Source organism: Camelus bactrianus, chromosome 29 (assembly GCF_048773025.1).
Source record: "Camelus bactrianus isolate YW-2024 breed Bactrian camel chromosome 29, ASM4877302v1, whole genome shotgun sequence".
Classification (NCBI taxonomy): domain Eukaryota; kingdom Metazoa; phylum Chordata; class Mammalia; order Artiodactyla; family Camelidae; genus Camelus; species Camelus bactrianus.
Genome location: NC_133567.1, coordinates 23008436 through 23126432, shown reverse-complemented (window position 1 = coordinate 23126432; position 117997 = coordinate 23008436). Strand labels below are relative to the sequence as shown.

Below are 117997 nucleotides of genomic sequence, written 5' to 3'. Positions count from 1 at the left end.
GTTACCAAAAATTTTACCGAGTGTTCAATTATAGACTGTGGACTAGCTGTGGACTTTGTAAAAATGACGTCTCTCACTCACTTTTTAAAATAAGCATAATTACAAGGAAAAAGAAAAAAAAAGCCACCCAACCTCATAGAATTTTGAGGGCTAAAGGTCATGTAAAGAAAGGATTTACCATGAGTATCAGTACGTAATTATAAAGTGCTATCAGCGTCTGGTTGCGTTCTCTTTGGTTGAGACTGGGGAGGAATCTGGAATTTAGGAGCGCCACTTTTGGACTTATATGTCTTTGCTGTTGGTTTGGGGCTTTTGGATTTTTTTGCATTCATGTGGCACTCATGATGCAACCTATTTTGGACTCTTGCCTGGGCATTACTGGGGAGAAATAATAGGAGGGGTTAATTACTTTGGCAAGGGCCAAGGAGTTTATTTAATGAATGTCCTGCTCTGACCCACGGTACTGCCCTCTTAGAACGGGGACCTGCGTGTCCGTCTTCTAACTGAGGAGTATACACTCGTACAAAGGAGCCTCATAAAAGGAAAGCCGCCCCTGATGCGGTCTGGGCTTTTCCCTTGAGAGACAGACCAAATCCCGAGTTGACCTCAAGTTTGGCTTTTAAGTTCAATGGATTACGAAAAGGGAGTGTCATAAGAGAACCTTTATTCTCACATCCACCTAGTTCAACAAGAGATTTCTGTTCGACTTCTGCAGTGTACACAAGAGGATCTTCTTAGGTCAACCAAATATTCATACTCAAAAAGCCCATGACAGGCTTCATTTGGCACCAGTTTGCTCAGAAGGCTACAGAAATGAAAGCTGGCCCAGCAGGTCTGTCAGGCCTCCGCACAATCAAAAGGTGCCCTTACAGCAGCAAGTCCGCACAGCAGCACGTCCACTGCAGCTCCCGGAACCATCGTCTCCCCAGGTGCCAGCTCAGGGGCCTCCTGAGGGATGTGTGGTTACTCGTCTCCACACTCCCGGCTATGGTTCCCTGTCGAGTGTCTGGAATTCGCCCAGTCCAGACGCAGCACGTCAGTCAGGGGTCATTTTTAGCGGAAGCAACACTGCCTGACAACACTGCTGGCACCCCCCCACCCCGACCCTGGTCTAGTCTAGGCCTGGAGGAGCCGGGCCGTGACCAAAGGCCGGCGGGCAGAGCTTTCAGCTCTAACTGCCTCGGCAGTACTGAACACAAAAACGAAACCACCACTTGTTGCTTTTTGTGCTGGCAGACAGACACCTAATCTGATGAGACGAGTCGTGCCTGTGACGCCCTGACCAGGCTCGCTCTGGCGACAGTGGCGGAGAATGCCGCTGAAACGAAGGGACAGACCGAGCACGCCGCTCCTGCCGACCGCCTCACCAAGTCTCTGCCGAAGCATAGCGAGCCCGCCCCCCTCGCTCCTCGGCGCCCGCCCACGCGGGGCGGAGAAGGGGGAGCGGGGGCGGGGCGGGGTGGGGGTGGAGGGGAGAACGAGCCTCCGGCCTCACTGCCGCCGGCTGGGTAAATCAGGACGGAGCACGCCGCTCCTGCCGACCTCCTCACCAAGTCTCTGCCGAAGCATAGCGAGCACGCCCCCCTCGCTCCTCGGCGCCCGCCCACGCGGGGCGGGGCGGGGGGGGCAGGGCGGGGGGGAGGGGAGAACAAGCCTCCGGCCTCACTGCCGCCGGCTGGGTAAATCAGGACGGTACATCCTGCTGCTAGGCCGGGGTTTCTACAACTGGCATGGAAGACAGAAGGCCCAGATGAGTTCTCCAAACTAGCCTTCTCCAGAAAGCTGGTCCGGCCCCTCTGCAGGCAGCTCTGTGTACCCACCAATGCTGTACAATAATTTCTCACCTGAAGTGAGGAGAGGGGGACCGGCACCCTGCCTTCAGTCAAATCTACCAAACGGTGTTCTCACACACCTCCACTGAATGACAGTGTCCCTGTCAGAGAGAAGTCACCTGCAGTGGTGCGGGCTGCATCGTGTAATTTAAGTAGCCCTTTCGAAGTCTGGTCACCCTTTATTGCATAGTCTGTCATATACATGAGGGTTCTATTTTGTTTTCAATCTTTAGGCTTCAGAATAACTACAATAGCAGCAGTTAGGATTTGGGAAAGGAGTCTATTCAACCAAGTGGATCACTGACTTTATTTCATCTTGACTATGAAATTTGAATAGAAATGGAGAATATAATCTAAATATGTAGAAAAATAAAATTTTGGCAAAACAAAAACTACTATTTAGGGAAATTAAATTGTATACTAGTATCTTCTGAATGTCCTTGGTGAAATGTGTTACAGATAACATTCTAAGGTGTCAGTTCTATGGTTATAAAAAATTTTAAGTTAATGAAATTTACAGTGATATTGAAATGATACAAGTGGAAATTTAAATTTGTGTATTAATAAGGAAGCCCAGTTTGCTAAAGTAGCACTGATATTATTCACATCAGATTTTAACTTGTTATATACATCTTTGTAGTTTAGCAAATGCCCTTGATAATGAAAAACAGTGTTATTTACTTAGGACAAAAATAATAATCTGTAAAAAAAGGGGGAAGGAGGGACCAAAATATTTTTTATATACCTATTCAGATACATAGAATTTTCATAAATTTAAGAGGAATGAAGATATTTAAACACTAATAATAGAAAATCATTAGCCTTATTTGAGTGTTCAAATGCTTACATAAGTCTTCATCTGGTTTTATAAAACCAAAACTTAACACAAACAGAAGCAGAAAGGTTCACATTACCTTTTTATATGTTCCTAGGTATCAAACTGCATCAATTTATTATGAATTAAATTTAAAGAACATCACAGATTTTTAAAACAAAAGTACAGAAATGTCTGATTCTTTTTAATTCCACGAACACCTAGCATCCCAAAGTAACATGTAAACAAACCTCTAAGCTGCTCAATGAATTCTCTCCAATTTCTAGAATAAACTACGTGGTACTGGATCTAGTATATGACTTCCATGTAAGTTACAATTTCATTCATGACTTTTTAACTATATTAGTGATGTAGCAAAGAGGGAAATTTTTCAACTATTATATTTATTTAAAACAAATTGACAGGTTCAAGCACCTGTCTTCAGAAAAGCCAGCAGCATTTTTTAAAACATATTCAAAGATTTGGCCTAAGCCCTTAATACCTTCCTGAACAGCCATGCAACTAAACACCCTCAGGAGATGTTACGTGAGGGAGAAAAACATGGAGCAACTTGAACCTCTTCCCCTGGATAACAGAAACAAGGTAGAGCAAATCCAGATTATTTTTTTGAATGAACGGCTGTCATGTTTAATACACTTGGCGCTCTATAAAACTAGAGCCACTATCGTATATGCTTATATAGATATATACTTATTATTTTTAATAAAGTCTCTTGCTTGCTTCAAAATTTAAGGATGATCTTTTTCCTGGTCAGTCACTTCAAGGGAACAATAAATAAAGTAGAAAAGGATGAACTGTTTTGCATATTTCTGTGGAAGAACGGAAAACATTTATACTTTGAGAGGTTCAGAAAATTCACTGTACAGAATGAACAGCTTATATACACTATCTGTGCAATTTTTCTTGGCTGGGGCATTTAAATGCAAGAGCTCCTCCAAGACAAGAAGCCACATTCATTCTTGTCCAAATCCCTCTGTCTCTTCTATTGCAAAAAGAAGTTTTTCCTTTAGTTGTTCATAACTCTTATATGGTGGTAGATCCAAGCGATTAAAACTGAACAGAAACAAAAACAAAATCAGATGTGTTTTCAATAAAACAAACTCTGAAAAGATTTCTAATAACAATATTTTTTAAAGCACATTTGAAAAACTAAACGCATAGAGGAAGAACATAAAAATTTTGTTAGAAGAATTCTAACACTATTTACTACAGATAATTTACTACTATGCTATTAGTTAATGAATATAATATTAAATGTACACATTTTCTTATAGCAGTCTATTCACATTTAAGACCTATTCATAAAAATATTTTACCATTTCCCAGAGAAAACTGGAATGACAAATAGTAATTGTGGCACTACGGATAAAAGCAGCAATTTTAAAATAATTGCTAATTTTTCTCTTTACCTATTATTGTTACATTGTGTCATGAGTCTCCCTAACTTCTCTTGGGTGGAAGAGTCCATTTCTTTCACTCACTCACCCAATTCATTCATTCATCAGTTATTTACTGAGAATCTTATTTATCACATATTTTCCCAGGAGCTGGTGATACAATGATGAAAAAACTGAAGACCCTGTTGTTCATCGAACTGACATTCCAGGGTGGAGACAGTCAATAACTGAATGCGTACTTCTGTCTTTTCAAATCATCTCATCAAGTATAACCATTTCTAAAATAATACGTTTTCAGTTTTGCCAGACTCAAAGAATTCCCTGATGGGATTAACCAACAAAATATAGGAAATACTGAAAATGCTTAAATATCAGTGTTTTACAATTTACAAAGGTGTGGAATAACATTTCATTTTTTAAGATACAGCCCTGCGTGGATGAATTCAGACAGGGGAGTCCAGGGTTTTGCCCCCAGCCCCACCTCTGTTAGTGTGTGTGCTCAAACAGCTCTCAGGAAGCCAAAGCCTGTCTGGACTTTCCACTTGCTCGTGCGGAAGGTTTCTACAGATGGTCCAGTCCCCTCCACCACTCCCACCGCTCCCGTCTGCCCTCCCCTCGACTCGGATCTAAGAGCCGGGAAGTCAAGAGCCTTTTGAAACAAGGCAGCCAGTTAAAACGGTGCTTTTCTCAGACCATTTTCTTCTTTGTGTGAAAAGTTGTTAAATATATTAACAGTTACGGTTAAGCAAGCAGGCTACATCTTCCCATCCCTACCCCCACCTCCCCTTCCTGCCTTGAACCTATGCCTCCAGGCACAGTCTGACAGTGAGCGGAGGTCAGGAGAAAACTGTCCACAGAGCCCTATACTGAGACAGCCATTCACCTGCCCCCGTCGGATCCTGCCATTCTACCCACTGATCTCCCATCTTCCCCCTCCTGGTCGTTTCTACTGCTACCATAGTCTCCTGTATGTACCTTCCCATCAGCTCTTATCTGGACCATCAGAATTTCCTGCCGACTGATCTTGCATCCAATTAAAAAAAAAAAAAAAGGAAAAATTTCACAGCCTGTCTAGTCTTTTATCGCTGCCAGAGGTACCTTTAAAAAAAGACATGCCAGTTTGAAAAAACCTCTGCGGCTCCCAGGCCCTATGGGGGCGGGGGGAGTGGGGAGGAAGCCTGTGCTGTCTGGCACGGCCCCCCATCAGCTTACTTAATACTCTCCAAGCAAACCACACACATGGCTGTTCTGTGACCGTGCTCTCATGGCTCTCCTGCGTTCTGGAACGCCCTTTCCTGGTATGTGAAATACTATTAAGAATCAATCCAAACGCTACAACTTCCTCCAAGATCTCTCCCTGAACAAGTTATAGACTTAATGATTCCCCTTCTCTGTAAACTCTTTAATTTCTATTTTAGCACGTGCTAAATTATGACTGACGGGCCTACTTGAAAACATGTACAACAAGGTTCTAAGACTTTAGCCATTACGTTTTGTGCTGGTTTACAGAGGGACAAAGACATACTAAAATCTGTTCGTCTTCGAGTACTTACTATGTGAATATCACAGTACTGTCTTAATTTTTTTTAGCTTTTTAGTTCCAGCTCTGAGTAGAATTTGCTACTTCTACTTTTTTATATATAAAAAGGGAAGACACCAACACACTCATGGGCTCTAAGGGAACAGAGCCTTACTGGCCTGCCATAGCACTGTGTAGAGCCGGACGTCCCCCTGCCCTGCGGATGACAGCAGAATGGACCGACCTTAGAATGGTCAACGCTGCTTTCCCCACAGATTACAGCCCTGCTCACCACAGTCACTACTGGAAAACTCAAGTCTTTCTGGATCATCTATTTTCATCTAGATTCTCATCCCAGTACTGATCAACTCTATTTCCTCTGATCTGACTTAAGTCCCACCTGGGGGAGGGGACAGCTCAGTGGTAGAGCACGTGCTTAGCATGCACGAGGTCCTGGGTTCAATCCCCAGGACCTCCTTTAAAAATAAATCCCCACCTGACTCCGCAATCTCAGAACTTTCCAATCCATTGGTTTGAACTCCTGCTTTATGATTTGCAGGCTTCTCTAACCTTACCAATTCCTCTTAACTGAAACCCAGCTAGTCTGAAACATACCATTTCCTCTGCAGCCAGTCAAAACTCCCTCCTCTTAGGGAGACACAGTCGAGCTATGCAAACTTCCTTCTTCCACCGTCATCGCTGACCGTGCCCCTGCAGCCACTGAAAGCTCTGGCACCCACTTCTCAGTCCTCCTCCCACCCACGTGCGTGACCTGCAATGCCAGGGCCTCGGGCTCTTGCCCTTCTTCAGTGACCTGTTTTGTCTACTTCACTGTTGTACCTTGAACCTTGTCATCACCCGTAAAGGAAATTAATAATTTAAATACTCTATTCTCTGACCATCTGTTCTTCCCAACTTACTTCAATTACAATGCCAACCTGTTAACCCATTACTTTCTCACCATCCTATCTCATCCTCACACTCCCCTCATCTTCACTTTTTACTTAATCCAAAGCCATCATAACTACTTTAGAGTTGTGGCCCACCGTTATAATCACTACCTTGCACATGCTTTTTAAATCCCTGTTTCCCTTGTTGAACTTAAACTCAAACTCTGAATGAATTCCACCTTCTTTCTCGTTCCTTGTTCCTTAACAGTTGAAAATCCCTGTGGGGGGTCCTACAACTAGATAGATTAGTGTCACTTCAGAGGAGCTACCAGACCCAATGGGCAAGCCAATGCTGCCCAGCGTTCTTAGCCGTATTTCTCTAGTAAATAGTCGTCTGCTTCCTGACAACTCTCCCTTTCTTTCTCCTCAAAAGTTTTTCCTTTCTTCACTGTTAGCCAGTGACCTCACCTTATACTTTGCGAAAAAAGAAACCAACAGTTGATAACTCTATCTTCCCTTCACAAAATCTAAACCCTATCTGTAGTTTGCCCCCAGCTTTTCCTCCTCTTCTGTGAAAACAAAAGAAATGTCCTTGTTTTTATCAAAGGCCAGTTCCTTAACTCATCCTCAGAATCCCAAGTGTTTTCATCTTTCTCAAAGAATGACTTCCTTTGGTTATGAACTCTCTGCCCCCTGCCTCAGCCATCCCGCCTCTGCTGGATTCACTAGCTGAAGCTGCTGTTCTCCAATGTTTTTGGGTCACAGGATCCTTTTTCACACCTATAAACATTGAGAAGTGCAAAAAGCCTTTGTTCATGTGAATTATATCCATTGATATTTACCATAAGTTAAAACAAACTGAAAAATAAGTTTATTTTAAAATAAAATAATCTTACTTTTATTTAAAAAAAAAGATTTCAAAAAAGTAGTGCTGAACAGCTTTGTTTTCTATTTTTGCAAATCATTTTAATGTCTGGCTGAAGAGCAGGCATCTGAATTCTGATACCTATGTGTGTGTTTTTTCTGCTACACTATATTGTTTTGGGTTAAGTATATGAAAAATGTCCCCATACAGACATGCAGTTAGCAAACAGAGATGGACTTGAGTCATTTTTTTCAGATAATTGTGGGTATTATTATTCTTTGATGATGTACTAAATTTTACAAGGTTACACATAATACGGATTTTGAAGTCATGTCAAAGAACCTTTGTACTCATGTAAAATCCACTGGTTTATTCTGCACTCTGAAAGGATGTTTTACCCACACGTGAGTTGGTAACCTGATGCACTGGTCATCTGGAAATACCAGCTCACTAAGTTCCAGAGGATTTCCAGATGCTGAAGAAAGTCACATTTGCTAGTAACACCACCAGTCTCCTCTGCGAAGCCTTGGGAACCTGTCAAGCTCATCATGGTATAGCCAAGTTTTCCACAGTTCTGCTTTTTGCATGAAACCTCAACTTTTCTCTTTGCCAACAAATGCTGTTTTCCCTTGAAGTGAAAACTCACTTCATTATTTTTCAAGAAAATGTCCGCCTAATACCTAAGTCCAAATAAACAAGTTTGTCTGTCATTCTTTCAAAAAGAGAGTTCCATAAAAAAAGCAAGCTGTTCAGCTTTCAACTCAAACAATTGCCTCAGGGCGTCCCCTCAAGACAACCAGCAGAGGGCTGTACACACACTTCCATTTTGTCATCCAGAATATTAAAAGGCTACATACTTAAAGCATCAAGATTTAATAAAGTTAATAATTTTTACTACTTCATAGAGAACAACCTTCAATAAGCCTCGTTTTTGTTTGTGTTTTAAACTTCAGATGTGCAGTGTTGAAGAGCAGAGACACAGAGAGACCGCACTTTGCTGCCACTGCCTTGGCTTGCGCTGCGTCCACAGTTCTACCCGCCACTGCTCTGGCACCTTCTGTGCAAATGTCAAAACAATAAGAAGGCAAAAAAAATGGCTTGGTATGAAAATAGTTCTGACCTCCTGAAAGAACCGTGCACCTCACTGTAAGCCATCACCATCCTCTGCCTGGACACTGTAGCAGTTCTGTAACTCACCTCCCTGCGTTCACTCTCCCCTCTGCTGCCGGAATGACTTTTCCTGGATCTTATTTGCTATTCAAAACTCTTCAAAGTCTTCTAATTGCCCTTAGAATCAAATTCCTTATAACAGCCAATAAGGCTCTACATAATATAGCTTCTGCCTACATTTAATCCCCCCTCTCCATTCACACCACGTCCTTTATTTTCTTGAAAAATGATTTCTTACTTCAAGGTCTTTGGACATGACCCTGTACACGGAACACACTTCCCCCTTTCTTCCACCGCACGCTGCTTATCAACATCACTCTTTCCAAAAAACCTCTCTGAGCACCTAATCTATTATTACAGCGCTGTCCTGAATTCCTCTGAAGGATTCCTAGAATTCGCAAATAGTTATTTGTTTACCTGTTTGTCATTTGTGTCTCCCTCCCCAACGGAGCGCAAACTTTGTCAATAGTAGGGAGCACTTCAATCTTATTTTTGTTGAATCAATGGACACATTTCTCAGGTATCTGTATTAACCAACTAGAAATCATTCTAAAGTGTTCAGTTATAGAATACTATATTAATCAGCCTGTTCTCAAAATTGAAATTCTGACTACTTTTAATGAATAAATAATTATAGTTCATCTTATGTAAAACAAAGAAAAAAAAAAAAAAAAAAAGACTGGCTTTCACCCTGCTATTTAAAATTCTTGAACTTACCATGTGTGGCTTCTTGGTAACCAGGTGTCTTTGCCAACTTTTTCAACGCAAAATTTTTGAGGCCCATTACTTCCTAAACCAGGAAAATAAGACAAAATTTATCTGATCCTTTAAACTTTGGTTTTGATAAATAGTCAAGTAAGAGAACATGTCACGCGGTCACACAAAGGACACAGAATGAACTACAACGTGGGCTGCTGCTCATGGCTGCCGGAGCCCCAGCAGTGGGAACTGCAAAGCAGAAGGCGGCTGTCCCTGCACAATCCTCCCGCTCACAGAGCCAAGGCCAGGCAGCCCACGCGAGCGGACTTCATTTTCGTCTGACAAACGTATTTGATATTAACCATCAGTCTGCCTGTCTACTGGCAGACACCCTCCACAGAGCACAGAAGCACAGTTCTTAGGTTCAAGCCGCTGTGTGTCTAAAGGCCATGATTACCACAAACTTATGTGGGGAGGAGCTGCAGTGAGACCGCGGTTACCCATGAGCTCGGCGAATCCCCCCAGCGGCAGACGGCAGGTGCCCGTGACGAACTGCAGGAGCCGCATTCTTACTTCGTTGTCCGTCTCCTTCACAAACTGCGGAACAAAATCACATCTACTTCAGTATCAAATACGCACTAGGTTATCTTCAATGATGAAAACAGTAGAGACTTATATTATTCTTAAATTTCTTCCAGAAAAATCAAGAATTTAACTTGAAGAATAAGAAATTTAACACTGAAATTAGGTGTAAAACATGTGATAAGAAGAGGCTGCTGCATTTATCATTTCTTAGGGCCGGGCACCACGCTAAGTACTTCCATTATTCCTCAGGATTACACGTAGGCTGGCCGCTGTCATCAGTAAGTGCATCTGAGAGAGGAAACAGGGGCCTGGGAAGGCTGGCACTTGTCCGAGGTCGGGCTGTCAGGAGGGAAGCCGGGCAGACGCGGCCCGGCCGCACAACGAGAGCTGCCGTCGTGGACGGCTCCCGCCACGCGCTGCACCAGGCGCTTCTTGAGCATCCAGCCCTCACAGTAACAGCGAGACGGGGGCTGTCGTTAGCATCCCCACCATCCATGGAAGGAAGCGGAGGCCCGGAGGTGAAACAGCGTGCCCCTCTCAAACGGCTAACAGGTGGCAGAACTAACACCGACACTCGGGCCTGGGTGAGCTCTAACCACTGCCATCCTGACCGCCGTGAGCTGCCAAAGAGGAACGGGCAGCTCCCAACTGCCACTCAGTAGCCTGTGGTATTTCCTTCCCTTAAACACCATTTCCCAATTCTGTTCTTCAGACTTGAAAACCTAAAGTACACATTCTTCTAAAAATATCTAGTTCACTGACTATCTCTTTTCTAAGAGGGACATAAATCAATAATATGAAATACGGATCTGAACTGGTCTGAGTATCTCAGAAGGCGAGGAACTTAGGGAAGCCTGAGAGTAGAAATGTATCTTAAAAACAGGGACTAAACTTGAGCTAAGGACAAGACAAAACGTGGTGCTGATCACGACCAAAAGTGTGTCCACCCAGAACTGTGCTGACACACCTATTTCGTCAAGACAAAGAAACAGAGCATATTACCAGGTCTGGCATAACCTCACCACTTTCCCTCAAACAAACCCAGTTCAGAAACACACCTATTCATTTGGATTTTCACGACCCAAAGCTTCTGCTCCTCAGGGATACAGACATGAACGTCTAAATGGAAAGTCGGGGACCACGAGGAGGAAGGATGCTGGTCAAGAGCCTACAAGGGAGGAGTACGGACACCCGCACACACTCTGTGAGGCGGTTCTGATGTTTCAGGCTTGAAAGTGGGCTCATTCCTGCCTTTTAGTTTGTTTATTATTTTATAATAGGGCAGTCTGCACGTGCACGGTGCCTCCGCTGTCAGCTCCCCTGCCAGCTGCCAGCGCGCTGTCCCCTCCCCAGGCTGCATTCGTGCCCTAGCTGACTCTGTGCACAGTATGTATTTTCCTTTTAACCAAATACCATCATATTACACACACCTTCCTTTTCCTCTTAATATTGTACTACAACATTCTTCTCTAATATTTTTGTTAATTTGTGTTAAAAAAAAAGAATGATGACAAGGTACAGAATTATAGAATGGATATATGACAGTTTACTCAGTCACCCCACCCTATGACATTTAGGTGTTTCTAGTGTCCATTAGCGCACCAATAATGCAGCGATAAACACTCCGGGATGGGCCGTTCCGCATATATGAAGTGTACCTAAAAGATACATTTCTAGAAGTGTCCACACTTCTTTAAAGTATGGAGCAATAAACATGACACATCCTTATGAGAAGGTGCAACTTTTGGAAAACCTTTCCATAATAATACAAAAACCCAGGCTTTTCACCTGAAACAGTTAAGTGTGAGTAAACCAGAAGTTCAGTTAGTAAGTTGCTCAAATGAGTTGCAGTGGGTAAATTTATGTGGAGAATATCCCTGGCCCAGAGATTTTAAATTCTCAAACACATGAACACCAAGAAAAGAAAGAAAGGAGAGAGAGAGAAAGGAAGGTGAGAAGAGAAGACGGAAAAGAAAAAAAAAGAAGAAAATAAAGTCACTCTTGGACATTATCCTCTAAATTTTTCTAATTTCTTAGCATATTATCACATTTAGAGGAATTAAGTATCTGCACTAATTTTCTCATTAAAAACATACTCCCTCCTCATTTACTTCTAGAATTAAGTAGAATTTGTGGACTACTTTCATAATACGAGAAAAAATGCTGTACTTACAACTATTACCATTAAACTGTGGCTTAGAGAAGATGGTCATTTACCCTTTCATGTAGGAAACAAGCAAGCAGGCGTTCACACTCCTACTTCTGACTTAAAATTCAAAGGCTAAAAACCACATCCCAAAGCAGTCTCAATTTAAAACACAAACTGGTTTTAAATGACAGTTGCATTAGAAAACATTTTCTTTGGGTACTTTCCTTTAAAAAGATAAAAGCAAATACCTGCCAGAACCAAATGATCTGCTTGCTGTTTCTCGTGTAATGCCGGTACACGGTGTTCCTCTGCCAGTCCGCCAGGTCCACCTCCTGCATGCCGCACAGCATGACCTGGGGAAGGAGCGCACGGTGGGCCGCGGCGCAGACGCAGGGAGGGCAGCGGCTCACGCCTGAATCTGCTCGCGTCCAGCTGGGCACACGCACGGTCCTGGGAACGGCCGTGCACAACTAACCGTGATCACAAAAAGCCAGTCTGACAACACGCGTGACAGTTCAGCACGCAGGATTCTTCAGAACTTATCTTACCCACGTTTACTGAACGTAAACTGAAAACACTGAAAGTAACTATTCTCCAAGAAAAACAATAGCTGGGCCAAAACGGATGCACTCTTTCTTAATACCTCTTTTTACTACAAATATATCCCAAATTAGTATCCAAATTATTAAGTTTCAAACAAATTTCTGGTTCTTCTTTTTTCAATCTATGCTATCTTATCTACTTAAAATTAAAAATATACTAACTTCCTGTTGTTAGTCACTTATCTAGGCTTCGAGAATTAAAATATTCTACATGTGAAATTTTCAAATAACCTTTGTTTCTTATATATGGGATGAAAACTATTTTGGGCATAATAAATGGTATAACAACTTATTTCTCACAAATCAACTATGATCTGTAATCTACATACGATAAGATGTATTTTAAGTACAGAGTTAGGTGAGTTCTGACAGATGCATACACCTGTGGAACCACCTCCATAATCGAGATGTAGGGTGTTTCCATGTGTCCCCTGTCGCAGTTATAACCATCATCCTCACCTTGTGCTCTAGGTGATCAATGATTTCGCCACAGATAAGATTTCTGAGAATATCCTGTGTACTGCACACCCACCCGCCCCCTTTTCTGTTTTCTGTTTCCACTCAGCACAGTGTTTACGAGCTTCATCCACGTTGTTACGGGTACCGGTACTTTCATATTGCTAAGTGGTATTTTGTCATAAATACACAACAATTTGTTTATCCATTCACTTGTTGATGGACAGTTAGATTACTTCAGATTTTTAACTTGGATGAACAAAGTTGTGATGAACATTTATCGAAAAGTCTTTGTGTAAATACATATTTCATTTCACGCGGGCCAACACCTACTTGTGCAGCTGCTAGGGCATAAGGCTGATGTATTATGTTTAACATTGTAAGAAACTTCCAGCACTATCCCAGAGTGGTAATTTATTTAGTTTGAATGTGCATCTCCCCAGCGACTAATGAGCACCTTTCTTGTTTACGCACCATCAGTGTAGCTTCTTTTGTGAAGTGAGTCTTTGCCTATTTAAAAAAAAAATGAGTCTTTTTACTGAGTTATGAGTTTTTAATATATTCTGGATAGAAGACCTTTGTCTCAAGAGTTTCTCCCAGTGTGTAGGGTGCCTTTTCATTTACTTAACAGCATCTTTTGAAGAGAAGTTTTTAGTTTTGATGAAGTCCAATTTATCCTGTGTGGGTGTGGGTGTGGGTGTGGGTGTGGGTCTGTGTGGTCTACTGCTTTTTTACATTTTCCCTAAGACACGTCTGCCTACCCTAGGATTTTTCTACTTAGCTTTCATACTTATGTCTATAATTTATTTTAAATTAATCTTTGTTTATGGGCTCAAGCAGGGGTCAAGGTTAATTTTCTTCCATAAGAATATCCAGTAGATCCAGCACCATTTGTTTAAGACTTTCACTTTCTCCAACAAAATCTTTTCATGCAAATCAATTGACAATATACACGTGGGCCTATTTCTGGACTCTCTGGCGTCCCACTAATCTATTTGTCTGTCCTTTCACAAATACCACACTATCTTAAATCCTATGGCTTAATAGTAATTCTTGAAATCAACTTCCTACAAGTTTGCCCCTTTACAAGATTGTTTTGGCGAATCCAGAGCCTCTGCATTGCCTTGAGTTTTAGAAGTAGCCTGTCAATTCCTATAAAAACTTTTGGTGGGACATTGACTGGGATTGTGTTGAATACACAGATCAGTTTGGGGAAAATGGACATATTTACAATTCTGATTCTTCCAGTACATAACATGGTACATCGCTCCATCTAGTAAAGTCTTCTTTAATTGCTGTGAGCAATGTTAAGTTTTTAGTTTAGAGGTCTTCCACATCTTTTGCTAAATGTTCCTTTTTTTTTTTTTTTTGACGCTTTAGTCCAATTTCAAAATGTCTGTTGCTAGTAACACAAGATATACAATAGATATTTTTAAATTACTGCCCTTGTAGCCTATGGTCTTATTAAATTCACTCTATTATTTCTAGTAGTTTCTTGATAGGTTCCTTAGGATTTTCTAAGTTGACAATCCTAACTTTTCAGTCTTTATGCTTTTTACTCCTAACTGTTGCCTTGTGGCACCGGCTTGGGAATCCAGGGCAATGCAGAGCACAAGTGGTGAGGGTGGGCGTCTCTGCCTTGTTAGCCAATCCCGATGAGAAATGCTCAAGGTATCACCTTTTAGAATGATGTTATTAGGGTTTATTTTTTTTCTTGATGCCCTTTATCAAACTGAGAAAGTTACCTTCTGTTCCTAGTATGATAAGCGTTCTTTTATAAAGACTGACTGTTCTATCTTCTTAAAGTTAAAACAGATTTTAACCTGTAAAAAGGGACATGATTATGAATAACCATTATTTCGGAGAATGGTGTGAGTCGCCCTTATTGTGGTATTATTCATAGTTAAGAGAGACAATGCAGGGAGTAAGAGAACAAGAGGACTAAAAATCACGACAAAGTGAAAAAAAAATCTGTTTCCTCACAGCTCTGTATTATGACCTAACAGCAAATCAGTAATAAATAAGGGCTTTAGTCTCCTTACATGTGTAAGGAAGTTATATGGCCAAACTATTTCACGGGGCTCCATACGAGGGGAGCAAGCCTGGCAAGGGCTCACATTAAAGTGTGCCCCTGTCACTGTCCTTCTCGGTCTCCTGTTTCAGTTTCGTAGCTGCTCTCACGTCAGGCTCCCGCCATGACAGCCCTCTGTCACCGAGTGGGCCTCCAAATGGGAGGTCTTAATTGGGGCTATGAAATATTTTAGGTGAATGCATTTTGAGGACACAAAATGGTTTAATTTTCTTCAGATTCTTAATGAAGTTGGTGATTAAAAATGATCAATGATTAAAAAAGCTCTAAAAATATCTTCTATTCAATGCGTTTCTGCTCGTTTGTGTAAGCAAGCTGTAAAGAAAAGATGTTAAGTTTTACAGGGAGTCTCCATGTCACGAAGTCTCAGTCTGGATTTTCACATACTTTCCATGTCAGAGTTTCTAGAAGGCTAATTTCTACATAGGAATATTACTCCATAAAATTTAAAATTCTAACTTTTCATATGCACATTAGATTACATGAATGAATCAAGTTTCTTAATAAAGGACCCAAGGCTGCTGAAGTTAAAATACTGCCCCCTAGAGGAGGCGGAGAGGAAATGCAGGCACCCTCTTAACACCCTGCCTAGTTCCAATCTGTATGGGGCAAGAAGACTGGGAATTCACAGTAACTAATCATTAGGGGAATACAAATCAAAACCACAGTGAGCTACCATCTCACACACATTAGAACAGCTATCTAAAAAACAAGCAAACCAAAAAAAAAAAAAAAGCAGAAAATAACAAACATAGGCAAAGATGTAGAGAAACTGAAGTCTTTACATTTTTGGTGGGAATGTAAAATGGTGCAGCTGCTCTGGAAAACAGTGTGGCAGTTTCTTGAAAAGTTAAACAGAGAATTACTGCATGATCCAGCAACACCACGTCTGGGTGTACACCCAAAGCAACTGAAAGCAGGGTCTCAAAGAGGTATCTGCACACCCATGTTTACAGCAGCATTATTCACAACAGCCCAAAGATGGAAGCAACCCAAAGATCCATCGACTGATGAATGGATAAACAGAATGTGGTACAGACATACAATGGAATATTACTCAGCCTTAAAAAGGAAAAAATTCCTACACTTGCTACAATATGGATGAACCATGAGGACATTATGCTAAGTGAAGTAAGCCAGTAATACCAAGACAGGTATTGTATGATTTCATTTATAAGAGGTAACAAGAGTAGTCAAACTCAGAAGCAGCACGTTGAACAGTAGCTGCCGGGGGCTGGGGAGGAAAGGGAAATGTGGAACTGTTTAATGCGCACAGGGTCCAGTTTTGCAAAATGAAAAAGTTCTGGAGATTGATTGCACAATAATGTGAATATAATTAATGTTATTGAACTGTACACTTAAAAATGTTCAAGATGGTAAATTGTATGTGTATTTTATCACCAAAAGAAAAAAAGAAGTCCTGATAAGCTTCTAACAATTCTAAATATGGTTAAGCATAGTAAAGACACCTAAAACCTCATGATTTAAAAATCTAATCTTTGGGACAACTCACTTACTAAACCAGGATTTCATAAAGTTTCCCAAATTACTCACAAGGTCGTGCTCACTCTAGGAATCCTGGCAGTTGGCACTGATTAACGACTTCGTGCTCACAACGTCATTACGTTTCAGAGAATGTAAGACCCTTACCCAGTGCTGGGGTTTTAATACCCCCTGAAGATTTGGATGAACGAGAGGACTGAAGATCGTGCCATGCATAGACATTCTTCTATACAAGCTTAAAAACAGTCCCTCCTCCCGTTAATGTTCCCTGTAACAGCAGAATAAAAGATCCTAACCTCCAATTCTTTTTCATCGAAGTACTGCAGCCACTGAAGGGGAACAACTTCATTAAAACCGTCGAGGAAAGCTTTGGTCTGTTCTTGCACTCCTCGAGAAAAACGCCACTCCGTCATTAAACTGAAAATGGAGACGGTATTTAAAAATAGGAAATTTGTATGTGAGGTAAAAAGGCTTAAAAACAACCAGCAGTTCTTAACCATCATTAAAAGAGAAGGCAAAGCAAATCAGTATGGTGTCTGGATCACAGAAACCAAGAGAAGAGCTTCCGAGCGGAGGCTGCGCTGAGCGCGCCTGGACGCGCAAGTGAGAGGGGGCGGCGGCGGCGCAGGGACCCGCACCTGCCGGCCGGTCACGGCGCGCCTCCGGCCAGCAGAGCGTCTCTGTCCCCTACCCTAGACACGAAGCATCTCCTCAGCCTTGCAAAGCCCCCTTTTTCAGCACCGATGTTCCCTGATTTCTGATCGGGACGGAGGTGGGACGCACACAGCAAGCGGCAGCGGGAAAGCGAAGGTCATCGCACAGTCTCCCTCAAGAACCCGGGCGCTGTCGGGAACTTCAATAAATGTCTATCAGGGCCAAGGGGAGTTTTGTGTTTGTTTCTGACTACAGTTGAATTTTTCAGCAGTGAAAATGAGCATGTTTATAAACTGAGAGGAAGACCAAGTAGAGAGAAAACAATTGAAAAGGAGTAAGTCAAGGAAGGAACGAATGTGGAGCATCTTCCCAGAGGAGCGGACGAGGGACAGAGGGACAGGGAGGTGGAGAGCTCTGACACGCTCCAGTGGTTCCAGAAACGCGGGGCGAGCAGCCGAGCACCTTACCCAATGTACTCATCCTTGTTCTCCTCCGTCACCAGGATATTGGAACCTCCCAGCTTCAAGTCATGTGAAGTGACTTTTCCCAAAATCTCCATGTCAACAGAGAAGTACATTTCCAAGCCACATTCTTCAATGTTGTTGTCTCTGGGTGACATAAACATACACCCACTAGTTAACAAAAGACATAAATTGGTTTCAAGAAAAAACACTTAATTGAAAGATAAAATCTTCAAACCTTATCCAGATAAGGGAGTTATAAAACTCAGTGTCAATAGATTCCAAATCCTTAATAGTCAGTTTTTTACTTAGCATGCGCTTGTAGAAGGGCAAAGAGAAGCCAGTGTCAATAAACTTCCCGTGGAAAAGCGCCTGCCAAGAAACACACACAATTTACTTGAAAACTTACAAAATAACCATTTTCTTATCCAGAGAACAATGATAACAGAGAAATCATGAGGCTTTATAGGCCAAAAAAAAAGCACTTAATAACTAATTGGCATAAATCATAAAAACTAAAATATTACGTAAAATGCTAAGTATGAAAAACAAATTAGAGTTAAGACAGCTTCTCTTTAACCGAGGTCAAACACTTAACGACACTCACCTATCAGTGAGTGTAAGAGAGGATGACAGAGGAGCTTTACCAAACCCCCACTCTTTATTGGGATTATGTTTTATGAATTAAGTTAACCTCACCTGATGCAGAAATGAAAGAGTCTCGGGGCTCCCTGTGCAAGCGTCTGCAAAGACCCCTCCCCACTCCCTTCTTCCACAGTTGCCCAAGAGAGACTGAGGGCCAACCCCATCGTGCCTTTGCTCCTGTTCCCAGGAAGCCCCAGACCCCTCGGCACCTTGACTCTCCCCACCAAACTGCCTGTCCACCTCGAAATCTGATCCTGTGCCTCACACCTCCCCAAACTCTCAAACCATCTACGATGCTGTGCCCTCTGAAGTTCGTGATCCATCCTTAGCAAAATCCCCTGCATCCTCAGCTCTTTCCCTGAAGACCCTTTAGCATCATGCTTAACAGAAATCTGGAATTTTTCTGAGGACTCTACTTCCCTTCAAATCTTCTCAGAGGAGGGGCCTTTTCTCTCCTACTCCCTCTTGTAGCCAGGCCTGGAAGTGGGGCGGGTGTTGCCTCCCATGACCAATTCCTCCACCCCAAACCCGCCCCGGCCTTCAAGCCCATGCCAGCCCACTACACCAGCGGCTCACCACCACAGCCATCCTTAGATCCCCGGGCTTCTTAGACACGACTATCACCAATCTGACGATTTCAACGTCCACGCTGATGATTCTTTAACCACCCTGGCTTTTCAGCCCTTTCCATGGCCCTAGCCTTTACTCTCGCTTCGCTGAACACTCTCCGCACTGCACCTTAGATACTGTTCGCAGCACTGACTGCGATTTTGTCACAAAATCCCTTTCAGACAGCACCTAATTTTGCAGCTCGCTGCCTTTAGCAGTAACACCAGCAATTTTTGACCCCACTGGGATCTAAAAAAAAAAAAAATCCACGGAACCCATTACTTTATCACTGTCTCTCGCCCCTCATGGAGTTATTTCTCCCCTTACTCGGCTTGACTTCCATCGTCAATCATTAAAATCACTCCCTCGTACACCTTCCAGTCCTGCCTCCCTGGTACAAAGGCATATACTAAGATAATAGGGCTTTGCGTTGCTGGTAAAATCCAAAGCTGAGCTAAATACAACCGTCACCCCCCTCCACGCCTGTGCCTGGGCAGTGGAACACGCAGTGACACATATGCACCCACGACGACCGGTCCCTGAGCAGCGGCCTCAGGCGGGAGCCCTGTGCCGCCCGGTTATCACACTTCCCATGGCTCTCATGCCCCCACTCTCTGGATGACTCTTCGCTCCTCAAATACCTCCTCACTCTGAGCTAAAGATCTTGCTTCCTGTTTCACTGACGAAGCAGAGTCATCATAAGAGAAACTTCGTGTGTTTCCACACATCTGCTCACTCACTACTGGCACCTGAATCTGCCCTGTGATGATGGAGAAGCTACCTGTTACCTCGGTCTGCACCACACAGAGCTCTTCCTCACTCTCCTATCCGGGGTCACTGCTCCCACATTCCTTACCTCTTTGACCTCATCAAATTCCTTCCTCTCTTGTTTGATCATCGTCGTTAGCATATAAATGTTTTATTCCCCTCCCGTTTGGGAGTAACCGACTCTGAGTTAATCCCAATTTCTCTGATTCTTACAGCAAACTTCTTTAAAAGATCTGTTTATATTCATCCATCTGTATTCATGTCTCCCTCCATTCTGTCTTGATTTCACTCCCATCAATCTTTCCTCTCCCCTGCTCCTGAATATCGTTCACCTGGCCAAACTGAACGGTTACTTTTCAGACCTCATCTTGCTCAACCTACCAGTATTTGATATGGTTGATCAATTCTTTCTTCTTGAAATGCACTTCCTTCTTCCTTGTCTTCTGGAAACCACTCTCATTTGATTCTCCTACCCCCTCCTCCTCCCTGGCTCTTCGGCTGGTTCCTTCTTACCTCCCTCCTTATAAGTGTGCTTCAACTTCTTCTCTGCCCACAGTCACCCTCAGACAATCGCACAGCCTAACCCAGATACCCCTCGGGGCAGACTTGTATATCCGGCTGGTCTACTTCTCCACTTGGATGTCTGCAAGCACCTTAAACGTAACAAAATTTAACAAGCCAAATCCCAATTCTTGACTCCCTCCACCCCCTAAATATGCTCTCACTACAACCCGGCCACCCGAGGAAAAGGCAACTGCGAGCAGGCACACAGCCCATCATTTTGGGGCCGTACTTGACTCTCTCTCTCTCACCCTGCATCTAAACCATCAGAAACCCTCTCAGCTCTACCTGCAGAACGCGTCCAGACTCCACAGCACTTCTCGTGAACCCCACTGCCGCGCCACCCAAGCCCAGGCCACCGCCACCTCTCACCCGGGTCGCCGCACAAGGTCTTCCTGCTGCTTCTGCTGCCTTCCTCTGCCCCCAGTTACTCTCTCTTCTGCACAGCAGCGGGGCGAGCCTGCTCAAAGCTAAGCCCCGTCGTGCTACTGAGATCATGTCACTCCTGTTCAACCCTTCAGTGAGCCCTGAAGGCCCCACGCAGTACCTCTCAACCTCACCTCCACCACCTCCTCTCCGATACACTGCTCCAGCCATGACATTTCATTCAGAAACGTCCTTCCATCCAAGAGTCTTTTGCTTGCTGTTCCCTGTGCCTAGAATGCTGTTCTCCCAAACAGCTGCATAACTCAACCCCTTGTTTTCTTGTTTCTGTATGCGTGTTACCCGTCGGAGGCCTCCTCTAATCACAGTGTATGAAAGGGCAGCACTCCCCTTCCCTCGGCCCACACTGATTTCTTATTTGTCTCCCTCTCGTGGAACCCAGATCCCTGAGAACAGGGACTGCCTTTTTTTCATGGTTTCATCCATCTCATACTACGATGCCACAATAGGTGCTCAGTGAATTGCTGAGTGAATGAACAGATAATAAAGTGCAAATAAATAAAAGCAACTGCTTCTCAAGAAGACAAGAGTCTCACAAGGGCTTCTGCAGAACTCTGAAAAGTCCAAAAACATCAATCAAGTTCAATTATTACACAACTCAGACCTTCCTTTTATAGAAAAGGAGTCATGCTGTAATGAGGCTTAAATGAAAGGACTTTGAAAGACCAAGTGGCTACATCAATAACCCTCAGGTTCACAGTCTCGGTTTCATACAGGTACTCAAAAAATAAACTGTGTTTTGATAACTTCTCTAGACACACTTCCTTGGTAACAAAATTTGTGAACATCCATAACCAAGGATAATGTGTAGCTTTTTTTAAAGCCCTCTCTAGAACACTTTTGAAATAAGCAAAATTTAAATAAATAAATGAATAAATAAGCAACAGAAAGTCAGGACTCACCATAGCAATAAAGCGACCAATAAAACAGAAGTAGGAAAGGTGGTCTGGATTAATGGTTGATGCAGGATTTATCTGTAGACAATAATTGTTCTTGCCAGCATACTCAAATAAGCAATACATGGGGTTCAAAACTTCGTGTGAAAGTAAGAAAAACCATTCTCTATAAGAAAATAAGTCAACATTATTTTCAACAGTCATATATATATGTGTGAATTTAAAAATAGATCTTAAATTCACCCTTACATACCTCTGCTCAACAGCCTTTAACAACTCCGCCGTTCAGCCTCAGCCCCACACGACTACTACATCACCACACTGTAAGCTCCTCGAAACAAAAGCCACGTCTTTATATATTCTTTGTACCCTTAACTCTTATAGGCATTCTAGGACCTGTACGCAATGGGTTTTAGTAAGTGTTTGCTGCTGATACCGAAATGCATGTAGCACTGCTGCTATGGAATGGCTTTAATTTTATTGCCAATGCATTAAAAATGGAACTAATATTTTATAAGATGAAATCTTTAAATGTGATAGGCACTGTTTAACTTATTACCAGCTAGTCTGCCTCATTTCAAATTAAGTTCAATATAAAAAACCCAACTAGATAAAAGATTGGTAATTTGTATTACAAAATAAACTCAATTCGCAAAAGATTCTCTTCAACAGCAATTTCTTCTAAAGCAAGGTTCTAAGCTCAAATGCCTACAGTGACCAGTAAATGAATACAGGGGGCTTCCTTCCCTACGTGGGTTCCCATTCTCTACTCAGCCGCAAGCCCCCTTTCCTCACCGTATCCCTGACCAAAGTTACCATCAGCTTTAAGGCAGAATTACTTCTGGGCATATAATCACAGTCCTCAGACAACTGGGCAGTAGTGGCACAAAGCGGAAGGAAGTGTATGTTTCCCTACAGGGAAAGCAGTTACTCTGGTTCAGCGACTGGCCGGGGGTGGGGAGGGCGGGGGTGGGGTGGGCAGGGGGGTGTTTTTAAAGAGAAACCAGAAATCTTGATTCTTAAGTATAATCTAGTGATCTTCTTTAATGTTGTCAAATAATGTAAAAAAAAAAAAATTTAAAACCACAATGGGGGCCAAAACTACGCAGGCTAGATCCGGCCTGGCTGCCCGTTTACAAATGCCTTCCTAAAACTTTTCAAATCCAATCCTGGAAACTGCCTGAAGGGTAAAGAGAGTCCCTACACAACATCAACTGAGAAATGATAAAAACCAATTTATAAAACGAAGTTCAGCCCCAAAACAGCAGCTGAACCAAGATGACTTCCCACTGTGATGAGGCTGAAGCAAGACGTCCCCAGAGAAGAGGACTGAACAGATCTACTGAGAACATGTTTAGACACAAAAAAACTAGAAATCAAATTCCCAGCTGCTGAAGATTACTTCTAGCAAACAACAGCCCAGGGAAAACCAAATACATTCAAACGGAGAATGACTACAACACATTTAACCTATACCCTGATACCAGGAAAAAATAAGGAAAAATTCTAACTAGCAAGAGGCAGAAGAGTTCACTTTCAATATATCCTTCTCTATATTCTCAAATGAAGAGATACAAGAGGTTGAAAAAATATTAGACAACAATGAGCTAGCAGAGCCTAGAGAAGAAAATGAAGAAAACAGTAAAACCACTAATGAAAAAATCACGTAAGAAGCAGCAAAATGCAGAGCAGTACTGCAAACAGTGACATGAGGATAGGTTTGAGAAAAACCAAGACAAAATAAAAAAGCACAAAGATACAGATGATCAGAGAAAAGATGACAGACATGTAAGACTGACAAAGGAGATTCCACATACCCATGACTGATGTTCCTGAAGAAAAATGGAACAAACGGAACAGAAAAAATATTCAAAGACATAATAGAAGAAAATTCCCCTTAAATTAAGGAAGATCTTAATATGTTCCCAAACAAAGATATAAAACAATCAACAATGAAATTAGTGAACTTCAAGGAAAAGGACCGTTTAGGTACCCAGAAGAAAAAAGTTTCCTTCAAGGGGCTCACCTCCTACTGACAGTGCTCATGTTCAGCCCCAGAGGCGAGTGGAGCAATGTCTACAGAGCACTGGAGAAACTAGTGCTGAGTGAGGAATTTATATCCAGTGCTGCTGTTTCAATACAAAAGCAACAGAAAACACATTCTCAAACACATGAAACTACAGGAATATATCACCCTTATGAACTCCTGAATAAACCAAAACCAATACGTGAATCAAAGTAAAGAGTTTGGGAATAAGAAAACCATGGTCTGGAGTAACTGACTATATGCATTAACACCATCAAAATATAAAACCCCAAACTGTTGAGGTGAGTAAGGGTTCAGACAAGAATGTGAATGTTATAAAGTCAGGTGCTGTGAAAGTAATACCATGTTTCATTTCTAAGATGTATGTTTCTTTTTCATGTCTGAACTTTTCTGAAATTGGACAAGTCACAATAGATGTGGTATGAACACTCATTGTGATAAGTAGAGTTTCTTTTCTGAAAAAGCTTAATAAAGTTTTGGAAGAGAAAATATGTTATCATAATCAACTCTGCTAATTCCACATGTTTACTTCCACCAGTTGTGTCTAGTCCCACATCTCTCTTTAAAAGCCAGTTGTATTAAAATTGTGATTTTATAATTCTGACCACCTATGAAATGTGAGTTTAAAAAGAGAGTTGTTTCTATGAAAAGCAAGTTTAATTCTTTGGCAATATTTAATGAAAATATTTTACTAAAAACTAAACTGCTGTCAAATTAGGTTTAGGCAAAGTAATTGAGGGAAAAAATTAAAAAGGATTTCCCATTCATAGTGCTTTACAAGTGTCTGTTAACATTATATCTAGTGAATGTGGAAAACTGTATTCTCAAAAGGACTGAGATTGGATTAAAAACACAAACATAAAATCCACATACACTGCTATAATAGCAAAAAATTAGAAACAACCTTATGCATGGTCCTCCATTAATTACGCTCTCTTTCTACAATGGAACATTGTGCAACCATTAGTGTGAGCTCAATATGTGATATGGAAAGATATCCATGATACACAAAATAACAAAATCAAGCTGCTATCAACTGTTTAAAAAACAAAACAAAACAAAACAGCAATATGTACTATAGAGCACACATGTATACAAATTTATATACAGCTGACCCTTAAACAACATGTTTTGAACTCTGCAGGATTTTTTTCAACAAAGATAGTACCTGTATTTTTGTTTAATAAATCTTTAAATTAACTAAGTGTGGGGAAAAGTTCGTGTTCAATTAGGGATCACAGTGTGTGGGACTGAAAGAACTAGGGTTTGAGCTCTGATTCCAGCCAGGCTGCTTCAGCTTCCTACCCTTGCCTGAGTCACTCATCAAGTCCTTTGCTTTGTTTTTAATTGAATTATAGTTGATGTACACTCTTGTGTTTAAGGTGTACAGCAAAGTGATTCACTTACATGTATTTTTCAGGTTCTGTGTCATTAGAGGTTATTACAAGATACTGAATATAGTTCCCTGGGCTGTACAGTAAATCCTTGCTGCTCCTCTCTTTTATGTGCAGTAGCTTGTATCTGTTAACCCCACACTCCTCTGTCTCCGAGGCAGAGACAGCAGGATGCATGTTTTTGACTACGCAGGGGTCGGTGTCCCTAACCCCCATTTTTTCAAGGGTCAACCATAAATGCAGAGAAAACGCATAGGATATCCAACATAATAATGGTTACCTCTAGAATTGTGTCAACATTTCAATTTTTGTTTTTTAAGATAATTCTGGATTGCTGTTGAAAAAATATATCTTTTCAAGAATATACCCACTGCATACAATGGAGATATACTTATTTCAAAGCAGATGTGTTTTTCGCATTACCTTGCTAGACCACCGTAATCAAGCCCTTCTTCTCCTCGGAATATGACATATAACCGCCTCCTCAAGTCATAGGGTTTTAACGCCATAATCTAATTAAAACAAAAACATGGATATTTAAACACTCATATATAACACAAAATCCTTCCAAAGCAATTCTATTTAAATTTCATCTGTATTTTCAAAATTATACATTTCCTTATCTTAGACGACAGTGCTTTTAACTCATGATACTTATCAAGTGATTTGTTCCACAAACTAGCACAGCTGTGTCTTACTCTACTAAGCTTTCTCTGATCCACTTTCATATAATATCTTTCCTTTCTTCTAGTATTAAATGGTAGTTCTGCTTTGAGGAGCAAGAGAGGAAGAGTTTGACACAGTTTCTAAGGTTGGAAAATACCCCCTGCGCTGTCACTCTCCAACTTGTACCAAAATCTTGCAAAAGGTGACCTGCAGATTTCTCTGACTAGCAACACTTAATGAGAAGCGGAAGTTACTGCTGTGGATCCTGCTTTTATACCACGCTTGCCATTCGAAAAAGGAAGGGAACTCAGCTATTATAAAGAGTTATTCATAAGATGATGAATTTATGTGTAAGAAAGCATATCTTCAAACAGTATCTACACCAAATTTTTACAGTTCTTAAAGGTTACTAGTAAATAGGCTTTACTTTTGGATAAAAATGAATTACTTCCACCAAACAAACGTCAGAACCAAAGCCGAGCCCGGGCTGGGTCGGGGCACAGGTCGGCAGCAGGCCTTCACTTCACAGGCAGCCACGGGCTCAGTCGTGCACGGCGCGAGTCTCCCCGGGCCAGAGGACAGAGCACAGTCAAATCTACCTTGAATTTAGATGGATGCTTTCTAAAGTGAAGTTCAAACAGAGCTTTGGACTAGCTAAGAATTTATTAAACCAAAAAAAGTTCTGATAATAGCCACATTGAGTATCTTGCCCAAACTCCAAAAGCTAGTAAAATGCAGCTGGGCGGTGAACATCTCTGACTTCGGAGAGTTGTTACTCCATTTTGGCTCATATACAGAAAAGTCCCCGTGTATCTGTGTACACGGAGAATCTAGCGCATCGCTGTAATACACTGGGAGGGGACTAAGAAGAAAAATTCTCAACCTCATCAGAAAAAAAAACTGACAATATTTTGGTTTTTTTATCTTTTAAGTATTCTGCAGGTGATTTAGGAGAGGCAGACCTATTACATTCACCTATTCACGCACCAGAGGTTTACTAATGCCTGCCATGTGCAAGGCACCGTCCTAGGTCCTGCGTGCAACGGCAGCAAACTAAAGAGCTGTGCTCCCCTGGGGCCTAATTCCAGGAAGGGAGATAAAGGAAGCCCGTGAGGTGGCGGTGTTACAGCGCAGCGGCGGTAACGGCACCGCGAGGGAGGTGAGCGGGGTCTGCATGGGGCGCTGGCAGGTCCCCCGGGATCACGGCACTTACACAGAAACCGAGGAGGTGGGAATTAACACTGAGGTCATTAAAGGAGTATTTAAATGGAATACAGTACCTATACCAACCTAATTTTAATTTAGTAGCATTATCAAGACGTTTTTCTCTCAGTAAATAAAGTCTTAGAAAAGTAATTGTCAAAATGCATCAACTTGTTCCAGAAGCTCTTTAAGCTTCATTTTACTAATCTAATTTATGGCAGAATAATTTTGTCTCTCAGCCTAAGTACCTCTGCCTGTAAAAGGGAGATAATGATAGGAGCTGTCTCAAAGGGATGCTGTGAGGGTGAATTAAGCGAAATGGTGAATACACGCTGCTAGTGCCAAGCATAAGGCAGTCACTCAACACATGATGGGGTTTCTTACGACCATTATTATAATGGACAATCAGTAAGCGGTAGTTATTCTTTTTTTTCCTTTTTTTTGCCAAGTTTCTCTTGTTATCTCTTTTTTGTGGTAGTCTTCCTGTTCCGAATAATTTACAATTCTAAGTGCTAATTCCCTTTAGAGACGCAGAATGCAAGGGGACAAGCTGTACAGTGCTCCCTAGTATCCGGGGTGGGCTGTCCCAGGACACCACCACAGACACCAGAATCCGAGGATGCTCAAGCATGTAACCTATGCACATCTTCCCGTGCACTTTAAATCATCTCTAAATTACTTACAATACCTAAGACAGTGTATGTACTTCTCAGGTATAGGCATGCCTCAGAGATACTGCAGGTTTGGCCCCAGACCACTGAAATAAAGAGAGTTACCACAACAGAACAAGTCACAGGAATCTCCTGGGTTCCCGGTGCTTACAGAAGCTACACTGTACTGTAGTCTATTGGGGTGCAACAGCATTCGGTCTCAGAAGACAACACACATACCTAATTTAAAAATTCTTTATTGTTAAAAAGTCACTCACCATCATCTGAGCCATCAGCAAGTCATCATCTTTTCGCAACAGTAACATCAAAGATCAATGATCACCATAACAAATATAATAATAATGGAAAAGTTTGAAATATTTCAAGAATTACGAAAATGTGACACACAGACGCCAAGTGAGCAAATGCTGCTGAAAAAAATGTGCTGACCGACGTGCTCAACACAAGGCTGCCGCAGACCTTCAATTTGTAAAAAACATTGTATGTGCAAAGCGAAATAAAGTGCAGAGCAATACAACACGGTATGCCTGTCATTTGCCAGCGTAAAGCAGATTCACATTTTCCTCTTCTATTTTCTACCTAGTTGGCTGAAGCCATGGATTCAAGAGCTGCAGATACAGAGGGCGGGGCTGACGGCACTATTTCATTCTGATGAATTCTTTCTTACCTGTTGGAAGGAATCTTCAAACAACGTCTGCCGGGACACATTGATCTTTACATGGCTGGGTAGTGCATTCGACTGAAAACAAAAACAGTATCATAATATCATGTGAGTTCCAGTGTGTGTACTGTGTGAAGGTAAAACTAAATGGTTATGAGCAGAAGCTTTATTTACCACCGCAGTACCTGGCACAAATAACGGAAGTGAGCGAGCTTCCATCTAAAGCTGCGTTCGTAAGCAATCTGTGGACCACCTTTAGTTCTAAAGAAAAATAAAAGCAAACCATGTGTTAACTCACAATAAAGCTGCATATTTAATACTCAGTATGAAACTGGAGTGTACCAGAGTCTTACAAATGACCTTGGAAACTTACTTGCTGAGAGAGAAGTAAAGATGCATTTAGTGGGCCAACAGAGACTCAAGCAATGAGGACACACAACACACACACACCAGGAGAGTGTGTGTATGATGGATCTTTTGCAAACAAGTCAGTTAAAATATTAAAATCTACTACTGACTATTTCACAGAAAACCTCGTGATAACCCTTAAATTGAAGGAGGACAGAGGCTCTAGACAGAAGAGACATGAACCTTAAACCTGATCCAAAACAGAAACAAACACGGCTGCAGAGAGTCAGCAAAGCAGAATCGAATTCCCAGGAACAAGTGACACCCAGGTGGCTCGGCTCACCTGGTGGGTGAGGGAAGAGGCAGAGGGAGCAGCGGGCAGGGAGAGGGTCTATTCAGTGAGAGGGGCTGGGCCTTTCGCCTACTGAGTGACAGCCTAAGAGAAGAGTGCAAAGAACTTTCACATCAAAGGGAACATTCTGGAGTGGATGAAAAATGCTCTCTTCTGTTGTCAGGGTCAAGTGAATTCATTCCACAAATATTTCCAAAAATGCATAGTATGTACCCGGCACTGTTCTAAGCAGTGAGAGCATTACTGTTAATGAAACAGGTAAAAATACCTGTTTTTGTGGAGCCCGTGTGCTAGTGAAGGAGACAGACAAGAAACAGAATGAGTAAGTCAACCACATAGTGGCAGAGGGGGATAAATGTCTCACCACTCCCGCTCCTCAAGAAGGGAAAACAGGCAGTGTGAAAAGGACACATGGAGTGAAGTGGGGGGAATTTTTCACCTGTGAAAGGGTGAACAGAGTGGGGTTCAGAGACTAAGCAGTATTTGAGCAAAGACATGGAGGGCAAAAGCCACACAGGTGAGACTGGGTGAAGAGGAAGTCAAAGGCCAGTGTGGAGGCCTCAAGTGTCAGGAAGGGGCCGGTGAGGCTGAAGCAGCGTGAATGAGCAGGGAAAACGGAGATGAGGTTGGAGAGACAGCTGGGGTCCGATGCTGGAAGGACCCGGAAGCCACTGTGATTACTTTGCTTTTCACTCTGATTAAAATGGAAACCACTGAAGGGTTTTATGCAAAGGAATAACTTTTTACTTAAAAAAAAAAAAAAAAAGGAAAACAGTCTCCCTGCTATACAGAGAATAACATTACATGAGGCGTGGGTAGAAAGCAGAGGGACGCTTAGAGGAACCACTCCAGGTGAGACAACGGTGGCTTAGAGCCAAGTGGTGGCAGTGGACATGGTGGCCACAGCTGGATTCTGGATCCATTCTGAAGGCGAGGTAGCTAGTTCTTGATGGACTGACTGTGTGTGAGGTGAGTGGGAAAGAGAAGTCAAGGATGAGTCCAAGACTTCTGGCCCGGCACACCTGAGGGTGACACCATCATCAAACGAGACAGGAAACAGCCCAGGCCGGACAGGTGTGACGGGGGTCCTCCAGAAGGGGTTACGAGTTAGAGCTATCAAGTAAGCCGCTGAACGCATGAAGCAAATTTAAAGAGAAAAGCGCAAGCCAGAGACGCCTTGTGAGTCACTAGTGTGACCTGGACAAGGGTCACCATGGAAGGAGCACAGACAGAAAAGGAGAGACTTAAGGGCTCTGGGCACTTCAACCTCAAGAGGCTGAAGAGAAAAGAAGGACCCAACAAAACAGAGGAAGAAATGAGACCAGAAAGGCAGAAGGATGCCAAGCAAGCTGAGTCAGGAGAGAGAAATTTCCATCAAATGCTCCTGACTGCGTCAGATGAGACAGAACTGCAAAGCCGCCCCCAGACGAACAACGCAGAGGTCCCCGGTGCCCTCAGTAAGGCAAGGGCCGGGGAGCCTCCCTGTTGTCCGTCTGAGAGAGGAATCAGAAACAGCCATTCAGAGACAGCTCTTCCAGGTCGTATTCCTCTAAGGGCAGCAACAGAAGTGAACTGTCACTGATGGATTTGTAAGGTGAAGAGCTGTGGTTTTTGCTTGTCTGTTTTTGACCTAGGAGAAATAACAGCTAGTGAGAATAGTTCAGTACAGAAAGAAAAGCTGATGATGGGGGCTAGAAAGCCGGCTGCGGGGGCAGCAACGGAGAAGAGCGGGGCGGCTCCGGTGCACCAGCGGAGGGACGGCGCTCGAGAGCGACAGTGCGCGCTCGTCTTCAGGACGAAGAGTGAAGCCCGATGCTGACAGGTGGGCAGATGTGATGGGAGAATCTGTGGAAGACTTTTATGGCTGCTTCTCCTTCCCTGGTGATGCAAGGACATCACACCTAAGTAGACTGCGGATGAAGGAGAGCGTTCAAATGCTTCATGATGTCATGTTTACCTGGAGCTTCGGTTTTGCTGACCACTGCACTCCCTGATGCAGCAGCAGGAGATGTGCCTGTTACGGGCAGACCCTGGGCAGACCGCCTTGGTCGGAAGCCACTTCCACTACCTGCCGTACGACTGCGTGAGTTACGCTCCCTAAGCCTCACTTGGAAAATGACAGTATCTACCTCAAGTCGCTGCTGGAAGATAAAATGAGCTAATGTACATAAAGCGCTCAGAAGAACCCTGGGCACAGAGCACTCACTGGCTAAGCATTTACTACTGTTATTAAGGAATTCTGTGCACAAACCCATTCCGTAGTAAGGCAGAGCAAAGACGGGTAAACTAGAGCATTATTTGTATAGATTTTCTTGATGTGCAATGTGAAGTTTGCTGCTAACCTTGAGACTAAACGGGAAGCAAACCTTTATGTCCTCATCACCCAGCATTTAAGAACCTCACTTACACAGACGACTTCCCATTGCGAGGATCTTTGAAAGTTGTTGTTCTTGTGTTATGATCAACAAAGTACCTCACGCCTTCCCGGGTGTACCTGATTTCCCAGCCTTCCGGCAGGGGTTCTTCATTCTGTAAGCTGAAAGGTAACGTTACAGTCACATGGTGAGCATCTTCTAGGTGCAGGGAAACACCCGAAGCCAGGCTGACCTGGCTCTGTCCGCAGACACGTGCGGGACACGGAGGCCGCAGCACATACGTACCCTTGAGTCCTGGGGTCCTCCCACTGGGTTGTTTTCGTGTTATGATTCACAAAGTAAACTCTGTCTGTTGAATCCACTCTTTTTTCTAAAAAACAGAGTGAGAGAGCATTTAACAACTATATGCTATATATACCTTTCAGATATTTTTACCAACAACCGATTCGCTTACCCCAGCCTGGTGGCAAAGGCCCGTACGGGTCATTTTCTGCAGCTAACATTGAAGCCTGATTGGAGAAGAGGGTGGGGAGAGGAAATTTAAAAACAGTATTTTAATATATGAAATTTAAAAACAGTATTTTAATATAAAAGAATAAACTAAGCACTTGGCAGAATCACATTTTATAATAATTCTTTAAAAAATACAATAAAGGAATGTGAATGTAGTAATTTTAAGACACAAAGTCCTAAAAATATAATAGATTAAGAGAAGTCAATCAAGTGATAAAATTTAATTAGTTTCTCTAAAATGATTTAGAAATGATATACTGACATTAACATTTTAATCTTTTAGCCCACTCCGTAACAGTCTACAGGAGTCAAAGGCATGAGACAGAGAGTATATAGCAAATTGTGGTGTTTAGATGAGGTAATATTATTTTAAAAGAGAATAGCTAAGGGGAGGCTGTAGCTCAGTGGTAGAGCATGTGCTTAGCATGCAAAAGGTCCTCGGTTCAATCCCCAGTACCTCCTCTAAAAAATAAAAAATTAGTAAACCTAATCACCTCGCCCCGCCCTGCCCTGCCCAAAAGAAATAGTTACCACAGTTCTCCTTAAAGCAAATGCCTATTAATAAAATTAAACTTTAGTATTATCTACAGACAAATAAACTTTAATGTTTGTATTAGTATCTTTTATATATTCATACTTAAAAATTTATTAATGCTTATGTATTACAACCCAGAAATATAGTCAAAAGAAAATACAAACATTTTACCATCAATTTTAAAAGAATGACAAATATAAAAATCATTACCTGTAAAATCACTTCTTAATGATACAAGTATACACATCTTGATAAATATTTTATAAACAGATACCGTTAATTGTACTCAATATCCATTTTCTACTCCTTCTGTGATAACCACATCACTGTTTTGTCTGTGGTATCAATGTGTCCATCTGAGAATATTCCATTCCCAGCCTTCCCTGTGGCTGCGTTAGCAGAATGACCACTCTGGCCAATGAGGGACAGGCAGAAGTCCCTGATGAGGGCATCCTTTCCAAGTAAAGGGCAGGGGCTTACTAGAAAAAAAGCCATCCCCTCTCCCAATCTCCCCTTCCCTTTCTTTTTGCCTGGATGTAGAATGAGACCGGGGGCAGCAGATCCAGAAGATCAAGATTCAAAGCATGAAGCCAGATGAGGATGGGGGAGCAAAAGGGCAGAGAGAACCTGGGCACTTGGTGGCACTACCAAGCCAAGGAAGAACTGGCCCAGACTCTGACCCTAGACCTGCTGTTGTATTTGGATAACCAAACCTCAGTCTGTTTAAGGAAACGTCCTTAAACATTCTGCTGTGTGCAGAACACACTTCTGATGTGCATTATCACCTAATTCTGCCATTTCCCAAAGGTTTTCATGTGTACAGTGAAGCTCAACCACACAGAGTATATAATCTGTTCACTATGCACAGCTAAATGGCGGACCCTTACACAGATTTCTGTACAAGTTATGGAAAAACCAGCAATGGCAGCAGGAGACGCGGGATGGCTGGGCTGGCCCGCCCGCTCTCTGCTGGCTGCACAGAACCAGGAGTGGGGCAATCCGGAAATGAGAACTTACTACTTAACCCTCGAGGAAAGTGGAGTCGGATGTGCCAGCCTGAGGCAGGATTCTGAAGAAAGAGGTGAGCCTCCTTTTTGTATCTTTCCTAACTCCCTTCTAGATTTTGGGATTTCGAGTTGCCTCAGAACACTATAGAGATGCCCAGTACTTAAAATTCGTACTTCCTACTTACTGTGATCAAATCTATTTCACAAAGGGATTTTCCCCCCAACTAATGTGGGTGTTTGCTTATGGCAAAAAATAGACCACCAATTGGTCAAATTTTCAGACAGCATTGAGTTTTTCGGACAAAACTACCTGCAATCCCAAGAATGCATACTTGGTGGGCGAAAGCAGATGAAAGCGTTGTTTCTGAGAACCTGGGATGGGAATCAGAGTAGCTGTACTATGGAAAGACTGGCCTTAATAAGCAGGAAGCAACTTGTTTTATTTAAAGCAAACAAAATGATTATAATTAAAAGCAGAGGATTGGGAATTGGCAAAGACAAATTGCTTTATTAAGAAATTGCACTGGTGGAACTACCACTTAATAAAGACAAAAGCCTGAGTGTATAGTGATGCTGGTAAACTAGAATTAAAGAAAAACAAAAAAACTTAAAGTGCTTATGTATATCAGAAATGCTAATTATTAAACAGCCACTGAAAAATAAAACTTGTAATGCAATCTCTAACATTTGAGAAAAGTCACCAAGTTAGAAAAGGGCAAGTGCCTGGAGGACGCGGTTGTGCTAATGTCTTGTAACTCCCTCATTACCGAGTAGAGGTACCGCTGGTTGAACTGCTGCATGGCCCCCTGCAGCTGGCTCCGCTGAGACTGCCACTGCTCGAAGTTCCGGACAGACTCCATGGTGGGCCGCTGCCAGGTGGTCGTTCTCGTGTTATGATCCACATAGTAAACTCTTCCCCGATCATCAACTCTTCTTTCCCAACTACCGAATAAAATCAGCAGTGAGAAAAATGAAAATAAACAATCATCTCTTAATACACGAAACTACAATATAGTTCGGTAACTCTTCACTTAAATCACTTAAAAACCAAGTCTAAGACATGATAAGTTGAAAGGATATACTGACATCCTTCAGAAGAATTATGAACGTGTCACTTGCTATTTATTTTAGCTGAATTACCTTCTCATTCTTCCCATACGTGATTTCTAAGGACTGTCTAAAAAAGACGCCATAGACTGAACAGTGCCCGTGTCAGTTTGACGTTCCTTTCTCCCTCTTTTTCAGATAAACACTACGTGCTTACTGTATACTTAGCAATCTGCCTCTATCATCCCTGCCCAAGTACAGGATTCTAAGTCAACTAATTCATAGCTTTTAAACCCACCTTCCCGCTGAAGTGCCGAAGGGACCACACTGTGTCACCTCCCCGTTTCTGGGCACAGTGTAGAAATCAACTCACCATTTCAGCCTCAACCCCATTAAGGTCTTTCAGGAGCCCCATGTGAGAGCCAAACAGCTACTTGCTGGCCCCACATGTGTCATACGTTTCATTCTATCACGGCTTTGTTTTAATATTCCCTCAGAATAGAAGGCTCTTCTCCACCAACCAGAATTCTCCCCATCCTCCAGGGGGCAGCTCACTTTAAGCCAATCTGTGTCATTAATTCTTATGATTTCAGAACCCTTTCAGCAACAAATCTCACAAAATAATGTAATTGTTGCGTTGAGTTTTCTGGACTTTGAGTATGTTTACACTGGCGGACTCTGAGTTGCGCGTGCAGGGACAGATACCGCGAGTGGCCAAGACAGTGAGGAGAACGTTCCGGGCAGAGGCAGAGAGGGAGGAGACTGTAAGCATAACTCAGCCAGCTCTCGGCGCAGCGTGCGGGGAGTTATGAATGAGCACGGAGGAGAAGGAAGACCGGTTTGTGAATGGCCTCGAATCACAGCCTAAGAGCATAAACTTTTTTCAGTTTTCAAAATTTTTATATTTTTTTTCATGAAAAATCCTCTAGGATTTTAGCCATAATGTAATGTAATTTTACTTGTAGCAATTTACTAGATAGTAATTTTGAATCACACTGACATCTCTCACGTAAAGCCCGGTTTGATCACGATCTACGGGGAAGCGCACATATAAGCTGTCCTCCATCAGACTTGCGTCCCTTTCATACATGTAACTTGTCCTGAGTACGTCACTAAAAAGGAACAAGGACCGAAACTGGGTCAAAATTCTGCAACTACTCTCAGTAAACTCACACCAGTGTTTGACAAACTCTTAAGGAAGCCCTTCAGACTAATTGTGAAAGAGACACAATATAACCAATCTGGTCTACTGGACATTCACTCTCCACAAAAGCAGACCGAGGAAACTCATGCACCCCGCAGGATGGAAGAATCATTCTGTGTTGCACTGGATAAACGTTTACATGCATGACAAAGCACAGCTGAAGATGGTGAGACGCTACGTTACCCTGGAGGTAAAGGCTGCGGCCTCTCCCACGTGGTGGTTCGAGTGTTATGATCCACATAATAGGTTCTACCATGAGGATCTTTTCTCTGTTCCCACCTAAAACGCAAAAATAAAAGTCAAAGATGACAAACCAAGACAACCTGAAAAACTACTCCTTATAATCCAGAAAATGACAGATACGTTTTACTTTAAAAGATCGCATTTATATATATCTGTATATGTATATACATACACACACACACACAAAATGAAGTTGTTTCTTTTCTCAATTATTAGTGCTTTTCACTTTTTTCATTTTTCCTTTTTTAATACCAGTACCAGAAACTCAGAAAGTACAGTTAGCAGGGAGCACTGAATAATACCTGAATTTCTTAAGTCACTAATTTACAGAATTCCAAATAATCACAAAACTGAAATTTAATCAAGGGTAAAGGAACTTTCAGCCTAATATCACTCCCAAAGCACAAAATGTCAATGAAGTAATATCCATTTTTGCCTGCTATTAAAAAAAATACACATCTGAAAGATTTCAGCAGAAATGGCCTTAAAGCAGGAGGTGACACAGCTCTAAGACAACTCTTTCTTCTAGATGCAGAGTGCCTTCTTGTGCACGTCTACCCCTCTCTCATTTTGGTAAGTCTCTGAGTCTATGGGCATCTCAGTTTTATCTTTCTCTGTTTTATCTCGAAGACTCTCAATCTCTCATTTTCCCCACTCTCATTTTCTCCTCTGTGATCCCTGTTTCTTCCTCTCTAATCTTTCCTTAAAATGGCATAGAAATTTTAAATATAAAAAATAAAAACCTGGTTTTTCTGAGTTTAACATTCTTGGTTCCAACTGAAAGCAGAAAAAGTGAAAAATATTTTCCTTTCTCTTAGACACAAGGATCCAATTTAATTTGACTTCTTTTTGATTAGAGGCCTTTAATTAAGTTATTTTCCTACACAATGACCATACATATTGAAGTTTTTCCCTAAACAAGGTGTACACATACATACATACTTAAAATGGCATGCAAAAAATAATCATCTGTTTAAGCCGCATCTAACATTAGTCACGAGATGCTTAAATAGTAACCATGAACAATGAAGGTGCCCAAGTTCACAGGCGACTTAGGATCACATAAACTATTAACCTTATCTATCACAAATCAGCGGTATAAAATCCTACACTGAAACACCCATGCTATCCTGTGCTACAAAAATCTAGATATATAAGTATTTCACTAAAACCTGAAATTTCAGACTTACTTCCTTTGTTTTTATATAACAAAAAAGTTCATGGAAAGGTAGGATTTAAGGAATTTCGTTTTAAAGACATTTCAGGGAATACTTAGAACACTTACCAATGGGCTACTGATTTGTATGAAAGCTTAATGGCCAGAAACAAATACCTGCAAAGTGTATCAAGTTTCAAGAACTTCCTGATAACGGTACCTTCGCTATTTTTAGGTATTAATTCCTACAGTCAGTCGTTGAATTTGTATTGCTGTTCTCTATCAAAACTTCCTGGCTTCCATCCTTTCTTAACAAGTACTCTTTACTGCTTTTAATTTAGGTTTGAATTTTTATCAAAATTACATATACGTCTTTTTTTCTTTTTAACAAGCTTGCTTTACTACTTGTTTAATTTCAAACATAATGTATTGATTTCTCACTATGGAAGATAAAGCTGTCTCTTTACTGCAAACGTACACTCTGTAACTTGGACCCTCCTTCCAACAGCTCCAAATACACTCATACGCCATGTCCTTCCTTCCCTTACAATTTTTAGGGCTGGGTAAACCCTCCCAACAACTGAGCCATTGGAACATGACATGATTTGTCTCTTTAATTGTCTCCTTTCCCCCCACTTTCTTATTTTCTATGTACTTCTTATTAATTGAACTCCAAATATTTTTTCCAGTTGCGTAAGTCTCCCAAAACATTCAAGCTCACTGGGTCTTTGATCAGCTGCACCTGCCTTCTGGGGAGCTGCCAGTTTAGAGCCGCTGAGCGTGGGGGCTGCTCACATCTGCCACAAGCTTCCCTTTCGTCAAAAATAAACATAATCAAGAGCGCCATCCATAAAGCGAACTACGAAGCCCTTTTTTAGTTTCATCCTAAGTTAACTGCAAACATTTCTAATTTAACAGTCAATAAATATTCAGTAAGCACTCAGCTTCCAAGTATAATGCAAGCCACATGGTTCTTCATTTTTCCACAAGGGATCACTTCCAGAGTTCAGTGTTTTTATTCCAAAGGGAATTTATCTTCCTCAACTAAATTGGTTGTTACACAGAACCTCATATTCAGAACTACTTTTGGATACCATCTTTGTAATTTTCTATGTTCTATTCCCTAGATCAAGGGTAGGCAAACTTTTTCTGGGAAGTGCTAGATAGTAAATATTTTAGGCCTTGTGGGCCAAAAGGCAACATCAATACCGCGTAGGCACTTCCCTAGTAAAAGCAAATCACACTGCCCCCCCGCCCCCCACCCCCTGCAGTAGGGCGCCCCAGGCTGCAGCCCTGCTGTGTACCCAGCGGCCCTCTGCTGACAATGCTCCTGGCCACCAGGGGAGGAGCCTGGCAAGTTTCTCCATCTGCCCAGCGACTCTGGGGTCCCGGTGTGCTTCCTCTTCTCCCAGGCAGCCGGTGCACCAGGAAGCAACTCACTGAGCTGTCACTCCCAGAGTGATAGTCTACTTGGTAGGGAACAACAGTCGCCAAGAATGAGTTCCTAAGGCCTGAGTGGTGACCAGAGCGGGATTTGGGCAGCAATGGGGGGGGCAGTATAGGGACAAAGGGGTACACCCAGGCTTTGTCTGGGGGACTCACAGTGACAGCCCACAAGAGCTGTCCCCGTGGACCCTGTAACAGTGAGGGGCTGGAATTGGCCAGAGACTGGATTATCCCAGCATAGAAATTCACGAACACCCCCCAAACAGGTGCAGGTACCAGGCCGACAGGCGAGACTTCTTAGCGGAGTTCTTTAATGTCAGAGAGACACACGCCGACGTGTAACTGCCGCCCCTCACCTTCAACCACGCTCCTCCCCGCTCCAGTGTCTAGACACAGTCTCCCTGTCTCACTAAGACACTGTGTATAAATCCCCAAAACCCACTGTGGAAGGATTTTGGTAAAGACATTACAATAAAAACAACAGAATTAAGTTACTAACTGGGTCTCTACTGGTTTCAAATTTGGATAATGGGCAGATGTAAGACTTGCTTTCTCGTAAACCACGATCAGCAGCTGCTTGGCCGTTCCGTGCACTTGCTCCTCTCCTGGCTCCTGCCATCAGCAGCTGACCGCCTTCTACGTCACTCCCATTTTTTAAAACGAAAGACTACTCCCCAGTTCGGTATTTCTTCTTGCTCGCCTCTACCAAACATTCCTCTTTCCCTGTATGTTCCCAGGGAAAAAGCTCTACACCATCGTTCCCCCTCTTTCAAAGAGCTTTCTATCACACTTCCAACCCCCCCCCACCCCCTCCCCGGCCCATTCACTCCATCACAGAGCCATCTGAATACAGCGCTATTTCCCAGAAACCACTTTGTCAAAGGTCAACAATGAATAATCTCTCTGTCATTAAATTCAATGAGTGCCTTTCAATTCTCCTCTGACTTGAATTTTCAGGAGCTTTTGACCTTGTCAACCATTTCCTCAGAAGCATTTACCAGCCAGGGGCTTTGCTCAATTGCTCACTGACTCAAAATCATTTAATCAAGCACTAATTTACTTATAAATATTTACTGAGTACCTGCTGTATGGAAGACAGCGTTTTAGGCATGAGGAATACAGAAATGGACTCAGTAAACCCCTTTTCAGTCTAGTGGAGAGAAACTGACAGTAACACACAAACATACATGTCACCTGGTGATTTAAATGTTATAAAGAAAAATAAAACAAGTAACATCATGCTGATTTAAAAAAAAAAAAAACCCTGAAGAGCTCATACCAATCTCATTTATGCTAAGTTCTATAACAGGGAAAACTAATTCATAATCTACTGCGGTGAAAAACTGGGAGAGTGATGACTTATTCCCTAAAAGTAGGGACAGGGACTGAAACGGGGCTTGAGAGAACTTTCTGGGGTGATGATAGTATTCTAATCATGATAAGGGTTTGGGTGATTTGCATTTGTCAAAACTCATCAAAATGGTACATTTAAGACATGTGCATTTTCTTCTATGTACATTTTACCTAAAAATCTTTAAACAAATATTGAACTCTAGTTAATGACAGACAAGCTGAAGTTTCGAGAGCCAAAATGTACTGATATCTGTGACTTACTGAATTATGTTTAAAAATTAGACGAATGGAGAAATGAAGAGACAGGAGATAAAGCAAGCAGAGTAAAATGTCAGTTACAGACACTGTGGTAGACAGATACATAGGTGTTCACTGCAAAATTCTTTTACTTTTCCTGCATGCTTGTAAATTTTCACAACAGTAGGTTGGGAAAAAATAAGTCCAGGTAAGAGGGATGGGGACAGACGGGCCTGATTTGGACAGAGCGATCGGGAAAGGCCTCTGGAACCAGGTAACATTTGAGCAGAGACATGCAGATATGTGACAAACGACATTCCACACAGAAGTCAGAGCAAGTGCAACGGCCTTTGGGTAAGATCACACTTGGTGTAACGCTCAGACGCCATCCTCGGGCTAGAATTCTCTTCCTTCACAACACCGGCGAAGTTACACTGAGTAACACTAAGTTACCAAAGAGAGGAAGCACAGGAACGAAAGAGATTTCTGAGGAAAGAGGGAAGATGTAGATCTGAAAACTGCTGACTCACATGGTTACAGAAGCCACGTGCTGCACGGGCCGGAGAGCCGAGCGCGGCTCCCCTCCCCCTTCCACTCCTCACGCCAGTGACCATCCCCCAGCCCAACGTCACCTGAGGAGACTAGCGCCCACCTTACTGCAGGCTCCTTAACTTCTCACCTGGATTAGCAGCTTCTAAACTTTTTGGGCAAGAGATCACAAAGTAAGAAATATATTTGACATAATCATCTCTGTGTGCGCCAGACTATTTACCTACAGATTTTATACAGACAAACACACACCAGAAAAAGACTTCCCAGAAATAACTAGCACACTTACCTAACACATTTAGGTATTTTCTGCTCTATTCTATATTGACATACTTCATTATGTGTTGAAATGCTCGTCACAATCTATCAACAGGTTGCAACCTGCGATCTGAAAATCACTCATCTGGATTCCTACAAAATTCTCCTAACGCAAAAGACAGCATGCGGTGGCTACAGGCGTGGAGAAGCGTTTACCTGGTCCCACGGAATTAAGTTTAGGGACTTACCATTTCAAACGGGCATGCTGCTTCCCTCCTTCATAAAACACATACCTGGCTGCCGTCCTAGCTTGTCTCCTTAGCTCCTATAGCCCATCTACACCACTGCTGGAGTGATCTGTACTTCAGTGCAAATGTGACGATGCCACTCCCCTGCTTAAAACTCCCAAACCCTTAGCAGGTATACAAAATTCTTCGTAGGACTCTTTTCCTTGCTTTCTTAAATGCTCAATGCAAGCTGCAACAAAATCCTATTTCCTGAGTTCAGTTTACTCGCTTTCTAAGGACGCCAGAGATCTGAACACGCGGTTAGCTCAGCTGAGAATGAGGCCTTTCACACCTGTGCCTCCATGACTGCCTTGCTCATCCCTCCTCCTCCTTCAGAAATCCGCTTAAGGGTCATTTCTTCCAGAAGGTATTCTTTGATCTCAAGAGCGCAGGTTTCTCCCCACTACCTCCCTCTATGTATGTTCCCTCCCACCGCAGCGCCCTAAACTTCCCTCTGGCGCAGCCTTCACTGTACTGCAGTCACTCTTTACTTATCTTTACCCCCCACCACATCACGAATGTCCTTGGCAGTCAGAACAGCTTCTTATATACCTGAGTCACACTTGCAGACACATGAGACTAGGATAAATGATTAAGTTGCCAAAGACAGAAGACACAGGGACAATGAGAAATTTTTCAGAGGGAAGGAAAGATACTGTAGGGCCCCAAATACTTGCAGGAAGCAAGTTGAGATTTCCAGTAAGTAGAGAAAAGGAAGCTCAGACAAAGGTCTGGCCTGGACAAATAGATTTCACAGCTAAAGTGATAGGGGGGTGGGTAGTGCAAGACTCAACAGGGGAGGCACAGACGCAGGAGAAGACCGAAGGCTGAAATCACACCTGGGCAACAGGCAAACCCAGGCGAGCCAGTGAAGAGCACTGAGAAACAACAGTTCAGACGTGAGGGGCGCACGGACACAGTGACTGTGATGAGACAAGGAGGGTGACGAGGTCGAGACCTTCAGAGCCGCACCTCCAGCAGCTATGAGAGTAGACACTCTAACTGCTGTAAGCTGTGTACGACGGCGTGTGTACACCCCACTTCTATTACAGCATTTTCACGTTGTATTGTATATACGCTTAAAAATGAGCGACTAAATAAGCTTCCTGAAGGGAGAGACAATGAATCAATCATGTGAGTATCACCAGAGCCAAGTAAAGAGTCAAAAAAAAAAAAAGACCTATTAATAAATGTGGGACAGATGACCAAATGGAATACCCTTTAAAGACAAGCACAGAAAGCTGAATAATTACAGTGGGAGATTTAAATGAGATCCAGAATTACTGAGCAGCAGTGAAAACCTGAGTTTGTAACAGCGCTAATCAGCAGGGTTAGGGGACTCTCCCCAGCACTCAGTACTCACTGCGAAAAAAGACAGCTACCCGTTCTCTTGCCCGGGGAGCCTGTTAACAATAAAGGAAGCTAGGGAACCGAGGTTATTATGCACAGGGTCAGGGTCACTCTTAACTAAAAGTCAACCAAGACTCAAACCAGGAGGGTCTTGCAAATAATGTAAGGCACATACGGCACATACTAACTAGAAGAGCAATTGTTCATAGTTTTAAAAAATACTTGGCTTGTTAGTGGGGGGAGGGTATAGCTCAAGTGGTAGAGTGCATGCCTAGCATGCACAAGGTCCTTGGTTCAATCCCCAGTATCTCCTCTAGAAATAAATAAGTGAACCTAATTACCTCCCCCATAAAATACTTCGTTTTTAGCAAATAAACAAATTCTATTTATCAGATTTCAACTTACTGAACAATGGAAACATATACATATTCAACAGTCACATAATATCAAAAAGTTGCCACTTAAATTAAATGTAAGTTACCTATCTTTAAAAAAAGATTCAACCTACCCCGAGGGCAGAGTCTCTGTGCTGGCATTTGCAGACTGCGGCCGCATGGGTTCCACGCTCCCCTCTGGCTGTCTTAATTTGGCTGCTTCAGAAGCTGAGCTACTTCCAGAATTGGAGGTGGAAGGGTCTAACGCGCTTCTAGCCTCAGATCCGAATGCTGCACCGTTAGGATGAATACATTCACTGTTTTCTGAGGAAGCCAGGATTTCCTGAACTGGAGGATCTTCGACAGCAGTGCTAATGCAATTTGAAGACAAGGCGGTTTCTTCAGCCACTCCTGCGGTACCCGCGGTGGACGCATCACCAGTTGGTGCAGATGAGGATGATTCTCCATTGACTGAAAAGGGAAAATTCATGAGATGATCTATTAATATCAAGGAATGACAAGGCAATCAACTAACTCATCAATTACACTTACTCAGACCCTAATTTACAAGGACCAATGTATCAGGTACGATGGAAATAAAGTAAAACAGGTATTTTTTTGTGCTCACATTTTAGATGTGAATGTATAAATAATAAAAATTTAAGAATATATATATATTCCTTAACCCTAACTTAAGGAAAGAGAAATCAACTTTAAAATACCAAATGTTTTTCTTCAAAATTATTCTGAAAATCTGCATGGGTTACATAAAAACTTTAAAATGACTCGTTTCAATCTCCCTTTCCATATGCAAATGTAGCTAATATCAAAAGAACTCTTGCCAATAGTGGGAAATATAATGTTGCATTAATTCTTAAGGTAGTCCTAGAGGAGAATGAAAAAAAAAAAAAATCCAGGAACTCATTCTATACTTCCTAGAGAAACAGCCAGCACTGGGATCCAGTGACACAATTTTCTGAATTTCATTTTAAACGTGATTGATCCATTTCAACTACATGTCACTATAGAAGTGAATCAAATTAAAACTGGAACGAGAATAGATTATTAAACAAAACTTATTAGAAAATTACACATTAAAGTTCTAAGTGAAATAGAGGAGAGAGATATAATTAAGAGCAATGGAATCTTCAGGTAGTTTTTTTTTTTTTTTAGAAGAAAATGCTTTATTTTCTTAAAATTTTACAGTGTATTTATCAAAAATAAGAAAATATTGAATTTGAGTCCTCCTGCTTAGAACTATATGAAAATGTTTTCTTTGTGATGTCTCAAGGCCAAAATAAAATGCAAGTGTTTGAAGATCTAGGTAAGACACTGCAGTGCAGAAATGATGATGGCCAAGGACCCGGCCATCTCCTAAGGGCTGTTATAGCATTTTCTGAAAAGTCTCTCTAGAGTTGTTGAATCTATAACCAGTCTAACTTGGAAGAAACTCATTTCTTATGTGTCTAATGTACAAAAAGGAAAACGATTTAAAACGTTCTGTGAATTTTTTTTTTTTTGCTTTAGAATTGTTTGTTAAAGTAAAAATCAAAAAGAAATAAATCACAAATTAATTCTTCTGAATATACATTCTCAGAGAAAGGAACTGGAATGCTAACCTACAAAACATCCATTCAAGAATTAAGTACTGTAATGCTTACAGATACTCTAGATGGCAATTACTTTTAAATTACAGAGACTGAAGGTGATCACATTGTCTTGGATATTTTAACACAGAAGCATGAAACTCAAATATAGCTTTACTTATTGTGCATTTTCCCTCCCTGTTTATGAATTTTTCATCATATTCTTTTGACATTTGGTCTAATCCCTATTAGGCTTTTATATTACAGTATTTTTTTTTTTTACATTCGTAGACATTTGTGTCTGTTTTGATTAATACTTTAATTTTTTTCCTCTTTCAGTTTTATTAGGTAGAATTATTACAGTCTGATCGCACATACACAGTATATTGCATGTAAATAAATATATACAGCACACTGCACATTTTATTTTACATATATTTACTGATTATTGTTTCTAAGAACAGGTTAGAGCGTTAGCTTTTTAAACTTAGTTATCAAAGGAATAAAGCCAACTACAAAATAAGAATCAACAGAATGCAGTAATCCAATCATAAAGGACAGTCAGATGTGCTCACACATGTTCAAGAAATCAAAGCGATAATTAGTTCATTTGTGTCCTTATTATGATTATTATTTTTTAGATTCCTCATATAAATGATGTGATATAACATTTTTCTTTCTCTTTCTGGCTTACTTCACTTAGAATGACAATCTTCAGGTCCATCCATGTTGCTGCAAATGGCATCATTTTATTCATTTTTATGGCTGAGTAGTGTTCCATTGTATGTATGTGTATGTGCCACATCTTCTTTATCCAGTCATCTGTTGATGGACGTTTGTTGTTTCCATGTCTTGGCTACTGTAAATAGTGCTGCTGTGAACATTGGGGTGCAAGTGTCTTTTTGAATTTTATTTTTCTCCAGATACATGCCCAGGAGTGAGGTTGCTGGATCACATGGTAAGTCTGTTTTCAGTTTTTTAAGGAACCTCCATTCTGTCCTCCACTGTGGCTGCACCAATCTATACTCCTAGCAACAGTGTAGGAGGGCTCCCTTCTCTCCACACCCTCTCCAGCACCTGTCATTTGTAGACTTTTCAGTGATGGCCATTCTGGCTGGTGTGAGGTGATATCTCATTGTAGTTTTGATCTGCATTTCTCTGACAATTAGCAATGCTGAGCATTTTTTCATGTGTCTATTGGCCATTTGTATGTCTTCACTGGAGAATTGCTTGTTTAGGTCTCCTGCCCATTTTCGGATTGGGTTTTTTGTTTCTTTGATATTAAGGTGTATGGGTTGTTTATATATTTTGGAAATTAGTCCCCTGTCAGTCACATCATTTGCAAATATTTTCTCCCGTTCTGTAGGTTGTCTTTTCATTTTGTTGATGGTTTTCTTTGCTGTGCAAAAGCTTTTTAGGTTAATTAGGTCCCATTTGTTCATTTTTGCTTTTATTCCCATTACTCTAGAAGAAGGATCCAAACAAGTACTGCTGTGATTTATGTCAAAGACTGTTTTGCCTATGTTCCCCTCCAGGGATGTTACAGTGATCAGCCTTACATTTAGGTCCTTAATCCACTGAGTTCACTTCTGTGTACGGTGTGAGGCAGTTTTAACTTCACTGATCTACATGCAGCTGCCCAGTTTTCCCAACACCAGTTGCTAAACAGACTATCTTTTCTCCATTGTGTATCCTCGCCTGCTTTGTTGAGGGTTAATGGACTGTAGCTGTGCAGGGTATTTGCAGAGTGGAGAAAGAATTCTGTGTGCTACTGTGATGGTGGGTACATGGCAACACGCATTTCTCAAACCCCACAGAACCCATACAATACAATAATGACCCTTGAGGTCAACTATGGACTTCAGTTAACAATGATACATTTATACTGGCTCATTAATTTCAACAAGTATACCACAGCAATTCAAGACGCTGACAATAGGGGGAATTCTAAGCAGGCTATGGGGAGCATGTATCTGACTGGAGGGATTACTATTCATACACAGTGGTTCTCACCGGGGGGCAAATTTGTCCTCCATCCCCCCAAAGACATTTAGCAATGTCTGGAGGAGTGTTTGTTTATCACAACTAGAGGAAAGGGATGATATTACTGGCAGCTAGTAAGTCCAGGCCAGGATGCTGCTATTATCCTAAAACACACAGAAAGCCACCCATACAGGGAATTATTTGGCCCAAAATGTCAACAGTGCCGAAGCTGAGAAACTCAGGGTGATGTGTACATGCCCAGACACAAGGCAGTGTCCAGTCTACAGGAGCTGCAAAATAAACACCTGTTAACAATGACAAAAAAGACAAGATAGACAGGGAAGGAAGGGAAGGAGAAAGGGATCACACGTTCCTTGCTCATGAAAGAATATGGAGAATTACACTAAGCAAGTAACTGAAATCTTACGTGACGGGAATGACAGCAGAAGCTTATGCAGAGCATCTCCTTCTCTACAGATAGAAGACCACATCTGCTGACTTGGCTTCTTAATGAATCTATCTCAAGCCTTACTTTCAGCCATTACGACTTTTGGGTTACAAGACAGACCTCCCTCATTTCACATTTAGTCCTTGAGAAGTAAGTTTCCCATGGACTTTATGATACGCACATCTCATAGCGCTGTGCATTTGTACTCTCACAATTCACCCAAATAAAGTAGAAAAAGGTGGAAATATGGAAGACTCTGAGTATCATTTTTACCCCTTTTTAAAAAGTATGACATACACACTAAGGTTCTTTAAAAGTCAATTCACTCTTGAAAGTGGCTGCAGCTCTGAAGGAATTAGAGAGCCAGGGAGCCTCTGGTAATGGCGTAGTTCTGTATCCTGACTGCAGTGCTAGTAGCTACGTGAAGCCACACATGAAAATAGCACAGAAACACACACACACACACACACACACACACACACACACACAACACAGGCATAACTGATGACGTGTGGATTGTGTCGATGCCAATTTCCGGATTTTGACATTGTGCTATAGTTATACAAGACGTTAACATTGGCACAGACTGAGAAGGGAGCATGGGACCTACCTGCACATTTCTTGGCAACTTTCTGTAAATCTGTATTTCAAAATAAAAAGCTAAAAGCAAAAGTCTAATGAACTTGTGAAATGTTAATTCTGCCTGAAACTTACCATACTGAGCTCTGATCCACTTTACTAACAGAACAATAATTATACATTAGAAATAGTCATTTCACACTAGAAGTTAAGGGTGAGGGGCGGAAAGTAGAAAAGAAAATAATATTTTTCTTAAAAAGCACTGTCCTAGGTGGTAGGTGTTTTAAATTTATTATCTCATTTAAGCTTCAAAAAAAACCTGTAAGGCATTATTGAGTATTAGTCTCTTTTTATAAACGGAGAACCTAAAATTTCAGGATGTTAAATTTATCCAAGGTCATGTGGTTAAAACAGTAAGTGGAAGCGCTGGGATTAAGCCTCGTCCTGTTAGAAGCCAAATCTAATCTTTTCAGTCATGACTGCCTCCCATCTTAGCTTAGAACAAGTACCAATATTTACTTACTAAACTTGTTAAACGGATCCTCCTAAGCCTCAAAAGAACAGGACGGGGAAATGCACCCTACGCTCTGCCGCCCCCAACCCGCCCCGCCCCCGCCCTGCCAAAAGCCCTTACGTTTGACAACGTCTCTGGTGAAAAGAAGTCATTTGTTTTAAACTCCTTAGCACAGGTCCACAGTCCCTTATCTGGAAACTTTTGGGGCCAAGCGTATTCCAGAATTCCTAACTTTCCAGAATTTACAAAGGTAACATGGCACGCATACTATTACACTCACACTGAGCAGGACTGGGCGCTACACACTGAAATTAAACACAGTATTATTTCTGCAGCAAAATGCAGGGATTCTCGTAGTAAGTATGATAAATACCCTCAGGTCAGTCCTAGTCATTTTGCCATCAAATGAGTTTATCAAAATGAGTTTTGGTTTTAAAGATTTTAGGATTCTGGGATCACAAGGAAGGGATTAAAAACGTAAGGTGTTATACACAGAATATGCACACTCCCACCCCCATCACCATCCCAACAATGAAAACTGATTTTTAAAGTTCTTCTTTAGAAAAAGGAATATCAGTTTTGTGCCAACACCTTAAAGGGGATAACCCCACCCCTTGAAAAGATACCTGAATTCATCCTCCTACTGAGCAATGACAAATCATACAGTGACACTGGTGAAGTGGTTGCTACCAACACAGTAGGTTCTGGAAGCCTTTGTAAACCAGCCAATGGAATGGTGGCAGTTGGATTGTTTTATCAGATGTGACCAATGATAATTAGAGAACATGCAAACACAAACACGAAGCTGACTGGGAGAATATCACTTAAAGCTTATTGTGGTATAAAAGATGGACAACTTTGAGACACTCTAAAAATCACACGCATCCAAACGAACAGGACAGCAGAGAGCTGAGCGTCAGCGAGCTGGCTGTCAGTCACAGCCCCTCCTCTCCTAGCTGGGCTCTCTCTGTGCCTCAGTTCCTCCCAGAGACAAAGAGAAAAGTACTAGCACCCATCTCAAAGAGCTACTGTGAGAGTTAAATCAGTAAATGGATATAGTGTTTAGAATATGCATAGCACAAATGTTAGCTCTTATTATTATTCCAATTGTCTTAGGTTTCATTGCACTTACTGTGAATGTCATGGGAATTACGTTCGATGGAGCCTTCATTTCTAGTCCCTCATGTGTGTATTTTTAAATAATCTAGAAAAATTCAAATATTATGAAAAACTGCACTGTAATCTTTGCATTTCTATCATAGAATGGAAGATTTTAAAAGACTGTACAGTAAGTGTAGATACAGTTACATAACATTTAATTTAGTCTTCATTTAAACAATGAGTCACAAAGGGCCATGCTTACCAGTGTCATTGGCAGGCTCAGATGTGAGTGGTTTTGGAGCTGGTGTGTTTTTGGGTCTGGCAGCAACCTGAGATGGAGATGAAGGTGCGCTGTCTCCATTAACTACGTATGAACAGCATGAGTTTTGTACCACAGTGCCTGTAGGTACATGATTATCTACTCCATTAGTCCCCTCAGCGGCCAACCTTTAAAAAAAAAAAAAGATGCCTTACTTCAATGAATTAAGTACAATTAAATAGCTTCTCATCAGAAGTTTCATATACCGAGTTCGTAACGTTCAAGCAAAGTGACAGGTACAGAGTAATGAACAAAAGATACTTTCATTACACTTTTTACATTTTATTTTTTACATCTTACATTTTACTACATTTTTATTACATTAAAGTTTAAATTACTTTCAGTTCTAAGTGTATCCACATTGTCATATATATGTACACTGAGGTATATAAAAATACTAAGTCAAAATGAAGCAATGACCAAATTGTACATTTAAAATATTTGTCTAAGAATATTAATATTTATTTTTAAATGCTCTGAAAGTATTTTCAAAAAGATCATAAAACTTATAAAAATCAATTCCTAAGTATTGGAATTTTACTGAATACTGGAAAATAAGACAAAAAAAAAAGTCTTCGACTATTGAGTGCAAGTTATGAACCAGCACTAAAATAATGAGCACTTGTTGATCAGAAAAACCTAAAAATCACATCCCTGAGTTAGAAGAACTTACAGTGTTTATATTACTGCAAATAAACAAATAAATACATCTGCAACTACAAAATCAAACATTTTAAATCTTGGCAGTGGAAAAGGAGCTAGGTGATACTCATGTAAGTGACCAGGCAACCTTTTCCAAACACACAGGCTGCCTTGTACCTGTTCTCTACAGAGTAGCCTTCATTAAAAAATATATATATAAATCAGACCACATCTCAGTCCTGCCCCACCCCTCCATCTCTCTATCTAGTTCTTTCTCTCCAAGCTCCTCTTGGCTCACCTTGCAGCAGATATACTAATATATCAATTTTATTGTATATGAAAAACATGGTAAGTCTTCAACTTTATTACAAATTATTACATACAGGGAGTAAAATTATAATGACTCACAAGATTATCCAAAAAAAGGGTTAAATATTATATTCTAGAGGTAGAATTTGCAGAGCATAAGCTAACTAGAAATACACTCAAGGTCTTGTCACTTGCTAATTCCTCTGCCTGGGCTCCTCCCTCAGAACTCTGCATGGATGGTGTATTTTTGACTTTTTAAGTTTAGCTTGAATGGCACTTCCTCAGAGATGATTCTGACATTTCTCTTTAAAACAGGCCACTCCTGTCACCCTGTCCTGTGTTCCAATGTCTCCACAGTTCTGATCCCTGTCTCTGACTAGTTAGTTTAGTTCTTCACTTGTTTACCATTTCCCTCTATCCCACCAGAATGAAAATTTCACAGGAACAGGACCGATATTCTTGGACTAGTGTCCAGCATCAAAAAGGCACTCACTAAGCACCTGACGGATAAACGAATGAATGAATGCCACACTCCCTTCCCCTGTCACCTATATATTTGGATGAGATATGTCTAGGAACTCAGACAGATAAAGCCTTAAAAAGGCTCCCAAGTGATTCTGATTTGTACACCCCTCCCCAAGCCACCCAGCAAGAGTCAGTGATCACGGAGTCCAAATAAAAGAACCAGACTGAAGTCTTCACGGTGCTGCAGAATTAATTTTTGATTCAAAATGTATTACTATGCAATAAATACTAGGTTTTAGGTTTTAGCCTGGTAGTGACTTAAGCTCTTTTATCCATCTAAAATTGTATTTCAAAAATTATAAAAACAGATACACACACACGCTAATACATTTTAATCTACCTAATTGTACCCTTTCAGTTCTTAATTTTCTCAATGTAAATTATAATATGGACACTAAATAAATACATATATTTAACCCAAACATATATTCAGAAGACATACTTATCTGTTCAAGTGCTCTATGAAAATCAGTTAATGGCAGTTTAGGAATAATGACATTAGTAACTTTTGATTAATAAAAGTCGCACTGTCGTATACCAACATGCTCTTTCAAATGCAACAAGTCAATTTCACAGGAACATATTTTCAGGTGTTCATTCCGTTATGTTTGGTCTATTACGTGCGTTCATTCTAATTTAATTACTTCAAACAGAAGTCTACTAATTGTCATCAAATGTGAATGCATGGGCGGCGCTGAGATGGCAGACTGCCCTCTAAGGGGGGGGGGGCATAATCCGTGAAACATCTACCTCGCGGTGATGACAGGAAGCTGCCAACTCAGACAGCAATAAGATAACCATTTCCCGACATTGTCTGCCTCCATTTACTGATAAAGTATGCCCAAGCACAGATTCTAAAAAGCCATTTCCAATAAAGAAAAGAATGAAGTACTGACACTCGCTACAAAAGGGAGGAACCTTATTCTAAGGAAAAGAAGCCAGTAACAGAAGGTCACACATTATATGATACCATTTACAAGAAACGGTTAGAACAGGTAAATCTATTGAGACAGAAAGCAGAGTACTGGCTGCCAGGAGCTGGAGGGAAAGAGGGATGGAAAGCAGTTGTTCATGGTACAGTTTCTTTCTGAGGATGACGAGAATGTTTTGAAATTAGATAGTGGTGATGGTTACACAACTCTGTGTTATACTAAAAACCACTGAAATATATACTTTTTTCTTATGATATGTATATTATATCTCAATAAAGCCATTATTTAAAAAAAAAAACTATTTTGGTAAGACTTCAACCAAACGGCATGCTTAGGTGTAAGCTTTTAAATTCTATGGCAAACAACTGAGGTTAAAATTTAAAACTTCATACATGGAAAATGTTACATTACTTTGCCACAAATACTAAAATAAAATATTCTACCTGGTGGCTGTCCTTGCTGAAGGCTCTCCATTTTCATGTAAGGCATCACCATTTTGCTGTATTTCTACTGAATGACAAAAAAGAAAGAAACTAGGTTTTTATGTACTTCTTGCTGGGTTTTTTTCCCTTCATATTCTAAAAACACATGAAGTCAGCTTACTGGCTGGAGATGAGCTGCAGTTTGTTATGTTTTCTTGCTCAATCACCAGTCCATCGAGCACAACGGTTAATTCACCAGTTTGCACTACACCATTCTTGGTTTCCAAGGAAAGTTTTAATTGTTCTTTCACTCTTTCCACTAGGAAAAAAAAATAATCCTAATTTAAAAGCTTTGTCACATACAGAAATATGTTTTAGAAATCAAAACTACATATCAAGAATTACTGTATTTCAGTGCTTGCTGGCTACTCATGGAAGGAATCATTTGTTTGAAATCAGAAGATCCTTTCATATCACCCCAGGATCACATCCTTTACACCCAGCTGAGTAACTCCTCCCCCCACCACACACTCCCAGTGTCATCTTTAACTGCTCCTTTGCACAGTATAAACCTCAGAGAACATACAAATGCATCAAGACAGTACAGCAACCATGTAAACTTCCTTTCCTCTCTGGCCCGAGGTACCACATAGGACTTGTGGTTAAGCCAAAATTTCTGCATGAGAGTCAGGGGGTTTGGTTTCTAATTCCAGCTCAGGAACTTTGGCTGTACTTTGAGTAAGTGGTCAAACTCCTTAAAGCCTCAGTTTCCTCATTTACTCCATAAAATAAAGATAATAAAAAGCTTCAAACTAAAGGAACTGTCATAAGGTCCAAATGCAGAACCACACAGGAAGTTCTCAGCATCACATCTGATACACAGTTAGTGCTCAATAAGTGGTAATATATATACATATATAAGGCCAACTATTTCTTCCTATTATTAGAACATTTAGTTCTTACTTAACTAAAAGTCATTTTGTTTCAACACCTTCTATTCCACAGAAATAATCAAAAGTTATCAGTAATTCCTTTATTATCCAAAACGAGGACAGTTATTTCAATGTGATCTTCACTTCTGAAATCAGAGAACATACTTCTTAGAGTATGTCCTTGACTTTGGTCTTGTCTATATTTAACAAAGTTGAGGTGTTTTTTTTTTTCCTATTTACCAAATGTCCAGCATAAACATATTGACTAATTATCCAAGTATAGAGAGACAAGACCAAAAAAATCTGGAACCACTAATCACTAAACAGGAACTCTTGGCAAAAACTGTGAGAAACCCTGTAGGAGGTCTGCCCCAACCATTTGCACCACCATAAACCTCACTTCCACTCCACAGCACAAAATCAACATTAATAAAAACAGAGACACTAGAGACAATACTAAAGTACAAAAAAAGAAAACCCTGAATGAAAAAAAGCTGAATTTAAAAAACTGGGGAAAAAAATAAAAAGCATGAGGGTCAGCAAACTACACAGGCCAAGTCTAGCCTACCACCTGTTTTTGTAAATAGGGTTTTATCTGAAACACAGCTCTGCTCATTCATTGACGTATTTTCCATGGAGGCTTTCCCACTACAATGGGAGGGCTGGATAGGTGCAGAATTAGAAACAGACCCTGCCTGGACTAAAGCCGAAGGAGTACCCTTAGACTGACATCAGAGAGCGAGAACTCACCACCAAGATTACAGATTATAGGAAGCCACCTACAAGCAGAGGTTGGCAAACATTTTCCACCAAGGGCCAGGTGGTAGATACTCAGGCTCTGCAGGGCGTGCAGTTCTGTTGCACCTACTCAGCCCTTCCACTGTCGTGGGAAAGCCTCCGTAGAAAATACGTAAACGGATGAGCAAAGCTGTGTTTCTTCCACCCTTACCCCAAATACAGCAGGAGAAAGGATACATAAAAACACGAATTTATGAGAAGACAATGTCAAGGCTTTGAGCACAGGAAGAAACTGGCTCATAAATTTGAAGAAGGATAATGTCCAAGTGCTAAGCCAAGAGGCTGAATCAAAGGCAACCAAGAATCTAATCAATTATGAGTGTATTTTTAGATTATGCAAGGTTGTCTAGAACCAGGATAATTTTCTATTACTTCTGTTCCAAATTAAGCAGCTAAGAATAACAAAACCTGTATTCAAGTCAAAACTCTGCAATTACTTCTGATCTTGAGCAAGTCACTTAGATTAGGTTATGTGATCAATAAAATGAGTCACTGGGATTACTGCCCATAGCTTTCCTCTGCCTTTAAAGCACTATGATTCTAACACAGCTTTAATTTTTGAAATTAATCTACTTTCCTTTTGTTACAGGCTGAACTGGGTCTTCCCCCCACTACATTCATAGGTTTAAGTCCTAATTTCTGGGGCCTCAGAAGCTGACTTTATTTGGAAATAGGATCTTTAAAGAAGTAATTAAGTTAAAACGAGGTCATTAGGGTAGCCCTAATACAATAGGATGGGTGTGAAATAAGAAGATGGACACAAAGATTGACAGTGGTGGTGGTTTGAGTGAACTATTAGAAACTACCTAAATGTCAAATAATGAGATTAGTTAATTCATAAACTAGAACTCTGGATTTTAATATTCTTTGGACCACACAATATTTTGAGAATTTGATAGAAGTATGAACTCTCTCCCCAGAAATAGAAATACATGTAATACGGTCAAATTTTTGCATACAGTGTTAGAAATTTACAAATAACTGACGCTTAAACTACTTAAAGAATCCCCAAGTGAGAAAAATTTAATATGGGAACATTATATTCATATTATGTTCCTAAATGAAAAAAAGAGGAGAATAAACCAGTGGATACAAAGAAGAAAAAGAAATTTGTGTCTATGAACAAGAAAAAGACGGAGCAGGGTGGGAAGGGACATACTGGGAGTTCGAGATTTGTAGATGCTGACAGGTATATATAAAGTAGATAAACAAGTTTATACTGTATATATAGCACAGGGAAATATATACAAGATCTTGTAGTAGCTTACAGTGAAAAAGAATATAAAAATGAACATACGTATATTCATGTATGACTGAAAAATTGTGCTGTACACCAGAAATTGACACATTGTAAACTGACTATAACTCAATTTAAAAAATTTTTAAAAAAAGATGCCAAATTATCAGAAGTGGTTACCCCTCAACAGTAAAAATTACAAGTAATTTCTATATTCCTCTGTGATTTTCTGTATTCTCCATGTTTTCTAATAATAAACTAGTTACATAATGAAAAGAGAAAATTTAAGAGCTGTAATTTATTTTTTACAAATAAAACTGTTAACTAAGTAACAGAATAGGCTCAGATAATGATCATTTTTCCTCAGTTTTAAAGTATATAATAAGTAAGTAATAAACCACTGATACCACTGATAAGACAGTACATTCATGGACTGAGATTGTCTGTACATCTGTTGTATAGAGAAATGCCAGGTAAGTATTTCCTATTTCATATAACACCATAAACTTAAAAGCAAGTACAGGCAATACATGAAGTTTTCCTGTATAAACACAAAACTGGGTTTTTTGGTTTGGTTTGGTTTTGCTTTTGGACTTCAGGATATTTTCAAAGTGTCTAAAATAAACTTTTAAAGAAACAAAGATTAGAACAAAAAAACTTACATTTTCTATTGTGTACTAAGAGGGCTTGTTTCAAATCTATCGTTGCTCTCCCTAATAAAGCATCTGCTTTTAAAGTGTGATGACTCCAAACTCGGAACTCCAATGTGGTCTGTGGGGTCACATTTCTGCGGGGGTAAAATTGTAACAAAAATACAGGCGTAAACACTAACTTCAATAATTTTTAAAAAGTCATGAATTCAGCTTACTGAAGGAAAAAATACTGTATGAAATAGTCAACTATATAATAAAAACAGTATTTACTTTCAAGTACATTAGGATTTTAATAAGCAGATAAAATTTTCTGTAATTAATAAAGCCAAACACCAGCAACACATCAAAAGTCTTACTAAGACTTCACAGTAACATTATTTCTATTTGAACAAATGGATAAAATTTAAGCCAGCTGCTGGTATTAGCTGTGATACTTTAGATACAAATTTACAACGAATGATTTTCTGTCCTATTTATTTGTACAAGATAATAAGGGAAAACATGGCTATATGGAAAATACTAGTTTGTACAGCAAAAGCAAGGATTACCATGGCTCATCTCTAAAGAAAATAAAATGAACCAAAAAATTTTTCACACTTGAAATTGTCTACTCACACTAGAAAGTAGCATTCCTCACTTTGAAGTCATCCAACGAAAAAACCCCCACAAAACACCACCACCACCGGAAAAACATTCCAGGAAGCAAATTCTCTTTGGAAAATCTGAACCCCTTACACCAGATACTTACATAGTTAGCTGCTCATCCCACTTTGGATTAGAAGAACTACTGGATTTTGCTGTTTTCTTACTTTCTCCATCTACAACTACTTCTGTATATATTGCTGTTCCAAACCAGTTCTTTTTCCTTTTTAGTTTGGCACTAGAAACTAACGGAGACATGATAGTCACTAGTGAACACATTTAGCTAAAAAGCAGTTTTTTGCAGTAATAAATCAATAAACATGGAATTGTGCTTCTTGTGCAATGCAAACTCCTCACTGGCAGAATGAAGAAACAATACAAAAAGTCTACTGTTCATGTCTGAGAACCATCTGAACTTTTTAAGTTTTACTGAAACATAATTCAAAATATACCCATTTTAACTATACAGTACCTTTAATATGTTCACCCACAGAAGTGTGCAACCATCAGCACAAGCAATTTTAAAACATGTCCATCACCCCCAAAAGAAACCCCATACTGTTGAGCAGTCACCCTCCTTTCCCATCTCACCTCCTCCCCGCCAGCCCCAGGCAAGCACTAATCTACTCTCTGGTGAGGGAAGCTGATGCTGGGGGAGGCTACGCGTGTGTTGGGGTGGGCGTGTATGGAAATCTCTGAGCTTCCTCTCAGTTTTGCTGTGAATCTAAAACTGCTCTAAAAAAATTCAGTCTTTTTTAAAAAGCACTGAGTCGGACATATCTGGATGCACATTTTAACTCTGCCACTTACTAGATATGTGACCTTAAGTCAGTCAACTAACCCGTCTGACCCTCAATTTTCTCATCTGAAAAACAGGGGAGCAATAAATAGTACCTGATACTTAGAATTGGTGAGTGAAGGCAAACAAAGTACTATTATCCCAACGAATGCCTAGCACCCAACACTGGTGACTATTAACCTACTACTATCACTAGTAACTGCGCAGCATTAACGCTTCTGAGCTAACTGTAGATATATTTAAAAGACACCCATTGTATACTTTTAAACTGGCAAAATCTTCAATAATACCAGATGCTGGCAGGGTATGGAAAGTGATTTTTAAAAGACAATTTTTAATTTCATGAGGAATTCATAATATGCTGGCAAAAATGTGCACATAAAAACTAGAATGCTACAATTTTTAATAATCAAAAGATAACCTTATTAATTTAAATAAGAATTCTAATTTATACGTAGGATAGATTTTATTTTCCTATCCCATGAGTTTCCTTTGGGGGTTATACCAGAGTGTCCTCTACTAAAAGATTATATAAATATGGAAAAACCTATGAGAAAAATAGAGTCCTCAGTGCATGTGTGTGAGAATTTAATTCAACAATTCCACTCACAATCATGCCCCCCAACCTAGTGATAAACATAAGCAATACATATGCATGAAGAGAACTATAACCCTTCACTGATGAACATACAAGACGTGCAGGGAATGACACGACTATTCCTGGACCTGGACCTTTTAACACTGAAAGATTTCAATTATCTCCAGTTTAATATGTTATGTTTAAACGTTTTAAGTGAAAACACTAATACTGGTTCTGAGGGAGGTTTCTTTCCAGGGAGGACAGAGGAAAAGGGAGGGAGACTCTAACATTCAGATGAAATGAAAAGAAAATTAGAGAATAGTAAAAGAATATTTTAAAATGCAAAGTAATAAGAGCTTTCTTGCAATGTATCATTAAAAAGCACTATAAAATAAAAGTAATTAAAACTGACTGCACTGTGAGAGCAGAGGTGAAAAGAACAGAAAAAATATAAGGGTGGCATTTCAACAGGAAAAGACAGGTTATTCCATAAATGTTGAAGCACGTGAAAAGAATAAAGTTAAATCCATATTCACAACACTTACAAAAATGATACATAGGATTAAATTTTTTAATTTAAAAGTAACTATTAAGGTACTATAAGACATAATAGCTAAAAATGTGAATATAACAGCCCATTAGTTTTTCAGTCTCAAATCTTGTCTTTTTATCCATCTTGCACTTCGTTTCTGTCACTTTCCTGCAGAAAGCTGGACACCTAAACTGCTTTGGATGTTGAGATGCCACGCTTCCGTGTGCTATTACACTTACGCATGTGCCGCACTGAAGCGTACGTTAGCCTGTGTTACGTGGGTACTTTTCTCTTTGATTTTTTCTGTTATAGTTTTCCTGCTTTCCATGGTCAATGTTCTTATTCTTATTTGTTACTGCCAATCAGATATGGGTTAAGAAGAGAAATAAGAATGAAGATATATAAGCTAACAGAGCATCTAATTTACAGAGCATGGCCTGCCAGACTGCAGGAGCAGAGGTGACCTTAAACCTGGTACTATCTGATTATTTCAAAAATAAAGAAAAATCAATACATGTTGCTGTTATCTAATAAAAGGAGCGACAACTTGGAGTCCTGAGACCCTGGTTGGTTTTCCTATTACTAATGAAAGGCACTTAATCTGATTTTCAGTTTCTTCACCAGTAAAACAGGAGTACATATTTATTCCACAAGGTATTGTTAGATCAGTAAGATTGCAGATTTTAAGGTGCTTTGTAATTTAAAAAACTAGATCAACAAAATGAAGAAAGGCAAAGACAAGGAGGAGAGAAGAGAGAAAAGCAAGGTGCTAAAACCCGGTGCCATTTAGCACAGGTCCAAGTTCAGCCTCCCAAGGGCATCACTGCATTTCAAAGAACAGTAACTGACACCCAAAGTGATAAACACTGCGGTTGCCCTATCCCGGCAACTTACACTGCTTTGCTCCACATCTACTTTCCAACTGGTTCTCCAGACTTCTGGTGATTCCACTAGTTACCTGACAGCTTTCCAATGAGCTTCCCTCTGGCTCAAAACAGCCAGATCAGGATTTTGTTACTTCAGCTAAGAATTCATACCTAGGTAAAGGCCACGAAGAAAGTTACATCCCAGATATGCTGGTCACGGGTCCTGCACACGTTTTAACACCGAAAACCAAAGATGTGGGTGGCTCTTAAGCTTACGCAGAGCAGAAGTGGGAGTATCAGAAATTACACTTATAAGTGGTTCTCAAGTGGAGTGCACATCAGAATCATCCAGGGAACTGCGTCAAAATACACATCCCCCTGGTTCACAGGAAACGGAAGACAAGCCTCCCTTAGACACGGCTCAACCTCACTCATAAGGAGAGAAATGGTATTTAAAACGACACTAAGATAGCACTTCTTATCTGACTGTCAACATGCCTGACAACGTTCTGATGAGGCTGTGGGACAACAGGCACTCACAGAGGGCCGGCAGGAACATGGAAATGGTACAGGACCTGCGGAGGGAACCTGGTTGCACAGCTGGCCTTTGAACAACAGGCCTCTGAACTGTGTGCGCCGACTTACACGCAGATTTTTAAAAATAAATACGTGCTACACGATCAGTGGCTGGCTGGATCCACGGACGTGGAATCATGGACACCAAGGGCCGACTGTAAAGTTACACACAGATTTGACCTCATGGGAGTCGGTGTCCCCGACCCCTACTGGGGTTCAGAGGTCAACTGTAATTGGCAGTATTACACGTGTTTACTCTCTGAGCCAGCAATTTCATTCTAGGATTCCACCCTAATGACACATGGGAAAAATAAGACATGACACTCGCATGCTCCCGACTGCAGCACCTCCTGCAATAACAAAAGAGTGGAGCCTCAGCTCCTACCAGCGATGAGCTGGTGAAACAACGCTGGCGTGTCTAGCCATCCTGCGACACAGACGTTCCTGGAGAACAAGGGCCTTGTGCCTTCGTATATGTGATTGCACTTAGCAAATACTTGCCAGTGATTGAATGAATGGCTCAGATGGATGTAAGAAGGCCTTTACCAGCCCCCTCCTCCCTAATAATCATTAAGGACCAACTCAATGATGCTTATTCCAATACCTAAGCTCTCCCACCACCGGAGAGGATACAGCGTCTCTGCGTTCAGCACGGGTTCAATAAATATTTACTAAATAACTAAAATACTTTTAGAGAGTTTCTAGCTTTGAGGTCTCATGCAACAAATACACCACTCTGTGAATCTAAAATAAAAGACACCTATGAAATAAGCCTGCTGAATTAGGTATTAAAAAGAAAGTTTCATCAGGGAACCACCATTTTAAATTATTATGAAAATAACTTACCAGTTACCTGTAACTGTAACCTTCCACTGTGGTTACCATTACTAGTATCAGACCTTGGTGAAGCAGTGGCCATGTCCCAAAATTCAGCTTAAACCTATAAAAAAGTTGATTTATTCATATGTTAAATTAGAGATTACAATTTTCAATATGATTAACACTATTTGCTTGAATTAACTAAGAAATCAGACCTAATTAAATATTTTCAACCCATCACATGTTGATATGGTCACACCGTCCCCCATTTAAAATAAAGATTTAGTACTACTATAAGATTTACAGGAGAATATGGGCAATTAACCATATCTGGGTCAACTTGAGCAACAAAATAAATGATGATAGTAAGAATCCAGGGTCATTTGTTGATTTCTATGTAAAATAAGTACAAAGGTTTTATATATTTTTGTTATTAAATATTATATATATTACACATAATTTATTTATTATCTGAACCACCTAAGTAAGCTGTCTCTTTACTCTGCAATACTTTTAATATGCATTTCCTAAAAATAGAAGTATTTTCTTAAATAATAATAATACGAAGACAGAATTCTGGGAATTAACTAGTGCATTACAAGTATCTAATATACAATTCGTAGTCTGTAATTTCATCAACTGTCCCAACAATGCCCTTCACCATAATTTTAAAACATACTACCTCACGCAGGTTTATAAAATACATTAGTTGTCACGTCTCCAGTAAAACCTGCATGCTTCTTTTTAGACCTTTTTTTACCCTCAAGTTCTGCTTCACTCCTCTACCCAATTTTTAATTTTTAAATACAATACAAAGCAGACCTACTTCAGCTTTCTTCTGCATGGCAGATATCTTAAGGCTAAACTTCTACCCACTCTTAGCCTACTAAGATAAAGTAGAACATTCTGGGCAAGATTGACAAATACTAATAAACATTCATGTTTATCCTATTTCCCTTCTTTGTAGTCTTTTCTATGTTCTATTTAGATCCTTCCACCAAATCCACAGACCTAACCATCTAAAAATCATTATACTCTCTTCACTTATTTGTAGTTGCATATAGTATGTGTCTGTATGTGTGTACGTGTGTGTGTGTGAAAAGATAAACAGTTGTTTACTGTTTAAGTGATTCTAGTTAACATATTCACAGGTTCTGAAACCCCATTCTGCAGATGAGAAAACAGGCTCAAGGATGACTTCCACCTGCATGTACATCGGCCATCATGTTCATATGGGAAAACCAATGGAAGCCACAGAGGATCAGCACACATTGAAGAAACTCGATGGAAACGGAAGGCTTTCAGTTTCTAGCAACCTGGTATACCAGAAAGGCCTTTCTGCTTCAACGCGAACAGATCCTAGATAAATCAGAACCGATGCACTTCTCAAACACGGCTGTGTTCTCAAGAATTACAAGAAATTATTAAGCCTGTTCCCACCACACGCAGCAATAGCCTAAAAAAGTTTTTTTTTTTAGTTGAAATAACAAAAAGAAATAATGACTAGTAAGCAAAAAAGGTTTTTTTATTTTAATTTTTTTTTCTGGACATGCATGCTGATAGCAGCCCTGGGATTAAGTAATAAAGAACTGGGCCTGCTATCAAGTAAGGAAAAGGACATACTAGACAAATATAAACAAAAAGAAAGCTGGGATTAATTAAATAGCAGAGAAAGAGCATTATTAAGGAGAACAAAGAAAATGAGACAAGATCCAATCTAGTAAGTGGACATAAAACTCCAAATTTGCATGCTTTAAGGAAACTTTGGATCCTTCCCCTAATCCAACACAGTGACCTCAGCCAAGAAGAAAGGGAAGACTGTCTCCCTAACAGACTTCCAGGCTGAGGATGCTAACACTGGTGGAGGAAGCACCCATGTTCCCAAACCAGTCAGCTGCACTGATAACACAGGTGATCCGGAAGATGTGTCAACCACTCGGCACAGTTATGATGGTAACAGGCATATGGCTCCTGCAACTGACCACTGCATCCTGCCCACAGTCTGCCTGAGAACCCAACGGCAACCAGAGCCATTTCCCCAAATGCCACCTGACACCGCTTTTCTGGGGAATCAAAATTGTGGTGACAGAAGGCATCACTGAGGAATTCTTTAGAGGATTAAATAGCAGTGCGGTGCATTTACCATGTGAACCAGCAATCCAGAGAGGTTAAAATGCTTTGATTACGCTGAGTTTGAGAACCCGGAGTCCCTGCTCAGTGCCCTGAGCCTCAGTAAAGCATCTCTCGGTAACAGAATTCTGGGGAACACTGCTCAGGATAAAGACAAGCATGGCTGTGCTTTTGGCTGAGAGAGAAATCAGGCTTCTCACAGAACAGATGCAGACTGGAGGAACTGCCCTGCCACAGACAGCTGTGACGACTGCCCACCTACAAGGGTGAGGAGAGCTTTGAGGGCAAACATCACGACTACTGTGGAGGCCAGGATCGCTGCGATGACTAAGGCAGCAGAGACAACGACAGAGGATGTGACGTCAGGATAAACAGTGGCAGAAACGCACGCAGCAGTGGGTACTGAAAGGACGAGAACTACAGAGGAAGCCAGACCACTCGGAAGACAGAAGGATGGGACGGCTGATTATGGAGTTCCAAAGTTGATTCCTCTCGGGATGATCACAGGGGTGGACAGAGGACCCTCCCAGGGACCCAGCTGAAACTGAAGCTTCAGAGCGCTCCTAACGCCTCCCAGCCCAGCCCAGCAGCTCATCCATCTGGAGCGGCAAAGCCTGTGGACCCAGCCGCGAGAGAGCAAGCAGGAGACCGGCTACGACGGAACAGGAGGAGTCGCAGCAGCCACTAGACAACCCAGAACCGAATGACGACCCTGGAAGACACAGCCACACTGGCAAAGTGAAGGGTCTCAACAACAGTAACGGTCAAGGACAGGAAGAGAGTCATCTCAGACTGGGATCCTGCTACACCTGTCAGAAGTCAGACGGGATGCATGAAGGAGAGACAGTGTTAAGTCAAGGGAAACTGAATACTCAGTAAGGATGAAGACTGTCACTCTCCAACTTCTAAACCACCCAAATCTGATTAGCTGCTAGAGGAAATGCTGGCCTCTCCGTCAAAAGAGAATGCCTGGGCAGAGTGAAGTGCTAATCCTGCGGCCTGATCTTAGAGCTCAAACTCAGAGCAGCAGGCCCTACAAGTGATGGAGAAGCCCCTCCGGCTCAGGCAGGATCAACCAGGAAACATAAAAATAAGTATCCCAAGGGAATGAAAATGAGTGTCCCAAAGGTGAGAGTGGGAACCCCAGCATGGGTCATCAGATGAAGGGAACAAAGATTAACAGAAGAAAGTCTGAAAGGCAACATGGCAAAAAGGGTCAAGAACCCCAACCCCCAACCTGCACCTGAGCCAAATACAGAATCCAGCCTGTAAATTCAGAACTGTAATATGCTGCTCTCCCACTTGAAAATTAAAATGAGGGAGATTACAAAATAGACCTAAATATTCTGTGCTTTTTCCTAGTCTCTCTCTACTCTAGATCATTTCTAAGCAAAACAAACCTCTATCCAGACAAGACAAAATAAAACTCACCATCTCCTGGGGAAGTAAAGCCTCCAAGGGCTGTTAGAACTACAGGAAAAACTGACAAACCGTTCACTGTCACAGGCAACTTCAACACACTCTAGTTTTTCATAGGTCATGTGGACCAGAAGAATAAAAATAAAAATAAAAACAAAAACAAAATGATGAACAGGCATGATTTAATGAACACAACAGAACATTATACCCAATTATTAGAAAATATTCTTATCAAGCATATGTGGGACATATAGAAAAACAATACACACACTGGGAAATAATGAAATTACACTGAATTTCAAAGAATATATATCATATTGTTCCCAAGTTCTGACCATAATGCAATTAAGTTAAAAAAAAAATGAAAGATAAATTTTTTAAAATACAAATAGAAAATAATAACATTTCTAAATATTTCATGAGTCAGAAGAAAACATACTAGAATTTTATCTAAAAATACCGAGAACTGAATGATAAAAATACTACATATAAAAATTTGTGGAATACGGTAAAAGTTATAGAGGCAACTCTATAGCCTTAAAGATTTATCCTAGGAAAAGAAGGCTGAAAATTGATGAGTTAATAGGCCAACCTGTTAAGTTAGAAACATAATAAATAACAGTAAACCCAAAGAAAGTAGGAGATAATAAAGAACAGAAACTCATGAAGTAGAAAAAAAGGTAACAGGACTAACGAAGTCAGAGCTCTTAGAAAACACTCAAATAAACACCTGGCAAGACTGATGAAGGGTAAGTAAAATAAAACAACATAAAAAGCCTCATAACAGAACAACATATCTAGGGACATACGTCACATACGTCGCAATGCAGATACGAGCTGGGAAAGGAGAGACAATGAAACGGCCCTGATACTATCGATATGGAAAGAATTAAATTGGATCCCTACCTCACATCATATACAAAATCAATTCAAAATGGACTAGTTTCATACTAATGTGAAAAGGCAAACTTTAAAACTTCTAGAAGAAATTACAGCAGAAAACTATTGTTTTATGTCCTCCTCCCAAAATGCAAAGGTTCCTTAAACAAGCATACTAACCAAAGAAGAAAAGAGTGAATATTCTGACGATGTGGAAACTGAGAACTTCTGTTTATCATAAAACATCACAAAGAAGACTTAAAAGACTTAAGAAAAAGAAGACAAGCCACAAACTGGGAGATACTCACACAATGTGAAACTGATTAAAGATTAGTATTTAAACTATATGAGAACTTCTACCAAAAATGAGAAAAAGACAACACAGTAGGCAAATGGGCAAAAAAAACCTGAGCAGAAATTTCACAGACAAGGAAACCTGTTAGGCCAATAAGCATTTAAAAAGATGCAGAATCTCATTATTCATCAAAGAAATACAAGTTAGGACCACATGAGATGTTATTTTCAACTCACTAGAATGGTAAGGACTAGGACTTTGACAGTACCAAATTATGGCAAAAAAAAAGTGGAGCGGTCATAGGTTTTAGCACTGCTAGTACATGTGTAAAAGAGGTAAATAGGTAGGTGTTAAAATTGGTAATATTGCTGGAAAACAATTTGGTATTATCATGTAAAGTCGAACATCTGCATGCCTTTCAATGAGCAGTTCTAGATAAAGACTATAAAAATTTTTGTACTTTTGTGCCAAGTATAAGCACTCTTCGTAATAGCAACAACAACAAAAATCCCCAAATATTCCAAGGTAGAAAAATGGTGAAAGGAATCAGGCTGACACACAGCGGAGCATCACAGAGCAGTGAGCATGAATGAGCCACAGCTGCAGGCGAGCACTTGGACGGCTCTTGGGGATGTAACAGTAACTGAAACAAGACCAAAGGAGCTGCGAGTGTTAACATCTCCCTCTCACTGAGTCCCACCGCCAAGATTTAACATTCTACACTGAGGTCATCAAGAAGTGCTTCCAACCCCTCACGACAAAGAAGAAAGAAATGAATTACTTCAGCAGTTAACTTGACCTCATCTTTGGCTATGCATTTCTTTTGAAAATGCCATGATTCTATGATAGAAAAAGATACCTGGAAACCTCGGGGCACTGTGGATCCTGAGTCTCAAAAGCTCATATGATCACCAACTGAACGAAGCCCACAGAAGAATGGCTGGGGTCCAAGGACAATCCAATGACAAGCCTGTGGAGCTGGCTGGCACTCTCTGGAGTCATAAAACCCTGACCCCTGGGCTTTCTGTGTGCCTGGAGCCTACTGACACCGTAACCCCCACTGCCCGCTACAGGACCCTTTGTGCACCTGCATTTCTGCAAGATATAAAACACCTTCTCCTGATGTGTGTTTATCCTAACACAACTCACTGCCCCAGGGGATGGCCCAGCTCACTATATCCTAACACCCGAGGCAGGCAGGCCTCACATCCTGCCCTTGCCAAGGTCATAAAACCTACTGTTCAGAGAAGTCCCTGACAGATCTGACAACTAGTCAGGTCCCTGTGCACAAACTGATCACGCAGCCCCCTCCTCCTTGTGTGCACAGCCCCCTCCCTCCAATAAAAGACCCTGCATGTCCCCCCACCCCACCCCACCCCACCCCTCCAACGCTCATGCAGGCATCTGTGCGGCCCACTTGCCTGCAGCAGTGTAACCAGCAAACTTTCCTGAACTCTTCTCGGCCTCTGGTAATTCTTCACTAACCCGTGTTACCGGCCCACCGTGCGTGTATAACCCACAACAGTCTTCCAAGGAGTGCGCTATAAATCTAAGAGAACTCTTCTGCCAAAACGGAAAAAGGAGTGTGTGGAAATAGATCTTCCACATTTCTGCACTCTAGATAAGCTTTATTTTATATGTGGTACCGTAATATCCACAGTCCAAAAATAAGTCTCCAGGATTATTTTCTTGTTACAAATTTGAATGTGCATTCTGAGAATGTTTTATGATGCTTGAATGTTTTCTTCGAAATGCACAGATTTATAAATTAAGACTTTTCTCTATAATAAAATACCACTTGTGCAAGCTTTAAAAAGACTCTGGGGGGAACAGCTCAAGTGGTAAAGTGCATGTTAAGCATGCATGAGGTCCTGGGTTCAATCCCCAGTACCTTCATTACATTTTTTTTTTTTGAATAAAGAAAAAGACTCTAAAATATAACTATTAAGCTCAAACAAAGAAATATATTTGTGGTAATACTGCTTTTAAAAAGAGGAGATAAAAAACCAAATTCAGATCAGCAGTGGCTTCAGAGGGCTGGGGAAAGGCAGGAATGTGGGACTACGGCGGGGCTCACAGACCGCTCCTTAACTGTGTTGGAACTGGTTTGGTGGTTGGTCCCCAAATGTTTGTTTTTACTATGAACTTCCATATGTTATATGTAATCTGGCATGTTCAAATTACAGAAGTTTTAAAAATGTAAAGAAAGAAATGGAAGGCAAGGAGGTAGACATAGGACAGGGCAGATCACTGATTCACCAAACACACTGCTGGCTGGGGGTGCGTCTGGAGCCTGAGAAGAAAAGGTAAAGACACAGCTTTCGTACAGATGCTGCGTAGTCAGCCTTCCAAGAAAAAGATGTTTCTTCTCTGTACAGTAAGTAAGGAACCCAAGGATAAGTGAAGGTGTTGATTCATTTGGAGGGAGATTAAAAGAAAATTGAGGGACTTCAGTAGTGAATTAGACAGAAAGGTAATTGCTGAGGATAAAGGCATAGGATAAGTTACTTGAAAGGAATTGTAAAGTTTAAATAAAAACTTTAAGGTTAAACTTTACATTTCAAACACTGTGCAGACTGGGAAACTGCCAACTGGGAAACAGGCAAGAGACTGTCTGCTCCAACTGCTTAAAACTCTTTCTGAATCCAGATTTCCACCTCCACGCTATTTTCTCCCTTTGTTCTGTATAAATCAATCCTCAGACTCAAGAGCGCATGCCTATAGCAGCCAGGAAATGCAAACTTAAACTGCAAACGACAGAGACGGTTCCAAATGGTTCTATTTTGCCTGAAGATGGAAGATACACAGCAAATAAAATTATCTATTTCAACACACAATCAGTTCTCACACTTCATTTAATAACATAAAGTTGCGTGGCACTTAAAAACACACATAATGTACTATTACATACATTCTTTAATGTAAGCGTCACAATAAACACTGTGTGAGTGGGGAGGTACTGCTTCCAGCTTATAGATGAAGATACTGTACAGTTTAACTATTAAATATATATAGTCTTGGTTTAAAAAAAGTTGTTAATCACTTACTCTGCACCAGGAACTGTTCTAGACACTGTGGATATAAAGCTGAGTAAGACACGATTCCTTCTTTCAAGGAGCTCATAGTCTAGTGAGGAGACAAACCTGTAAGCAAATAAACAGCTTTCAGCAAGACAGTTACTAAAATAGAATCAAAATGCCAAGTGGCACATCTGGGGCACACGAGAGAAAATGGATAATCTACCCTACAGGAACTTGGAAAAGGTTCACAGAGAAGGTGAACTTCTGAATGAACCGTCTGCAAGTGCCACTCTTCAAGAATTACGGGATGTCTGGAGGGTTCACAGGACGACTGGTCTGGCTGGAAACAGGCTGTAACCTGGTGAAAGGGACGAGGCCGACAGGCAGACGGGGTAATCTGCACTGTGCAGGGTCCCCCGGGGTAGCTCGTGTGGTATTCAGGACACACCACGCGCAGTGGTTCAAAGCTTATCCTGAAGGTAACTGACAGACACCGGCAGGTTTCAACAACGAGAACTGCATTTTAGAACAGTAACTTTGGCAGCAGTGGGGCTAGATTTAAAATAGTGCATTTATCTGAACCAGAGCCCTGATGGTGTGAAGGAAAAAGCTCAACGTGTGTGTAAGATCTCTGACCCAACGATTACCAGATAGTGGAGGGTCAGAAAGAAGTACTCTGAACAACCCGAATCCCCCACTTCACTGTCTGGGTGGATGCTGGCACCGCAACCAGGACAGGGAACAGAAGGAGGAGCAAACTGTGGGAGACGAGGCTTTCAAGAGCCAGCTCTGCTGTCAAGACTGCTTGGATTCCATTTCCACTTCTGCCACCTAACAGCTGTGTGACAGAGTGCGGCAAAAGAAAAAACAAAGTCTTGAGTTTTAGCAAACTTTCAAGTGAACCAGTTATTCATCCAAATGAATTTAGGTCATAACCTATGCCCAGAGGATATGGCCATTTTAACGTAAGCTGATTATGTGCAACCCAACCCTTTAAAGAAAATGCCACAGAGCTGTATAAAGGTTTGTTAATATTCAACTGCAAAGAACAGGGAGTCCTGAATGCAGATAAGCATCTATATTCCCAGTCCTCCAAGGTTACAGAACTACCAACTCCTCACTCAGAAGAGTATCTTAATTGCCTACGTACCTCAGGATGTCATTCTTAAGTCAGAAGCTACAGATCTGATCCATTTTGCACACTATGCATGGAATTAAGAAAAGCCAGAGAAATATCGTCACGTATCTATCTGCCTGGATCAATTAATAAACACGCTTACTGACTGTCTAGAATGTAAAGCAGGTATGGCAAGGGCACAAAAAATGGCAGAAGACAAAGCCCCAGTTTCCATACCAGCAGTCTAGCTTTGAAGACAGTATGAATACACAGTAACACCTCAGTAACAAGACAGAATGGCACACAGCAGCTGCTGGAGAAGTTCAGTCCAATGACTGTGGAACTTGAAAGGTTAGAAAACCTGCATTTAGGCAAAACTGCTGTATCAACAGCACAAAATTTAAAGCTCAGTGAATATGGCAAAAATAAAGATAGATGAACAGAACCCCCCTCCCCCGAAGATACCCAAGATTCAGCAACCCTCAAGCAGAGAGTAAGCATTTATAAAAGCATGAACTACAAAACAGAGGATTTAATGTAAAACAATACAGGAATATTACTTCTATACAGAGATTACTTATGAAAATACGTCGTCAGTCATTTCAATGAATTTATAAAGCAGGACAGTAAACAAGAGTGCGACCAACTCATCCTGGTGTGCCCAGGACCATCCAGCTTTTGATCTGCCTCTTGGGAAAAGTCTCAGTCCTGGGCACACCGGGATCCTCCTTTCCTAGGAGTAACCGTGAGAAACAACAGAATGGCTCTAATTGCACAGAAGGCTTTTTTGATGTGTCTCAAGGGTATGTTTTCAGTGGAATCCTGTTGGAATGAAGCATAATCCTGATAGATTTTACAACTTCTGTATGACCTAAATATTCAGAGAGGAAAAATCGGTTTTATAGGGACCACTTATCACCAGGCCTCAATTTCGCACCCCTGGGACCACACGTTGGCAGACGGGAAGAGGAAGCAGCAGAAGCTTTCTCCACACCCAGTGCCTCTCAACAACCCAGAACCATTTACTTTCCCCAAACGCGCCGAATAATCACCACTGTGGTCTCCTTAGGACCTGAAGACACTTGCAACCTCCCGAGCGGCTTCCTAACCATCCTGCTGTTCTTCCCCACCTCACGCCATCACCTGCACTCCAGCCCCCACATCTGTGCCAACAACCCCCGGCCCTGAATCTTGCTGATTTCCGTCCCACAGACTAGCGGGGACGACCCCACCCAGGCCTTGGAGCGCCCGCTACTCGGCTCCCCATCTCTGATCAGTTACCTCTACCACTACTCCACCTTCAGATTCTGCCCACGTAACTCAGGACCCTCGGCCCCCGGCTCTCCCATTCCAGCAGCACCTGGTGGCAACCCCATCACCACTCCGCCTGCACAGCACTTCCCGCTCTGAACTGAACCGTCACATTCCCTCCCGCAAGGAAACGGGCTCAGAACGACTCTTCCCAATGTGAACAATGCAACATGAACATTATCTTTAATTCCTACTCCGCCTCCCAGGGGGCCTCCCTTCCCAGGATCTCTCAACCACTGTGCCTTTCCAACTCTGCCTTCAAGAAAACTTGGTGCAAAGGTCTCAATACATACTTCTAATTGTTTGGGACAGAAGCTAGCTGATTTCTTAAAAAGTTGTCTTGTCCACACTGATCTCGCTACGTAAATTTCATTGATTAATCCTCGCAAGTGCAAATATCACCCTCCTGATGCTTCCAAGTGCCACAGGGTGAGAAGGAACAACACCTGTCAACGGTGCCATCCCAGTGACGTGGCGCGCACCAGCAGACTGCCCCAGGCACAGGGCTATAAAGATGGGCACCACGGGGACCTTCTACCCTCCAACTACGGTGCAGGTGTTTATTTGACTCTGAAAATGCCTTCCTAATAACAGGACCTGAAAAACACATCTTTCTCTCCTCTCTTTCTGTACTTTCAATCAATTTCAGAGTCCCTTTTGGTGCACAGTATATGGCACTTTATGGGAAGGGCAAGGAAGTGTTTTTTATGAGGGAAATGTATTTATCTTCAAAATGCCGAATTTCCTAAGTTAATATTAATACCAACTCTTATCACTTATCTCCACCCAATTTCAGATTTTCAGCCAGAGGAGGTAAATATATTAATTTTCCCCAAGACTTCTGGCTCTGTTTTCACTCATCTTCCAATTTTTACCTCCACTTCTCCAGCGACACAAATCTAGGCCTCTTTTCCTGACTTTTATTTTTCAGATAAATCGCACACCTCCCCTTTCGTTAAGTTCATTCTCTTGCTATTTTTCACCTAACTCACCTTCTTGTGTACAATGAGTCTACATTCACCCATTTTTTTTTTATTTTTAAGTGCTACTTCTCTCAAACAATTACACGGAAAACCCACTTTACAATTAACTTACCTCAAAATTTCTCTCATTTATCTGTGTATCTGCTGCTACTTCAACCTAATAATCAAAAAAAATTTTTTTAATATAAAAAATTTTTTAAAGAATCTTACATTGAAATTCACCATACACATTGCAATTGTAATTTTCTAAGCACTAAGTCTTGATCCAAATCTAGATTCTCTTTTTCCTGCCAATTTTAACTGTTTCCAAAGTATATGAATGCCTTGTTTTCAAAATTAGTCTATATAATCAATCTGCTCTAAACCATCAGTTACACAATTAATACAAATTTCTTTCCCTTTCTCAAATCAACAAACAGGCCCCTCACTGTGACAGATGGAGAGCCTTGCTGAACATAGCCTCACGCCTCCTCAAATTATCACAGCACACGCCCTCAGACCTACTGCCCAGGAACTAACTTCCTGCAATTTATTTCCTTGTTGTTCTTCATTAAAAATTCACCATTCACAGAAATGCAAGCCCAGTAGCTAGTCAAACTATTTAATTCAATTCTCTTCCTCAATCTAGTTAATTCTAATCAAGTTACTTCTAGATTCTGGGTACTTTAAATTCCATCGACCGCCCTGCCTTCGAAATAGCCTTTCATCACAGCAAGGCTCCGTCACAGCACAAAACACGATCAGAGCAACTTTACCTCCTCTGCTTTTTCTATCAAAGCACTTGCTTCTGATTAATAAAAAAAAATAGTTACAATTACCTACCCAACGCAAAACTAACCATGCGCCCTTTCAAGCAAAATGTGTTTCACATAAACTTCAATCCAGCAAAATTTACAGGGTCTACTTGTCTATACAGAATGCAAATTCCTCCCCAAAAAAGTAATAAATAATTAATAACAGACTTTGGACAGAGGACTAGAGGCTAACCTAGCAGTGACCATGACACACCAAAGTAAAGGCCAGTCCGGAAGATCAAGTATCAAAGATATTTCTATTCTGAGCTGACCCAAGTGCCAGTTTTTCCTCTTTTCCAAGTCAAAGGTTACCAATTAAAAAAAAAAATTACATTTACTGCAAACTTAATATAGAATTCTAAACACCTAGTAACATTAGAAGTTACAAGAAACTCAAGTCTGACCCTGTCAACTAAACCTTCACTTACAGAAGACTTTCAGACTGACTGATTGGGGGGGAGGTCGAGGGAGGACAAATGATTGAAAATAAGAACACACTGTTCACCAGAGTCTACTCTGAATTTGGATTTGAATGTCTGCTCCCACATTTACTTAGAGGCAGTGGAACAGTGGTTAAGAGTAAATTCTGCAGCCAGACTGCTCAGGTCCGGATCCTGGCCCCACCTGACTAAGTTGGACCAGTGGCGAGCTCCTGTAGCCCACAGTGCCTCAGTTTTCTATATTTATAATATGAGAAAGATAATAGTACCTACTTCATAGGGTTATTAAGAGAATTAAATGAGTTAATATTGACAAATCGCTTAGAAAACTGCCTCGCACATAACAAATGCTTAACAGCTTAACAAGTAAGTTGACACGACCTTTGACAAGTAACTGAAACTCTCTAAGCAGCAGATGTCTCAGGAGAGGTCAATGCTGTGTAAGCACTTTGTGAATTACAAAGTGCTGTCTAAATGCTAAACATTAAGAATATAACATGAAAAGAACAATGATATTAAATGAGAGACAATGTTTTGAAAACTATAGCACTTCTAGAAAAATACACACAGTTCTGCTGTATTTACTGCAATTTTATCAGTTAATTTTTCTGAATACTGAGATTACTCTTAAAACTTAATGTTTTGGCCTTTTGGGACACTCATCCCTATCTACTTATTTTAAATCATTTCTGATGCAGATTCTTATAAAAATATACCACACATGCTCACGTCTCTGAAAATGAAGCCGATGCCCCTTCCTTCCAAAGGGACGAGTACCCACGTGACTTTCACCTCCTAGGATAGTCCTCCCTATCCTCCCTTATGCCCTCCTCTTTCTTGGCCATCAAACAGACCTGGGGCTCAGAGACTATTAAAACAAGGCAAAACAAGAGCAATAAAAAAAAGAGAGGGAGAAAAGACAAATGCTTTGACTACCTGACTTCTTCAAATAGTCAACCTTCTTTCTCACCTCCAACTCACTCCTCCACTCAGGCAGTCTGGTTGCCACCTCCCCACTCTGGCATCTCCCCTCCTCTTCCACGACCAAACAGGGGCCACCTCGTGCCCATTTCCTCCGGGACCTCCATGCGCCCTCAGACAAGGGTTCACTCAGTAAGCACAGACTGGGTCTCCATGCTCTCCCTATGAAATCCTGACTCAAGCCTCTAATTTTTCCGGTAGAAGAGAATCAACTTACCATGGGGCAAAACAGAGCTGGTCAAATAAACAAACTAGATATTAGGTACTTCTTTTAACAATTTTCCTGAATTAAGTCACTCAGCACATGCATAGACTAGGCACGCTTCCAGGCAGGGTGTCAAACATTAAGAATACAAAAGCCATCTAAGATACGCTCTTTGCCCTTGGTGGGTTTATAACACAGCAGTGGGAAAGGATGGTTGGCAGCCCCAAGCTCCCTGGTAGGGCCGTGCAGAGAACGCTACAACAGAACAACAGAGAAGCACCTAGACCAGACCGTGGGACAGGTGGAGAGGCGTCAGGAAAGGCCCCGCAGACGGCAACAGGTGAGCTGCGGAAGGATGCCCACGCAGGCGCTGTACACACGAGAGGACACAGGTGCCGTCAAGACAACAGCGCGCCGAGGAGCGAGACCACCAATGCGGGCAGCGCATCCACGAGAAGTTCTGCTCCGGGGAGGGTGTGGAGAGGGGGAGCGCCAGAGGTGAAACCTGATGAAACCACGACGAGCTAAGAAAGCCACAGAGAGCCAACGAACTTTCAGCGGGGCAGGAACATAGCGACAAACTTGGGGAAAACTGCTCTAACGGCATTGTGAGGGTAGCCTGAGGGTAGGCTCGGCCTGAAACAGAGGAAGACGCAGAGATGTTAAGGACGGGAGTCTGTAACTGGTGGGCTAACCAGACGCAGGAATAAAGAAAGGGGGGCTAGGATGCCTTCTCACCACCTCCACACAGCCCTCTTCTCCTGGCTGCACCCAAACAGCGAGCACACGTGCTCCCTGCCCCGTCCCTCTCCCCCACTCCCCGACTCTCTTCCACACCATATCCATCCTCTGGATCCAGCAGTCAGGATGAGCTTTCCATAACAGGATGCATCGCAACAACTGTGAACACTCCAACGTGCTCTCATTTTAACGACAATAAATCCAGACTCATACGTGGCCCCGAGTGATCTGCTGCCCCCACAGCTCTCACTGGCACGCTTGCCATCCCTAACTGGATTACCTTGTGCTGCCCAGGGACCTCTGTGTTCACTGCTCCACCCGAGAGTCCCCTGGCTGCCTTCTCGGTCTTAAGGCTCAACTCAAACACAATCCGTTCAGAAAGAACCTCCAGCCAGCCCAGGCACTGCAGAAGCCTCACCCCTCCAGCTCTGCCACCCCACCCTGTTTTACCTTTCCTAGTAATTCTCAATTATTTATGCTCATATATTTTGTCTTCTCACTCCTATCCTATCCCCACCCCCGCCTCCAAGGACAGAGACTCCACCTCATTCATCACTCTACTCCCAAAATGCAAGCTGAAGCCTGGTGGAGGGAAGGACCCCTCAAAATACTACTGACTGACCAAGACAGAGCGCAGAAAAGAGAGAGATGCTGGAGGCAAAGGGAGGCGTAACATCCCATAAGCACAGCCCAAGAGCAAACTGAAGCCACCTGCTGTGGCAGGCGCTCTGTGAATGCACATGCAATCACCCAGGAAAGGCCTGCTGCATACAGTCAGCAGAACAGACAGCACCTAGGAACACAGCACTGAAGGGCTGACCAGGAGAGGAGGACCATGCTCAGGGCTGAAGAAAACAAGAAAACCTCAAGAAAGAATTTCAAGAAGAGTGGCCACGCCCACCAAGTACCCTAGTAAGATCAGCAGGAAGAGGAAACTGTTTACTGGACTGCATGGATGCTCCCAGGCCCTGAGCAGGAGCAATCTGGACAGAGTGGCAGGACCAGAAGCCAGCAGCTGAGAAGCAATGAACTGCCAGAAACGTCTGCTCAGATATTTGACTGTGAAAGAAAAGAGATACGGGCTTAAAGGGAGGTGTGCATAGGTTTGATTTTGAGGATAGGAGAGACCTGCACATGTTTTCAGGCAGGAAGAAGCTGAAGTCACTGAAGAGAATGATGACTAAGACCAGACCTCTGAGGAGGCAGGCCAGGCTGAGATGTCACGCAGAGGCAGACACACAGCGCTCACGCTGAGACCAGAGAGAGAGAAGGATGCGTGAGAAGGCAGAGAACTCTGAAATGATCCGGGAAGAAAGTTAAGGAGGTTTTACCAACCGATTCCCTCAGTGAAGAAGGCCCTGGGAATACAATGGTCAGCAAACAGACAAAATCCCGTCTTAACAGGCATGTGGCCAGGGAAGGAATCCGAGGCAGGCGGAGCAGACTTGGGCCCCATTAGCAGCAGCACCAAACCCCGCAGACGTGTCCCACGTGTGACTTTCCAGGGCACTTTTATGTTCATGCTTAGAAGCAAAGACACGTTAGAGCAGTTCAGAGCACAGGCTGCAGAAGAGAAAAAGCCACACACACTCCAGCTACTATCAAACCACCTCTGGTTATTCATCTGCATTATGTACACACCGTCGTTCACTAAAATCCAGCTAGAGAAAATAAAATACCTGGTACTCTCCAGAAAAGCTCTTCACCCAGAGCTGACTAACGACACGTGTTTCTGACCCACCACCAGTTATCTTCAACCTGGCTGCCACATCTCATTCGCCTGGGGATACTACGTGATTCTCACAGACACGTTTGGGTACCAATGACCTCCTACATGTGATTCCCACCACTCATCTTCCAAATTTCCTACCAGCCCCCAAGATTCAGCTCAAGCAAACATGGTGTTCCAACCATGACACTGTAAATTTCTATATTAGTACCCATCTATACAATTCCAGCCCCTCGCCCATTGCTCAGCCCCTGCTATACACTCAAAGAAGTGTGCTAAATGAAGATTTACAATTAATAGAACATTAAACCTGTAGAATTGGTTAGAGTGGTTAGGTTAAAAAAAAAGTACCTATAGAGCACAGAACTGAAACTTTAAATTAAAATGTTATAAAGGAAACCCCGTGCAAGTAGGGCGCTAAACCACCCACACCCTCTCCCGCCTTTGCCCTGGTAATTCTGATCTCCAAGTCCACGTTCACCTCACCAGTGGGATTTCACATCCACGCTCACAATAAAAGCTCAGTACAAAAATGTCTAATATAAAAGTAAAGGACAAATGTTACATAAAATGTTCATTTCATTTATTAAACACTCAAACGTCCAAAAGTGTATAAACAAAGTATGTAAACAAAAGCTTATTAAACTTGGACACGCTGTCCCTAACTAAATATTCAAAGTAACTCAGAGTCATATGCTAATCCCCAAATCATATCTCAGTTGGACTCTAAAAGTCTGGGGGAAAAGACGGCTGCTTAGAACACAGCACAAACTTTCCCAACAGAAATGTTATCACTGCTGGTGAGATACCGAGACCAAACCACAAAAACCTACCAGACCCATGAGAGCTGAAACACTCGCACTGTCCAGAGAAACTTAACTGTTTCAGAGCTTCCACAGATATGTATTTGTATGCATATGAAAAAAAAAAAAAAAAAAAAACAAACTTCCAAAATCAATTGCTGAGAAGAAGTACCAAAAGCACTCTGCATGGTGCCTGGCACACGGTAAAGAGTGACAGCTTTTTTTCCCCCTAGTCTCCCTGACTGCAAATTTTTGTGTTCCTCAAAATAGCTTTACTTTTCTCACTGCATTCTACACTCTAAGTTCCAGCGTGGAGGACAAATCCTGGCTACTGGCCTTGGATCCACCATGTCTCTCTCAAAGCCTGGCACACAGGAGTGTTTAACATTAATTAGACGATGATATTTGGATACTGTCAACGTTTTGAATCTTAAAAACAACTAAGTAAACACAGGCTTAAAACCAGAGTCTTACTTAGTTTCTAGGTGCTCTTTTAAATGAACTACTGTACTTTTCAAATAGATCTTTTTTTACTTTAAAATTACATCAAAATGAAAAGAAAAAAGTGTGAAAATTCATGTAGAAAATACCTCTCCAAGAGTTACCAGCTTAGAAAACACTGCTCTGGACAACAGTCTCATTAAGCGGCTGAATGCGCCAGGGCATCTAAACTGCCCTGGGCCTTGGCAACCTTACTAAGAAATGGGGGAGCGGGGGGTAGAGCTCAGTGGTAGAGCATGTGCTTAGCATGCACAAGGTCCTGGGTTCAAACCCCAGTACCTCCATTAATAATTTTTTTAAGTAAGTAAATAAATACCTAATTAACTACCTCCCCAATTTTTTTTTTAAAAAAATGGAGGACAGAACATATTAAGATTGTCTAGCTTAGAACCACTTGACTGTAACCACTGCACATTCATGAAAACATGAAAGCAGCAACCATCCAGGATCTTTGCACCAGCCTAACTTGCAGCTGTCTTCATTTCTGTACCATTATTTTCTTTCCTCCAATAGACTGTTTTTTAACAAAGTTGCGACCCTAGTGTACAAATCACTTTATTTTCCACTCCCTACCCACCCCCCCATTTATAGTAAGAACTGCGGGTTACAAATCTGAGCCCTTGGCCAACATCAGAGAACAATTTAATTTATGCTTGTAGTTGTGAAAACAACTTTGGCAACAATTTTCTGGAAGGCCACAAGATGGTGATGTTGCACTATAAAATGCACCTTTAAAAAAGAATCAAATACTCGATACCAACCTTCCGAAAAATGAAAATAATAGTTTTCCTCCACTGCATGTAAGGGATACCAAAAATGTTTGCACTCTGTTTACTAGAAAACATTAATGAGGAAGAAAATATCTTCATCAAATCCAGCAGCAACTATTGTAGTTTTTAAGCTAGACAGTTATGGTCCTTAAAAATAAACTAAAAACCCAGGCCTCTGGCACTATTACTGTGTCCTTGATCACAGTCATCTCTCCTTCCCTCCTTGCTCCATCCCCTTCAAAAAAAAAGAAACACGTTTTTACTTTCATAATTACTCTTAATTTAGGTACATAATTTCTATTTCTCTGTTTTAAAAGAATTGATACTAAAATTTATGTCCATCAAACAAAGGCAAACTACACCAAAATGAAATGAAATTGTTTCTTTTAATTTGCTATAATTTCTCAGTTTCTTATAATACTATTATGTTGACAATGGCAAATTACCAAAACTTTTCAAACAGAAAATGTTTCCATTTGGTAATTTTTCCCATGCCTTAGTATCAGTAGAACAGGTTTCCCATTCCTGTGCTGCCTAATGTCAATTAAGGAAAAAAAAATTCAAATAACAGCATCTTAAAACCTGGGTTCCAAACTTATAGAATCAACTTAAGTTACACTCCTCAGGCAGAAGAACGAGATGGCCGAGCATAGCTATCTGGGACCTGTGGCACTTATGAGGTTGTGTAAGTGACACAGAAACATGGCCAATCTTAAACCCGGAACCTGCATCCAATCTCAGATGCCCAAAACAGTTAAGAATCACAGTGAACATGAGGCTCCTATTATTGTCAGTCATGCCACAAAAAGAACTCTCTCTAATGTTATCAATTACCCTTCAAAGTCATTATTATTCCTACTAACAGGTGAGGAAAATGAAGTTTCAGGAATTGAAGTCAATTGCCCAGGGACACAGAACTAGTGAAAATCAGGATTGTGAACCCAGATCTCATAGGTTCAAAGTCAATGCTCTTTTCACTACATTTGTGCTACAGAAACATGCTGTAAAATAAGAAATGCTGAGCTAACCCCAAGCCTTAAAACAAGAAGTCTGCTCTATCAGCCTGCCGCTCCTTTTCTCTTATGTATTCATTTTTATTAAAGTATAGTCAGTTTACAATGGTGTGTACATTCTCTTATTTTATCACTTGAGCAAGTTCGTAGTTGGGTGGTTTTCTGGGGCTTTTAAGCGACTCATTAAAAATGCTTTTCCTGAGGGTTGAGAAAGAACAAGTAATCTAAAACAGAGAATGCGCAAAAGCACATAAGCCCATTAACAGTGAAAGTGGTAAGCTGCTGGGACTGAGTTTAATAAATCATTTCCATGTATTCTGGGAAAAACATCCAGGCAACTTAACATTCTTACTTTGCAAAGATCAAATTTCATGTAATTATATCATGTAACATCTCATATTTCAAAATCCCACAAACATTTCCATATAAATAATCTGTCATTTGTTTCAACATGGGGTATTTTAACAATATAATACCAGACATTTTTTTCCTTCTAACACCCAAATTTTCAAGGTTTGGTACCCTTCAAATACACAGTACTTACTACACCTCATGAAGCAGCAGAAAGCAGAGTCATCAAAGCTCAAGAGCTGAGGCCGAGGCTGACAGGTGATTAACAGACTCATTCAGGGACACAAAGCTTCTTAGTGTCACAGGCCAAAGCCAGGCCTGCTGACAGGGCCAGTACTCCCCTGCACTGCGCTGGTCACTAGGACATCGTGACCCAGACTTATGTTCCCCCCAAAACATGTCCTGATTGTTTGTTTCTAAATACATTAAGGATTCTAATCTGACAGCACCAAGCAGCATGGAGATGCGCTAACTCCAATTCCAGGGCCGATTCCTAGCGTGAGAAGAGCATGCTGGGCCATGTAAGAGAACCCCTTTCAGACTCACACGGACCCAGGCCCAAACTTCAGGTCTACTACTTGGGCACACTGGGCCCCTCCGAGTCTCGTTTTCTTATCTGTAAACTGAAGACACAAAGGCGGTTTTGTGAAGGGGAAAAGAAGTGTTAGCAGTAACTCTAAGAGCCCAGAATTGGCTTTAGACTGGAACACAGAAGATGATGGCCAACCACTGATCATCCCCTAACCCTCCCCCATCACCCCGCCCCCAGTCACACTCGCTGCCACTCTGAGGCACAGAAAGTCCGTCATCGCCACACCACGCTTCCACAGTGATAACAGGGCAGGAGGCTAGGAGAGGTACCTTCCTCACATGGCCGCGCTGCGAAACCACACAAAGCCAGCTCCCCCACATCAGCAGTTAAGGCTCAGATGGAAATGACATTTAAACACTTGAGAGGAACATCGTACTGCCAAAATCTCTGTTGTAAATACAAGTAACAAGATATTTTAAAGCTACTCAAGTAACAGAACACGATTATTAATTGACTACTCACAAATATTGTTCCTAAGAATTTTAAAGCAGGCTGGTAAAAGTATGAACTTCCGGCTACCCCCATTCTTGGAGGAAAATACCAGAAGCCAAAACAGAGGAACTTTCCAAAATGGGATAATCAATTAGACAGTTAAAACTCTACTCCTGAATAACGTGATTCTTCTCATGTTTAAAATACAGGCACACAATCCACAAATCCAAAACCCTGAAAGCTATAAAGACTGAAACGCTCCTTCCCAGCAACACTGAACGGACCTAAACTCGCTGGGCAGCAGACTCTACCAGATACGTGGCGATTCATTGTCCTTATTTATCCATAATTAAACATTTGCCAAGGAGAGCGCAGGGTGCTGCCCCAAGACGTCACGGGGGTTTAATGCAACGTGGAATATATGGTGCGTTACCTTTCTAAAATTGAAAAATTAATTCTGAAACACATCTGATGCCAAAAACAAGGTATTGTAAACCCACCCTAGTGAACATTCACTGACCTCAGTGTCAGGTTTAAGCCACACAATCCACCTGTGAATAGGTACTCTTATCACCACTTTACATATGAATATCCAGTTTACACACGATAAAGCCAGGGCTTACCCTAAGGTTACCTTGACCAAGATCACTTAGCCGGGAAATAAGAGCCAGAACTCAAATCTAGGTTTGTGTCTCTTGAAGGCCTAATCTCTTAAACAGCCAGCAGTTAAAAGGAAATTTAAATCACAAAGAAAATTTTAAAACAAGTGATGGTTACCAAGACTTCTAATCACAGAACAATGAAATTCCGGAGTACGAGGTATGTTTTCTACTCTGGGTGTTCGCACCTAAACACCACATTTCACAGCTCGCAGGACAAAAAGAGATGAGTTCATTGTTGCTTTGCTCCCCCCAAAGAACTGGCCACAGTCAGTAAAAACAAACAAGAACAACGGGCTTCTCAAACACATGCCAACTAATCCTTTCCACTCAAATTTAAAAAGAACCATGGGTTTGGCCTTTTTTTTTTAACCACAAAATGTACTAACAAGATAAAAATAAGGTTGATACAAACATAGGTTAAGTTTTTCCAGGAACAGCCCCAATTTGAAGATCTGCTATTCCAATGACAGATGCAGTCACAGGACTGAGGAGGGTTCAAGTGACAAAGACACAGGCCTTCACAGCAAAATTTGGAGAAAATAAGCTTCAAGTTTTTGACTGACTGATCAGTTTAAAATTTAAACCTTCTCTCGTGACTTTCTACCCAAGTCAATGTCCTTAACGCTAAGCGATGGCTCTTCCCCACAGAGGCAGATCGTGGGCCCCATCCAAACTACTTTCTCCCCAGAAGACCAAATTCCAAATTAGACACACTTCAATCAAAATCTCAATTTCTGAGTAACTTAAGTGGAAAGCAGTAAGATTATCGGATAAATAAAAACATTATCCAACCTGTTTTAGTAGGCATTTTTAAAAAAGAAATACCTTCGTTCAAAAAAATGTCTTTTGCAGAAGTACGGGGAAATTTTTTGAACAAGGAGTCATGACATCTGCCTCCTGCAGCGTTACTTCTCTCGCCTACATCTTACTGAAATCACCAGGGATCACGTTTCTATAGCTTGTCTGGATCCAGTCCTTGGCAATTATCTTAAGCCTCTTTAAACATCTGATAGGTTCAGATGTTAAGCTCTCTCTGTGTTTACATCATACATGTGTATTTACTGAACACTGTAGCTTAAGAAATGGTCTCAGAGAATACTAGAGCCCCAAGTTACCGATGCAGTTTACACCAGCAGTTCTCAAACCAATGTGTACAAAATCATCTAAGGTACTTATTGAAAATGAAGATTCCTGAACTCCACGGCCAAGGACCGCACTCAAGAATCTACACGTTCAACCAAGATCCCAGATGACTGGGGCAGTGACGGCACCTCAACAAATACTGATGTGCATGGCACTTCATCCAGGGACGGTGTTAACAACTGCTTGTTTCCAGACTGTACAGCCAAACCATCACCAGCTGATACACTGCCAGTCATGCTGAGTCAGTACCTTCCTCAGATTCATTCTTAACCTTTTAGCAACTTATTTTTTAAGTTAAGAGGTGAGATCTGATATGCAGCTCTGCACATGCCAAACTAAAATACACTGCCCTTGAGAAACGAGAGGCTCACAGAAACGTGGACTACCTGTTGGAATTTTCGTCTTGTTAATAACAACGCGTCAGGAGCAATGAAACTGACTGAAGGGCTGCTAACGTCTCAGGGGTCACACTTTCTGCTTTGCAAACGTTATTTCAATAAATCCTTTCAAAAATCCAGTAAGGAAGATATTCTTTACCTTTTACAGAAGAAGAAACTGAGGCAACATTGCAATTAAGCAGCTCTGCCAGACTTTAAAGCTACGACTCTTAACCCACATGCCAGAATGCCTTTAATTTTTAAAACTTAAGAGCAAAGCGATCTAGTTTATTTACTCCTAAGGTAGAGCAGGCCCTAATTTACACGGAGCAAGTTCATTTAACTAATTCTCCTCCCCATACTAACTAAACACAAAGGGTAACACATGTTGGCAAGGTGGGGCTCTCTACGTGTCTACTTCAAGTCAGGACGCAAGTCAGGTTGCTTCTGCCATCCCACTGCATCATAATTATGGGTATCCTAAACAGCTATCAAACAAACTTGCTTTCCTCAGTTAAACAAAAAGTTATCACGCCTACAATTCTGTTAATGCTAGTACATTTTTAAACTACCCGTGTAATTTAGGGCAGGGAGGGGAGCCATAAAGGAACACTTGAAGGTAATCCTATCTACACCTTCCACTTGCCCTGGCATTTCCTATTTATATAAGCCATATTTCCCAGCACACTCGCTCACCAAGTCCTCCTGCAACAGCCAACGTGCTACCACGTTCAGAAATTCGCAAAGACATATTTGCACTAGGAGGGAGGGGCCCATTTTTGAGTCTGTTCAAAATTCAAAAGTGTTCCAAATCCATACCTAAATTCTTTAAACAAAATACTGATTCTTGTTCCACTTAGAAGCTATCATGTGATAACAGGGAAACACACACTTTCTTCATTCCAGTTAGCCATAACATTACTTAGCGTGTAACCTGAACTGAAAAAAAAAAAGGATACTACTGAGACTGAGATAAAGTGATAAAGTGATAAAGTGATGAGAGATAAAGTTAAGTGATGAAGTGAGAAAACCCCAGCGTGTGGATCAATGAATCTACCTGTTCCTGCAAAGGATGACATTACCTTATTCCTTACATCTCTCTAAGGAGAGGAGACGTCCACAAGAAAAGAATATTCTCTCTGCTATAATGACTCCTCCTCAAGGAAGGCTGGCTTATCTCCAACTTTTTCCAGACACTGCAAACAGAAATACTGTGTGAGGCACAAGGCTGCTCAAGGCCGAGGAGCTCCGCTATCCCAGGTCTCACATCTGATCACATCTAATCACGAGGGTCTACTCTTTGCTGAGGGTGCTGACCAGGACGTCTGTCTGACCCAGTCGGGAGACTGGGTAAATCACCAGCTCAGAGCAGCCTGAGCTCTGCGTCCTGCACTTTCTTGCCCTCAAGCAGAGCGGGTCAATCCTGCCCCACTCCAGTGCCACGCCGGGGTGAAGCCCAGAGGACCAACACTTGCTCTTTTTTTCTACCCAGGGAGTGCCAGCCATTCCCACCTGTGTAATAAGCCAAACATGCTATCATCTGCACTCCAGACTCAGCTTTTCCTCCGACAGGCCCAGATTCAAAGCACTCAAAGTACCAGGCAGCTTAAGTCTCAGCGTTCAGTTTTCCAGAAGCCCTCTGTGGTATAATTCAGCTGTCTGCTCTGGTCCCTTTCCCCTGACTCGGGACTGGCTGGACCTGTGAGTGGTTCTAACCAGCAGAATGTGGCAGAAATGAGGCTAGGCTGGTTCCAAGTCAAGGCCTTAAGAAGGCCTGGTTGCTTCCGCTTTTGCACTCTTGTGAGCCAGAAGCCACCACGTAAGGCCACCAGTCCCCCTGGAAAGGCCATATGGAAAGAAGTGACCCTGAGACAAGACTGGTGCCGAAATGAACTGCAGGCTGGATGACAGCGGTCAGAGTGACCACCAGCAGAACCAGCAGAACTGCTCAAGTGAGCCCAGCCCAGCCCAGCAAAACTGTGAGCAGAAAAAAAATAAACTGGTTGCTTTAAGTCACTTAGTTCCAGGTTTGTTTGTTACACAATAATAAATAACCAAAACAGTGCTCACCTGGTTCCTTGTCTTTTTGCCTAATTTATTCAAAATCAGAAAAAAGGAGGGGTGTAATTAATTATAAACCCAAATAGTCACAAAATTCCAGAACATAAAGTGTATATTCTTCTCAACATGAGTGACTCTACTGCTGTGTGCTCTCCATGCACCCAATTCATCCTTCAGCTGCACCAGCTCTCCTGCAGGTGGAAAACCAGAAGAGTACAGACAGCCCAAGGAAAATCTACAACCCAAGAATCACAAAATGTTAAGAACTGGAAAGATCCTCCCAGGATCATCTGGTCCTTACTGACGAGGTGACTTCAAGGCAGTGACTACAGCCCACTGACAGTCAATTGGCTACACACATCGTCAGATAAGAACGAAAACCATCACTGTCCTTCATCTCTGGATTCCACTTCACCCGCTTGCTAACTGAAATACTGGGGACATATCTGCTCTATAATATAATAGCAAATAAAATAAGTCTGTCAAAATTCTCTGTAAACTATAAACCACAACACAAGTCTGAGCAGAAAATGTCTCCAGGTATATACACCATCTGTCTCTACAGAAGAGGTTCTTACTGGTGAGAGGAAGACTCTGAAGGTTCTGTTGTTTTAAAAGGCCCCCAGTAATTATGGGTGCTGCTCCCAACCCACTGGCCCATGGGCTTCATGGATGAGCCTTAGGTGGTCCACAGACTCCCCTAAAATTATATCCACAAAGCACAGGTGCATATGGAAATTTTCCAGGCCAGCAGACTTCTTTCGTTTCCCCAAGGATTACTAATCCCCCCAAGAGGAAGAACATCTGCTGTAAAGTAACACACATCTGCTGAAGGTTCCATGGATGCTGCTCAAAATGGTACCGCTTTTCTCCCAACCAAACTGGATCGGAATCTTAGTTAATCTTCACCGTCTTCATTTTCTCTCTCAACAACAAATTCCACACTACTTCCTTCTCCTTTCCATTCCTATCATTACCGCCACAGTTCGGACCCTCACACCTATGACCATGGCCCTCAAGAAGTCTTTCTATCTCCGGGTCCTACTTCAATTCACACTACACACTGCTGCCAGATTAATCCTCTGAAAACAAAGCTTCAATTGTTTCATTCCCAGCTCAAAAGTTTTATTTCCAACTCAAAAATCATCTGCAAAATCCCCATCACCTACTGAATCCAAGGTCACTAGCCTGGCACTAAAAGCAATCCATCAACTGGTCCGAATTTTCACCTCAAGGTCTACGACCCTTTATACTGGTCCAAATACTTTATATTCCATCCAAACATAACTACTTGCTTCTCCCCACATGTATGAACTCTGTGCGCTCTTTGTCCCTTCTCTATGCCCGGATTACCTTTCCAGCCTATCAAAAGATAGTTCAATAATCATCTTCTAAAACAAAGATTTCAGAAACCAGAAACTCTATAACCCCCAACCCCACGTTGGCAAATGAGATGTGAGCTCTAACCTCTCTGAATCTGAATTCCGTATGAATCGTGACTATGTACTAAAAGACAAACCAGACATCTGTGTACAGCCCTACCTGCTTAGTCTGGGAAGGCAGAAATTGTTATCATCCTCATCTTTATATTCCCCCAAACACATCGCAGAGTCATGCAGTAGATGCTTACTAGTTGTGTACGGGAGTAAAAGAAATTTCAGCCTTCATAGGGTGAGCAGATTACTATCTCTTGAAGGCATTGATTTTACATGCAACATCCTCTATCGAGCCAGGCTTCCAAAAAACATAACCCTTGCTTACAGCTTTTCAAAGCCCTTACGTTGTAGGTCATTTAAACAATTTTGTATTTTAAGGGGAGAAAGATTTGAAGACGTCAATAAGCTGCTTCAGAAAGAACCTGTTTCCCCACACACATTACACTTCTCAATTTGAAGCGCTCCTCAAACTTGGCCAGTAAATTTTCAACTTAAAAAATACTATTTACGAAGGTGGTAATTCCCAGTCACAGCTAATTATCTACTTTATTGGCCAAAAACAAGTCACATAAATAAAAGAATGCCTTTCTTTTTTAAAAGGTCCATTTTGCTTGTATAATACATAGAGACTTAGTGAGACAAGTAAAGTGCGTTCATATATACGCATGAACTCTTGCAGAAGCATGCATACAACTGAACACTAGGTAGCTCATGTAAAAACGCCACAGACAGGAAAGGTAACTTGGGGCGTTCTTCTTTTGCTATTACTATCAGCGTTTTAAAGCAGAAACTCACATCCTCTTGCGCAGTAGCTACACAAAAAGACAAAAATCTATCAAACAGAAAAGAAAGCCACATCAAGCCCCTGGGAGATATTTTATCCCGGAAGAGTAAAAATGTCAAAACAACAGATACTCTTATGGTAATGAAGGTTTCACATAATCACGGGAGCAAAGGAAGCTCAACTCCAGATCGATGGAGTAAAGAAGACAGATAACAAAACTGATCGTTTAATTGTAAAAGCAATGGGCAGATTCAGAATTAAAACAACAACAACAACAAAACGTTTAAGGGATGAAAGGAGAGGGTCCAAGTCACAGATGAGATAAGGGCTAGTAAAAACTGCAAGGTCACTGGGACCTATCGGGTCGCGGAGGTGGAGGTGGGGGTTGTGTTGGGGGGAGCGGCAGAGTCGGCGAAGCACCGAGAGTGAGAAAACGACGTTCCACGCCCGGGAGTCCTTGGTTTGGGACAGCGGAGCTGCCGTGAAAGTCAGGACGCCGGCGGTAAGTCCAAATATTGAGGGGTTTGGGGAGAGGTGTTAGGGAAACAGGAGAAGGCAGGCGGGAGCCTGAGCACCGCGGCTGCCGAGTCACGGAAACACTTCTCCCCGCTCCAGGATGGGCGGCTCAGGCCTGTGCCGGGGCCACCTTGGGGCAGGACCCGTGACCCCACCCCGGGAAAACTCCCGGGCCCCGGGCCGGAGCCGGCGGCCAGGGCGGCGCGGACCGGCCCCGACGGCCCTCGGAGGGTCCCGCCCCGGGGCGGACCGCGCTGGGGCTCCGGGCGCCGCAGCCGCCGCCGCCCCCGCCGCCCCCCGGCCCGCGCCCCGCGCCCCCCGCCCCGCGCCGCGGCGTCCTCACCCGGCGCGAAGCCGTCGGCTCCCGGCGGCCACGGCCGCGGCGCCTCCTCCAGCGGCCGGCGCCCTCAGCCCTCCGCGCCCAAGATCGCCATCTCGCAGCGGGAGCGGTGGCGGCGGCGGCGGCAGCCACCCAGGCGTCGGCCCCGGCAGCCCAGGCCGCCTGCTGCGACTCGGAACCCGCACGCCGCGCTCGCCGACACCCGACCCTCCCCCCACCCCCACCCCGGCCACGCGCCACCCCCGGCCGACCCCACGCCTCCCTCCTCGGGAGCGCGCCGCGTGCTCGCGCCGCCGGCGCCGCGCCCCGAGCGCACGCCTTCCCGCCGGCCCGGCCACGCGCGCAGCGCCGCGGCGGCCCAGAGCCTCCAACTCCGGACCCGGAATCCGGCTTCCCGCGAGCATGCGCAGCCAGGGCGCCCCACGACGCCTTTGGAAAACTCCGCTCCTCCGGGTCTTCCGAGCGGTCGAGGGGAGGGCGGGGCTAGCCAATGGGAGAGAGGGGCGGGGCCTGAACCGGTGGAGGGGAGGGGCCACCGCCGGGATGTGGGGAGAAGCTTCTCTAAGCCGAGGTGGGTGCTGCAGACTTGACTTTCCGGTTCGCTGCCGAACCCTTGCCTGACTTCAGGTAAGGTGCTCGGGGCACTGAGGTTCTTGAGCGCTTACAGCAAAAGGAGACTATTAATAAATACTCCTTGACCTGGCTGAGTGTTTGACTTAGAACCCATTGCAAGAGTAAATAATTGTATTTAAGCAGATGGTCATACCAGAACACTTCCAGTCCCCTTTTGCTAGTAATCAAACCATTCACTACCCCCGTCCCCGCAAGAGTACACTGATAAAGTACTGAGCAAGTACATGTGTCAGTGCAATGAATCCAGACAGCAGTCCCTTAAAGAAGGGTCTTTACCCCCCCTTTATACGAGTCAGCCAGTCTAGAGAAGTGCTCTTGGTTCTGTGCGTTGCTTTTAGAACAAAGACCAGCCTGCAGATAGAAATCAGTGATGACCACATTACTGATCAGATGACCTGGTCTTCTACTTCAGAGAGATAATAAAGGTCACCCAGTATGGATTTCTACAATTTTTGCCCAACCGCCCCACCCAAACCCCAAAAATTTCCTCTGTCCACACCCAGGCTTACTGGTTTTCCTCCATTTCAGAGACTGGGTGTCCCTGCTCCCCTCCGAGAGAAACTCTCCACTGTCTCCTCCCTCGCGTGAGATCCTCCTTGTCATATCTTTAACCTCATCCTTTCTTTTGGGTACAACTCTTCAACATAACCATGTTTTAAGACTTTTCTGTCTTAAATTTTTCCTCGACTTTAGACCTCTTTCTAGTCCTTTCTTCCATCTTAACAAAGCTTTTGAAAGACTTGTGTAGCGAGAACATCGGCACTCCATCAATATTTGTAGGTTTCAATAAATATCTCTTGACTGAATAAAAGCACATTTTCTTCCTCTCCATCACATTGGTTCCTACCCTCTGACTTCATACCTGGGTTTGATGCATGTTGTATCCAAAATGATTATTCCAAAACATACATCTGAGCGTACTACTCCACTGCTTACAATCTTTCTTTGGCTCATCAGAGCATTCAAGACAAGATCAGCATGATCATCAAGGCGTCTTTCATGCTCCCATGCTGTCTCTCCTGTTATGACAAAATCTTCCGAGTTCCCTGATTGTCCTCGCTCATCTTTACTTCAAAGTGTATGGTTTCCTCTAATCTTTCCCTTTTTGCATGTCCAGCTCCTTTAAAAATAAATTCAAGAATATTTGTAAGCACACTCGACTGTCCTTTATGATTGGATTACCGCATTCTGTTGATTCTTATTTTGTAGTTGGCTTTATTCCTTTGATAACTATGTAAGTTTAAAAAGCTAAAGCTCTAATCTGTTCTTAGAAACAATGATCAGTACATATAAGTCAACTACAAAAAATGTACAGTATACTGTATATATGTATTTATGTGCAACATATTGTGTATGTGCAGTTGAACTATAATAATTCTACCTAATAAAACTGAAGAAGGAAAAAAGTAAAAAATAAAAAATTCAAGAACATGTTCATGACTACACTCTCAGGCATAACCTACACATACCCCAGAGGGGTCTGCACTGCACCTGTGGGATGCATATAGGCCCCCTTCCACTTCTTGTGCTGCCTTCAGCTCTCCCCAGTCTTCAGTCCCCACCCCCCCCATTAACTTCCATCCAGAAGGACTTACTCCTCCCCGAGGCCTGTAAGTTGACAGCCAACCTTGGACCCACCTTTCATTAGTAAATATTTCTTTGGTTTCAAATGAACACTACTATAAATGTCTTTTCATAAATGATTGCCCATAATTATTGCTTACTTACTGCCTTAATTTATATCCTTAAAAGTAATCAAAGGTGTGAACAATTTTAGCTCTTTTGAAACATATTGGTAAGTTACCTTCCAGGAAGAACATGGGCTTAGGTGTCACATCGCCTGAAATCAAAACGCAGCTCAGCAACCCAGGGCCACATTCTGATTTTCATGGACCCTCTTACCTTTGTGGGCCTCTTCCTCCATAAAATAATATTTAGAATTATACTTATAACTTCTTGGATAGAAAGACAACGTACTGATATTATACATGAAAACATTTTCTTTGACCATTTTTTTTTTCCTTCTTGATTTTAAAAGACATTTAGACATTTTATGGGCCTCTAAAAGTATGGTGAGCCTGAGGCACTGTGCCTGTCATGACAATTGGGTAAGTCAACCCTGCTGCCATCTACGAGCTATGAGGTTTGACCAAAATCCTTATTTGGACTGTGCCTCAACCAGAAAATTGGTATAAATGCTACCATATGATGCTGTAAAAAGAAAATAAGTTGTTACAAATAAAATACCTGGAACTATGTGGCACATATTCAATAAATTACTGACATTATAATTGTTACTTTCAACTTTCCCACAGCACTGTATGAGTATGATTGTCCTCATGGAGCCAAAGTTATCATGGTATGTTCTCTCTCATCACAGGGCAAATATGGTATCTTATTGTTGGTCCATTGTCCATTTTCTTGCTAGGGTATTCACAGAAAGTCACTGTATATAACAGAGATATCCATCCTAGATGTAACTATCCATTTTTTTCCATTTTTGTTTTCATTTATTATTTTTTGCTTTTCAAGTCCTTTCTGTTCCTGAGATCATATGATTTATCTGCCTTTACTTCTTTCTACATGTTTGATCATTTCACTTCAGCCATTATATAATTTGATCCTTTCAGATTTATTTTGGTGTGATGATTCACCTTTTGTTTCTCTAAATAGCTCACAGTCTCCCTCAACTCATTTGTTAAAGAATCTTTCTCCAACTAGGGTGTTTTAAAAATATGCCCACAAATTCGTCAGTACTCCTCCCTTCAAAAAGTGGAGTGTAATCCCCTTTCAAGTGAATGTGGGTTGTACTTAGTGACTTATTTCTAATGGATACAATGTAGCATAAGTGACAGGGTGTGCCTTCTAAGAGTAAGTCTTAAAAGGTGTTGTGGCTTGTCCCTACTCTCTCTCAGATCACTTGCTCTGGGCAAGGCAAATACTATGTCCTGAAGGCATATCAGGGAGCCCTATCAGATGCCCACATGGCAAAGAACCGAATATCCTGCCAACAACCAGCAAGGATATGAGGCTTTCTGCCAATCCCCATGAATGTGGAGCCATCTTGGAAGTGGATCCGCCAGCCCCTGTTAGGCATTAGGTGATGGAGACATCTTCACTGAAACCTCATTAGAGACCTTGAGCCAGAACCCTCCAACTAAGTCACTCTCAAATACCTGACCCATAGCAATTGTGAGATAATAAATGTTTATTGTCTTAAGCCACTAAACTTGAGGGATAATTTGTTATGCAGCAAGATATAGTAAGTACACTAGCCCACTGGTTCTCAGCTGAGGACTATCTTGTATCCCAGAGGACATTTGTATATGTTGTGAGATATTTTTGATGGTCACAACTGGGGAGCTGGGGGGAGGTTTCCATGGGCATCTTGTGGGTAGAGGCCAGAGAGTGCTGAACATCCTTCAGTGCACAGGACAGTACCCCCCCCCAACACACACACACACAGCAGTAGCAGCCACAGCAGCAAAGAATTATCAGATCCGAATGGCAACTGTGCTGAAGATGAGAAACTCTGCACTAACCTGTCTGTTTTCCCTCCACCTTGAAACCTCTCTTTCACATGTACTGGGTTTATATCCTTTGCTCACCTGGGTGCTTCTTTACCTTGTTTGACCCTTGGTCCTAGACATCTAGCAATCTGCCTTCTGTCGCTAGAGAATACTTTTACTTTTCCAAGGATTTGCTGTAAATCAAATCAACCAGCATGCACTTTTGTGTGTCTGGCTCCTTCAGCTCAGCATATTTTCAAGACTCATCTCTGTTGTTTCATGTAGCCATAGTTGCTTCTTTTCTTATTGCTGGCTATTATTCTATTGTATGGATTTGCCAAATTTTTTTTTGTATTTGTCCTATTGGTGGCCATTTAATTTTTTTCTTTTTTTTTTCAACTGAAGTATAGTAAATTTACAATATTATGTCAATTTCTGGCATACAGCGTAATGTTTCAGTCATACATATATGTACATATATTCATTGTCATACTCTTTTTCATTATAGATTACTATAAGATACTGAATATAGTTCCCTGTGTTATAGAGTAGAAACTTGTTGTTTATCAAGTAGCCATTTAATTTGTTTCCAGTTTGGGGCTGTAATAACTAACGATTTTATGAACATTTGGTTAAAGGCTTTTATGTTGACATATGTTTTCATTTTGGGGGGATAATAATGCCTAGGGGTGGAGTGGCTGGGTCACATGGTAAGCACATATTTCACTTTATAAGAAATTGCCAAACTGCTCTCCAAAGTGGTTGGATGATTTTCCATCCCCACCAACAATGTATAGGAGTCCCAGTTATTCTGTTTCCTCTTCAGCACTTGGTAACAGCAGGCCTTTCTGATTTTAGGCATTCTAGTGGATGCGTAGCAGTAAGCCACTGTGTTTTAATTTCTGTTTCTCTGATAACTAATGATGTAGAGCATCTTATGTGCTTAGGAATCATTCGTATATTTTCTTTCGGGAAGTGTCTGTTCAAATATTTTGTCCATTTCAAATTGTTTTTGTCTATTCTGTGTATATTCTATACATCAACCCTTCCTCAGATACATGTACTGTGACTCTCTTCTCCCAGATTTTGGCTTGCAGTGGTAGTCAGCCTCCAAAGATGGACCCTATCGATCCTGGCCCCCTGCTGTCTATACTTGTGTACCACCCCACCCCCCACCTTAGAGCTGACTCGTGTCAGATATTCCAAGAGGGAACTATGGAAGTGATGGCATGTGACTTCTGAGACTAGGTCTTGAAAGACGTTGCAACTTGCATCATGCATTCTTGGCTTGCCTGCTCTAGGGAGTCTTTGGAAAGATCCATACAGAGAGGACCTGAAGCTCGTTGAAAAACAGCCAGCAGCAACTTGCCAACTAGATGTGGCATCTTAGCAATGAATCCTCCAGCCTCTGTCAAGCCTTCAGGTGACTGCAATCTCACGTGACACTTCAAGCCACAGCAGGCCAACCAAGCAATTCACATGGTCCTAATCCACAAAAACGCTGAGAGATAATCATTGTTATCGTTGTTTTGGGTCACTCGGTTTTGGGGACATTTTTTACACGGCAACAGTTAAGCTTGCATTTCATTTTCTTAACAATGTCTTGTGAAGAACAGAAGTTTTTATTTTGACAAAGTTCAGTTCATCAACTGTTTTGTGACTCACTTTTTATGACATTTTTAAGAAAGTTTACCTGCTCCTAGAGGGTAAAGATTTTTTTATGTGTTTTCTTCTTGGATTTCATAGTTTTAACTTTCATATTTGGGTCTATAATACATTTCAAATTAATTTTTGCATAAGGTATGAGGAAAAGGTCAATGTTCATTTTTTCTAAATGGAAGTACTGTTGTTTCAACACTGTTGAAAAGACAATCCTTTCTCCACTGAACTAACTTTGGCAACTTTAGTGAAAACTCAACGTCTGTTTTTTCACTCTTTAATCCATTCCCTTTAGCTATAAACCTACCTTTATCACACTGTACTGATTACTTTAGAAACTTTAAAAAGTGTTGAAACCAAGAAATGTAAATCTTCCAAATTTCTTCTTTTTCAAAATGATTTTGACTCAGGTTCTTTTCATTTTCATATGAATTTTAGAATCAGCTATTTAGTTTTTATTAAAAAAAAATACCTCCAGGAGTTTGGGGTTGTGAATATGTAGATCCGTTTAAGAAGAACTGACACATTAACAATATTTAGTCTTCTAATCCATGAATATGGTATAGGTCTCAATTTATGTAGGTCAATTTCTCTCAGCAACGTTTTGTATTTTTAATAGTATTGATATTGCATATACTTATCCTTAAGTATTTCATGCTTTTAATGCTATTGTCAATGGATTTTAAATTTTCTTTTCTAATGGTTTAATGATAGTATATTTAAATACAATTGATTTTTTTAATATTGCCCTAGTATGCTTGCTAATGAATTTACTAGTTCTAGTAGTGTTTTGTAGATTTCTTGGGAGTTTTCATGTACACAGTCATGCTTCTGCAAATAAAGAGAGTTTTAACAAAAACTACTAGAGCTGCTAAACAAATTCAGCAAGGTAGCAGGATACAGGATTAACGTACAGAAATCTGTTGCATTTCTTTATACCAACAATGAAACATCAGAAAAGGAAAGTAAAATAAATAAATGAATAAAAACCCTTTTAAAATCACATAAAAAATACTTAGGAATAAACCTGACCAAGGAGGTGAAGGACTTATACGTGGAGAACTACAAAACATTGAAGGGACAGACTGGGATTTCAAAATGCAGAGTAGATAAACAAGATTATACTGTATAGCACAGGGAAATATATACAAGATCTTATGGTAGCTCACAGAGAAAAAAAATGTGACAATGAATATATATATGTTCATGTATAACTGAAAAATTGTGCTCTATGCTGGAATTTGACACAACATTGTAAAATGATTATAAATTAATTTAAAAATGTTAAAAAAATTGATAAGGAAATTAAAGATTTAAAGAAATGGAAAGATATCCCATGCTATTGGATTGGAAGGATTAATATTGTTAAATTGACTATACTACCCAAAGCAATCTACAGATTTAATGTGATCCCTATTAAGTTACCCAGGACCTATTTCACAGAACTAGAACAAATAATCCTAAAATTTGTATAGAATCACAAAAGACCCAGAATTGCCAAAGCGATACTGAAGAAAAAGAATGAAGCTGGAGGAATAACCCTCCCAGACTTCAGACAATACTGTAAAGCTACAGTAATTAAAACAGTGTGACATTGTGAGGAAAAAAAAAAACAACAGACATATGGATCAATGGAACAGAATAGAGAGCCCAGAAATAAACCACACAACTTCAGTCAAATAATCTTTGACAAAGAAGGCAAGAATATACAATGGAGAAAAGACAGTCTCTTTGACAAGTGATGTTGGGAAAATTGGACAACCGTGTGTAAATTAATGAAGTTAGAACACTCCCTCACACTGCACACAAAAATTAACTCAAAATGGCTTAAACACTTAAGCGTAAGACAAGACACCATAAACCTCCTAGAAGAGAAAATAGGCAAAACATTTTGTGGTATATATTGTAGCAATGTTCTCCTAGGCAGTCTACCAAGGCAATAGAAATAAAAGCAAAAACAAACAAGTGGGACCCAATTAAATTTATAAGCTTTTGCACAACAAAGGAAGCTGTAAACTAAACAAAAAGGCAAGCTACAGAATGGCAGAAAATATTTGCATATGATGCAACTGACAAGTGCTTAATTTCAAGACTATACAAACAGCTCCTACAATTCAATAACAAAAAAACAAAACAAAACAAAACAAAGAATTCAAAAATGGGCAGAAGACCTAAACACACATTCTCCAATGAAGACATACAGATGACCAATAGGCACATGGGAAAAAATGCTCAGTGTTGCTAATCATCAGAGAAATGCAAATCAAAACTACCATGAGGTATCACCTCACACCAGTCAGAATGGCCATGATTAAAAAGTACACAAATGATAAATGCTGGAGAGGGTGCAGAGAAAAGGGACCCCTCCTACACTGTTGGTGGGAATGTAAATTGGTGCAGCCATTATGGAAAACAGTATAGAGATTCCTTAGAAAGCTAAAAATAGATTTACCATATGATCTAGCAATCCCACTCCTTGGACATATATCCTTAGAAAAATATAATTCAAAAAGACATGCACCCCAGTGCTCACAGCAGCACTATTTACAATAGCCAAGACACAGAAACAACCCAAATTTCCATTGGCATTTGATTGGATAAAGAAGATGTGGTATGTATGTATACACATATGGTGTATACACACACACACAAACACACACACACACACACACACACAATGGAATACTACTCAGCCATAAAAATGAATAAAATAATGCCATTTGCAGTAACACAGATAGACCTGGAGATCATCATTCTAAGTGAAATAAGCCAGAAAGAGAAAGAAAAATGCCATATGATTTCACTTATATGTGGAATCTAGAAAAATGACACAAATGAACTTTATTTACAAAACAGAAACACATACAGATATAGAAAACAAACTTATGGTTACCAGGAAGGAAAGGAGGTGGGAAGGGATAAATTGGGAGTTCAGGATTTGCAGATACTAACCAATATACATCAGATAGATAAACAAGGTCCTACTATATAGCACAAGGAACTGTATTCAATACCTTGTAACAGCCTATAATAAAAAAGAATCTGAAAAGAAATATATATATATATGAATCACTATGTTGTATACCAGAAATTAACACATTTAAAATTGACTGTACTTCAATAAAAAAGTTTTATTTTTTCATTTTCATTCTGTATGCTTATATATACTTCTCTCATTTTATTCCACTGACTAGAGCACATAGTATAATGCTGAACAGATGCTGTGAGAAAGGACATCCTTGTCTTGTTGCTGATGATTTTAAGGGAAATCATTCAATGTTTTACCATTAAATATAATGTTATCGCTAGATTTTTTTTGCATATATCCTTTACCACGTTGAGGACGTTCCCATATTTTCTTAGTTGCTGAAAGTTTTTATCATGAATGAGTGTTAAGTTTTATCAAATGCTTTCAAGGGGCATCTATTGAGATGATCTTATGTTTGTTTGTTTGTTTCCTTTTTAGATTGTTGACATGATGGGTTAAATTGATTGATTTTCAAATATTAAACCAACCTTATATTCTTGAGATAAACTATATTTGCTCTTGGCTTATTATCCTTTTCACATATAGCTGAGTTCTCCTTGCTAAGTTTTAAATATGCTAAGGAATCCGAGTTCATTGGGAATATTGGTCTGTTGCTTTATTGCAATGTCTTTTTCTAGGTTTGTTATCAGGGTAAGGCTGGCCCAATAAAATGAGTTGGAGGCTTTTTATCTATTTTCTGAAAGAAGTTGTATAAGATTTTTGTTATTTATTTCTTAAATCTTTGAAAGCTTTCATCAGTGAAGCTATGTAGGCCAGGAGTTCTCTTTCGGAAAAGTTTTAATTATGAATTAATTTTGTTTGCGGATAAAAGACATTTTAATTTTCTATTTCTTCATGTGCCAGTTTTGGAAATTTGTGTCTGTCAGGTTTTTTTTTTTTTCTGTTTTATTTAAGTTGTCAGATTTATTGGCCTAAAGTTATTTATAATATTCCCTTATTGTTTAACATTTGTTTAATATTTGATATCTCATTGCTTATTCCTAATATTAGTAGTTTATGTTTTCTCTTTTTTATTTTATTAGGTTAGTTAAAAGTATTTTAGTTTGATTGATCTCTTCACAAAAGAAGCTTTGGTTTCATAAATTTCACTATCTGTTCATCTTCTGTTTCATTTATTTTAGCTTTTATCTGAATTATTGCCACATTTATACTAATTTGGGGCTTTTCTGCTCTTTTTCTAGCTCATTAAGGTGAAAGTTTCCAGTGTTCACTCAGGACCTAATTTCTTTTCTAACATAAGCATTTGGAGAATAGATTTCCTTCTGAGCACGGCTTGAGCTGCCTCCCTCAAATTTTGGGTATATATTTTCATTTAGTTCTAAATATGTTCAGATATTCCTTGTGCGTTCTTTAACCCACGAGTTATTAGGAAATATGTTGTACGTTTTCCAAATATTTGGGGATTTCCCAGATTTCTTTTTGTTATTGTTTTTCTGATTTAATTCCATTGTGGTTAGAGTATATGCTCTATCGTTTCTGTGTTTTTAAATTGTTGATGTGAGTTTTTAAATTATTGATGCGTGTTTTATTCCCCAGCGTTCTTGGTGTATTTTTCATTTGCACATGAATAGTGTGTTTTCTTGTTGGAGAGAGTGAAGATTATTCTATACATGGCTGTTAGGTCGAGTTGAATGATTGTGTTGTTGAAGCCTTCTGTAGTTTTACTGAGTTTTGTCTGCTTGTTCTTTCAATTACTGGGAGGAATAAAGGAATCTCTAACTATAAATCTAGACACACCTTTTTATTCTTTCAGTTCTGTCAGCTGCCAATTCATGTATTTTGTAGATCTATTATTAGCTGTTCACACATTAGGATTGTTATATATTCTTTATCATTACAAAATTTCCCTCAATCTCTGTTAGGGTTACTTGTTCTGGATTCTCCTTTTTCTGATTTTAATATATCAACTCCAGATTTCTTATGATGAGTGTTTGTGTATCTTTTTCCATCTCTTTTCCTTTAATGATTCAATGTCTTCATATTTAAAGTAGTTTCCTTGTAGACAACAGTAGTCAAGCCTTGATATTTTAGAGAATCTGGGCATTCTCTGCCTTTTAATTAGAGTGTCTAAACCATTAAAATTTAACATGATTGTTGACACAAGTAGTTTTGCTTTTACATCTTAAAGTTTCTTTTCTATTTGTACCATCTCCTGTTGCTTTTTCCTCTTTTCCTCCTTATGTTGGACTAGACAAGTATTTTTTAATGTTCCATTCAATCTCCACTATTGACTTATTAGCTATAAGTCTTAGTGCTTTTCAGTGATTGTCTTAGGGTCTATAGTATGCATCTTTAATTTACGCAATCTAACTGTAAATAATAATACACTACTGTGAGTTTAACGTAAGCAATTTATGATAGTGTACTTCCGATTTCTCCCTTCCTCTTCTTGGTGCTATTGTTGAAGTAGTAATTTTAAGTTCTGCACGTATCTATATTATTAGCATTTTTGTGTTAAATAATCAATCTTTTTAAAACATAAAAAAATGAAAAAAAGTTTTATATTTACTTACATATATACCATTTCCAGTGATATTCATTGCTTTGTGTGGATCTGGATTACAAATTGATTTCAATTTCCTTTATTCTGAAGGACTTCCTTTAATATTTCTTATAGTGAAGTTCTACTAAATTTTGTCTACTTGTTGGCAATAAGTATCTCAGATTTCATTTGCCCAAAAAGGTTTATTTCACTTTTAATATTTTAAAGGATTTTTTTTTCCTGGATAAAGAATTCTAGTTTGATTGCTTTTTTTCCTTCAGTTCTTTAAAAATGCCGTGCCTTGTTTTCCGGCTTGGGCAATTTCTCATGAAAAGTCTGAAATAATTTTTATTTTTGTTTTTCTGTACTAATTCACCTTATGTTGTTGTTTCTTTTAAAATAATTTTCTTTATCAATATTTTGAGCAACTTGATTATTATGTGTCTTTGCATGATTTGCTATGTATTTACTTGCATAAGGTTTGATAAACTTCTTGAGGTTTGGTTTTTTTTTTCTGTCTGCACTTCGGTTTGGATAGTTTTGGTTGTTATATCTTCAATTTCATTGATTTTTTTTTCTTTGGTAGTATCTAATCTACTATTAAGTTCATCCAGTTAAATTCCTGTTTCAAGTATTGCATTTTTCAACCCTAGAAAGTACATTCGATATTTTTTTTAAAAATCTTCTCTTCTCCTCATTATATTCATATTTTCCTTTAAATATTTGACCATGTTTATAATAGCACTTTTATCATTCTTATCTGCTAATTCTATCATTTATACCATTTCCCAGTCTGCTTCTATTAACAGATTATTCTGATGTGAAAAACATGTTCATGCTTGTCTAGTAAATTTTAATTGCATGCTGGACATTGTTAAGTATGAACTTGCTGAGTTCTAGGTTTTCTTTCTTTATCTTTTTTTAAGAATGCTAAACTGTGAAGCTTTGTTCTGTTAGCTAAGTTACTTGATAATTGGCTAGATTCTTTTTTAAAAATTGAAATACATATTTAATTTAGAGTGCAGCAGGAACAGCATGATGATAAACTGACACAAATTTGTACCAAAAAAACACACAATCTTTAAATCTTGTTTCACAAGTAATGTAAGTATAGCCTTATTATTATTTGGTACTGAAGTCAAAAATGATATTTAGATTCTTCAGCTTTATTAATAGGTTTTATCACAGTGATTTATCCTTACATTCTTGTATTAGTCTTTTCTTGTTTGTAGTGGTTCTTATATTAAACAGTCCACTGAAAGCACTTGACAACAACTAGGCTACCCCCTTCTGAGAGACCTCAGAGGACTTACAATACTTATACCCCCAACTGAGGGGTTCTTTTTTTGCCCAATATACCAGCACTTGACAATAACTGAGCAGAGCAATGATGGTTTATTTTTAAATTAGACTGCAGCTTAGGACGTGGTCTGGAATAAAGGTTTGCCAACAGTCTCCCGGAAGATGGTGATAATACCAGACACTCAGAGAGAGAAACAGATGACAGAATGGCAGGGAAACAAAGAGGCTTCACAGGGAGAAGCAGTAATCAGAAGCCATGGAGTAAAAGTTTATTGTCGTGGTGTGTTCTGGAATCCAGGTGTCCACAGATTTGTTGTATTAATGACCCCACCTAATGGCCTCCATGACTCCACAGTGTTTGTTCAGTGACTTTAAAGTTTCTTCCCACCCTGACTCTGAGCTTGGCATGTGACTTGTTTTGGGTAATAGGATGTTAGCCAACATGGCACAAGCAGAGACTTGAAAAGTGAAAATAAAGGCTCTTTTATTTCCCTTTTGCATGACTAGGCTTGCTCACTGTTCCCCTCTGCCATGTTGTGGGAATGTGCCTGGGCCAGCCCGCGGGAAGGGTGTGAGAGACACATGGAAGAGAGCTGAGTTGTTCCACACATCCCAGCTAGGGCCATCCTAGGTTAGCCAACTGCCAGCCAGCCCCCAGATATGTGAGGAAATCCAGCTGAGATCAGAAGAATGTTCCAGCTAAACACATTTAAAATCATCAACGTATAGTAAACAAAAGCATGCTTATTATTTTAAGGCCCTGAGTTTGAGATGGTTTGTTATTAGGCATTACTGCAGCAACAGACAATACAGAGATGCCAAAATAGCAATTAATCAGTGAAAGGAACTCCCTGTGTATCTGAGGTGCCAAGTCAGAGATAACATTCACAGATGGTAGATATTTTCATATGTTCATGTCTCCGTTTTCTTCTGTCTCTGAAAAAACTCATTTTACTACCCCAGGAAGAGTAATGGATCAGAGAATGTTCCCCACTGGCACTTTTGTAGCATTTTAGGCACTAGATTTGTCAACAAAGAAGTCTGACTTTGTTTGTTATGCAGTCTTTTGGTATTTGAAGTGTTAAGAAGGTAAATGGATTTTAAGTGATGAGGATGGTAGAGATAACGATATTCTCAAATTCTCTGCCTCAAATTCTCATTTAAGTGGCTGGTGAGAAGGAAAGAGAACATAGTCAAGTTTGTGAATGCTTTCCATTAATGACCTTTCCTGATGTCTCATAGAATGTAGATACCTTATAAATAAATCTAGAAATTGAGGCTGTCAGGTGAACTCTTGGCTCTTAAATTAGGCAGACAGAGGTTTCTAAATAGAAAATACAGAGGCTTCTGTTCAAGGTAACAAACTTTTACCGATCACTTGTTATGTACTGGGCATTAAGGACAAAATCAGTGAAAATTAGGCTCTGTTCTAGAGAAACTTAGGGTTCAGAAAAGAGATAGACCAATAAATCTTGATTTCCAAATGGTAAGCTCAATGATGGGGCATTTACACGAAGCATGTGATGACTGAGGGGGTGTCAGATGTCAGATGGGGAGTTGTGTGTGTGTTCAAGAAATTTAAAAGATAAGTAGATTTCGACAAGTAAAAGATAGGCTTATGTGGAAAAGAATCCCAGCAAGGAGCAATGATGTGAACAATGACCTGGGGTGTGGGAACAGCATGGATTATACCGGAAACCACAGAACACCACGTGGAACCAGGAATTGCCCTTGTCAAAATGTAACCAGAGATCTGTTAATTATTTGCTTATATTATCAAATATGCAATTATCTTTGGTAATAGAGTTTTTGTTTTATGTTACATGTTTGGAAAATAATCTTTGAGCCTTTTAGAACCTTCTGGATTTCTGTAAATTCCATGTGGACAGAGACCAAGTTTATCTTATCCTCTCCTGCATCTCAGCACCCAGCACAATGTCTGGCTCCTCATATGGATTCTATACCTGTCACTGAATTCTTGAACCTGTCAGCCTCTGGCAAAATCCAACAGATATTTATCTTTTAAATTATTCTTTTAAATTTACTCGTAAAGACTTATTTTCTTGAATAACTTATCTTTCTCAAATTTTCTTCAATTACAATAGCTTAATCTTCAGTTTTATAATTCTCTCTACTTTTTTTCTTTCAGTTATTGAGATGTGATTGACATACAGCACTGCATAAGAGTGAAGTACAGAAGAGTCCCTTTTTTTAAATTTTAAAATATGTGCAACTTCTGGTGTTTTCTCCCTAGACATCCATCTATCTGATCAGTCAACATGTGCTTACTGAATACTTGATTAAATGCCAGCATTGCAATACACACTAGGGGGTGAGCAGTAATATTTCAAACCTGCTCTGGGCCCCAGTGGAGCTTGTAGTCTGGTGAGGTAAACTGGCCAATACTGAACAAATAATTTACAAGCACACTGAGTTTATGAAACAAGAGTGAGTAGTTCTATGTGAGTGGACAACAGCTTCTTTAAGCCTCTATTCAACATGAATTATCGCATGATGATGATATAACATGTTCTCTTTAGTATGTTTTTACTGTGTCCTCTGCTTCCTGTTTTATTGTACCACATTTATAATTTTTAAAATTTTATTTTATTGAGTTATGGTCAGTTTACAGTGTTGTGTCAATTTGCAGTGCAGAGCACAATTTTTCAGTTATACATAAACATACATATATTCATTGTCACATTCGTTTTCACCATGAGCTACCACAAGATCTTGTATATGTTTCCCTGTGCTATACAGTATAATCTTGTTTATCTATTCTATATATGCCTGTCAGTATCTACAAATGTGTAGCACATGGAGAGCACACTAAAAACATGACTTCATTAAGTGAATGAAATAATAAACAAATATTTCCTCATAGAATTTGCCTTTTATTGTTTAATTATTATTTTGATACCGTTGCTCAAATGCACACGTACTCTTTGTGGGAAGAGGCACATATTTTTCTCTTGATGATACATCTGTTAATTGAGTGAAATATTCATGGGAATAGTAGAGGTCATTTGTACTGTGTAAAACTAATTTGTACTGAGCAGCACTCCATTAGAGCCCTGATCCATATGGGCTTAATTTCTGTGTACAATGAGATTATTGGCCACATCTATTTGGTTATGTGGTTTTAGTCAACACCTGTTTATCAAAAGTTCATGTAAGTTATGTGGCAGAGGTGGGGAGTCCAAAGAACAGGTTCCCTTATGGAAATCGCAATCTGGGGCAACAAGACAACATAGCATATGAGAAGTTAATACCGAGTTAGCACAGAAGAACATATGAATTACGTATCTTCTAGACAGAGTATTGTGCTAGGGAATGTGAGGAATAAAAGAGAAGAGTAAGAAGGATGCCGTGCCTGCAAGTTGCTTTTGATTTAGCTGAAAAGGAAAGATAAATACACCTAAAATGAAAACAACACCAAACAATAAATGACATATTTTAGTGCTGGAGAGGATATGGGTCTGAGGCCTCCAGTGGATGGAAATCTCTCAAAGGATTGGCATGTTTCTCACTCAACCAAACATCAGAATAGTTACTCCAAAGTAGGGTGTGTGTGCTTCAAGGGAACACAAGGCAATCCAGCAGAAGGAATAATAGTAGTGGTTTGGGAAGAAAATATTGAAACATCTACTATTTAAAAATAATTTAAATAAGAAGCTAGTCCTTACTGACATATAATAAAAAGGACTGACAACGGGCCGTCACAGGCTATAGCCCGTGGATGTTGGACATTAGGATTCGGTATGGTGTCCGTGGACGTGGAAGTGGGAATTACAGCCCCCCAGAACAAAGGGTCCCCCTTTCCATTCCTTCACTGTGGGGCATCGCAAGTTACCTGGGCTGCCTTAAGTTTTAACCAAACTGACTTGCATGAAATGGGCAAGTCCCTTAAAACATTCCCACAAAAAGAGGGAGGGTACATCTCAGTGATGGAGCGTGTGCTTACTATGCACAACGTCCGGGTTCAATCCCCAGTACCTCCATTAAATAAATAAATGAATAAATAAATAAACTTAATTACCTCCCCCCTCAAAAAAATCCCCACAAAGAAATGGCAAATAAAATTTAAAATGCAAGGAAAATTGGACACAAAAGAAAATCTTAGCTATGACACTTGTCTTCATGAATAAGCTTTCTGGCAGCCATATTATTAAACAAGATGGAGTCAGATCTAACAAAAGTCACCTCCTCCCAGATTCAAAGTCATGATGAAATGAAATGGTGGAGAGGGTGTGGAGAAAAGGGAACCCTTCTACACTGTTGGTGGGGATACAGTTTGGTGCAGCTATTATGGAAAGCAGCATGGAGATTCCTGAAAAGATTAAAAACAGACTTACCATATGACCCAACAATCCCACTCCTGGGCATATATCCGGAGGGAATCTTAATTCAAGAAGACACCTGCACCCCAATGTTCATAGCAGCACTATTTACAATAGCCAAGACATAGAAGCAACCTAAATGTCCTCTGAGAGATGAATGCATAAAGAAGATGTGGTATATTTATACAATGGAATACTATTCAGCCATAAAAAATGACAAAATAATACCATTTTCAGCAACATGGATGTCCCTGGAGAATGTCATTCTCAGTGAAGTAAGCCAGAAAGAGGAAGAAGAATGATATCCTCATATGTGGAATCTAAAAAAAAAAAAAAAAAAAAGACAAATGAACTTATATATAAAACAGAAACAGACTCACAGACATACAAACTTGTGGTTGCCAGGGGGAGCGGGGTGGGAAGGGATAAACTGGGAGTTCGAGATTTGCAGTTACTGACTGGTATATATAAAATAGATAAACAAGTTTATACTGTGTAGCACAGGGAACTATATTGGATATCTTGCAGTAGCTCATGGTGAAAAAGAATATGAAAATGAATATATGTATATCCATGTATGACATTGTGCTGTATACCAGAAATTGATGCAACATTGTAAACTGATTATACCTCAATAAAAAAAATTTTTTTAAATCATGATGAAATGATTTGAAATGTGGATTTTTTGGTTATTATTGTTAATGAAGATCCTTATCTAATCCTTATCTGCATTGTGCCTCAAGGTTTGCTCATGATTAGGGAGACATCAAAAAACTTAAGTATCCAAAACATAAGGACAGCCTTTTGTGGTTTTTTCAGAAGTTTTCAAAGTCAAGAGTTGCTCAATCTGACATTTAATGACATGCCACTAAACTTAATAACAAATGTTTAGAAGTTTACTGATTAATAAAAGAGCCTTTGGAAAACTGTTTCCCTTCCAGGGTAGAACTAAAATAATCCATAAAGCAATAAGACACAAATGAATATGTAGTCCTTCTTCAGTAGTGTTGGAAGAAGATACATAGAAAACATTTCTGAAGACTTAGAGAAACAGGTATTAGAACAAATTATGCATGTAGCAATAGAATTTATACAGTGTTAGAACTGAGTAGATCTATCAACATTTCTACCATGTCCCAAATTTTATTTGCTAGATTGCATTTCAAAAAGAAAATTCCTGATTGATCACAAGTTGATGCCTCAAAAGGAGGAGTATGCTGAAGAAGATAGATAAGTTCTCAGCAGTAAGAGAATCCTTGCTGGTTTTCTTTTAAAAACGTTTTAGGAGACATGTGTGTTATACTGCTTTGCCTGGAGTGAAAACATTTTTGAAAGATTCTAGTGTAATGTTTTCCTATGTGAAATTTCTTGACTGCATCACTGATAGGCAAGTTTTTCATCAAAGAAATTGAAGCCAGGAGTGCATCGACACTGATGTTTTTAATTTCATAAGAACATAATTTTTTAAAATGCCATCAAATATTTATGACTTTGTAATGAGGGAGGACTAACAGTGATAATATTTGCTACCACAGAGAAGTTCATATTATTTCACTGAAAAGTGCTTGAAGGAGCTGCTGAAATTAAAGACAAATTAAGCATTTCATTTACAAAAAAGGTAAGTGCTGAAAATGTGTTGCCCTTTTAACTGATGACAAAAAGCTATCAACAGAGTGCTACTTAGCATATTTTAAAAACAAGCACACTTATCCTTTGTGTAACATTAAGTCAAGGGAACATTTTTATAGTGAATGAGAAAGTAAACAATTCGGGGAAAATTAATATTATGAAGACTATTTGGAAAACAGATGATTGGAAATATTTCCATTAATATCTGATATTATGGCTGAAAAATGACAGAAGTGTGTCATCTATAAGAATGCTTTTAGTTGCAAACTTTAAAACTCTTCAGATAGAATTTTCTACCCTATTTAACATCTTCCAAATGAAGAGTTTGAATCCTTTTAACTTTTTTTTTTTTAACCCAATGGCTACATCAAGGTGAACTGAATTACCTGCCTGAATTTCAACAAAAAATTTGGCATAATTGGTGTCTGGGGATGAAAAATGAGTATTGTATTTTAATAACTAAGGACAATGATATACTTAGCCCATTTGTATCAATACATTTTTTAAGTTTCTTATTCATGATAGCTGTTAAACTTGGGTGTTGAATCAACTGAACTGAGAACCCAAGCCCTCAAAACAGTATGTCACTAAATGTCATGCCAAGATTTAAATAAGCTGATCTCACAAACTAGGAACAAAAAGAAATTTATATTATTAATAAATACAATAAAATATTGCATTGGTTTTAAAATACATATTTCATTGCTCTCTAACATTTCCTTTTCCTTTTTATTTTTTTGCTTATGGTTATGAGTGTACATAAAAATATCAGTACAATGATACAAGTATGCAATTTATTTTTTAAAAGTATGTAAATTTATACACAAATTTACTCTCCCTCATTTAGTAGAGGTATGAGTTCAGACATTTTCTACCAATCAAGATATGTGATCCAAAACAGTTTGGAAATCATTGAACTGGTAAAAAGGACAGAGATGGCTTTCTAGAGAAGGTTAGTCTGATAGAGTAACATGATATAATTGGGAAGGAAAAAAAGCAATATAAACAATTTTTAATACTATAAAACAGAAAAAACTGGGAATAATTTAGTGTAGAGATCAACAATTTCACACATTTCAAAACTCTCTTTATATTTTATATTACTCATTTCAGTTAACGTTTGTTGGATATCTATTGTACTCTGCTTGGTCCTGGCAATGAAAAGATGAATGACGTGGCCTCCAGTCCAGAGCCGTCCTCTGTCTAATGGGGAAAACAGAGTGTGACCATATGAAGCAGTGGAATCATGTGACTAGGCAGGTAATTTCCATAACATATTGTAAGCAGAATACAAGGGGTTCTATAAATCATGTAAGACAGTACCTAGTGATGTCTGATGGGATAGGGTTAGAGAAGGCTTCCTGGTGGAGGTGGAGCCTGAACTAAGCTTTCTTGAGACCATATTAGGGAACAGTATAATTAATTCATAAAAAGGATTTTGAATAAATTGGAAAGTATTCATCTTGTTTAATGAAGCAGAAAAATCTGTAAGACAATCTGTCTTCAACATACAAACAGCCACTAGGCACATGAAAAAATGCTCAATGTCACTAATTATCAGAGAAATCCAAATCAAAACTACAATGAGATATTAACTCATACCAGTCAGAATGGCCATCACTCAAAAGTCCACAAACTATAAATGCTGGAGATGATGTGAGGAAAAGGGAACCCTCCTACACTGTTGGTGGGAATGTAGTTTGGTGCAACCATTATGGAAAATAGTATGGAGATTCCTCAAAAAGCTAAAAATAGACTTACTATTTGACCCAGCAGTCCCACTCCTGGGTGTATCTGGAAGGAACTCCAATGTGAAAAGATACATGTGACCCAATGTTCATAGCAGTATTATTTACAATAGCCAAGGCATAGAAACAACCTAAATGTGCATCTACAGATGACTGGATAAAGAAGTTGAGGTACATACACATGCGCACACACACACACACACACACACACACACACACACACACACACACAGGAATACTACTCAGCCATGAAAAAGAGTAAAACAATGCCATTAGCAGCAACATGAATGGAACTGGTGATCGTCATTTTAAGTAGAAGTAAGCCAGAAAGAGAAGGAAAAGTACCACATGATTTCACTCATATGTGGATTATAAAAAAAAAGACAAGAAAAGAAAAAGAAACTAATGAGCTTGTTCATAAACAGACTCACAGACATAATAAACAAACTTACGGTTACCAGGGGGAAAGGAGGTGGGAAGGGATAAATTGGGAGTTCCAGATGTACAAATACTAACTACTATTTATAAAATAGTTTAAAATTTTTTTCTTCTGTATAGCACAGGGAGCTATTCAATATCTTATAGTAATCTATAATGAAAAAGAATATAAAAACAATTATACGTATGTATGACTAAAACATTATACAGTACACCAGAAATTGACACATTGTAACTGACTATACTTCAATTAAAAAAAAAAGATTTGTCTTCATAAAACATTTTAGAAGTTTCAATTGCTGTAGGTATAAATTTCACTTATCTGGAACATTCCTCATTGTACACTTATGCCAGATCAATAACATACTTTCCTTTACTCTCTCTCATTCAGGCGATACTCCTTGACCACCAACTCTGTTTCAGGCACCGAGATGGATGCCAGGAGTATACAGTCAAACCAGATGCTGTTTCTGCCCTCAGGGGACTTAAAGTCACATTGAAGACACAGTGTTGTAAAGCAGCGCATCCAAGTGTGAGAACTGCTGTGACCAAGGTTGAAACAAGGTGCATGTTGCAGTGTTGATCAAAGAAGAGACTGATTATCTTTGCCTGAAAGAGGAAAGTGGACCATCTTAGAAAAGGCTTCCTAGAAGAAATGGTGATAGATCTAGTTCTTAAAGAATCAGTAAGGCTTTGCCAAGAAGATGGTAGAAGGAAAAACATTCTACAGAGAAGTATTTTCTAGCCGCTCATAAACTATTTTTTCTTCACGTTCTTATTTGCCACTGCTTCACAAGTTCTTGCTTAGCTAGACAAATTCTATTAGATCAAGATTTACAAAATGTCTCTCTTCACCATATCTACAGTCTGATTTGCCTTTGGAAAGGGCACAGATTTAGAACTACATTCTACACCAACACTGGGCAATTCAAACGTTCATACAAGTTGGAGGCACCAGATTCTTTATTTCTGTGTCCTAGAAAGTGTGGCCTCATAGGTAGTTGTGAGTGGTGACTTGAGTTTATCGCTTCGCTGGTCCTGTATGCTTATCATTGCCTTTCACCCTGCCCTTCATCTAAGTAGATCTTTCCCCTGACCATACCCATGGCGACCAAGCTTACAGACAGAATATTAAGATCCTCAGCCCCAGGGGCTTGTCACAACTGACTAGACATAATCCAGATCACAACAACCCATAGCTCAGTTGAGCCCATCAGACTCTTTTTCTGAGATTCTGATGATAAGTTGCTATGCTTTGAGCACTTGGTAGTAAAGGTCTTGGGATAAGATATCTAAACTTAGCTCTGCTAGTTGGCAGAGATAAACTACCCATCAGTACCAAAATGCCAGTGGTCTAAGACGGATACCTATGGCCAGGTAGAGGCAGCAAAGGTGGCATGGGAATTCCTACCCAGGACTCACTCGGCCAGGGGCCAGATTGCTCTACCAAAAAGTAGGAGATGCCTTGAATAGTTATGTGCATTCCCACTACAAAGTCATTCACCTGGGGGGCTGAGAAAGATTTTCCAGTGGACCAGGTGGAGAGGGAGTTTATTTGAAGTCGTCGTGGGAATTTCACACAGTCCAACTGCGGCTAGCACCACTAGGCTTCCTAACTGCTGGGAGGAAACCTTCAGACAAGCTACTCTGTCTCCTTTTTCCTTCCGGTAGCACCATTTCTCTTTGCTGCATTTTTATTTTCTTTTTTTCTGATTTTTTGGGGTAATTAGGTTTGCTTTAAATTTTTTTGTTTTTCAATAATGGAAGTATTGGGGATTGAACCCAGGACCTTGTGCATGCTAGGCAAGTACTCTACCGCTGAGCTATAACTGCTTCTCTCTCTCTTTATCTTTATTCTCCTTAATGCAGCCAGTCTCCTTTCATGAGGCTCTTAGTTTCTGTTTCTGAGTAACTTCAGTTGTTTTTTTTATTGTATTATTTAATTATTTCATTGTGGTGGGGGGAGGTAATCAGGTTTATTTATTTTTAGAGGAGGTGCTGGGGATTGAACCCAGGGCCTCGTGCATGCTAAGCATGCGCTCTGCCACAGAGCTATACCCTCCCCACCGAGTAAGATCAGTTTAACATGAGCCCCTCCCTTGCTCCAGAGCCATTTTGGCATGGATCTGATATTCCAGCTCCAGTAGCCACTGCTGCTTACTGAGTCAAACTCTTCTGTCGCTTAGTTTGAACACCTGTGTCCAAGGGTATACCCCTCAGACAGTTGACATGTTCGGTACCGATGGGTAGAGTTTTTCTCTGCCAGCTAGCAGTCTGAGAGTTTTCATATCTTACTCAGGACCCTTTACTACCAAGTGGTCAAAGCATAACATCTTAACCTCAGCTGGCAGGATAGTCTAGATAGTGTAAGATTTAAAAGGCGTGGCTGGAGTGTTTGCAAGAATAGGCCAGTTGGCGAAAGTCCTGCTGCTGGCACAGGGAAAACAAAGGCCAGGTTCTGCCAAGGTGTCGTCATTGTGGGGCATGTCGGCAGCATGTTCCATCCAAGCTGCAACTAGTGTTGTATCCTCTCGAGAGGATTAGGCAAGCTTGTTCTGGTGGAGAGAAAGCAAGCAGGGCAGTCCAGGTGCGGTGGTCGAGAAAGGGCGCAAGGCGCGAGGTTAAATAGAATCTGATACCGACGACATTCAAGAAAAAAGAAAGAGGCCGTCAGCCAGGGCATGCTTGGAGTGGGTGGCTATTTCAGTCGACAGCATTTGCTGAAAGAGGCCTGTGGTTTCAGAGCTGCTCAGAGCCACTGAACAGCATTCCTGCCTCTGGACTGTAGAGCCTTCTGTAGCCAAAGGGAGTCTAGGACCAGTCCGGGGGCTTCAGGGCCATTGCCCAAGAGGGATGAGTGTGCCGTCTTCTGCACAGACTTGGATTTTGATAAGTCCATGATCTCCACGGGGGCTCTGATGGGTCACACCCCAGTGGTGCCATGCCAGCCTGGCACCTCGGAGAATATTTCATTCTACTGAATATCAAGGTCACGCTCTATCACATAACCTTTGTTTCGTTTCTTTATAGTACTTACCACCATCTGGAAATCTTATTTGATTACTTGCTTACCTTCTATCTCCCTGCAGTAAGATGTAAATTCCTTTAGAACAGAAACATTAATCTTTTCTTTTTCCATTGTTGTGTTCTTAACACCTAGAACAATGTTTGGCTGTTAGTAGGTTCTCAGCCAATATTTATTGAATAAATAAATAAGTCCATGAACTTGATGACATGGTCAAGGGCCAAGGGCCTGGACAACATTCCAAGTCCTGGTGAGTCCCCTGACAGACCTTGACTGAAATGAAATGTCTGCATTTTTAAATATACTTAGAAAACCTGACTGGGTGTTAACAACTGAACTGAGCTCCCGCAGCCCATCCACACCCAAATTCTGTTGTCAACTGATTTAGCAAATTTTCTAAGAGGGAAAAAAATGTGACCATGCTCTTCTGGTAAGAAGAATATGTATCTACTTGTTGCCATTAAACAAGCCTTGAGCCACAGATGTTTTCTCCTTTTCAGCCTGCTTCTGAGATGACTCTCCAGCCTCCTCCCCTAGTCAGCCCCCAACTTTGCCTCTTTCTTCCCCATAAACAAACGTCTCAGTTCTCACACACGTAATCAAACCTCTCAGGGGAGTGTCAATGAGGTATTTTCAGGAAACAACTGAAATTTCTCCACGTTCTTTGCTTTCTGAACAGCAGCCACGTGGCTCAGTAAGTGTACAGCACGTGTTTACTTTAACAAAGAGCCTCCCGCTGAGTCAGCCTCCCTTCCTCCCGACTTCCTTTTCCATTCTTAAAAGATTGTTTGAATGAGTCCAAACTTGGCCCGGCTCTTCTCGACATGTAGTGGGGCAACAGTTATTAGCGCAAACACTGTCACTCTGGAAATATGCATTTCTTTAGAGAGTGTAATCAAAATGAAAACAGCATTCTATTAACAAAAGCTAGCCTGGAGTTTCTAAGAGGATATGGTGACTTTACACACAATCTCTTTCTTTCAAAGCCACAAGTTAGAGTGAATTTTATTAAGGGGTGGAATGAAATAATCAGTGCTAAAATTCCAGTAATGAAATTTTCATTAGCGGCTAAGTCGATCAACAGATATTTACTGAACACCTTTTACATAAAATGATTGGAGTTGGGTAATCAAGGAACATACACGTGTTCCAGACTGGGAAGCTCTATTTGGGAAGATGGGCTGTTACCTCACAGGCGTCCCAAACTTAACATGATCAGAACTGAACTGCTCACGTCCCTACTAGGGCCTTTCTTAGTGTTCCTTATTTTAGTAAGTGGTTCACAATCTAGTGGAAGAAATAGATAAAAGTCAACATGAAACAGTACTGGTGCATTAATGGGGTTAGTTAGGTCCGAGGTATTGTGTATGTTTGAGGAGGGGCATTTAATGCAGCTAAGCGCAATGGGACATTGAAATCAATATTCTTCATTACCAGAGAAGAATTTCTTGCTATCATTTAAAAAGAGATTCAAGCATATATGCTGGGTAACTCTTTTCAAATGCATTTTTTCCTTCTCTTCAGATGCTGTCTGTCTTATGGGCTGATAGAGTTATACCCTCAATGACGTGGGTCATTCTTTTTGATGTTTCTGCCTGGGGACTGAGTGCCTTTCTGACTCATGTATTTTCCTTACAAAACAGAATTGAACTGCTATCCAAAAGGGCCAGCTGCTTTGAATTCTTCACAAAGATTAAAAAGTTCCCTCTTCTTCAGCTCTGGCGATGTCAGTAATGACTATTGTGGTGACCGTTTTGAGGCTCATATCAGTTTAATTGCTTTGATAAACTAACTTCACTTTGCAGTCCCCTTCAAACTGAATAATTAATGATAGGACTGTTAAAACTGAGGACCCAGTTTTAGAATTTAATGGGCTTTATAATTTGTCCTCTGTTTGAAAAGACTTTAGCTCTGTAATATTGGAAGAATATATTCAGAATTTCAATATGGAGAATTATTTACAAGCCAACTAACTGTAAAACATATAATGATAATGTAGTCCAGGTCTAATTTTCCAGTGTATTGGTGTGTATCATATATAAATCCTATTCGATATGAGGTCTCTGTAGTTCAGGGCAAAATATTTTCCCATCAGACAGATGAGAAGCTTCCTAAAGCAGTTAGGCAAAAATGATTACTAGTCTCTTGACAAAATTAGTTTTTATTTTTATGGATCTATTCATGCATACAGATGAAATTTTAAAAAAAATCCTTAATGAATTGCTAACGAAATACTATCGTGCAGTACTCAGTACTCAGTAGTACTCAGTAGTACTGGGCTTGTGACAAGCAAGATCTCCTGCCCCCCAAGTGTCAACCCATCCCCTCCCATTTTCAGTATTTTATCTTTATTCTTATGAAACTGAAAAGCTTTTTGGTCTTCAAAGCCTCGATACATAGGAAGATTTTGACAGGCAAAAAATAGGATTAAATGGGTTCCTAATTATAGAAATATAAATGTGCAAAAATTTAGAGGCATGAAGTGGCATGTTTGGGAAAAATGATTTTATCAGATAATACCTTAAAAGTAATTCAATGACTGGTATTTATTATATGCTTATTATATACCAGGCGTCCTGGGAATTACTGCATGTAGATGACCACGTTTAATCTTCACAGAAAACCACTTCTAAAGAGGGCTACCTTTCAAAGTGAAGAAAATTAATCCTAGAAATGTGGAGGTCAACAAATGAGTCAACAAACCCTTTGGACTTTGCCTTCAAAATATTTCCAGAATTGGACCCCTTTTACCACATTCATCCCTGTTGTCTAAACCATCGTCATTTCTGACTGGACCATCACAGTAACCTTCAAACTGGTCTCCCTGTTTCTATTTTTTGCTCTCCTACAATGCTTCACATTGCATTCAGAAAAATAATTTTAAAATTGATGTAAAACCAGGTCACTTCCCTGCTCAAAACTCTCCAAAGATTTTCCACCCAAAATAAAATCTAAACTCTTTACCATAGCCTACAAGGCACTACGTGGTTCCAGGCTTTAGAGATGCCCACGTATTACAAAAACACACAAAAATAGATTTATTTGAGGACACGGGTAACTTTGTCACGCAGGAGCCATTTCTCGGTGAATTTCTGGCACAGAACAGCCCCATCCCAAACAACCACTTTTATGACTAACACTGTTCAGGCTGCAGGGAAATTGTTTGCCCATGTCTTTAAAATGCTGTAAATATTTGTGGATTGTGCTGTTACCAACGTCTGAGGGTGACATGATTTCCAAAGGCAGTGGAAGACCTTAGAGAAAAGGCAAATTAATTAACTTCTCAAATCCTTTCAGATAGCATGAATACCGAAAATTCTTGTATAATGAAGTACTATTTGCCAGTAGCACCTTGCATCTTTTTCTGTTCTGGTTCATGGTTCAGAAAAATTGTTGCGGAGCAATCATTGCAGGTGGTACAATGTTAAACAACTTATATTTACTCTCAAATTTGTATGTAAGTAGATCTAACATAACATGTGAAGATTTATACCAGTTCTTTACATTGGCAATTAGGCATAAAATGTAAAGTTGCAAATAATTTTCTTTCTTTGATAAAAAGTTGGTAGGATTTAATTAAAATTTTGAAAAATACATTTCAAATGTTGACTTTATTTAGACAATATTAATTAAACTTTTTTGCGGTCCATTAATCACAAGTTGAATTTTGCCCTTTAATTTTAATAGATAATTCTAAACATTATAGAAAAAATAAAGCACTTTTGAAAACATGAACAAAAGTTTTAATTTTTATATTGGTTATATTTGGGGATAAAATAGATATTCAAATTATGAACACACTGAATACAATTTCATATAAATGTGTATACATATATATATATATACATGTATTATTCTTTCGATCCTTCAGAAGGACAAGCTAAAAACATCATGGAAATTTAAAAATACAAAATAGAGCCCTCCAAATAACAAAAAAAAAGCCTGGAAAGAAAAATGAAATAGAAAATCTCCAAAAAAACAGACCGCTTAAAATTTTAAAGACTGGAAACAATGAGAGTCAAGCACAACTCACATAAAATTCATGAGAACACATTATCATACTCTTTATTTAATGAAGAATTAATTAGTGATCAAAACAGTAAAAACAAGCAGGAAAAGTATTCTCTTCAAATTCACAGCGTAATGCATGTTGTGATTTCTGTGCAATTTCGAATTCTTTGCCAAATGAAGATTTAAGAACCAATTAAAACAGAAACAACACAGGTGAGCCTCCTTTGTACTCTTGTTGTGAGTTCATAAATGTTCATAAAAATGGGTTCATGAATGTTAGTTAGATATTTCTTATTTTTCTTCATAGAACTTTCCATGGAATGGCATATTAGATGTCTGTTTGTTCTAGGTCTCCTGATAGATTTTAAGTTCAATAAGAGCAAAACTTTGCTTTCTTCATATTGCTGTCTCTTTACATGAGTAAGACAATGCCTGACCCAAATTTCTGTGGGTTCCAGAAATTTTTGTGAGTATGGAGTCTAAGACATTAACCATCTTGACTACCAAATATACTACATTCCACAGAGAGGTCTGTGTAAGCCTCTGGGAAGCAGCTGGGGGAAAGGAAAACAAAGTTCAAATCACAATATTAGCTGATCTTATAGCAAACATTTAAGCTTACCCTTCTAATGTTACCAATGAGACTGGCTAAAGTCTTACCATTAACCTAGCACTACGTGCAAAGCATTGTCTTGGGTGGTGTGGAGTCAGGGAGAAATAAGACATGATCCACTTTATTGTAAATTGTATCAGTGTCAAAATACTTGCCGCCCCGCCTTACTGGGTCTATCCTGACAGGAAGAACCATAGGATGACTTTTAATGGTTCTGTTCAGAATTGATGTGAGTCACTGCTATGTACATTTCATTGGCCAAAGCAGATCACCTGAGCAAGTGTGAGGTCAGTGGGTTGGGAAACACACTCCTCCTGTTAAGATAGACACCCATCCTCCACCACAAATTGGTCTGTTGCAAATCTAAAAAAACAAATACACAAACAAATTGGTCTGTTGCAGACAAGGGCAGCTCCTTCAACCTGTATCCTGGAATGAAGATGACCTTAGGCAGTGTTGAAGCTGAACCACAAAGAACGTGTACAGTGAACAAGAAAGAAGCAGTTGCTGTAAAGCTGGTAGTGTGCTGGAGTTGGCTTGCACTGGCTTGTTGGAAATGACTGGACTCATCTCTTCCCAATTCTGCACTGGGTGATGCACATTAGTAGCTTAACATTGCCCAAGGTGGCAGTATTTACATTATGAAAATCAACAAATACTGCAAGTCAAGACTTTGATTTCTGGAAGAGCTAGTTGTTAAAATATTTATCGGTATTCCAATGTTTAAAGTCACTAGGAGTTGAGGTTGTTCATTACCACAACACAACTTAAGCTTAAGCTGTCTGTTCTCAAACAGTTCATGACCTGTGGGAGCTATTAATAGGACAAAACAGAATAGGATTTTACAGGTGACCCTTGAACAACATGAGTTTAAACCATGTAGGTCCACTTACATGGGAGTATTTTTCAATAGTGAACACTTCAGTACTACATTGTCCGTGGTTTGTTGAACCCACAGGTGCAGAGGGCTGACTATAAGTCATACATGGATTAACCCTGAAGTTGTTCAGGGGTCAACTGTAGCATGTGCTACAT

At 40.5% G+C, this 117997-nt stretch overlaps 1 protein-coding gene, 1 long non-coding RNA gene and 1 pseudogene across 17 annotated transcripts; 2 read left to right on the top strand and 1 right to left on the bottom strand.

The window, feature by feature from the left end:
- Positions 1-3031: 3031 nt before the first annotated feature.
- On the bottom strand, positions 3032-88665 carry WWP1 (WW domain containing E3 ubiquitin protein ligase 1). Of its 10 annotated transcripts, none has more exons than XM_074355027.1 (26): positions 88528-88665; positions 71966-72010; positions 68470-68565; positions 60727-60820; positions 56634-56772; positions 55895-56019; positions 52447-52584; positions 52287-52353; positions 49379-49563; positions 43040-43376; positions 35836-35931; positions 34169-34343; positions 31801-31855; positions 31632-31716; positions 31379-31507; positions 28457-28532; positions 28278-28349; positions 25494-25582; positions 21636-21795; positions 17945-18078; positions 17713-17853; positions 16888-17008; positions 12190-12294; positions 9708-9804; positions 9226-9298; positions 3032-3720 (listed from the first exon to the last, which is right to left on the bottom strand). In XM_074355027.1, exons 4-26 carry the CDS (start codon positions 60797-60799, stop codon positions 3621-3623), a joined length of 2772 nt encoding a protein of 923 aa, XP_074211128.1. In that variant the 5' UTR covers positions 60800-60820; positions 68470-68565; positions 71966-72010; positions 88528-88665; the 3' UTR covers positions 3032-3620. The 10 variants fall into 10 exon arrangements, 8 of the variants coding, with proteins under 8 accessions (XP_074211128.1, XP_074211129.1, XP_074211127.1 ...); XM_074355028.1 differs by lacking the exon at positions 88528-88665 and adding an exon at positions 84470-84557; XM_074355026.1 differs by lacking the exon at positions 71966-72010 and having other exon boundaries at positions 88528-88663.
- LOC105066742 (eukaryotic translation initiation factor 4B pseudogene) lies at positions 61893-63295 on the top strand (annotated as a pseudogene).
- Positions 88036-115932, top strand: LOC123615916 (uncharacterized). 7 transcript variants are annotated; one of them, XR_012503203.1, is made up of 3 exons: positions 88036-88170; positions 106653-108387; positions 109705-115932. It is a non-coding gene; the product is annotated as an uncharacterized LOC123615916 (long non-coding RNA). The 7 variants fall into 7 exon arrangements; XR_012503199.1 differs by lacking the exon at positions 88036-88170 and adding an exon at positions 91470-91516 and having other exon boundaries at positions 93750-108387; XR_012503202.1 differs by lacking the exon at positions 88036-88170 and adding an exon at positions 91475-106552.
- The last annotated feature ends 2065 nt before the right edge of the window (positions 115933-117997 follow it).

Excerpts from the sequence above, each read along its gene's own strand:
- WWP1 (XM_074355027.1), bottom strand. The coding sequence starts at position 60,799 with ATGGCCACTGCTTCACCAAGGTCTGATACTAGTAATGGTAACCACAGT. Across the intron at positions 43,377-49,378 it reads TGAGCCTGCCAATGACACTG|TCAATGGAGAATCATCCTCA; the intron begins GTAAGCATGGCC and ends TTCCCTTTTCAG. Across the intron at positions 28,533-31,378 it reads CGCAATGGGAAGTCGTCTGT|AACTAAAGGTGGTCCACAGA; the intron begins GTAAGTGAGGTT and ends ATTTTTCTTTAG.